The sequence below is a fragment of the Furipterus horrens genome, unplaced genomic scaffold (genome assembly GCF_987537825.1).
Source record: "Furipterus horrens unplaced genomic scaffold, mFurHor1.1.pri manual_scaffold_1, whole genome shotgun sequence".
Taxonomy (NCBI): Eukaryota; Metazoa; Chordata; class Mammalia; order Chiroptera; family Furipteridae; genus Furipterus; species Furipterus horrens.
The window spans coordinates 5,490,581-5,633,357 of record NW_028327171.1 but is presented as its reverse complement, the minus strand read 5'-3'; the positions used below and the strand labels follow the sequence as shown (position 1 = coordinate 5,633,357).

The following is a 142,777-nucleotide window of genomic DNA, read 5'->3' as shown; positions in this document are numbered from 1 at the left end:
ATATGTTCATCTGACACCAGAGGCCTGTTGATCTTAACTGTGTGTCTTCTTCTGTGACATTAATATTATATGTAGTGATCATTTCTCCCCTACATCCCCTTTGGGGGCAGCATTATGGACTTGGTTTCTGAGTACGTCCCCAGTGCAGTTGGTGAATGATGAGGAGAAGGGCCGGGAGCCCCTCAGGTGCCGTAAGCAACTTCTCATGGTTTGAGAACTTTCCTTTTTTGTTCCTGTCTCCTGATGTGCACACCTGAGCCTGCCAATGGGCGCCACGTTGGAGACACGTCCTGCTGTCGTCTCGAGGAGTGAAAGGAATGGCGGATGGGTTCCTGGTTTGGTCCATCCTACCAGGAATGTGAGGAAACCTGCTAAAACCAGCATCCCCATTAATGGAGGTTTGAGGAACTGTGCCATCGAAGTTATGCTGGGGTGACAAATGAACTCCAAATCCCAATGGCTTAACCAAACGGGGGTTGGTTTCCTGCACTGCCGCATAGCCGCTCAGGCTGACTGAAGCACCCCTGTCTTAGTGACTTGTTGTATCAACCCATGGCTTTTGGGGCCACCTCAGGAGGGAAAGAAGAGTGTGTAGAGATCCCCTGCTCTGTAGGACACCTGGGACCTCAGGGACATCTTTAACTTTTCTACAGGCCTGTCACATGGTTGCATATAATTGCAAGGGCTAGAAATCTTCCAGAGTGTCTAGGAGGTTACTAAGAAATTCATTAAGCTTAAAAACTTTTTTTCAAAGGTGGTAGAAACAGCCCTGACCAGGAGGCTCAGTTGGTCGGAGCATTGTCCCGTACACCAAAAGGTGGTAGGTAAGATCCCAGGTCAGGGCACACACGTAGGCAGCGGATTCAGTCCCTGGTCTGGGCATGTCAGGAGGCAGCCGATTGATGTCTCCCTCTCACGTTAGTGTTTCTCTCTCTGTCTCTTTCTCTCTCTTCCTTTCTCTCTAAAATCAATAACCCTATCCTCGGTGAGGGTTTTAAAGAAAGTAGTAGCAACAAACAAGCAGTTAAGAAGATTACTAAGAAACTCATTGAGCTTAAAATGCTTTTGAAATAACAAACAAATAAATAGATAAAAGGTTACTTAGAAATTCATTAAACATGCTAAGCATAATGAATTTCTCAGTAACTTCTTACAAGGAGCTTATTTCCTAAACAGACAAGCTCGCAGGCGAGAGACTGAAGGTGTAACTGTGACTCTCCCTGCGCTGAGACCGATGAAGGCCGGCCACCCACACTGCCACCCACACTGCTCTGCCTAGAGCGGCAGGTGAACGAAGTGCCCCTAACCGTGGGATTCTAACTGTGACCCCACCACACCTTTGCCTTCATGTGATGGCAATTAATTGTATTGAGCCAGGAAAGAGCCCTGGGCAGTTTTTTTTTTTTTTTTTTTTTCAATTCAGAGTTTTTAATTGGTTGGCCCCAATCCTGTAAGAGGGCTTCACTTCACCCTTGGGAACCAACCCCTCCATTCCTGTGACCTTCCCATCACACCGGAGGAGACGGGTCTTCTGAACCTTCTAAGGTTGCCTCTAACGCATTTTCTTGGGCTCTCTGAAATACATTTCTTTTTCAGTTTTTAAAATTAATTTTCTGAGCTCTTTCTATAGTTCCAAATGCTACTAATTCCGCACCAACCTCCTCTCCTTCCATCCATCGTGGCAAAAGCGTGCCTGCTTTCCATGGTGGGTTCCGGGTTTGAGCGAGGGGCTCCCCAGGGGGAACGCGCGTGGGCACCTGTGTCCGCCCCGACGCTGCGCTTTCTTTCTCTCTTCCTGGTCCAGTTCGTTTGTTTGTTGTTGTTTGACCGTATTTTCTTGAGGAAGAATTTCAAGCAGAGGAGACCGAGGATTCTCTTGCAAGAACGTTCCAGAGTTCATTTTCAGACATGCTCAGGTGGAACTGGGACGTCTCTGCTTGCAATTTTTTTTTTTTTTTTTTTTTTTAGTGTTTCCAAAATAAAGGACCCTTAATTCTTTGCTCTTGGGGACTTCCACAGTCAGGCGGTTCCTGTCTTCTCCACCGCACTAAAGACCGCCTAACCTGTCGTCAGCTCTCCTGTCCTTCGCACTTTCTGGTGACCACCAAGGATCCCCTTGCCTGGTATATTTTAAACATGCCATGGTGTTTCTCAAAGTAGTCAGAAATGGAGGAGGAGGGTCAGCTGCTCTGTGGCGTGAGGGCGGCCGAGGCCGAGGGACTTCAGGGCAGGGAGAGCATTAGCTCGGGGGCCACCTCTGTAGACCCGTCGTCTGCAAAGACCCGCAGAGCCTTGCACGTGAAGACCCTGACTGACGTCCCCGCGAGGAGATGTGGCATAACTCCTAGTCCGGTGGCCAACGCGTTGCCGCCACTCTGTGACACATTTGAATTTATTCTGTGTTTATAGAAATTCAAGCCAGAAAGACTCATAGTTCTGGCTGTTGATTAAAGCCATTTAAGTTAGATTTTTGACACTGTAATTAAATGTGAGCACATTCCATATTCCTTCCAGTGGAGAGGGCTCAGAGCTGGCAGGGTGTCGCTGTCTAGCTTGGGTTCAGTCCCCGGGATTCCAAAGAAAGCTTTGATTTGTAAATGGTTGGGTTGAACAGTGCCTTCCAAAATATATCTTTTAGAGGTATGAGCTAACAAAATAAATGAAAGAAAATTGGATTAATTTTAATAATTCTGCGGCTTTGATTCCAACTTCTTGAACACCTACAAAAACAAAGTGCCTCTTAAAAGCACAGCCTTGCCTTTGGACACTGGCTCTCTCTGGGTCTGTTTGTGAGTGGGACCAGCCAGACGTGTATTTTTAGATGGAAGGAGGCACCCAGAGGCGCGGGAAGGGAGCTGAGAAGCCCTTCCAGGGGACTGGTCAGAGATCACTGGGCTGCTGCTTGCAGCTTTCAGAGTGAATTCCTTTCAAATTATGTTTTTCGAAACCAGATCCAGGCCCTTTCTGTTATTGATTGTTTTCATATGAAATAACATCGAAACCCAGTAGCAAATCGGGCTAGCTGTGGATGAGTATTCCACACGGGTAGCTGGGATTTTAGGGAGAATCACAATAACGAATGGAGCGAGAATCAGACACAGAGCATTAACCAGGGCGGAGGCCGGAGAAGACAATTAAGAGAGGTCAGGGACGTCTTTGGTGCCACGCCGGTCCTGCCTCTTCCTTCCTGATCCTGGGTAAAGGACTTAGATAAGCCTATCTGAGCCTCAGTCTCTTTCTCTGGAAAATGGGCAGAATTGCATGCAGTTCTTAGGGCTGTGGAAAGGATGGGCTCAGATGATTCACGGACGTAATGCGTTTCCTGTTACTTGTGGCGTGTGATATATTAGCGGTGGATATCATGATTGTCATAACCAACACCGCTCTCTACGTGAAGTAGAAAAGAGAAGCTGTTGCCTTGGGAATTTTTTTTTTTTTCCTGTATATTTTTGGAGGAGACCTCAGGGACATTCTGTGGAATGTTTACTGCAGATACAGACTTGTCTTATAAGCTATAGCAACCGTAACGCTACTCTGAGTTCCGTGAAAAGGCTCTAATACTAATAATGGGCTAACAGTGGTCGCCCCTCTGCGGTAGATAATCAGCTATCTGAGAGCTCATTAAAAATGTTGACTGCTCAGGTCGGAGCTACTACAGACAGGATAATAAACACTAAGCCACGTTATTCTTAGAATGCCCTCTCTGCCACCCCTGACAGTTTATTAAGAACTGTAGGCCATATTTCAGGGAGGGGACCTGGAAGCATGTGGCCCAGTGGAATTTAGTGAAATGGTGTGAGTGGAAAACTGGTCTCACCCGGACACAAAGCCTCCTTTGATAAACCATGTGGCGGAGCCAGAGTCACTCCCACGTAAGAAATAACTACCGCAGCTCATATGGAACAACTCACTTCTTCCCCAAACATGTATGTTATGTCCAAGGAGAAAGAGTTTAATAGAGCTTATACTATTTTTTTGTTTGTTCTATTGCCATCCTAGCGTATCTAAACCAATTGTCAGAGCAAGATTGCTCAGATTTCTACTGAAAATTCACACAAGAATAACAGCTTTGTCTTTGGGGTTGGCTTGGAAAATAAACAAGAACTGGCTTATTCCTTTTGTCTAGTCTAAAATTGATTTATGAGACAGGACCTGTATTGAACTTTGATAAATACCTTGGAAATATTTGATCGAACTTTTCACATTGTAATATGAAGCTACATATAGATAATTGCTTGATTAAAATTAAATATTTTGACCTGCTGGATCTGCGCTATAAACTGATAATTAAAAATAGGTGGAGTGTTTTCACATGGCTAGTAGAGCTGTGGTGGCCAAATCAATTTTATAACTTTCAAATAGCTTTTATTGATTGTAACTTTACACAATCATTTGTCATATTGCAAATAAGGGAATACAGTTTAGGTATGGATTTTTAATTTATAATATCCTTTTCTTGCAATACCAATATAATCCATCATTTCAAATGTTAGTAAATCAAGATAGAACCTTTTATTAGTAAATTTATGGATACAATAAGAGAAAGGCAACCAAAAATGCATATTTTGTAAAGAACATTACTTCACAAGTAAATCTTACCTTACATTGGAAAGAAAGTAAACATCTTATTTTATATAGTTTAATTTATTGTATTTTGCCAACATTTACATATGAAACAGGTCATGCTTATATTATACTACTTCTTAAAAAGCAAACCTTTTTTTCCTCCCAGGTTATTCATCGAGAGGGAACCACATATTATGACAAATTATCACTGCTTCTCTAGGTTGAGATTTAAGCAATTCTGTAATAGAAAACTCTTTAATTTTTACCCGGTACTCTTAGTAGTTATTGTAACGTGAATTACAGCCCTGCGCACTGAGAACTTCGGCTGACGACAGGACTAATGGTCACGTTTACCCGCGGATCATCTGAATTTCTTTCACATCGTATTTTAAATATTCAAACCACAAACTGCAAATATGATGAAGAATTTTACACAAACGGGTGTCTGGATCTGCAGGGGTACCCCGGATTCTCTTCAGTGTGCATCTGTTCAAACAGACCATGATCCTCATGGCCAAGTGAAGTCTATGCACCTGAACTGGCAAGATTCTGACTCTCGTCTGCTCAGAAGAGTCTTACCACTGTTGTTTCTAAATTTTGACTGCGAATTCCTAAAACATTTCTTAAGTTGTTTACGATGTGTTTTAGTTTCCAAATTTCAAAACCTGAATTAGGGTTTCATGCCAACATACTTTGTAATCTTTATTTCTGTCCTTTTTCTCTCATTTTATTCATCACTCTGGGATGGACCATGTCGTATTGGCATGGGGGATAGCTTTCCCCATCATCTGATACTGTTCCCCATTTAAGCTGCATTGTCTGTTTTTGTAAGTTCCCTTTTTATGAGCTGCTTTTGTCCCAGGGTACCTTTGTTTTCCCCCTTTGGCGGCAGCATCACCATAGTGTTTCGGGACATGAAATACAGAGGTAGAAAGACTCGCTTCAGAGTCGGTAATTCCCATTCTTACCTCTCCGGTTATAACTGTCCCCTGACTGGTATCGCAACCTCCTGCGACTGTGGGCAAGTCACTTCCCTTCTCCGTGCTTCTGTCCTTCATCTCTAAAGTTTGGCAAATAATAAACATACCTCATAAGGAGCTGTGATGATTGGCCCAGGGCTTCACTCCATATGGAGTAGCTGCACTTCGAGGTGCTGAATGTTGCCTGAAAAAACAGGCAGGACTCATCTGGCCAGTCTCCCTCTAAGTTTGTGACCACAAGTCTCCAGTGGGCACTCAACGCTGTGTGGAAGACCTTCTGCACTACCCGAGTCAGGGGCTAGCTGTCTTTCTCTGCTCAGCTTCTGAGTGATGGGCAGTCTCAAGGCTCGGCTTTCATTACCTTTTCTCCGTTATCTGCACTCCCCCCTCCTCCCCAATACATGGCTTAAAATCCACACAATTTTCAGTAATTCTCAAGCTTACCTCCCTGCATATAACCATCTCTGAATTGATACCTTTAAGCACCTTCGATTGTTAAGTATAAATCCTGATCTATTCCCTCAAACCTGTATTCTCCAAGTCTCCCCCGTCTCTGTAAAGTAGAAACGCTCTCTTCCCAGTTGCTAAGGCCAGACAATAAAACCAAACAACAGCCAGAAACCACAAGCCACCTCTGGGTCTCTTTCCTTTCCTTTCCAGTGCGTCAGCCGGTCTCGTCATCTCTTCCTCTGGTAGCTCCTGGTCCATCATCCCTCACCTGGAGTGACGCAATAGCATCTTAGCTGGGTTCTCCCAGCTTCCCTCTGTGCCTGCTGACAAGCCTTTCCTTTATGCGGCAGCTGGAGAGTACTTAGAGCATGTCGGTCAGATCCTACAATCGTTATTTGAGCTCTAGCCCAGTGGCTTTCCCCCACGGGAGTAAGTCCAAACTCCTCACTACGATGGGGGCCTTGCCCATCTCGCAGACACCAGATGAAATTACACCGTCCTGGCATATGATGCTCCAGAATTCTGTCTCGTTTCTCTGCCGTGCCTGGCTTATGCCTGGCTCAGGAGTATTGAACAAGTTGGTTCCTCACCTGGAGGGCTGCTTCTCTGCATCTGTGAATGGATTCTATTTGTTGTGTAATGCCACCTGCTTGGTGAGGGCCACCTGTCACTGGGGGTCACTCCTTCCAGTTCCTGCACCCTCACCGAGGAGATGATCCTCATTGAGGAGTACTGAGGGCCACAATAAGTATTTGTGATGCTTCGTATTATTGCTCTCTACTTCCTCCCACCTGGAGAAAGTGGACTTGATACATTACATTACATGAGGCAAAATGATCCTTTTTGCACCGCTATATTTCCATCGGGTCGTGGATCTTATTGATTTATAAGGGTCCTTTACCTGTCCTGGATGTGAATAGTAGGTTAGGTGCGTTAAAAGTATCATCTTCCATTCCATGGCTTTTATTTTTATTCTCTTAATAGTGTCTTTGGATGAAAAGAAGTTTTTAAATTATTTCCTATGTTATAATGTGGTTCCGTTTATCAGGCTTTCTGTTGATAGTTAGTGTTCTGTGTCCCGTTCACAAACTCTTCATCCCAAAGTCATGAAGTTATTCTTCTGTATTGTGTTCCAGAAGCATTATCGTTTCGCCTCTCACTTTTGTATCTAGTCTCCTGGAACTGATTTTTGTGGCGGATTGAGTTTGTCGTCAGGTTCCTATTTTCCACGTGGATATCCCGTTTCCCCTGTACCGGTTTGCTAAGATTTCCCCTCTCTCTTCATCACTTTGTGTGCGACCTTGGCCAAGAATCCCATGGGCCCACATATGGGGGGGCTCTTTTCTTTTCCATTGCTTTGCTTGTGGACACACGCACAGATCCACTCTGACCTGCTCACGGGGCCTTTGTGACAGCGTTTGGCAGAGCGAGTTACTCTCCCTCACGCTTCTGTAATAGCGTCCAGATCTTATCGACTGCTGACCCTGTGCATTCTGTATGAGACTGAGAATTGATCTCCCATGTTGTACAGAAATCTTGTTGCAATTCTGATAGGATCGATTTGAAGAGACTCGACATCATTACATTATTCAGTCTTGCAGTTTGTGACTATGGTATAGGTATTCATTTATGTAGGCCTTCTTTCAATCATATTTTGTAACTTCCTGTGTAAAGGTCCTGCACATCTGGTATTATATTTATGCCCATATTTTAAGATATTTTTGAAGCTAACGAAAATAGTATCATTTTAAAATTTCATTTTCTTTTGATGCCAACATACAGAAATAAAATGGAATTTTCTGTATTGACCCACAGCTAGCAGACTTTTTCAATCCATTGATCTAATGATTCATTTATAAAGTTTCTTGGATTTTCTATCTTAAAAAAAAAAAAAAATCCCTACACCATCTGCTAATAAGGTTTTATGTATTTTTCCCCAAACCCTTGGCATTTCATTTCACTGTCTTGCCTTACGTACGGACGAGGACCTCCGGTACAATCTGTGACAGATGTGGGGATGGTGAGCCCCTTTGTCTTTTCTCCCAACTTGAAAGGGCTGGATGTTAGTGTTTCACCGTTAAGGTATGTGGTTGACTGCAGGGTTGGATGACATCGATCCAGTTCTCTTTTTATTTCTGATTTACTAAGAACTTTCATCATGAACTGTCATTGAATTTTATCAAATGCTTTTTCCTCATTTATGTGACATTATCATATGATTTTTTTTTACGAGGTAAATTTGATAATTTATATGGGTTGAAATAACTTAGCATTAGAATAAACCCAACTTGATGATGGTATATGTCAGTCTGTCTTTATATACGTTGGAGTTGGTTTTCCGGGACTTTGTTCAGGTTTCTTGCATCTGCATTTATGGGAGAGATCACCCTGTAATCTTCCTTTCTCCTCATAGACTAGCATCATTCTGATACCAAGCTTTCCGTTTTTCATATTAGCTGGAAAAATTGTGTAAAGCTGGCATAATTCTTCTTTAAATGTGTTAGAATTTGCTGATAAATCAATCTGGGCCTGGTTTTTTCCTTCTTCATTTTTCTGGAGTTTTCTTTTAAAAGGATTTAGATGATTTAATCAATGTCCTTAATAGTTATAGGTTATATTTAGAACAGAGATTGCTGATAAGGTATTAATCTGTGTTCCTAACGGGCATGAGTGAGTGCGCTCTTTCTTCCGCATTCTTGCCAAAGCTGCAGAAATTAAACTTTCGTTTTTGTTATGTGACGAGGGCCCAGGTATGGTGTTTCAGCCTCCTTTAATTTTCTTTAATGTTTTTCATATTATTGGGATCATTTATAAGTTGTGAAATCTTGTGACAGCCACTTGCTCTCATCCAGCTTCTTTTATTTATTTATTTTTATTGAGCTATAATTGACATATAACATTATTTTGGTTTTAGGCATACAACCTAATGATCTGACATATATCTATATTATGAAATGACCACCACAATAAATTTAGTTAAAAGGCCATCACCAGACATAGTCACCCATATTATTTCTTGCGATGAGAACTTTTACAATTTCCGCTCCTAGCAACTTTCAAATGCGCAGTACAGTACTGTTGACTGTAATCACCATGTTTGCCGTTAGATCCCGGACTGACTTATAACTGGAAGTGCGTACCCTTTGGTCACCGTTCACCCATTTCGTCCGCCAGTCTCCTCCTGCCTCCGTCAACCCCCAATCTGATCTCTGTATCTATGAGGTTTTTTTTTTTTTTTTTTTTTTTTTTTTTTTTTAATTCTCACTCAAGGGCATTTTTTCATTGCATTTTAGAGGGATGAAGGGAGAAAGAGAAACATCGATGTGAGAGAGAAGCATCAATTGTTTGCTTCCTGTACGCGCCCAGACCCGGGATCTTACCCGCTCGCACCTGGGGCCAAACCCGCCACCCAGGTACATGCCCTGTTGGGGGGTCAAACCCGCAGCCTTCTGGTTATAGGTCAACACTCCAGCCACCTGAGCCACACCGGCCAGGACTGTTTGTCTTAGGATTCCACACCGAAGTGAGATCATACAGTGTTCACCTTTCTCTGTCTGACTTATTTCACGAATGCCCTCTAGGTGCATCCATGCTGCCACAAATGGCAGAATTGCCTTCTCTTCCTGCCTAATGAATATTTCCGCTGTCCGTACATACCGCCCTTTGTCTGCTCATCTGTGGATGGGCACTTAGGCCGTTTCCATGTCTCGCTGTTGTGAAGAATGCTGCAGCCGACATGGGAGGGCAGATACCTTTTCACGATAGTCAGTTTGTTTCCTTGTAGCAAATACCCAGAAGTGGAATAGCCGATCATATGCTGGTGCTCTGTTTGGATTTTTGAGGAACCTCCATATTGTTTTCCATAGTGGCTACACTGATTTACATTCCCACCAGAATCCTCGCCAAATCCACATCCTTGCCAACACTTGTTATTTCTTTTTTTCTGAAAACAGCCATTATGACAGGTGTGAGTGATATCTCATTGTGGTTTTGATTTGCATTTCCTTGAGGATTAGTGACATTAAACACCTTTGCGTCCTGTTGGTTGGGAAGGCCAACGCGCACTCTCGTATGGGCACCAGAATTTTGTGTGTGTGTGTGTGATGTTTTCAGGTCCGCATGTCACACCCAGGAGTGCAGTCTCCAGCTGGCTGATGGTCTGTCGTTTACTCGCAGACTAAATTATACTGCGGAGCTGACCACACTGAATTGCTCTTTGCCGTGGTTCTCCACTGGGCTGACTTCACGTCCGCCCTCAGGAACAGTTTTGATTGTCATAACTGGGGGCGAGGGAGGTGCTCCTGGCATGTAGAAGCCAGGAATGCTAGCCAACAACCTGCAGGGCATGGAACAGACACCCCCCCCCCCCCCGCCGCCCCCCAACAAAGAATTCCTCAGCCTACCGTGTCCATAGTGCCGAGGCTGAGAAACCCTGCAGTTAATTCCAAATCACATCTCAGTGCCGTCAGGATCTGTTCTTTTCTAAGGACACCCCGTTGCTTGTGTTCAAAAATCCGATGTGTCTCATGGCTGGTGAAGAAGCATGTGCTACAGCTCACTTGGTTTGGCAGAATTACTTTCTCTTTCCTGGTCATACATGACATCATGGTGTGCTCCAAACCTTACCACACATGGCCTTACCGCGATGAGGTGTGGTGATGGGGCTCTTCCTGTCCTTCCTCCTCCCTGGGCATGTGCGTCAGTCTGGTCACGTGCAGCACCAGGACATCCCCCGGCATGACGGGATAGTGGCCATATTTACAAGTGCTAAGAACCAATCAATGTCTGGCCTGGCCTCTGAGGTCAGCCCACCTTGGCCTGCTTCAAAGTAGAAAACAATATTCAATGTCTGAAACAACTTTATATTTGATTTTCCGTTAAAATAGTTTCTCTCAGATCTAATACATAGACGTACTATTGATAGAATATTCAAATTTCGTGCAGAATGATGGATTTCTTTATTTGGGAGGCTATGAATCATTCCTGTATGTATTGATTTTTCTCCTTCACTTATATTCATTACTTTAAATTCAGGAAAATGAAAATTAAAATGGTTTCCATGTGAGGGAAATGTTTGGGGATGCTAGACCCTTCACCCTACACCTCTTGGTTTTCTTACATTTACAAGCATCTTGAGGCGAGGTAACAACAGGAATATCTAATTTCCGGTGTAATTGCACTCCTTCCAGGTCTTGCTTTGTTAAAGGCAGCGATCCCCTAAACTAAAACATGGATGACAGGCACACAGCGCAGTGAAGAAAGCTTTCGTTCCTGCGTCTTATCGCAGAAAATCTGTGTGTGTGCAGAGGGAAATGGATTTTAATGTGTTCTGTCAAGTCTCTTCTGCATTTGTAAGTGAGAAAAAAAATTAGATAGTTAAATGGTGGCAGTCCTGAGTTATTAGGACTGATCTGGATTAGCTGCAGCTTCCATGGGTCAGTCCGAGGTAGCCGCTGACACTTCACATCTGTTTCTGGTTTGCAGTCGCTAACAAAGAGGCGAAGGTATGTGTAGCCCCATTGTTAGCGGTCTCGCTGCTGCGTTAAAGACACAGGGCTCCCCGCTCCAAAGGTACTGAAATACTTTAAACTCCAATTTACAGATTAGGCAAAACCTGTTAAGTTCAAGGTCACTTAAGGCAGTTGGAAAATTTCTTTGTGAACTTCCCCGTTTTCTGGCTGTTAAAAGAAAATAATAAAATAAAAAAGAGCTCCCCGGTGCAAGAATTCCATAAAAACAGAGAGGGGCGCGTGAGACGCATTGATGGTTTCCATGCCCCATGAAAAGCCCCGAAGCAGCTTTAAGGAAAATGGAATTGAATACCGCACACCCCAGCCCGATCAGCGAGGAGAGCCGGGGGGCTTGGGCCCTCTGGGGTCAGAACAGCAATGCTGGTTCTGCAGGAATTCAACACGTGAATCACAGAGCGAGACACCTCACCTTCTTTCCAGAAGCCTCGCAGATGTTTGGGGAGAATTCCCCCTCGATGGCTATTCAGCACATGTTCTTGTCGGGGGAGGGGTGCACAGGACTGTGCTTGGAAACAGAGACCCACGGTGTGTCCCCGCGTCCACGGGACTGCCCTCGTCCAGTGGCTGGCCAGGCCCACCCCTGCAGCCTTCCAGATGGCTCTCATTCTCGTCGCAATTGACCGATGGAAGGCCCCAGCCCTCCCGGGCATCCTGGAACCCTTGGGGACCACTGCCGCCCTGGGGACGGAGCCCCCGATTTCTGGGAGCTAGTGTTTCAGGGAAAAGAATGATACCACTTTCTAAACACTGGAGCTTTCTTTTTAGTGACTGTGGCTACAGGAGCCTCTCGGTCAGCTTCACACCCACCACCCCCATTTCTGCGCGAGTCCCAGAGAGGGAGATTGAAGTTTTCCCCCGTCTCCTTGGGAAAGTAGTCCGGGGCTGCTGATGGGCAGAGGTGTTTCTAGTCATGGGCACGGGGCACCAGCAATATCAATGTGGAATGGGGGCTGCTGGCGTTGGGTGGGGGCTGAGGAGGAGAGTCAGAAGCAGGGGCACAGGAGGGGGTTGTTTCCCCTTGGACAGGGTCCGGTGACCCTGGAGCACATGTACATTTAATGAGCGGAGAGGGACGAGCGCTGGATGTCCATGACTTTTGCCCTTTCTCCTGAGTCAGAATGCTGTGGTGGTGTGGGCCTGTTTTTGTTCCTCCAGCCAGGGCGTGAGGTTCTTGTTTGTTTGGCCGAGGGCTGCTTCCTTCTTGCCTGTGTCTTTCATGTGTGGCACGGAGCCGTGCATGCGTTCGATGCCAGTAAAGCTCAGACGGGCGGACGGATCACACAGGGAGACTATTTTCTGCTGTAACCGTGTTGCAAAAATCTGCTTTGGCATCAAGAAACCTCTGATGGTGTTCCAATCACCTTTCGCTGCATAACACACCACTCCCGAACGTGGTGGCTGAAAATCACAAGGATGGCTTCTGTTTCCCCTTGTTCCTTGTGGTTCCGGGGTTGACCGGGCTGCTGCAGGCATTTTTCCTTCAGGGTCTCTCGGACCGTTGCCGTCAAGGGGCGGCTGGGGCTGGAGCCGCGGGGAAGGTTTCTGCCCTTCCAGCTCCGGCAGCGGGTGCTGGCTGTTGGCTGGGCACGTGCCTGGAATACCCGGGCCTCTGCCTGCGGCCTGGGCTTCCTTCCAGCATGGCAGGGTGGCGTGGAAGCGTGCTGTCTGCAAGGGCACCGGGGGGAAGCTGCGTCACCTTTGCCGGTAGCCTGGGAAGTCACAGAGCTGAACTTCTGCTGCAGTTGCAGGCCCATCCGGCTCGGAGGGGTGGGACCGTGGACCCCACCGCCATCTGTGGGACCGTGGACCCCGCCTCCCGATGGAAGCAGTGTCTTGCGGCACCTTGTCAGGAGGGAACGCGTGACGTGACGGGAAAGCTGTCTGGGCCACGCTGGCCACGCACTCATCACAGGCACCGCGGCAGGCGCCGAGCGATGCCGTGAAGCCGCCATCCTGATGGATTCGAACAAGTGCCTGTGAAAGCTACCCGCTTGCCGAAATGGTTTAGCTGGAAATCATTTTAGTCGATGTGCCTTTGGAACCTTGTACGGGCTAAGTGAGACGCAAGTGGGAGCTATTTTATTTTGAAATCCTGGGGAAGTAGCTACGAATGCATCGCAGTGCAGGCGAAGCCGAGGGCACAGACTCACGCGCGCCCTCCCTCCCCCCCCCCCCCCCCCCCGGTCGTTCATTCAGCTCCCTGCCCCCCCGCACGTCTGTGTCCTTCACCTGCTCACACGGGGGTCGGCTCTGCGTCCCCACCCTCCGTCGCCACTGCAGCCGGCCGGCCCCTGGGTGCTGGACGTGCTGAGCCCAGTTCTCCTGCCAACATCCTCGGTCGGGGGCGCCAGGTGGGACCCACGGCGCCTGGTCCCATCTGCTCTGCACCGTTTACCCGCGAAAGTGGCGCTTGTTTCCCGTGGGCCGTCGCAGACCAGCAGACGGAGCCGCGCCGTTTTAGGTGTCCTCCTGTCGGGCGCGCTGACCGTGAACCTCGGCCCCGCTGGCAGACCTGGAGGCAAACACCGCCTCACCGACCGCAAGGGCAGACAGACAGCTCTAGTCACCCACGGACCCCACTCTTCCTTGGTATATGAACCCGGGTGCGAGGGGCCGAAAGGAAACACTACAGATGCTTTTAAGTACAAGCGAGGCCACAAGGGGAAAAGTTGCAAAATCCGAATGACCTTTTTCTGTTTTGCAAACGTTTCCAAGGCACTGCATCTCGCTTGAAGTGTCGAAGTCAGGGGAACTGCAAAATTATTTCCAAGAAAGCCCTCCTATTTAGTCTTAAAGCTTATTTTATTTCCTATATATTTTTAAATGTTGTTTCCCCTTTTTATGAGTGATGCACTATAAACATATCCCCAAACACTAGACTTTTCCTTTAAAGAAAAAAGGCGCCGCAGAGGCGGGGCCACAGGCCTGTGTCGTGGGACCCACGGTCTCCCACAGGCTCAGTGGGGGAGAGATCCACTCGTGGCCTGAGGAGAGGTAACAGGGCTGGCGCTGAAACCCGCGTCGTCTGCAGAGAAAACAGACGCACCCAAAACGTCCTCGCCTATTGGACGGGACTTGTACTGGGGACGCATCGAACCACCTAGCGTTACTGTGAAGGAGAACTACCTGTCGGGTTTTGGGGTGATTCACAGTGGTGCAGAACAGGGTCAGACCTCACCCGGAACCAGGATGCCTGCCGTCTCGTGTGCAGACATGTTGGATTTATGGAGCCTCCTTCCTGAAACACGCGCATTCCCTGGTGTCCCATGGTGACGTACAGTTGGCATTTTTCAGAAACAACAGCTATGTTAAGAATGTTGAGCTTTCATTTTAATGGGTAAAAAAGGAGACAGGTTGGTAGAATAACGATAAAATCCCAGGAACGCAAAGTCTGGCACTGGACACACCAACTATCTCTCTTGGGGCCTTTTAGAGGGACGTTGAGCACCCTCTAGTGACAACAATTCACACAGTTCCGAGGGGGACGCCCGCCAGCTGACATCGGGTCTCTGGCCGGCAGACACACACACACAGCAGTTGTGCTTCCGTGGCTGAGAGGCGGCAGCTGCCTCCGGTTCATGAGGCAGGGGGATCTTTGTCGCAGTGAATAAAAGATGAAGTCGTTCCCGCTCGGCCCCTGGCCTCCCAAGGACAGTGCATTCAGAAGGAACACTTCCTCTCGTCCCTGAGGCCTGCAGGCTTCCCACAGTGGGTGCCGAGGTCTGGCTGGGATTAGACGAAAGCTGTGAATTAATCTCCACCAGAGTTTCAGTTCCATTTAGTACATTTATGGAACTAAACATGTTTTTGAAAGGGTGACCTGGAAGAGAACTGGTCAGTCTTGATTTGAAGTGCACTGCACCCCGCCCTCTCCCTGCCCCTCAAGAGGAGAAGATCTCAACATCAATTTGCAGAGGGAGAGGGTACAGAGGCCCAGTGTAGAGAGGGGACAGTGCAGAGAGAGGGGACAGTGCAGAGAGCGGGGACAGTGCAGAGAGGACAGTGCAGAGAGAGGGGACAGTCAGGGGACAGTGCAGAGAGAGGGGACAGTGCAGAGAGAGGGGACAGTGCAGAGAGAGGGGACAGTGCAGAGAGGGGACAGTGCAGAGAGAGGGGACAGTCAGAGAGGGGACAGTGCAGAGAGAGGGGTCAGTGCAGAGAGAGGGGACAGTCAGGGGACAGTGCAGAGAGAGGGGACAGTGCAGAGAGAGGGGACAGTCAGGGGACAGTGCAGAGAGAGGGGACAGTGCAGAGAGAGGGGCCAGTGCAGAGAGAGGGGACAGTGCAGAGAGGGGGGACAGTGCAGAGAGGGGACAGTGCAGAGAGAGGGGACAGTCAGGGGACAGTGCAGAGAGAGGGGACAGTGCAGAGAGGGGACAGTGCAGAGAGGGGACAGTGCACAGAGGGGACAATGCAGAGAGAGGGGTCAGTGCAGAGAGAGGGGACAGTGCAGAGAGAGGGGACAGTGCAGAGAGAGGGGACAATCAGGGCCTATTTCAGCAGCTCCCCAAGTGTGACAGTCTCCAGCACTGACCCCGTTAGTCTGCCAGTGCCTGGTGACACTCATGGAAATGGAAATGCACTTATGACACATATTTTGTTCCTGGTCCTCCCTTCTGATTTTATTTGTGATGTAAACAAGTCAGCAAATACATGAACAAATTTAGTTATGTAGAAGGAGAGGCCACATCCATCTCAGACTAAAAGCAGCCTTTATAAATCCAGGCTTCTCCGCAAATTTCTATCAACTGCTGACACTGTAGGACAATTTTATTGTCTTTCTTTAAGAAGTTGTATATATATTTTTAAAAACTTAATTTATAAAACATTTACCGATCAAGACAAATGCGGATATCCAATATCTTATAAATAAGATCAGTACACTTAAAAAAGAAAACATTAAAAGTCTGACTAGTGATCAAAATGTAAGTCCGTTTGAACAGCCTCAGATGACTTCTCAGGGTGGCAGGTACAATGGCTGAGAACAGAAACGAGATCACCACTCCAGGTCTGAGCAGGGGACAGAGGAGGACAGCCTCCAGGCAGGATGGCTCAAAGTGTGTGGCACGGGAGCCAGAGCAAGCCTTGCGGGGACCTACGCCAGTCTGGTGGCTGCGTCTGTGTGCCCAGTTATATGGAAGAAGCCCTGCACATGCATTTAATGGCTCCCATATTGTATGCGGTGGGCAAAACAGTCGCTCACATGGAAAAATAATACAATAATTAATAAATAACTCAAGAATAAGCTCTGTTTTGCCTACTCCTGACTGTAAATCTACTTCTGCCCACCTGGTATGTATACAGAAACATGATACTTGAGACATGAAATTTACAAGTTCCTTTAAACTAATTTATTGTGTCAGAATAATTACTCTGCTCTTAGGGTTTTCTTTTCTTTTTTTGTTTTAAGCCTGGAGTAACAAATTGACATATTTAGAATCCCTGATACTGGTTTTAATATGCTCGCATGTTTGCAGGCATATGGAATTGGGTAAGAGCGGAGCTGGCAAAATCTGAGAATAGGCGATGCTTGGGAAACTGTGTTCATTGAAATCATTGCTCCACGGGAGCCTCTGGAGCTGAACCGACGCGTGCTTCACAATTAAGGAAATTGCAGCTGGGTGTTGAGAAGTGGAGGATTTACTATGTGATAATTTCCTTGGTGTAGATGAGTTCAAATCAGCCAAGACGCTGAAGGATATTAACCACCTCGAGAAAGTGTTGAAACAATAGTTATTTAAATTGTAATTGGATTATTTCTTAATGTGGTGCTGGAGGATATATGCCACACATGCATGCACACGCACACACACTCACGCACACACATACACATGCGCACGCAAGGTCTTGCCCAATGGCGGGAAACTGTACGCTTGAAGTCTGCTTGGAACAGAGAAAGGTCTGTAACCGGCGTGAGACGGGGGACCCTTGGGGCTAGGAGTGCCTTATGCTGGCTGCGGGTGTCCTCAGGCAGATCCTCCCGGGACACGGATGGAGTTTTCCACTGTGGGGCAGGTCCAGGTGCTTGGTCCCTGTCTGCAGCCTCAGGCGTGCCCTTGGCGGAAATCCCCTCAGGCATCTCATGAATAATCGACACAACATACATTTTAAGATTCCTGTGTCATTTTCGGGGCCCTTCCGTCCTATTGTTTTGCCCTTAAAAAGTCCGGGTTTCATGGCTGTGCAGTTTTCTGTGTGTGGGATTTAAGTCGACTAACAGACTTCCTGAATGCTAAGACACCCAGTGGCTGAACCAGGCCTTGTCACCCAGGCTTCCTAGTGGCCGGCTAGAGTGCCTGGCATGGAAAAAGGCCCTTCATCACTACCAACTGGACGGGCTGGTGCTGGAGAGATGACCGCCACGGGACACATGTGTCTCCTGGGCTTCCTTATACAATGAATAGAAATGAGCTCCTCTGTTCTTGTGGGGGACTGCTGGAAAAGGGGTGTGCGTTTTGATGTGTACACGTGCTGAGGTGGAGAACAACAGGGATCGCGGGCTACATACGGTGCGGACATCTACAAAAAACGGGCTACTGCACGTTACTTACGTAACGTTTACATGAAGCTGTGGCGTATGCTGATTGTGAATGTTTGGAAAATATAGATGAACCAAAGGAGATGAGGTGGGGGGCAGAAAAGGTGCTTCCCCATCAGTAGTGTGGGGCATGGCCTACAACATTTCTTTCTTTAAAGTTATTTTTAACATGGGGGTCTGTGATATAATTCTCCCTTATAACCCGGTGTTTCACGTGCTAGGCTCCGTACGGTTACAGCTTTCCATGTCATCTGAGTATTCACCTCCTACCTCATTTTGCTGCGATGCTGTCGAGGACGAGGGAAGTTCATTGTATGGATGTGCAAGGCGGGTACCGGTCAGTCGCCCGTGGATCTTCCGTTGTGTCCCCAGGAAGGTGATGGCCCCTCATGTCTTGGCTGTGCACACACGTCATTCCTAGAACTCTGTCGCCCTTGCCTGCTGTCCTCATCTCTTGGCCTTCCGCCGCAGAGCCTGCGTGGAGAAGGTAGAGAGAGAGCCAGGGTGCAAATGTGTTGAGTCGTCAGAAAGGGGGAAGGCTCGGTCTGGGGACACATCAGGGACGGAGCTCCTCTTATAGTGACCGTAAATGTGTGGTCTCTTTTACATGGTTTCCTTCTTTTTATTTGGAGCAAGACACGGACAGGCTTACGGAGGGCTTTGGTCATGGCAATGGGTCCATGATGGGTAAGTACCAAGGGGAAATGTGCGATTTCTTCACGCCAGAGCTGGGAGGGCTGCCCTGCCCAGTGTGATGTTTGCGGTGTCCCAAGGAGGATGGGCGAGGACCCCGTCCTGACAGGTTACTCACGGCAGGATGCACCAGGATGCCTGGTGGCCTGAAGGGCAGCCTCCAAGGACGGGAGGTTGAGTTGGAGGGGAAGCCTGGTCCTTTTGCTGCCAGGGAGCTGCCACCGAGGCCATTTGATAGCAGGGCCCGGGGTGGGGGTGAGGGGAGGGTGACCGGTGTCTGTCTCTCCAGGTGGTTTTCTCCTAGAATAATGCGCACTGCTCTGTTTGAATTAATAGATAGCCCATCTATCAAAGCCAGTGAAGTTTTGTTTGTTTGTTTGTTTGTTTTTTCAGAACTTTGCATTCAAGGTTCGGAGAACCCTAGGCTTGGGTTCCCTTAGGCCATTCTAGGCCCCAGGGATTGTTTTCTTTGAAGCTGATAACATCAGTTCAGTCCAACATTGTGTCATTAGAAATGAAGGAGATTTGTTTGTTTGTTTGTTTGTTTTATTGAATCACTTTTTAAACTTATGTAATTTTTAAAATCAGACATAATGAAACTTATGCATAGGCTCTTCAGGAAATAGATCAAATAGCAGCATCTGGTTTTATATTTTTTCTTTATTCTTATTAAAGGATAAAATACATATGTGGATGCATATATTCATGCGTTTTACATAAAGAAGAGAGAGAAAAAGCAGAGCAAGTGATGTAAATTACCAACAGTTGCCGTAACTAGGTGAAGGATATTCATTCTTTGTAGGATCCTGTCACTCTTCTGTGAATTTGAAATTATGTCTAAATAGAGTGAAATGGCGGGGTTCCGGACTTGAATTGGGCAAGAGCGAGGTGTTAAGGGCAGACCCTCCACGAGGAATGAGTTCTTCAAGGAACCCTGATGCCTGCGGCAGCGGCAGGGACACCGGCTCGGAGCCGGGCAGTGACAGGACCTCGCGGGACTGTGGTCTCTGGCAGCTTGGTTCTTCGTACCAGGGGTCCCCAGGGGTCATCCCATTTAAGGGCGGCTGCTTTTAGGGGAGATGCCTGATAGCGCCCAGCTTATTCAGGTGCCACAGGGGCCGTTGTAAATCGGTGCTTCTTAGGAGAGCAAAAAGCAAGGACTCCCGGCGGAGCTGGCACATTTTTCTCGGCCGTCCTGAATCCCCGTGGAAGCTGCCCAGATAAAACAACTCAGTACTTTGAAATTCTAGGGCAAACAAAATTTGAATCCGCCCGCCGCCATATCGTTCATTGTTTGGGGATGAAAAGAGCGGAAATCAACGTCCCTCCAAACTGTGGGTGCTGAGTTGTCAGGTTCTGATTTTTTGCACAGGAGGAGATTTCTTTTATTTTCTCCTTATTTATTTTTTTGCTTGGCGTCTTTCGGTCTCCCAGTCTGTCTTTCTCTTCTTCCTTCCTTCTCCTCTCTCTCTTTCTTCCTCGCCCTCCCTCCTCATCTTTCCCCTCCTCCCCTCCTCCTTCTGTCTGTAACTCAAGTGGGTAAGTCATGGGACAATAAAAGATGCACAGACTTGGGCCACCTCATGGCACTGTGACACAGGCGGCCTGAAATCTGCGTGAGGTCAGCGATGCAGGCCTGCGGTTCTGAGACCCGGAGCGGCCCGATGACTCAGGACTCGGTGCATTGTGTCCTGCGGGTCCCCTGTGGAGACCACACCTCTTTTCTGGTCCAACTTTCATGTAGCTGGATTCAAAGCAAAGTGTTGTTTCTTCCAGAGAACAAGTAATTTCCTGAAAATGAGTAATTAAAGGCCTGAAGTCCTCCAAGGAATGTTCAGGCCTGTGAGCTGTACTTCCTTCGGGTGAAAAACAGACATGCGGCCGTGAACAGAGTTGGATTCCAGACCTTGGTTAGGCCTTCTTTCCGTGGTGTGTCCGTGTGCCCCAGCGTCCTGTCGGGTCTGCTGCCTGACGCTTGTCACAGGGGGACCCGCTCGCTGACACTTTTAAAGCATTTGTGGCAATTTTAGTTATTCGTATTCTAAATAAGTATTTGAGAACAAGGAGTTGACAGGCTTATTCTCGATTTTTCTTCCTTTAATTCTCGAGACTCTGTGTTTGAAACGGGCTTATTGTGGAGCAAATAAAAAATGACGTGTTTGGAAGGAAAAGAAAATGAAACCCTTCTGGGACACCCCCTGGAGATGTTGAATAAGGGACGGTTGTTCAAAACCAGCAAGCCGATGGCTGTCATTCAGCGTCGTCATGAAATAAGTTGTCCCTGCGAAGTCTCCTTTCAGGGGACAGGAGCAGAGAGTGGGCCCCGGCCCCACGACCGGGGCTGCCGAGGGTCTGGTGGGGGTGGGGGGCTGGGCAGGGCGCCCTCGGGGGTGCCTGGCCCTGAGGTGCAGGCAGCCGTGTGAGGCCACCGGAGCCCCGCCACATCTGCATCCTGCCTCTGCGTGGCGTGTCCCATGCACGCCGGGTCACACCTGCTCTGGCAGTCCTAGTGGCAGGCAATGCATGGCTTTTTTTTTTTTTTTTCAATTAAAAAAAAAAAAATCTCCTGGCTGCATATCATCAAGAAAAACAACATTGTTTTCAGGGTCTCTTATCTCTCCACTCCCAAATATCCTGTTTCTTCGGGCTGGGCAGCCAGGACCAATAGAAGCCTCTTCCTGCCATTGGCTGACTTCATTTCCCAGACTTAGCACGATCTCATCCGCTCTAAACAACCTCATCGAAACTGCTTTCTGGTCCGAGAGAAGCAATAATCATTATTAACATTTATTAGCGATCAATAAACGTGATTGCATCATGGCCAGCACTATTAAGGTAAGGAGAGGGCTCCTTTTCGCTCTACAAAGTCCTGCGCTTGCTACTCCTTTCTTGGGTTTCCTTTATCAAGGCAGATAAGTTGGGGTTGGGCAACTCCCCCACCGCCACAATAGAGGACAACAAGATTTCCTCTGCGCTGCCTAGTAAATTTCCTTTTTCCTACTCCAACCATCCGCAAGGCTTAAAAACTTCAAACTCAGAAAAAAATTGGGGTTTCTAAATTCACTGGTGAGGGCCATGGATGGCTTTTGCGAAGGCTTTTTGGAGCACGTCAGAATTTTCATTTTCTTGAACGATCCCTGATGGTCTGGATGTGTATCTGCCGGGCGGCAGTGCCCTTGGAGAGGCTGGAGGGCAGGGTCGAAGACAAGGATGGGCTTGTAATTGTCGCTCTCTTGGATGCTCTGGAATGACCCTGAGCATCAGGGATGCCCGCCAGTCCCCCGTGGAAGTGAAGAGGTACCTGGTCATGGCACGGGCCAACGTTGACTTGATTTTTTGGATCCTTCGTGCTGAGAACGGAGCGTTCTCGTAACTCAAATGGTGGTAAATCGGTTCGCTCGGTTATGTGTTTGTCTTTAATAAAATGCCTACTTTTCTGTGTGCTGTGAGTAAACGTCCTTCTCAGGTGTTGGGGATGTGGGTGCTGGAGTGGAATGGCCTTCTCCATTCTCTGTGCTCGGGGGCGTGAGATTTGATGTGCTTTTCTTGCAACTCTGTCTCGCGTGTTGCATGTAGAGATTAACGTGGATGTAAATCTGTAAAGGTGGAAACCTAAATGTGGCCTCATTCCTGGAAGTGAAACCGATGTAATTGTTTGTGTGCGCCAGCGGCGTGGAGTCTGTGAAGTGCTCTGGTCTGTTCAAGTATTTTCAAGGCCACCGTGCCTTGGTGACATTTGTAGAATGGGAAAAGTCAGCAGCAAATACTGAAAGAGGGACAAAGATAGTCTTAGTAGCTGCATGCCTTTTGTCTGGCAGTGGAGAGAGGAGAAGCATTGGGTGGTGTTTTCATCCGCGGTTTTAGTTAATTGGAAATCTCAGGAAAAATGAAAGTTTGCCCAGAATTGGGCCCAAGGCATTTTCAAATATCCTTCTTGGTTTGGTCTTTTTGTTAACCTGAAATGTTTGTATTAGAGGATTTGATTAACACCCTCTGTATAAACTGTGTTTCAGAAGCCCCATTCAAGTTTTCTTTCTTTTTTTTTTTTCAAGGAATGTTTTCGTTTTCAAGGTCATGTACCAAAGACTTTCACCTTATAGAGATTTTTTTCCTGCTTTGGCTTCAAGGGTTGGAGTCAGCTGAAATGTCAACTCTCATAGAAAGGAATTGGGGGTTTGATGTGCTCCATTCTAGCTATCTGAGCAGAAACTGTTTGATTTTATAACCCAGAATGCTACCCTTTTTATTTTTATTTTCACCCTTAATGAAGTCCGTATTTCATAGCATTTCAATCAGATAGTCTTTGTAAATCTTGAATAGCTTGAGTACAGTCTTATGTGTGTTTCCAAAAAAGCAGGACGTTAAAGGGCATGAAACTAACATGCCATCCTTCAGACCGTGGGGTATGTTTTGCAGAACATACAAGTTTTACATTTCTGGAGGTCCGAAGATATTCTTTCTTGACGCCTGAACGTTTTGTGACTTTCAGCATAACTTCTGGGAAATCATTTCCATTCGTCTAGGACACTTGCTCCCTTTCTCATTTTATTACCCTGCGTTATCTGTACATTGTCTGTATCTCAAGTGAACTTTTAAAATGATGTCCAGTGCGTTCTGTTGAGTCCTCTGTTACAACAAAATAGCCCCTCTTTATAGGTGACTTCCTTTAAGACCTGTTTCTGTTAGCCTTCCTGGGTAAAATCAGGAGAAGATTTTATGGACTTGTTTATAGAAACAGCTGTCGCTACAGTTTTAATTATGTGAGTGCAAAGCTCAAATTAGCACAGGGACAGCTAAGGCTGTTGCTTGGAATTAGGAAACAGTCTTTCCTACAGGCAATTTCCAGTCCCAAACACACTCTGTTTTGTTCTTTCAGTAAATAAACCAATTTGTCGATTAAGTATCCGCTGCACTGAATTGTTAGCTTGGTATTCTACCACTGAGTGGGGATTTTTTGCATTAAGGTAAGACCCTCTGAGGAACTAGGAAAAGCTAAATGTTTTTATCCTGTTTTTTTTTTTTTTTTTTTTTTTTTGATTCTCACCATTGTTTTCCCTTGGTAGTTTGGAATTGAGAATCAAACAAGTTACCATTGGAAGGAGGAAAGGAATTTCAGGAGTTTACGAGAGTGGGCCCATTTATCTGAGAGCCGCAGGGTCTGAAGATCAGATTACAAGTTTTAATAAAACACATTAAGCATTGAGGGTGAGGTCCCCGTGTGGAAGTCACAGATCGATTTTGGTTCTGTGCCAAGAGACAACACTGAGGGGTGCTTAACACCATCCCCCGCTTCCCCAGAAAACAGCACCCTGTTTTCCTATAGACTCCAGTTAGCCTGGAACTTGATGGTGCTTCTGTAAGAATTTTTAATCCAAGCTCCCACGGTTCCCCATGATCCTTTTGTTAGGAAAGTCTAAGGAAGCCTACCATTCCAGCTCAGAATAACGCTTTTAAATGCCAAACGCTGACAACGCATTGCAATACTTAGACTGACAAGAGAAGCTAATCCTAGTTCTTTGGGTGGTCCAGGGACCGCCCTGGGGAACAGCAGCCCAGGATTCTAGAGTTTAATGGTCTTGAGTCTTTCAAAAAAATAGGGATGTGGGCTTTTTCCTTTATCCCCGAGGTCTGATGTTGAAGGAGATGGGAGGGCGAGCCAAGTCCACAGCCTTGTAGACCCTACAGGATATGGAAAGTTACTAACAAGGCTCCCGGAGGAAGCAGCTGTGGCTGTTTCAAGTAGTTGTTTAAACAAGTTACTTTCTTTGATTTAACAGAGAGGTTGGAGGGTTTGATGGTAATTGACACATGAAGTGTGCGTTTAAAAACATATAGGTCGTTTTACATATTTCATGCCTTGCGTCCAGCAAACACTCCCTGGCCTTTTGCTATTATGCATGAACACAGAAACTTATTAAAACACTTAAGGGTATATGAAGAAAATTCATCTCATTGGGTTTTGATGGACACGGTGATGACTTTCATCAACACATCCATCGGTTTACGTGGCATAAGAATCGTTTCATCCCTTGTTACTCGGGGGCGGGGCTGGGGGCTCCGGGACAATGGAAGGGATGTAACATGTAAAATGCTGCTCTTCCCGTCCGCAAATATCATCTCCCCCGGTCTTCTGTCCTTGCCTAAAAGTGGAGTTTCGGGCCATTATTTGAAAACGGCTTGCCGCTTGCACTCCTGGGCGCCTCTGGGGCGCAGTTCGGCTTCTGCAGAAGCAGCACACCCCTTTGGAGCTCTCCGAGCCCGTGTGCATGGCTTTGGGGCCCCCAGCTCAGTGACCTCGGTGAGCAGCACTGGGGACCGCTGAATATGTAGGTGTTCTTTCCCATCACACACACGTACGTAGGCCTGCCATGCTTTCGGAGAATGTTCCGAAAGTCTGAAACTTCTCTTAATTATATATATTTTTACAGTGATTATTTCTTTTTTGTTGTTGTTGTTGTTTGTTTATTTGCAAAACAGGCCTTTATTTAAAAAACCCCACAAACACCTTCATGCATACATCTCTTGAAAAAGCACACACAGAAATAAAATAAGGGCAAGGACCGTTCCTGATGCCTTGAGGAAGACATTGCTTCTGGGCTCAGAATAAGCTTCCCTGGGTGGGGCAGGCCCACAGCAGAAAGCTCCCCCGTGGCCCTCCGGGAACTTGGCAGATGTGTAGATTGGACTGCGGACGCCCAGGAGACACGCAGCCCTGGCGCCGTGGGAAAGCTGGGATTAGAGAGATTCTCTGAGCTGGAAGATCTCAGGGGAAGGGTGACCGTGGCGGTCTCCGGGCCCTTCCATTGCTGATGGCACCCTCTGCTGGGCAGGATCTTTAGTTCTCTAGAGTTAGGGTACACCTCAGATGCTGCAGGGGACCCATCCCCTCCTCTTGTTTGACAGGATGGAGGACCGCTGTTCTCTGCCCCAGGATTTCTTACCTTATGTGGTCACAGACACACTTACATGTGACTTCATACAACTCACCTGACCCCGGGCAAGGGACCTAACCCGTCTGACCTCAGTCTCCTCACCTGTAAAGTGGGATTATAATGGCTATCCTGTCTTGTGTTGGTGAAGGCTGGGAGAGCCTCCCGTAGGTGCTCAGTAACTAGAAGCTGCCATCAGAAACTGTACTGTCCCCTGGCCCGACTCTGAATTCTCTCTGTTTCCTATTACCCGGCTTTCGCTGTGAAGTCCAGAGCCACACAGATATTGTTCTAACGCTTCTGAAGAGGCAGAATAACAAAGAGGGTCACTTGTCCATGTCATGACCATGGACTGCCACACCCGGGCAGGCCCACTGGGCCCGGGAGGCTGCAGCCAGGGGAGGTCCAGAGGGGGAGCCTGTGGTGACCTTGAAGAAGGGTGTCAGAAGCCAGGTGCCTACACATGGCAGGCGGTGGACTCTATGCTGTGATAGGGCAGGGGCCTGAGAGCCTCTGGCTTGTGATTGGGCCTGGAATACCTCCATTCTTCTATTGTATATTCTCATTAATTTTGAAAAATGCATTTTGTTGTTTTATACAAATTATACTAATAAAACATTCTCATTGTAGAGAGAAAATGAAAAAACAAAAACAAAAACAAATTACAAAGTCAATACAAATTGCTCCTAATCCCAACCAGCCAGAGAAAATTACTAACGTTTGGTGGGTCTCCCTACTGTATATTTCTGTCTGTCTTTCTATCTACCTGACTGTCTTGCTTTTCTCCATTAACATTGTTTTACAAACATTTCCACATGTCACTCAAAGTATTTGAGGAGCAGAATTTTTATGCTTAATTATTATTCCATCTAAAATAATATTATATGAGCCAAGTGTCGCTGGTTCGATTCCCAGTCATGGCGCATGACTAGGGTTGCACGTCAGGTCCCCAGTAGGGGGTGCATGAGAGGCAACCACACAGTGATGTTTCTCTCCCTCTCTTTCTCCTTTCCTCTCTCTCTAAAGAAAAGAAAATAAAATAAATAAAAATAAAATAATATTATAAGTTATATAACCAAATCCTATTGTAGGACATAATATTGCTTCCGGTTTTTCATTAAAAAAATATTTTACCTATTTTTTAGAGAAGGGGAAGGGAGGCAGAAAGAGAGGGAGAGAAACGTTGATGTCTGAGAGAAACACCAATTGGTTGCCTCTCACATGCACTCTGACTGGGGACCAAACCCACAACCCAGGCATGTCCCTTGACTGGGAATCGAACCTGCGGCCTTCTGCTCTGCAGCACGACGCCCATCCCACAGAGCCACACCAGTCAGGACACCTTCAGTTCTTCATTAACATCATTGCAATACACCCTCTGTCTAATTTTTTTAAGTTCACTTTATTAGTACTGATGCTTAGGAAAGGACTTATTGGACCAAAGGGTGTGTGTGTGTGTGTGTGTGTGTGTGTGTGTGTGTGTGTATATATATATATATTTTAAGTCTGTGCCAAATTTAAATATTTGCTTTCTCAAAGGGTTGAACCATACCAGTTCCCACTTCTTTTATCCATAGGTGAGGCTGGTTTCCTAACAGCTCTGAATATTGTAATCTCTGACGTTTTGCCATTCTGACAGGCGAAAACGGAACCTCATTTTTATTTGTATTTCCTTGATTATAGTCTTTCAGTACATTTTTTGTCTGTGAACCTAGTTCAGCTAGTGGACACTCTGACCTCTGGATCTTTTTCTTATTCAGACTTTCATTCCTGCGCTGATCGAACTTACTTGCCACATAGTTCCCCTATTGAATTGGCCGAGGCTCGATTTGTAATGTTTCAGATCATTCCTCATCCTGCCCGCTTCCTGGCACTCTGTCTTCTTTCTTGTTAGCACGTTCTCCTGGCTTTGCTTGTGTTGGTGAGCACTTTATAAAAACTTTGTTTACCTGCATAAGCCATGGGACCTGTTTTTAGTGGTAGTCCATCTCTTTTGGGTCCTCAGCAGTTGAAAAAATAATTTTAATTAAGAGCTTTTGAAGCTCTAAAGAGAAAAGTGAAGATACTCTCCCAAAGACCGAACCGTCTTCTGAAGTTCTAAAACACAGAGCAATATAATTATGATTATAGATTTTAAATAGAAGTCGTATTTCTTTAGAGATCATCCTCCCAGTTAGGTAAAAATGGATTAAATAGAATTATGTTGATGTTTCAAAGAGCACAGAAAAACGTTTTTAAAAGGCAGCAGCTGTTGCATCTTGAATTCATCATCCCAGTTAGCATCACCCTCAGAACTGCTGGTTACCTGTCACGCTCTGCTGGGCGCCCACCTCATCTCGTGGGACACTCACACACCCTGGGTGCTGCTGCTGTTTGTGCCAATAAAGACAGAGATCAAAGAGGCTGAGGATGCTGCTCAGTCACACAGATCCCTTTGTTTCCCCTCCATTTATCATCACCTGATCTTTTTTCCTGCTCTTTGCCCTCATGCCAAATACCGAATTATTGTGCAGAAAAACATGATGTATTCAGTGATAGAGTGATACATTTACTTGAATAATGAGAATTATGATAACTGGCTTGTTTATGCTACGGCTCTTGTGTGAAAAACCCCACAGGCAATGATTATTATACTCTAGGTGGCTAATCAAGAAAAAGTACAAAAGGGGTGAAAGTGGAAGGTGACTGTAACAGTGTCGACAATAAAATATAAATAAAGAAAAGAATGGAGACACAGTTAGAAAGAAAAAGAAAGAAGAAGTGCCAGAAAATTCAAGAGCGCGAGCTCTAGCACCAGATGCTCCATTTGCCTGGTGACCAGAATTCTTTCCATATTTGGCATTTTCCAAGAGGCAGTGGTTCTGGATTCCAGATCAGCTGCTGATTGAAGTTTCCTCATTCCAAGTAGCCGCTTCCTTGCGTTCCGTCTTGGCATCAAATGTGAAAATACAGTTCAGAGTTTTCCATCGGGTCTTACCAAGCCTTTCAGGGGTGTTCGTGGGATTTAGTCTGGGGAGAATGGTGATCTGCAGTTGGGCACAGATAAGTGCTGAGACATTTAGGGGGGGAAAAAAAAGGAAGGCCAAGGCCAAGGAAAATCATTTATTTTTAAAGCCACTTCATAGTCTAATCATAACATCAACCCCAGGGCTGCTACTTAAAAGGTGTTTGTTCAGGGCGACGCATGTCAAATTCTGCAAAATATAATAAAGAACATGTAGGACGTATGCAAAGGACCTGTGCTCCTGAATTGAACAAGTCACCTGTTACTCGTTCTACCTCGATGATTTAACATCTCCCCCCTCCCACTCCCATTCACACCCCCCCCCCCCAAGCCGTGAATTCAAATCATCAGCCAATAGCGAGTTTATCACCCCATGCCCTTGGGGTCCCATTGGGTCCTACTGAGTTTTTTTATTTTATTTTAAGTTAACTGTATGCATGTGATGCTCACCTTTGAGGAAGAGGAAACTGTTGAAACCACACTGCAGAATTTGTCAACACAATTAGTTTGTGTCTCAATTTGAGGTAGATTTCCCAAGATGTTGCTCCAAGTTAAAAAAAAAAATCTATGTGGTTTTATATTGCGAAGTCCTCTTTGGATCTGTGTGTTACCTGACAGGCCAAGAGCATCAGAAACGTGAAGGTTAGAGCAGGCGCAGCCGGATTTGTCTCAGGCCCAGGGAGGCACTGGGTGCTCTTATTTCTTCACGGCATCCTTAAAATAGCCTCTGTGGGGAAGGGCTTGGTCTTATCTCGCCCCTCAAGGAAAGGGAGGTGCGGGTGCAGAGGCCGGTGGAGGAACTAGCTCCAAGCCGGGAGCCGAGCTGGGGAAGTCTCCCGTCCTGGCCACAGTTCCTCCTGGGGGTGGGGGGGGGGTCAGTGTCCTCATGACATTTCCCCGTTGACAAGTCCCTCGGCTCACAGCATCTGGGTCTTTCCATCTGTCACAACAGTTTCTGCTGTTCCGTAGGGTGAAGGTTGAGATTAACCGGGTTGGTGCCCGTGGGAAGTCCTGAATCCCTGTTAGCCGATGCGATGATTCATCCAAGTCAAGTACGTGTTCTTTCTAGGACTAAAACCAGGAAATCCATAAACGCCTTGATTTTCTTTCTTTCCGTTTCTACAACAAGTTGTGGATTGAATTTTTTTTTTTTTTCAGGTAGCCAGTTTTCCACTAACCCTGTTCTTTTCCCTTCAGTACAAAATAAAAATTCTTACAGAACAGCGCGTGCTCATTTTTCAGAGCGCTTCATCTGCATTGAAAATGACTTAAAACAGTGCTAGGAAGCACTTGCTGCCGAGCTCCCTTGGGGAGCCCCACTTCAGGTCGTTGTCACCCTCTGCTTCTCTCTGTACTTCCCTCCCACGCCTCCTGCCTCCTATTTGTCCTGCTTTGCAACAGCTCCCAAGCCAACAGGAGATTTTTATAACGTCAAGGCCCGTGATAATGATGAGGAGGGCCTTCTCAGGTCCCTCCTGGACCCGCTTTTGTGCTGCCTCTCACAGATACTGGGTCACACTTCTCTTGCCCCAGGAAACCCGAGACAGTGAGGTGGCAAGCCTTTAATGCGGACCAAAGAAATACAGGGGCTGACCAGGAGGCTCTGCCTGTGTGAGGTCAAAATCACCAACAGCAGCAGCTCCCCCTCCGGTTTGTGTTCTCTCTCTCTGCTTCCTTTTGCATGAAGTCTTAGAATTAGAAGCATATTTCCGTTCACGTGTAAAAGAAGAATATTGTCCAAGCTCAACTGAAAGGGATGTTGCGAACTCTCTGACTTCTGAACTATCCATCCCACCAGGGTGAGTTAACACGGATCGTCTCATTGACTTTATCGATTAAGCCAAAGACTGGCAACTCTGTGAAGCCTGTAATAAGCGCAAAAGAGGAATACCATTTGCTTTGCTAGAGTAGACATCGCAGTGAAGAAAACCGCCCTTGGTTTCTGGGGCACGTGACAGGGCACCTTCTGTCCTGCCCCGAAAGCTGACGGCCGTGACTCGCCCTACTGGAAGCACAATCAGATTGCAAACGGCTGTGATAAGAAGCTGGTTATGAAGTAAGGGCACGTGTATTTTTTTTTTTAAGCCTTGTTCTTTGGAGATGGAAAACATCTTTTTTTAGATCACATGTTTACTGCTTTGGTAAACAGTGAAATGCTGCTGTAGCAATTACCTTGAGGATAAAGGGTCTGTAGACAGATACTTCCTGCGTTCACTTCCTACACAGATAGCCAGCCCAACCAGAGACGGGGGGATGCGGGAAGGGCCCCCCGATGGAAACTTCCTCTGTGAGAGCAGGCTTGGTTCCTCATTAACTCGGCTCCGGGGGCAATAGCCTGTCGCTAGAGATGTTCAGGCAGAGTTCTCTGTCTTGAAGGAGGCAGAAATATTAGGTTTCTGATGAGTGCAGCTAGACTACATGTACGTGTTGAGTAAGACAGGGGTCCACAGTCACCTCGGTGTCCTTTTTATCCCAGAGGATGATACATGAGCCTGCTTTTGTATTTGTTGGGAAATATGCCCCTTTGAGATGCAATTGAAGGTGGTTTTTTTTTTCTTTTTTTTTCATGTTTATTTAGTGTAACAGTCATTTTAGATTTTGTTCTCTTTAGTCAAACAGAGCTCACCAGATCTGGGTCCAGAAATCTCAGTGCACAGATTGTCCTCTGTGCTGATTTTACACTAGCTGTTAAATCCCACTGAATGCATTGTTTAGGTCCTTTGAACCAAAGCAAATAAAACCACAACACCCAAACACCGAACAATAGGGAATCATCAATTATCCGTCCACAGGATATGTCCTTACTGACTGGCCCCTTTGTAGGGGGAAAAAAATACATCAGGTCAACAAACAGCAACACCGAACAATAAACTAAATAAAATAAATAGCACCTGAAAGCCACACAGCGGGGCCCCATTGGCAAGATGCCGAAGAGTGCTGTTTGCCTGCTCTAAGCAAGGAAGCCTGGGGCTCCACCCCATCGCCCGAGGGTCCCTGAAATAATCAGAAAGCTGAGCAGCCCTGGATTGTTGGCTCCCGTCTGGGTACAGCACCTCCTCTGATGATGAGAAAGCTCCCGTGGGCGTTGCGTTGCCATGAACAGAAGGACTGCTCCGTGGAAAATTCCTCGCTTGGCACGTAGTCCCCAGGTGTTGATGACTGACCTGTGGGGGGGGGGGGGCACAGAGAGACTGTACTTGACCCTGAGAAGCTGCCAGATGTGGTTAGGAAGGTGCTAGTTCATGAATATATGTACCCCAACGATTTTATCTACACGCTCAATGTGCGTGTTTTGGTTGAATTGACCCGAAGTTACCCAAGGAGGTACCTCCTTTGGGGGACTCCTTGACATACCTTTGCTCACTGTAAAATCTCAGGGTCCTCCTGCCTGAGTGAAGACGCCTGCCTTCCTCTGCACGTGTGCCCCCTGTACCTCTGCGGTGCGGCTTCCTTGGCTTCCAGTGAAGCCCGGAGCCTCCCAGCGCGCGTCCGGGGGCTGCCTCCCTCCTGCTCCTGCGCAGCATGGCTGCTGAGCTGCTGGAATCGCAGTCGGGTCGTGGGATTCAGGACCGTCCAGCGGAGACTCACCGCGTTGGTATCACCCCTGAACATCACCACCGTCCACCTGAGCATTGAGGTTATTTGGTTCGTTTTGTTTTCTGGAGCCTGAAGTGAACGCAGGTCTGACACAGCCACTGAATCACATATTGTTCAAACAGCAGCAACAATCAAACTCTGTTCTTTTCCCTCATTTCAAAAATAGTTTTTGTAGGAGGTTAGAAATAAAAGTTTAGTAATGGGAATTAAAATAAGCGATATTACACCATCAAGAGTCTTTTAAGACTTCATTCCTTTGGATGGGGTGGGGGGATGGCTTTTCCTCCCCATGCTCACAGACATATTCTTTGAAATGAATAAGAGATGAGAAATTAAACTCAGTTTTGTTAGTCCTTTTCTCTTTCCTTTCTTCTCACTTCCTTTCTTCTAGGATAGTGAAGAAAAGAGACGTAAGGGCTGCGTTTGAGATGATCTCCTTTAGCCACCAAGGCCCCATATCTCTTCCTAAGGACCTAGGTTCTTATTGTGGAGCAGAACCGGACCACCTGGGAACAGGTCTGTGACCCATTGCCCGGACAAATGGCCTTCCCTCTTCTGGGACTCAGTTTCCTCATCTGTAGAGTAGATTCCATAATGATAATAACACTGCTTGCAGGGGGTGACACACGGATAAAGCAGCGTAATACGCGTGTGCACTTGGAGCAGCAGTGGGCCTTAGCGCGCAGAAGGTGTCCACTGTTACGGCTCTTCTCCGGCGACCACTCCTGGTCTCATCCCTGTTATTTGCTTTGCTCTTCTATCTTATTTGCTTTTTCGGAAGTAACCCATTTGTGACTGTGTTTGTTTCCAACGTTTGCCTTTTGAAAAGTCTCCTCCGATACGCTTTGGGTATTTACAGCTTCTTCTAGAGAGGTGAAAGCACTTCCCTGTACATTGTTTGTCTCGATCTCGTGTTATTCCTTTGAGGACGGTAGAGAAAAACAGTAGAGTCGCCATCGGGAGTCCGTTTACTGGTTCAAGGAGCATGTCAACCAGACTTCCCTCTGCTGAACTCAGCTGCAATTTCAGGAGCTCGAGAAGCTAAGAGTTTTGAGGCTCCAGTGAGAAACCAGGACAGAGGACTGTGAGGTGTGCATTATGTCTGCCCCAGTGTTCTCCCGGTCCCGTGCAGGGGAGCAGCATCTTCTGTAGAGACCGAGAGCAGGCAGGCACCGATGGCCACATCGCCAGTGCCCGTACGTCCTTAAGAATGCGTGGAGCCTTACAGGAGCCCCGAAACACTGGGCGTTAAGGTTCCCTGCTCTGGGCCTTAAAGTACACGCTGCTCTATCTTTTGTCCTATGCCTGGTAAGAAGGTCTGTTCGATACCCGTTCTATAAGTGAATGACTATCTGCCCGGATGATAAATGTATGAGTGAGTGCATTAATTAGTGAGGGGACCCCTGATAACCCGTCCTAGAGAATTCATTCATTTAGTCCAGTGAGCAATTCCCGACTTCTTACACACGAAGCCTTTTGTCAGTGGCCCCGAGAAGTTGAGAGAGAAGCTGGGCTTCTTGACCGGAAGAGAAGGCATTCCTGTGTCTCGGGGCAAATGTGTGGCGTGCTCCTGCGGGCCCATTCAGATGCCTAATGCGAGACGTATGTGCGTGTGTGACATAAAGAGCCTGCCTGTGTCTGGGAAGGAGTGGGGGACTGGATTTCGAACATTCGCGAGCGCGGGACTGGTGAGGGTGTGTTGTCTCCGCGGGGCCCTGGCCGACAGGCTCTCCACCTGCCCCCCGAGAGCAGGATGCGGTTCTCGGAGCCCGCCTGTTGCGACCCGACAGCTGTCTGGACAAGGCAAACCACCAAGCAGGCTCTGTGCCCATCCTGCGTGGCAACACCTCGCCGTGTTTCTACCCAGGGTCTGCAGGGGGGCAGCTGAGTGTTCCACCGTTCTAAACCCCGTACGTAATGAGAAGTTGTGTCTAATGGACTCTCATGGGCACTGAGTGTTTTTCTTCTTTTGTGACTGTGGTCACCCCTGTGAAATTTCAGTGAAGCGGGAGTTCACCTCCTCAGCGCGTCTGCTAGCATCCGCCATGGTCCACACGCAGGGTTTCCAGGTCACGGGGGAACCCGGCAGCTCCCAATGACATCTGCAGTAGATGCAATGTGCTAGACCGTTTTCATAAACAGCTAAGTTCTCCGTATTTAATTGCAGTGTAATCTGCTTTATGAGAATGATGAACTTTAATCGCTGTTAACAGTCCATTTGGCTAAACCAGATAAAATGGAATTCTCTCCTGAAACTTTTAAGTTTAGCAAACATATTATTTAATTCAATGAGCCTTACTGGTCAAAGTATTATATATATAAGTCAAAGAAAATGTGATCTTTCATAAAACCTCTTGGTGAGTTTTTTTTTTAATTGTTTTTCTATTACAGTTGTCCGATCCCCGCCCCACCCCCATTGCTCTCCCCCGTCCTACCCACCTCCCCCCTCTCCCACAGTCAATCCCACCCTGTTATCCATGCCCCTGGGTCCTTTATACTAGTTCCTCAAATAGACCCCTCCCCTTCTTTTCCCCCTTTTCCTCTCCCCCCACCCCTCTGGTTGCTGTCAGTCTGTTTCTTATTTCCACGCCTCTGGTTCTGTTTTGCTCCTTTGTATCTTCTGTTCGTTAGGTTTCTATATCAGGTGAAATCATAAGGTATTTGTATTTTCACCGCCTGGCTTATCTCCATGTTGTCGCAAAAGGCGGGAGTTCCTCCTTTGTTTCTGCTGCATAGTACTCCATTGTGCAGATGGACCACCGTTTTTTAATCCACTAATGTACTGATGGGCACTTAGGCTGTTTCCAGCACTTGGCTATTGAATTTCAGAGTCCGCCTCACGGCTGTTTTCTCCAGTGCCCAGCACCGTACTTCGGCTATAAAGTGCTCCTCCATAAATATTTGCTGAATGAAGGAACACAAGAGTGAGTGACCAAATGTGTAGTGAAGTCTTTCGCTGAGTGAAGCATGTCTTAGGCAGGATATAGGATTAAAAGAAGTCTGACTCGGTCCCTCTTCAAGCAAAACTATCGTCTAGCTGGTGAGGAGAAAAAGAAAAGGAAGCAGCTGTTATTTGGGAATCAGAAAGTTGTCAGCAAGCCGTTTGGTTATCGAGGATTACAGTATTTCTCAGCCCAGTTATACTTTGGATCACTACGTTTTTTAATTGTTTTTAGGACAAAGAAAAGAAACGAAGAGAACTGGGGTTTTGTTGGGGCGTATACACGAAGCAATCTAAATTTGACTAATTTGCCCACCAGTGTTGATTGAGAAAAACATATGAAAGAAAGTCTATGTTTATTTTAATTTTTAAAAACATCTCACGTCATTTTCAAAGAAAGCTTTGAGAGATGTACGGTTACTTGTCAAACCAGGTCCCCATGTGACTTTGGTGCAAATGGGAACAGGACACTTTCCCCGCAGTGACACACCAGCCGTAGGTCCCTAAGCAGAGAAGGCGGAGCCTGGTCAGACAGAGGCGTTCCCGTGAAACGGTTTCACTAAACTAGCGCTAGTCTGAAAAATTAAAGCTATCTGGATGCTGTGACCAGGAAGTTACCTAATTCTTGGCATAGTCTGGGGCCCTTTAGAAAGCTGTACTAACACTATCAATCAAATAGTGGGCTGTAGAATGCCCTAGCACGGCAAGAGTTTTGTTAAAACACTCCATCCACAGGAGTGTATTTGTTTCCTAGGGCCGCTGTAATAAACGGCCACAGCCGGGTGGCTTCCAACGGCAGAATTGTATTCTCTTGTGGTTTCAGACGCCAGCAGTCCAAATCAGGGTGCCAGAAGGCTGGTACCTTCTGGAGCTTGAGGGGCACTGGCCCAGGCTGTCGCCCAGCTTTTGGCGGCTCCCGCAACCCCTGGGCCCCTTGGAGGGTAGATGCGCGGCTCCAATCCGCCTTCACGTCACTGCCTTCTCTGAGTCTTCATCTGTCTTTTGGGGTCTCTCATGAGGATACTAGGATACTCTGGTTGAATTTAGGGACCACCCTACTCTAGTATGATCTCATCTCAGTCCTTATCTTGATTACCTCATCGGAGACCTTATCTTCAAATAAGGTCACGTTCTGAGGTTCCAGGTTGACGTGGTGGAGGGGACACTGTTTAGCCCACTGCAGGTGGGCTTCAGGGGTGGCAGCCCCTCTCCCGGACGGTGCTTTCCTGTTAGAAAAGCAGACCCCCCACTCCCTGACCATGCCTGACACCTGAAGTGCAGACACTGGGATTCTTCCGCTCTACTCCTGTGTCCGTCACGCACGTGTAGCTGCCACCATTTGGGAATGGTGCGTTTCACTGGAAAAAACACACAACTGCACAGCATGAACTGTCAGCCATGTCATCGTTGCGTCCAGGACGGTGATCAAAATAAAAATCACGGTCAGACAGCGCGTTTACTCTGCCAGAGTTTCAGTTTCACAAGACACCGAGCTGAACGCTGCGGTTTCCCTTATCTCCTCGTTTCACTCGGTCACAGTGAAGACGCGCAGCAGGGGCGGCCCACAGCCGCTCAGCGGGTCCCAGGCAGCCGGTCGTGCCCACGCGCCCTGCCTGGCTCATGCTAACGCGTCAGTGCGCTGTTTACATCTTATAAAAATGACTCGTGTGTCTTTCTCCACTAAAATCTTCAAGGTGAACACATGCTTCTAAGACTGAACTTGAAAAATGGAGTCATGTACCGTGTTCCTGCCCGGGCGCTGTGATTTCATTTTTGTCTCCTGTCTCTTGATAGCTGCTGAAGTCAGGGTCACAGGGGACTTGAGCATGCACGTCCCCCCCCGACATTCTGGGGCGAGGCATTGTGACATGCACCCGAATGCGGTGACGGCTCTGAACGTTTCCCCTGGGAAAGAAATGCCCGTCTAAATGGAAGAGCCAGGTCAGGGGCTCTGGCCGCGGTGTTAGCGTGAGCCCTTGTCTGCTCCGAGAACACCTGACGGTCCCTCGGGGACACAGGTTGGCCAGCTCAGATGCCTATAGAGTATCCCTCGCTCATCTCAGGTGAAGGCACCAGGAAGCTCCCAGTGGGACTGGGACGGCTGGGCCGTGGAATCCTCAGCTGGCATGTCACTTGGCTGCCAGCACGGAGATGTGCAAACCCTGTGATGCCGGGGTTGGTCCCACTTGCTCTCTTTTACTGCTCTTGTTCTGACGGGTGGGGACTCACGGACCCCCTAATGGCAGGAAGAGGAGCCGTGAGGCATGCCAAGGCTTACCAAGACCCCACGGCCAGACTTCTTGTCCTAGTTGTAGGATAACCTATCTTGTCGCTCCAGTGCTGTTATTAGAGGCCCGTCTGGAGGCAAGCGTGAGGGAAATGGATGGACCCATGGAAACTTAGCCTTTTGTGTGCCAACACCCCCGAAGTGTTTCCCACTGGGGAAAGAAATGGGGCTCCAAGGAGGCAGAAGTTCTCATGTTCGGGTGGACTGTTTTGAGAGCTGTCTTTGGCCATCATGAAGAGTGGCTTTAAACCTTGGGAGAGAGGAATTTGTTGAGAATATGCCAGATGAATGTTTTCATTTTTTCCTTTTACCATTTTGTTGTTTTCTAAAGCCTGGGTGTAGTCCTGCTACAGACAGGCTGGTCGCACAGAGCGTCCGCCCCTCATGTCACTTTGCATCTGTCTCTAAACATTCCTGTGGTTTCCACGTTCTGTGTGGTTTGTCCCTGCCTCTGAGGCCCAAAGTGCAGGCCAGGGGCTCAGGATAAAAAATGCCCAAGCCAGCTGCTGCCCAAGGGGTAAGTGAAATGACCTCATCAGAGATTTCTCTCCAGTGCTGGAAAAGCTATTGTTAACCGCGGGGTTCCTAGGAGACTCCCCAGCCGCCCCGCAGTTCCCATGGGCCAGCTCGTTCAGCTCCTTGGGTGCGGCACACGCAGATAAGGTGAGATCACAGGTTTGCGCCCCGTGAAAGCGAGTAACTTCTTAGAGATGGAAAAAAAAAAAACCTTCCTTCTGCAACCACAAGCCACGTAACTCCTACAAATGCCCGCTGGGCTCGGAAGAGGAACGGAGTCAGGCGCGAAGCCGGCTCAATGCAAATATTCCTGCTGTTGGGCCGAAAGAAAAGGAAAAACACCTCCAGTGTGTCCCCATCAGCCGACACGGGTTCCCACCTGAAACCAACTCTGTGCAACACGCCCGAAGCGAGTGATTTTATTTCAGGACACTGAGCCATTTCTTCATGCAAATCACCCCGCTTGTCAGATGGGGCCCCAGCTCCCGGTCCCACCGCCACGGCCACCCCCACCCCCGGGCCGTGCCATCTCCACACATCTGCAGGGAGGGGCCGTTGACGCGGAATTCAAATCTGGTTGTTTAGTCTGCAGGGAGTGGGGTAGGATTCTGTCTCTTTAATGTTTATAACGGTTGGACAGAGCTTGTCGGGTGAAGGTTAATTGCTCTCCAGTTTAAGCAGTTGTGCACCCAGATGGGTTATCAGGGCTGAACACTCGTTACAAGATTAATCTCATTTCCGACAAGACTTCCCTTTCCTTCAACTGATTTTCGCCCAGCTCTTGGAGCTGTCAGCGGCCGTTACAAGGAGGGTGGATCACTCTGGGATGTGAATGCTGGGGTGCAGCGGAACAATGCCGAGCCGTGTCCTATCTCAGGGAACATCTTCAGGAGAGCACAGCTCAGGGGGGTCGCCAAGCTGGGGCTCATGACCAGCGGGGACCCCTGGGCCCGCACTCTTGCTCTGTGCGGGACTTGTTCCCCCAGAATGACACACGGGCCCGTGCTCGCTTCTGAAGATTTCAAAACAACTGTGCCCTGGTCAGCTCTTCCCTCCCGAGGCCCCCACCTCCGCCGTGAGGAGCTCTAGGCAGGGGCCACACTGAACTCTGAGGCAGGAAGCATCTCCCCCGAGAACGCTCCATTGAATTCCTGTCCACGTCTCAGGCCTCTGCTCCGTGTCGGATTTCTGGGAAACCATCACCACGTATCTGCCTGAGAACAGGGGGCACAGTTTTCCTTCTTTGAAAACTGGTTGCTTCCTTTCTTCGGTTTGTCTCAAGAATTCTATGATCAGAGCCAAGGAGCTTTTTATCCCTTTGGGGTTTGGCAAGCGTGAATCAACCCATTTATTTTTTTTTTTTCACTTACAACCTCTTGGGCACCCACGATGGCCCGTGGGCATGGGGCTCAGAGGGCAGTTTCAATTCTGTGGGGATGGGGAGGGCGTGACAAACAGGACACAGTGGAGCCGTGACAGTAGACTACGGCAGGAGGTGGGGGGGCAGCAAGCATGACAGCGTGGTGGCAGGGAGCAGGGGCCCAGTGTAGACCGGGTGATCACAGAAGGAGACCCCTGAGGAAGTGTGAGAACAAGGCTTGGCTATCCCGGGGGGGGGTTTGAGAATAGCGGCTGTACCCAGGCAGCAGCGGGAAGGGAGGAGTGCTGTGTCCAGGTGGTCGGCCCCACGGCCCCTTGGGGCCAGAGTTCTCGGAGGAAGCCATGAGAAACACAGTCCTACTCTTAACAGAGGGGTCTGTCTGCTTCTGTTACAGACAGGGGCGGGCTTGTACCAGGTGTGAATAGACTGGAAAATAACCTGGCCATGGGGTGTCAGTGAAATCAGGTGCCCTCTTCCAGAGCCCAGAGTTAAAGACATGGAGGAAAACTTAAATGGTTTCGGTTACCCTCCCTGCTCCTTTCCTCCCGCCTCCTTCTGTTTCCTCCGTTCGTGGGCTAGGCTGAGTTTTCAGTATCCTCTCGTGCCTCTGCGTCACAGTGCCGTGTGCTCCTTTCGGTCCTAGGCCGTTTGGAGAAGCGTGTTCCGTGGAATTAGGCCTCGGGGTTAGGATTCTGGCCCTTCCCAGCGCGGTGCTGTAGGCGGCTTACTGCCTTCTGAGCCTCAGTTCCCACATCTTTACGACGGGCCTCGTGGTGGCTCTGACTTCAAATGGCTGGGTGTGTGAATTCACACAGGCAGTCAGCACAGAGCCTGGCCCCAGTGTGACTGCGTCATTAATCACGTTGCGACCATGTCATGAAGGTTAGCTGTTCTTGTCCCAAAGGTCCTACAGCGGCCATGTTTCCCTTACTTCTAGCCATTAGTTTCCCTAAGAAAAGGAAGGATAAATTATCATTGAGCCCAGAGACCTTTTGGTTGGTTAGACACTTAGCACAATGTTCTCTCAAAAACAGAGAAAAGAAGATGGAGCTAAGTCTGTTGTTCTGCCCTGTTTCTGTATCCTTGAGACCAGGGGTGAGTAGCCACCTCCCTCCTGCCAGGCAGGGCTCTCCGTGGCTTCATAGGACCAAGTGCTTCATCTGGCCCGCCAGCCATCACGTGGCTTTAACGAGATTCTTAAACTCAGAGGGGCATCGTTCTTGGGGCGAAAAGCTGAGGAAGGGAAGAGAGACAGGATGGAGGGGGTCGCTGGGGCAGGGTCTCTTCTGGGCCTCTGATGGCCTGTGACCCTGAGGGCAGGGGATAAGCACCCCCTTGGGGTCCCATCAGGGCTCCACTGCCTGAGGTCACCCGAGCTGAAGAAGATGCTCGGCCACCATGCAGACTCTGCCTCATCTCGAAACACCTGTAGAGGTTGTACCGGGTGGGAGCTCATGTGCACCTGCTTTCTCATCTCTTGGCGTTCCTCTTGAGAAATTCGCCACCCACTTCCCCTGTCCCAGAGGTCTTCTCAGGAATGCACAGCAGGACAGCAGGACATGAGGGGCAGGGTCGGGTGTGTGTGTGTGTGTGCGTGAGAGAAGTGACAGGAAATTCTCAGGCATGACCTTTTTCGTCAGTGGGTCCCAGGACCAAGGATGGGCCTGACCTCTTACAGTTACTCCGGGGATGACTCAGTGCCAAGAACTGCTCCTCCCAATGCCGCTACTGCCTGCGGCGAGGAAACACTCCTTCAAAGATGGATCACCTCCCGAGGGAGTGGGCACTTGACCATTCTTCGTTACCTCATGCCATCTGAGGGGAAAAAAATCTTTAGCTTATTTTTCCAACTTACTTCCTCTTCTGATGTTTTATAGATACATGTTTATTATTTATTATAGTTATTTACGTATTTACCATATGTTCTTGTATAGTATTTATTATACATAAAATATTAAAAAATATATATTTATATCCTTTGAGTTCCAAACTCACCCATTCTTCATAGGTAGAACTTAAGTGAACTTTAAGATAGTATCTGTACCGTACATTTAAATGAACTTCATTTGACAAAATAACAGGATCACCAGACTGTCTTCCTCCCTGCCCCTCATCTCAGCTATTTTTCCTTGGCCACAAAGTGAAGGGTAGTTCCTTCTAGGCATGGGTAAATGCTTCTTGGTTTTTCACACTCCCAGAGTTGAGTCCATTTCCCATACGTTGAGAGATAAGATTAAGTTTGAATCATTACTATTTCATCACTTTCTGGTAGTTAAAGTGATTGCCTTATTTAAAACATTCTTCAAAAAGAGAGAAAGAGAAGGAGAGAGAGGGGACAGTTTCATAGCTGGAATTAAATCTAGGATCATGCGACTATTTAAAAAATGGGCTCAGTGTCCCACAGAAAAGCAAAAAGCTGAGCAAGATAGAGGAAGGCGTTTAGAGGCTAATTATTTCATTGGACCCCCTGCCCAGACAGTGTGTGTGTGACGTCAAGAGGGGGCTGAAATGATTGGAAATCTAATTCAGGAAATGGCTCGCCAGGGCTCGTCAGTACAGGGTGTACTTGGCTATGCCTCCGATTTATGAAATGAGTCATAAATTTACATTTCAGAGGTAATTAGCACCTCCTTCATGCACCCTGAGCAGCTGGGGGTGCACACCAAGGAAAAAACACAGCTTCCTGGAGGTGTCAGACCTCAGGTTCAGAGCCCCACCAGAGTGGCTGCAGTTAAAGCCCCAGGGTCAAGACCTCGGTCCTTCCCACCAATAGGGTCAAGACCCGCCCTGTCCTCCCCTGCCCACCCCCCGCCTTCTGGCTGAGAAAGAAAGATGCATTCTTCTGGCCAGCCACATGCTCCTGGAATCTGGGGCTTGGGGCTGTGGACCCCACAGGGCCCAGCCAGCTCTCCCTCTTGGTTCTCAGGCATGTCAACCTCCTCCCAGTGGCCCACCCCCACGTTTGGTGCCATCGTTCCAGACCACAAACCTGGCCGTGCCACTCACCTGCAGAAAACCCTTTGCCAGCTCCCTCTCCCAGGGAACAGGGCACACCGCTCAGTGCAGCGGGGAGGTCCGTTGAGTCTCAGACCACAGATGCCCTGCATCCTGCCACCTGCAGCCCTGGGGCCACCGTTAGGGTCCCCCAACATGGTGGGGACTTTGGGGCCCTGTTTTGGATGCTGGCAAAGCCCTTCTCATCCTCCAAGGCCCAGCCCCAATGTCCCTTCTCCGCGAGGCTGCTTGCTTCATACACGGAACTCCCCCCTAGGCTGTGCCTGGGGAAAGGGCTCCCTGACAAAGGATGGTTTTAGTGCCATGGTTACGGAAGGATGGGTGCTCTGCGGTGTGGGTTCTAGTTCTGGCTGCTCTAGTCCTCAGCTGAGGGAAAGCAGTTCTCAGCTTTGTGTTAGGAGGCTTTGCAGCAGAAGACGGAGAGCACTTTCCATGTTGCTGGCCTGGGTCCTTGCGAATGGCGCCATGACTGGGTGGCACTGGGCTCTGTCCAGCCATTTTTATGAGCAGAGGCACAGGGGGGCTACTGCTGTTCAATGGGGATCCATTCTGAGGGCTCAGAACCCCTCATTTTCAGGACGTCTGCCCTGCTAGCGCTTTCTGCACTCATGTGGTGTCGTGAACCTGCTGCCTCTCATTCTGTGCAGAATAGGCACAGCAGACAGTGCGTGGGATCGGCCATGTTTGCAGGAAGTGGAGTCCCCAGGGGGAAGAAGGGGCAGTGCAGGGGTCACCAAGCCCACCCAGAAATGGCCCACAATTCCCCAGTTATTTCTCCTGTATTTAAACAACATTTGTTTGAAATGATTTTCAATCTACGGGAGCGTCGTCAAGGTAGCACCGCAAGCTCTCTGTCCCCTGCGCCTCGCTCCTCCTTGTGTTACCATCTTCCGTAACCGGTACAGTGATCAAAACAAGAGCTTAACGTTGGTCCAGTTATCATTGCCCGGGAGTCAGGCACCCCGGCTCCCAGGCCAAAGCCGGCCGCTGCCTGTTTTTGTGTGTCAAGTTCTGTTGGAACACAGCCGCCCCTATTCATGTCCATGTCGTCTTCACTTCGAAGCCACAATGACAGGTTATGTCACTTCAAAGGAGACCCCGTGGCTTACAAAGCCAGAAATTTTACTATTAAATATTGGCTCTCGATAGAAAAAAAAATCTCCACCTTCGCCTTTTCAGGAAACTACACGCTTTATTCAAGTTCACCCCATTTTCCATCGATGACCTTTTTCTGGTCCAGGATACCGCCTTGCGTGAGTCTCCTCCACCTGTGACAGTTCCGTGCTCCTTCCTTGTCTTTCAGGACCATGACATCTTTGAAGAGAGGGTATCTGGTGGGATGCCCCTCATTTGGGTGTTGTCCCGTCTAAGCAGAGGTCCCTTTGAAGAGAGTACCCCCGGGCATGATGTGTCCATCAGTCTGTTTGCTTGCTGGTGGTGTTGACCTGGATGGCTTGGTTAAGGGGGTGTCTGCCCGTTTTCTCCGCCCCAAAGCGACCGCCTTTCCCTTTCTATACCTGGTGCCTTAGAAGCAGCCCCCACTCTAGGGGAGGGGCACTGAACACCGTCTACTGGAGGGACAGTTATCTCAGATTTTGTGGACATGTGTTAACATTGCAGCAGCAATCGATCAATATTTTAAGGGCGGTACTTTGAGGGTGTTCAGATATCCCGTTTCTCCTTAAAGTGTCACCCACGGATTAAGCATCCTGCTGACAGCAGTCAGAACCCTGGAGTTCTGGTGGCGATTTTCATATATGAGCCTCATTCTGTCTGTGTTTATTATGTGGTTATTATTTTCTGTAAAGAAGAGCCCCCCCCCCCCATTTATTGATTTAATTCCATCATTTATCTGTATCAGCATGGCATTTGGATGTTTCTCTTCTTCTTCAGGATATAATCTGATACTCTCGTTATTTACTTTGTCACTCCCCTTGTCCCGTTTTGGCCATGGGGAGCTCCCTCTCTTCCAGGTTGGTTCCCGTGTGCTTCTGACGCGTCTCTCTGCCTCTGTTTCTCTTTTGAGCACTTCTTCCATTTCCTCTTGAGGCACACGTTGGCAGCCCGTTCCGTGTTCTGAAAACGTGCTCCCCTTCAGAATCCCAGCTCAGAAGGAAGCAGGCAGGTCTTCGGGTCACTGGGAGCCCCGCCCTGCTGCCGCCTGCCTCACGCAGGGTCAGTGGGGCGGGGTGGGGGTCGGGGGCAGCTGCGGTGGGCTCCCGGAGCCAGGTGGAAGGGGGGCGATGGGGCTGCAGAACTCCTTTTCTTTAGACCCTGGGGGTGCTCCTCGAAATGAAGCACAGCGAACGGAACACGGGGCGGACAGACTCCGACCCTGCCGGCATTTCCCTCTCCCGAGGCAGCGGTTCAGGGCCTTTCTCATCTCGTGGCCCGTAAATTAATCCCTAAACTGTGGCAGCACACCAAAAACACATTTTTTGCCGATTTGACAAAAAACAAAAAGGCATGATTTTGATTCGTTCACACCGGATGGCTATTGTGTAGTCTGTTGTCATTTTGACAATCCAAGGGAGCAGAGGTCAGTGCCCCTGGCCACACAGTCAGGTACTCCATGTCTTAAAAATTCTTGTGCTACACCAGTTGAAAAAAAATCACTGTTCTAAGGTCACAAAAAAGAGAAATTACTTAGTAGCTGTGACTTCTTTCTTCCCCCCTAATGCTGCGATTTCCGAATGCTTTTTTCAAAATGTTTGTTTTCTTTCCTTTCCCTCCTGACTCTCAGAGCTTAGTCTCCTGCATGGCAGGACGCAGGCTGTCCGAGGAGCCCTGCGTGGTCCGCTTAGATCAGGGCGGGGGACAGGGGGTTGGGGGGACAGACGTGGCACTTTCTGAAGGAGGCTCGCCGCCCACACCGCTCATGTGGCCTGTGTCCGTGGGAGTCAGAGCATGAGAACTTACAAAAAGCAGACTCACAAGCAAACACAACTTACGTCTGTATCTATAAACCGGGGGTCGTAAAATTTATCCTATGTCTATATGGAGTGGTTGGAAGGATCCCATGAGATAATGGCGAAAGGTATTTATTAAACTGTAAAACACTCAGCGTATAATCCAGTAAATGACTTGGCATAATTTATGGCCGATCTAACACCCATTTCTCAAAGCTCTAGGGCATACGGGATGAGCACTTTAGGTAGCACGTGATAGGGCATCATTTCATTCACGCTTCATTCTACCAATGATACCTTCCCTAGCACGTGCGAGGGGTTGTTCAGGTCCTGGGGAAACAGCCCCTGCCTGCTTGGGTTTTTTATTCTCGTCTGTCTGGGGCTTCAGGTAATAACCAAATAAACAGGTACGCACACACGTCACCCATGCATGCTGTCACTAACATGCATGTACATTTATGAGCCTAGACTACGAGCTAGAGAAGGTCAAGGTGACTCCGTGCCGTTGGCAGTCAGCTGACATCGTTGCCGGGTTTGCCTGTACCCCAGGTAGTCCCTGCCACACAGCCCTGGTTTATATATATATTCATTGTAGCTTCTATATTCATCATCGTGGATGCCAGCGGGTGATCCATAAACATTAGATATTTAAACAAAAATGTTAAGTTGTATGAAGACTAAATTTAGATTATGGAGTTCAGTGTTGAGAGTGGGTAAATGGTCCCATTGCTTGATTTAAATATGAAAATAAGAAAAGACAAGGAAAGCTCTAAGGAAATGAGTACATCTTGGTTCTCAACAGGATGCAAATGCCTCTTGCCTCCCACGCAGAGGGGTGTTTGGGAATGTGTGGGTGTTTTTCCGTCGTCAGGATCAGGGAGGGAGCGCTCTGGCCACTAGTGGGCACAGCCAAGGATACTTTCAAATGGTGGTCTAGTTCCACACAATTAAAGGAGATGATCCGCCCAAAATTCCAACAGTGCCTCCTGACATACCTACAGAGGGATGTCAAGTTGCTAGAACAGTTAGAGACCAGAGTCTCGTTCTTTCTGGATGTACCCAACTATGTTAAACATTTATGTTTTATCCCATCTCTGTGTGTCCAGGTAAATCTGTTACACATTGATAGCAAGTATCAAACCTAATTAAAGATCCTAATCAGATGATAAAATTGCTCAATGATCCAACTATAATTAACTTTCTAAAATTAAAAAAAAAATTAGTTCAGCATCATTGTTTCATTTTGTTTAATTTCCCTCTTTCCTGCACTTGAACCTTAAGATTAAAAGTCTGAGAATTCATTGGCCAAAAAAAAGTGAACAGCATTCAAAACCTCATTTAATTGGTTAATAATGAAACGCAATTCTAATCGCACTTGGAGATATTCGTACTCGATAAACATGCTGTGAACACGAGGGATTAGGTGAGGAAGACGAACAACTTTCAGATTTTTCACCATTGAGAAGTACCTCGGCCTGGCGGGCTCATGACTGGTGACTTAATCCTCCCTCTAACACCAGCGCCATCCTGCCTTCCCTGTTGGCCTCTCTTTCTTTTTATGAAAATGTTTTAAATTTAATTTTAATTTTTTTAATTTAATTTCTAAAACTTTATATTTTTTTAAAAAATTATTTTTTAATCACAGCTGACCTACAGCATTGTATTAGTTTCAGGCGTACAACAGTGATTGGACATTTATGTCACTTATGAAGTGATCTCCCTGGGAATGCTAGGACCCACCTGACATCACACGTGGTTGTTACAATATTATTGACAGTATTTCCTGTGCTGTACTGTACGTCTCTGTGACTGTTCAGTAACTGCCAATCGGTGCTTCCCAGTCCCTTCTGCCTTTGCACCCACTCCCCGGACCCCCTTTCCCTCTGACAGCCGTCAGTCTGTTCTCTGTATTCTCAGTCTGTTTCTGTTTCTTTTGTTCATTCATTTCGTCTCGTAGATCCCGCATCTAGGTGAAATAGTGTGTGTCTTTCTCTGGCCTTTCTTGTTAGAACTTGCTGTGGACTCAAAAAGCACATGACTTGAAACTTGCACTCTTTCTGTATGGTGATTTTAATAGACTCTTAGAAAAAGAAGTAAATAGACCATAATGCTGCTGAAGATGATGGTACTTTTAGTTTTCCTCCTTACATTCTGAAAGCTGGGCAGTTTCCATTTGGTTCCCGCCTAGAGTTTTGCTTACGAAGCAGTCTGACAAATGGAATTACGACGTGGAAACAGGGAAGAGAAGAGACCCCCACTACCCAGTGAGGGTGGGCTCCCTGTCCCTGCAGCCACCCCCCCCCCCTGCTTCCCAGTGCGTACGTGTCCCTTATGCATTTGGTAAGGTAAATGGAACTAGGACAGGAAAAGAAGCCCACCTAATTCTTACAGGTCAGTGACTTTTTTGTTATTTATTATTTCCATTATGTGGATGGAAATGATTTTGAAAGAACAGTTCTACAACTTTGGTCGATCAGACAAACTACAAGCCGGGATGTAGACTCCTTGGTGGTCCTTTCTCTCTACCAGTTTTTTGTTCCACTCACCTGTATATGTGCGCTCACCTTCAGAACCTCTTAAGTGAACTGAATAACACAGCAGGAACGGCGATAATGACGGAGCACATATAGAGAGTACGTCTTATGTGCCAGACCTTGTATTGTGTGGAATAGGTCAGAGCAGGTAAGACAGATGTGCAGTGATTATCCCATTTCACAGGTGAGCACACACAGCTGCAGAGAAGCGAAGTCACCGAGTAGGGCTGCGTGTGTCCTCTGATCGTGCGGTCAGCCCTGGAGACACAGGAAGGAATCCACACACCCCTGCCCCTTTGGGAGCACACAGGGCAATGGTCGCAGACAGACAAATAAACCACGAGGGCTCAGTGACGCTTACACAAGTTATAAATATCTGCATGCAATGCAAATGGTTAAAAAAGCCCAATTACTGGGGAAACCGTTGTAACGAAATGACAAGTGTTAATACCCGTGATATATAAAGGTTATATTGGATCCAAATGAGATTGTGAAGTATATGGGAAGGACTGTGAGAGGTTATAATTCCTACTCCAACATCACATCATAAGAAGACACTAAGCCTGTTCTCTTACTTCCATACCAAGTATTAGCAAGACTTGCTTACAAGCTGCCTGGTTTTTAAAGTAATTAATTAATTAATTTTTAAAAGTATATTTTATTGATTATGTTGTTACAATAGTCCCAATTTCTTTTCCCTTAGCTCCCCTCTTCCCAGTACTCCGCTTCCCTCCAGCATATCCATGGGTTGTGCATATAAGTTCTTTGGTTTCACCCTTTCCTGTATTATTCTTAACGTCCCCCTGTCTATTTTGTACCAACCAATTATGCTTCTTAATCCCTGCACCATTTCCCCATTTCTCCCCCTTCCCCTCCCAGCTGATAACCCTGCAAATGATCCCCACACCTATGATTCTGTTCCTGTTCTGGTTGTTTGCTTGGTTTGTTTTTGTGTTTACTTTTTAGATTCAGTTGTTGATAGGTGTGAGTTTGTTGTCATTTTAATGTTCATAGTGTTGATCTTTTTCTTAAATAAGTCCCTTTAACATTTCATATAATAATAACTTGGTGATGATGAACTTCTTTAGCTTTGCCTTGTCTGGGAAGCACTTTATCTGCCCTTCCATTCTAAATGATAGCTTTGCTGGATAGAGTAGTCTTGGTTGTAGGGCCTTGATTTTCATCACATTGAATACTTCTTGCCAGTCCCTTCTTGCCTGCGAAGTTTCTTTTGAGAAATCAGCTGACAGTCTTATAGGCATCTCTTTGTCAGTAATTCTTTATTTTCTCTTTCTACTTTTAAGATTCTCTCTTTATCTTTAACCTTTGGCATTTTAATTATGATGTGTCTTGATGTGATCTTCTTTGGGTCTCTCTTGTTTGGGATTCTCTGTGCTTCCTGGACCTGTATGTCTATTTCCTTCACCAAATTTGGGAAGTTTTCCTTCATTATTTTCTCACATAAGCTTTCAATTTCTTGCTCTTCTTCTCCTTCTGGCACCCCTATGATTTGGATGTAGGCAAGTTTAAAGTTGTCCCAGAGGTTCCTAAGCCTCTCCTCGTGTTTTTCAATACTTGTTTCCTCCTCCTGTACTGGTTGACTGCTTATTTCTTCCCTATATTCCAAATCATTGATTTGAACCCAGTTTCCTTCTCTTAGCCATTGGTTTTGTGTGGATTTTCCTTCATTTGATTTAGCATAGCCTTCGCTTCTTCCCTTATGCATCTGCCATACTGAGGCATATCTGTCAAGCCTGTGAGCATCTTTATCACCATGTTTGGAACTGTGCATCTGTTTGGTTGGCTCTCTCCTCATCTGTTAGGTTGGCTATCTCCTCGTCACTTAGTTTTCCCACTGGAACCTTGATCCGTTCCCCCTTTTGGGCCATACTTCTCTGTCTCCTTATCTTGACAGGCTCCTGTGTTTGTTTGCTTCTGTGTCTTAGGTAGAGCTGTCACTCCTGTTACATTGTAAGGGGTGGAGCCTTAGGTATTTGTCAGTACAGAGTGACCCGTTTCCCCACGTTGTGGCGCTGTATGTAGGGGAGGGGTCTGAGAGGGAACAATGCTGCCTGCTCAGCACTCACCCCTTTTCTAGGCATTTCTCCCACTTCTGTATGGGGCTGGCACCCCTCTAGCTGTTGCCCTGGCCGTCGTTCCCAGAGTGGGTGAATCTGTGGATGTTCTAAGACCATGAGGACCCTTTAAACAAGCGGACTCTGCTGAGAGACTGGCAGTTTCTCCCTCCGCCCCAACCCCTACTGGTCTGCACACTCAGAAGCAATGAGGCTTGATTTTCCCTGGCACTGGAACCTTGAGCTTCGAGGTCTGGTCTGGTGCTGAGAGCGTTCCCCAGGTGTCCCTCTCAACTTTTTTAAATGTTTGATTGCGCTTTCTGCCGGCCTGCCGCTGCCGCCACTGCTGCCACCACCACACCGCATCCTCTCCGCCCCTCCTGCTTGTCTGGATGAGTATTTCTTCTTTATATCTTTGTTTGTTGGACTTCATGCAGCTTAGTTTTCTGGAACTTCTGGTTGTCTCTAGTTTTGAGGTAGTTGTGTTCCTTCTTAGTTGTGGAGGGATACATAGCATGTCTGTCTAGGCTTCCATCTTGGCAGGAAGTCTGAACACGAAGTGCTTTTTTAAAGTGAAATGGTGAAGGTTCTTGACTTAGTGAAGAAAGAGGAAAATCATATTGTGAGTTTGCTAATATCTACAGGAAGAACAAATCTTCTGTCTATGACATTGTGAAGACGGAAAAAGAAATCCGTGTTGGTTTTGCTGTTGCACCTCAAATGAGAAGTTCTGTTTTTCAACTCATCAGTTTATTTGCAAATAAAAATGGAAAATTATTTTGTCATAAAATGTGAATATTACAAATTAATTTTGCCTACAGAAAATGTTTTGTAATATTACCTAAAAGAAAAGAAAGAGAATAGCCCAAAGCAATAAATAAAATGATCCCAGGGAAAAACATAATGCAGCTAATTATATCCATAGGTCCTCATTCATTTTTCTAAGAAAGCAGGACCTTCTGAAGCATTGGCATCCAGCTGCTGTAGATGATGCTTATGAGCATTTGGGGCTGAATTTCTATGAAACTCCCATCCAGAGAGATGAGGATTCTTAAGATTATGGCATACAAGCCCTGGCTGGTGCGGCTCAATGGATTGAGCACCAGCCTGCGAACCAAAGTGTCACTGGTTCGATTCCCACTCGGCACATGCCTGGATTGCAGGCCAGGTCCTCAGTTGGGGGTGTGTGAGAGGCAACCACACATTGATGTTTCTCTCTCTCTCTTTCTCTCTCTCTCTTCCACTCTCTCTAAAAATAAAATTTTAAAAAAGGAATGAAATATTAAAAGAATAAAAAGAAGATTATGGCATACAAATGGCAGGTGACTAAGAACCCTGGGTCTTATAAGAGGTGTTTAAATTGTACTGCAGTGTGCAGTGCAGAGTAATGAGTCAATAAATGTTTGACACATGAATTAATGAGTTGGGACTCATAGCTGTTGTATTAAAAACAAGAACATCTGGAATCTGAAGAAGAGACTGAACTTCAGCCCAAGTCGTCTGGATTCTCTGACCAAAACCGGTTTTCTTAGAAATATGGCTACACGGGACACTTGATTACGTGACCCTCAAGGGCGTCTTCAGTGCCATCCAGGGGCCTCAGGCTGGTTGAGGGTGTGGAAGCTGGTCTTCCCGTCTCATCTTCACGGTGAGTGCACGCTGGGGTTGATGGTAACCTGAAGACCCTCCAAGTCTCCCTTTGGGTAGCAGTTGCCAAAGGGGGATTTTCGAGTGTTCCATTCTTGCCTCTGCCGTCACATGTGTTTAAGCATCATTGACTGTGCCCACCGGGACCGTCAGACCCTCCAAATCATTCCATGATTCTCATCAAGGGAAAGACTATTTAGGAACTGAGGCCAGTGCTTTGGGCATTTTGAAAAATCTTTGCTTCTCTCAAGTTTAATTTGTGCCTTTAGGATACAACTGAGTTCACAATATTCAGTCCCTGCTAACCCCAAACCCCCATCCCGTCCCCATGGGCATTCTTCCCATTGCACAGTTTCAGGCCAGCGGGAGAGAAGAAGAAGGCAGGCAGGCTTGCCAGCTAAGTGGGGAGATAAGCTCTGCTGATTGATGGCTGGCCGGTCACAGGACGAGGAAGGTGCCGATCGCCATTACCACACACCTGGTTTCCCTGGCTCCCCACCAGGAACCTTTCCCCTGAAGGGCTATTGAGTCACCTGTGCACTCAGAGAGTTTCCCCTTCCCTCCTTTTCTGTCCCAGCTCTGGGTCGTTGGTTGATGGCCCGTGAAATGTTTTAAGAAGGCAGGAAGCTCTAAGGAGAAAGACAAAGGCTAGAGTAACTCTGGGAGTGGGAAACAGGCCGTGCACAGAGTCCCTGTACACGGGTGACATACTTGTACACACACTGTATATGTGCTTGTACGTTTTATTGATTAGGTCGATATCCACGTCAAATGCCAGAAAAGTAGACTTCGTTTTTTTGATAGGTGGACTTTACTTAGAATTAACCAATTGATTGTGTGACTTGACTATGTATTGTTTTTATGCTGCTTGGGCCCTACCTGAGGAGAGCACTTTCACAATTACAGGACCATCTCTGCGTGTCTGTTGAGGCTACGTCTTAGTTTCCTGTTTCAGATCCTGACACATGTCCTCCTGACCTGTCTCTCTCCTTCCCCTCCCACCCCACAGACGCACCTGCCCCGTAGCACCTAACTTGTTTGGATGATGCATTTTATTGGCTCTTTGAAAATGTGTGTTTCTGATTTCACACTTTGGTGTCTGACCGCGTTTTGGGAACTGTGTAGCGCTCAGAAGATGCAGGGCCAGGCAGGAGGAGAGGGATTTGCCTGGGGCAACAGCGCACACTTCGGAGCTGGCGTGTTTGCTGGGAAGCACTTGCCGCACTAGAATGTGACACTGATGTGCCTCTCGCTTTTGGTCCCTGTGGTGTGAGGTTTCTGTTTTCATTGGTGGCTGTTTCTCTGAACTCCAAGGTGGGACGTCATCCAGGTAAAGAAGAAGCCCCATAACTCAGCGACCTGACTCCCAAGATTGGATCCGGAGTCTCAGCTGCACATCCAGGTGTTTCTTTCTTGAACTAGTCGAATAGGAGGGTCTTCCAGCATTGTCATGCAGGCCATTGCCAAGTGCACCTGCCTCTTCTGGTCGATTGGAAGCTATCTTCATTGTTCAGGTCCCAAACAAGTCACCACAAGAGTAGATAACAAAATCACAAACTCAAGATCCCTCTTTGTAGGACCCGAGTGTCTCCAGGGGCCAGAACACATTGGGAAGTTGGATTTTATTTGGGGTCAGAAGGGTGGCGTGGTGGAATTACATTCCTGTAGAAGAGCCCTGCTTTTTGGTTTACACATGACCTCACACGACCTCATAGTTTGTTGTAATTTGTCCCACTCTGGAAGACACCATAGTCTCAACCCCATGGCATCAATTATCTGTGAAGTTGGTTAATACACATCATGGCCCGGGTTGATAAGACTTGGTTCTCCATAGACGCTGCAGCTGTTTGGGTTGTTGACGCTATTTTATCAGTCGGACTCGACCGTCCATAGACAGAATTTCTCAAATTTGACTTCCTGCAAATTGCTGACTTTTATGTTTGCTTCCAAAATACAGCCCCTCCCATTGGCCAGTAGGTCTTCCAGGAGGAGTGTGAGCCCCTGAGAGACCACCGTAGGTACACAGTGTGGGAAGTGAAACCACTCCTGCTCACGTAACACAAACGAATCCATTTTTAAGTTAATCTATATCATATTCAGGTGTGCGCCTTAGCTAACTAGGAACGATATGATCCGAAACCAGATGGGACCCTACCATCCTGGTGGGAAGGGTGAGCCAGTGGAGACCAGGAAGGAGGAGGAACAGAAAGACAGAAACGACAAGACCACATTTTGTGCTGCACGAAAGGCAAACCCTGGCGAGGTCCCAGAAACCAGGCCCAGGTGAGGCGCCCAGTCTGAGCGTCCCCAGCTGGCCCGCCGCTATCCTGGGCCTTCCACCTCTCACCGAGGACGGCCCTCCTCTGAGGCTTTTCCTCTCAGGTTTGCCATCTGAAAGTGCTCATCCCCATGTTGACTTGCCCAGTTGGTTTTGCTCTTGCTCCTCAAGGCCAATGTACACCGAGGTCTTCCTCCCTCCCTCCCTTCCTCTCCTGTCTAAGCAGCTGACAAACTTAGCACCACAACACGCACCTACGTGCTAGGAGTTCACGCAGCAAACACTCACCGTGCATGCGCCGTGGGTAGTAGCTTCTCCAGGCGTCGGCAAAGCCTCACTGAGCTAACTCTCCCCGCCCTTGCGGAGCCTGCACCCCCGTCCTGACGCATCTCCTTTACTCCCGGTGTCTTTTGTTCCCCTATTGAAATAATGGCAGCCTGTCTAGGATAACAGACCCTGAGAACAATCTAGCATGACAGCCCCACCTCCAGTGCCCACCGTCGCTGCTTTGCACAGGGCAAGCGCCCGACCACTTGCTTTTTGAATCAAATGCCTTTGAGACTTGTCTTAAAATGATGCCCCTTCGTGCAATCCCTAGCGAGGATAAAAATGGGGAGGCTCTTCCAAGTGCAGGTCTAAGAGGCAAGTTTTAAAATTAAAACAACCTGGTCCTTAAAAAAATAAATAAAAAAGAGCGGTCCCCGCCATTCATTGGAGAGTGCCACCTGCCGAGGCGGAGATGCAGCGAACGCGCCAAGGCGGGCGCGCCGGGAGCCGGGCAGGGAGTCTCCGCCTTGGCTCTCCAGCTCGGCCCCAGGGCCGGTTTCCCACGCTGGGCAGCAGGTGGGCTGTCCGCAGCCTCCCCTCCTTCTCCGCTGGTCTGGGGTCCCTCACAGACCCCCTCCTGTGTTGCTGTAGACACGGCCCGTGCTTTCAGGAAGGCTCCGCTGGAAGCAGAGGCTTGGGGGTCGTGTGTAGCAAAGTGGGGGTGGGCAGGCTGCTTCTCGGGAAGATTTGGGCCAGTGTTGCAGTCTGGGGGCCGGCCCTCAGCAGCTGGCATGTAGAAAAATTCCTGTCCCCCTGATCCTTGGTCGTTTATGCAAGCTCCGAAGGTAACACATCCCTAAGTGGTGTCTTGGGAGAGCCGAGATTGGCCTTTTTATTTTATTTTTTTAGATGAGAACTCTGAGCTGTCGACTTAAGGGGCTGACCAGCGAGCTTCCTTTTTTTGTGACGCTTAGCTACTAAAAATATGTTCTTTATGAAACCTCTTATCACCATAAGGCTGCCGGTGACATCAGAGAAGACAGGCCGCCTTAGCCACCTCATCACGGCAGTGGTCCTTGAACTCTTGGTCTCAGGACCCTTTACACCCTGAGAAATTAGTGAGGGTGCTAAGGAGCCTTTGCTTAGATGGAGCCTATCAATTGCTATTCACTGAATTAGAAATAAAAACTGAGATGTTATGGAAACATTTATGAATTCATTTAAAGCATAAGCATAACAAACCGATTATGGGTCCGTTTAAATAACACATGTTATGAAAAATGACTATGTTTTCCAAAAAGAAAGTGGGCAGAGTCCCAGTCTTTCACACTTCTGCTAATCTGGCTCGGCAGGACCCAGCCGGATCCGCAGACCATTGTCGGGTGGGCCCTCAGGTGTCACGTGGCCTCTGGGAAACGTCACTGCACACCTGAGAGAGGATGTGAGTGGAAAAGGCAGATACGAGGGCGGCGAGTAGCAGATCCCCCGGAAGGGCTGTGTGAGCCCTGGGGGTTCCCGGAACACACGTGGAGCACTGCTGACCTATAGTGGGTGCTTGGGCTGGTGGCCGGCACTGTGCTGGGCACTGGGGGCCGGCAGTGAACCCCAGGGACGTGTCCTCAGCCCCCCTGGAGCTTACAGACCGTGGCGGGTTGAAAGGTGCCTTCCCCCCACATGCTCACGTTGGAGTCCTAGCCCCCAAACCTCAGGAGGGGACCTTGGGAGATCGGGTTTTTACAGAAGTAGGTGAGATGAGGTCATTAGGACGGACCCTGGATCCAACGATACATAAAAGGGAAAAGAGGACCCAGACGCCCACGGAGGGAGATGGTGTGAAGACAGTGGGGAGACAGCCGCCTGCACCTGGGGACAGCGGCTGGAGCCCGGCCTCCCTCACAGCCCGCGAAGGGGCCAGCCCTGCCCACACCGTGACCTTGGACCTCCGGCCCCCAGGGCTGTGAGACAGCACCGCCCCGTGGGTCGGGTGCCCCGTCCGTGGTGCTTTGCTTTGCTTCGAAGCCCTGGGAGACAGACGAGTGCACAGACCACGGACTGGCAGTTGAAACTGGATTCAAAGCCACTATGAGGCCTGTGTTCGTGACCTGAGGAAAATCCAGTAGAAAAGGGGAGCTGCCCTTTCTTAACGGGGAGGCCTATTCTACCAGGCAGGGCCCTGAGAATCGGGGTTCTCCATCGGCACGCAGAGCGGTAAAGAGTTCTTCTCAACAAACACCGGCTCGTAGGAATAGAGACCAAACAGAGGGGTGCTGGGGGGATGGGGTGGGGGACAGGTGAAAAGTGCAGGGGAGCAGAGTGCGTAACACGTAGTGAGAGCTTTGCATGGTGCCAGACGGGTGCCAGGCTGTGGGGCGGTCACGTCCTCGGGTGTCTCGGTATCCCGTCCCTGCACGTACTGTGTGCCCGCTGTGCTCCCACTGGAAACAAAGCCAGCGCCTCCTTCCGGAAGCACAGTTATCATTTCGTTTAAGGAGGAAATGGCTGGTTGCTGGCCTCACAGCTCAGGCCGTGAGTCTGCAACCCCATGCGGAGGGCAGAAAGAAAGAGATGCCCGCGGCTGCCCTGCGTCCCCAGGCTGCTTACATCAGGCAGGCCTCACGTCCGCAGTGACTTGAGGGCAGGGGGACCCTCGGTGCTGTGGCTCCTCTGGAGGTCAGCGTCCCTGAGGCCGCCCGCCCTGCGTGCTGGGGGAAGCCTCCATGAGGTGTTTCCTCTCTGTTCCAAACCTTTCAAGGTCACGGCCGTTCACAGCCTCTTTGAATGCAAAGCCCACATTCCTGCAGTGTCTGTGCATGATGAATGGCTGGAAGTTTCCATTGCACGGGGCCTGGGGGGGCGGGTGACGGTGCTGACCTGCCGGTGGGTGTGGCTCTTGGGGTGGGCCTGGCACGTGGCATATGCGCATTCTGATCCCTTTGAGTTTCGTAGGCAATGTAGTCTAAGTGGATTCTCCTTTGCAGATCCCTTACGAGGTGGAGAATATTAATACGTTTCAGGGAAGACGGCAATTCCTGGGCTTTTCGCCACAATACCTAGCAAGGTTCCCATTTCACTCCCAGGACGACCCCGGCCCTGCCAGTGGCGGCCCAGCTCTGCCCACCGCTGCCCACCCCAGGCTTACCTGGACGCCCTCCTCGTCCTCACCACGCACGTGCTCTCCCTCCTTTCCAGTGGCCACACTTCCTCCCCGGCGGTCCCTGAAGCCAGGGTCCCACGCTCAGACCCGTGTCCACTTCCGGCCTTGTTCGGGCTGCTGCTGTTCCCAGAGGGCTCACGCCCCAGGAACCCACTGGGCCCCTTCCCTTCAAGCCTGTCCGGGCCTTGCCATCACCGGGAGGCCTCCCTGACCACTCCGCAGTGGGAGCATCCTTGTGCCCCTCTCCTCCCGCCCCTCCTCATTCAGCCCGGCCCTCTTTCTTGTCAGCGCTCGCCACCTTCTGACCCGCTCCTCAGACCTTGTTACCTGTGACTCCTGGATTCTGACTTGGGTGGGTTCTGGGATTCTGCACATCCGACAAAGGCCCCGTTGCTGCCCGTGATGCAGGCCCAAGCGTTAGACTTTGAGAAGCAAAGTTCTAATTCACTCTAGAAATTATGTATTTATTTTGGATTTTAAAACTCCCCCGTTGCCTGCACCGGAGCGGATAACGAAGGGGAAAGCTGGGAGTGTAGGCCTGATGGTGTTACAAAGAGCTCCCTGCTCATCTTGGCAGGGCCGCGTCGGACCACACGGCAAGCCAGGCTTGGGGCGTGGACCTCTCTAGTCCCGTTTCCCACCAGCGGCCACCCCCACCGGCCAGCAGCGAGGCAAACCCACACACACTTTTGCTTGAAAGCCAAGTACAGAGGTTAGACGCCGAGCGAAAATAAAACGATCGTTAGCGATGCATGTGGGTGGGAACGTGTGGGTCAGTGCCTTGGGACTATAGGAAGGCTGCACTAGCATTCAGTGCACTAAGAAAAGCCCACCCTCCACTGTCGGGGCCCCCGGGAACCTGCCTGACCCCCCCCTGGCCAGGACGTCACGGGAGCTCCCGCCTGTTTGTTTTTAGATGAGGAGGAGCTTCCAGCCGAAGAATGGATGGGGGCAGCTGTGGCTTCCTGACCTCCAGGTGCACAGCGCTCTACACCTGTGGTAATGGCTGAGTTCATGTGAAGTGTACCTGTGCTTCCTGTAGCGGTCAGTGCCAGCCCCCTAGGCCGGACGGCGGGGAAGACCAGTCATCTTCTGTTCTAAATGAGCTGCCCTTTGAAGTAGACATAGCCTCATGGGACACCCTTGTAAAGGCTATTATTTAAATTAGATGCGGGGGTGACTCAGAAAGCCCCGCCCCTCTGAAAGGACGTAGCTCTGCACAGGCCACAAGGCCTGCTGGGCAGGCGTCCACCCCTTCCCTCCCCAGTGAGTGTCTTTGTGCGGCACGGGGCTGGTCAGTGGTGCACACAGCCTGTAGCCCTGGAAACTGCCCTTTTCTCACGACAAAGATGGGTAGACGTAGGTGCCCCTGGCCCTGCTTCCTCCGTGGGATTCGGCATAACAAATACAGAGGTCCCGAATAAGTGGGCAACCCAAAACTCCAGGGGCAGACCCCTGTGGAGGCATCGTGAGCACCCTCAGGCCACTGATCTACATGCTGGGTTGGTTGTGGTGTGAAGGGACCTACAGATGCTCAGGGGGACGTGCCGCTGGGTGGCTTCTACGTACGTGTTGTCTGAAATGGCTGGACACATTCACAATGAATAATTCAAGTCAGCGCTCCCTCCGTCATAGAAACAGCCTCGGCTGGTCAGCACCCAGCTCATTGCTGCAGGAGGGTGTTCTTTTGAGGGGGGGGGTTCCCGGAGCCCCGCGCTCCATCATAGGAGAGGAGTGAGCTCAGCGCAGAGCACGAACAGAGGGGCTGCTACCCCGGCTCCTCGGGCCCCTTCCTGCGCTGCAACCGGGGCGGATTTATGTGCCAGCAAGTCTGCAGCACACAGACATCATCACTCACAGAGCTGAGGCCAGAGCTTGGCAGGAACACGACCCTCACAGTGGGCGAGCGCTTGGCTCCTTCCACGGTGGGAGTTGGTGTCCAAGAAAAAGAAAGTGTCCATGTTCCTGTCTGCTTTATACAGGGTGTGGCCTGTGCCAACAAATATTTGGGGACGGCAGGGATGGAAAGGACAAGAAGGGGTCCCTGGAGCACCTTGAGAACAGTAGGAGTTCCAGACTGGGCTCCTGGCCTGGCCTGAGACCCCAGTTTCTGTAAGACCTTCGGTTGCTCAGGACACTGTTTTATTATGACTCCAGGATTCATGTGCAGAACAGCCCCAGGATTCCTGCGCAGATGAGTCCCAACCACACTTGAAGACATGGAATGGGCTCTCGGGGACCTGACTGCCTTCTCATCACTAGCAGGGAAGAAGATACCCAGAAGACAATGGGAAGTTAACCTTTCTGGCCACTCCACAGGTGATAGCTCTCCCCCTTAGCCACACACCTGCTCCAAGACAGAGGAGGTTGAGTTGGCAGGGTGGCCATGGCAGGAAGGGATTGTCACTAGCTAAGTAAATTATATTTCATTTTGGTGCAAGAACTGACCTTAGGAAGTGCCTGCCGGTACACCAGACCCTCACTTCATAAGTGGGAGGTCAAGGCCTCAGCGCATGCGTGGCACTGAGTGCTGAGCTCAGCGAACAGTTGGATCTGGAACCAGCTGTGTTCCGGCAGCTCCTTCGACGGTCCCATGTGCCCATCCTGACGCTTGCATATCAAACCAGGTGTGACACGCCTGTTTGGTTTGGTGGGAATTGCATCCGATTTTTTTTTTTTTTAATGAGGGCTATGATAATGCTCCCCTCTTACGGGAAATTCTGGATTGAAAGTGGAAGGCGTGACATGCACACCTGAGGAAACCGAGTGGAACCGGCCGCCGGGTGTGGGTGAGGCCAGAACATCTGCCCCTGCTCCCCAGGGGTCTCCACGGGGCCAGAATTGCCTCATGAATAAAATTCTTGGAATTTTATTGCGAACAATGGACCCATGTGTCAGAGATTCACAGAGGAGACACTTTCCAGATGTGCAGCGCCCTGTGTTGTCAGCAGATGGACGTGTGATTTGCCAAGGCCACGCAGAGAGCTGCCTGTTTTCCACGGAGCTCCTTCTGAAGATGAGAGGGATAATACGCCACCCCCTTCCCTGGTCTTCACAGAGGGCTGTTTCGTGAAAGAGAGAATGCCAATGGCTTTGTCTTCAGGGGATCCTCTGTGCCCCTTAAAACCAAAGTCACCTGTACCCCAACCTGGGCAAGTAAGCTTCAAAAATCAGGAAGGTAGAGCGGTCCCCTGGGCTTCTTAGCAAGGCTGCCATAGAAAGCCTTACCTGTGCAAGTTTATTAAAATGCCCCTTAGGTTTTAGGGGAGATTTAAAATAAAAAGCATCATGGATCCCACATCCTGGACAAGACCTTTGGGGGGCAGTTTGAGGAGCAGCAGTTGTGTGCCCTGCGCTATGCTAGGGATAGAAATGGGGGCTATAGTATAAGAACTTCTTCCTTCCTCCCTCCCTTCCCTCCTTCCCTCCCCCCTTCTCATCCCACTCATTCACTCGTTAGGAGAACCAGGGAAAGCAGCAGCCGGCGAGGCTACTTTTTTGAGCTGGCGACCCAGATTGCTTCCCCTAGAAATCTCGTATGTAATTGTCCTCAAACAAACGCATACAGAATGACAACCAAAATCCCCTGATAGAACTGGACCAGGGGCCGGAAAGGCTGTATCCCTTGAGGCCAGAGTGTCACATGTGCTCGTAACAGCGAAGGATGCCAGCTCACCCTTCTCTCCGTGTCGGATAAAGGCGTGTGGTTTTTAAATTGAGTGCTTACAAAGAGTAATTGACTCATTGCACATGAGAGACTATGTACTTTTTCCTGGCACCTGGCTTGTTAGAATAATAGGACTTGAAGTGGAGGGTGCAAGCCACCGCCTGGAACCCCGTGGAGAATTGGGGGCGGCCACATCAGCTTTCTACTGTGTGACCCTAATTAAAACACGAGCGTAGGGTTCATGAAAGCCTTTCGCATACACTGGCTCACGTGGTCCATTTAACAACCCTGACTGGGGTCCTCTGGGCAGCTGTAATCAGCACCACCTTTATCATTGAAGAAATGGAGACTCAGATGAGAACAAGGCAGCACTACTTACCTGTCCGTCCCCTTCTCCCAGGGATGTCGTTCTAAGGTAGGCCTGGAGGTGACAGAAGGTCCCCAGGGGATCCAAAGAGCAAGGGCAGAATCGAGCTTCACACTCAGGTTTTCTGGTGCCAAATCCAGGGCCACCGTGTTCAACCAGGTTGTCACCTGCATTTGGGTGCATCTCTACATTTGTCCTAAATGTGGTTATAAAAAGGGAAATGGAAATAGTCTTTGCATAGAAATGACTTACAGTCATACCTCAGTAGCCTTTGGCTTCAGAACTCATCAGACCCTGTACTCGTCACATTTTGATGAGGAAACAATGTTTCAGCCCTCGCTGCCCTTGCTAGAACTTGTGTGGGTCACAGCACCGCCCTGCAGGAGAACATGCTTCGTTATCCAGGACTCGTCGGTTTTGGTGCTTGTCACAAGTTCTGGAGCGAATTAACAATAGCACCGAGGCACCGCTGTGTTTAAAACTAGATATAAATAAGAGGAAGGCTTTTGACGAATCGCCTCTGAGTGTTATGCGGTGACTGTGATAAGAAAAGCAAGAGTAAGAGTTGACTGTCAGCCCCACATCAGCCCAGGAGGGCCGGGGGCACCTAAAGGCGCAGCGGCTGCCCCCGTGGCCCTCACTCAGCTTCAGACGTACAGACGGCGTTTCTGCACGTGTTTACGTGTTTGCTGTTCATCACTAAAGAGGGAAAGAAGTCCGTGGGCAAGAAGAAAGTGTGTTCCTTTGCAGGAGAACAGGGAAGCTCTTTACATCATGCACACAATGTTCCTTGTGCTGTTTTTAAACCCCTGATATAGTTAATGCACACAACTTGAGGACTTGGGAGATAAGTCCTCACCCATGAAACCGTCACCACAATCAGTGCCACAAACACGTCCTCTTATTAAAGTTTCGCTTCCTCTCTCTTTATTTACTCTGATTTTGTGATAAGAGCACTTAGCATACGATCGCACCTCCGAGTGAACTTGTGGGTGCACAATACGGTGTTGTCCACTGTAGCACTGTGTCGAGCTGTTGGTCGCAGGACAGTGTCCTCTTCTGTGTCTGAAACCCCGGACCCGCGAATGCCAGACTCAGGAGTCCCCTCTCATTCTCCTTTCAATTATTCCAAAGAGCATCTTTCACAGTACGGAGAAAGTAAACGAGGGTCGTTTGAACGTCAGGTTTGCTGGCCTTCTGATTCCTAACGGCTCACTTAAGCCTCGTTTGCGTTGGGTGGGACAGAAGCCTTTTTTGTTGTTGTTCCTGTATGTTCCCCTAGCTGCGTAGAGTCCCGAGTTCCAGCCTCCGTAGATCTCAGGTACAGCCGGCGGGCAGGCGCTCCGTGATACTGTGACCGCGGCCATGTTGCCCACGGCAGGGAGCTTCTGATCCCGGTCGCTGGCTGCATCTCACGAGTGTGTAGTCCCCTTGCCTTAGTTCATGGTTAATGTGGGTATCGACGCCCATGCCATGGTAATAATATAGCTGGGTGCTAGAAACACATGCGCAAAGGATCCTGCCCTGAAAAGGTTTCTGTTTGAATAAAGGCAGGAGTAGGAGAAATCTGTGAGAAAGAGGATGCGGGGTGGGGGGTGGGGGGTGTCCATGCCTGCCCAGAGCCAAGGAGAGAGCCAGGGCATCCAGGGCAGGGAAACTGTGCTCAGGCCACCAGGGGACTCGTCTCCTCCTCATCCTCTTCTGCAGGGACGTGCCGAGGGGAAGGAATGCACCTTCCAGGACAAGTAAGCGCAAAAAGGGAAGAATTCAGGCTCTCTCTATCATTTATGGGCAACATCTGCCCTGGGGGCCGTGCTAAAAGGCAAGACTATGGGAAAGTCCTCTAAGGTGCTGGATTAATAAAGATAATAAGGATGCATAGACAGATAGGTATGTATGTGTATATGTATATGCGTGTATATCTGGGGGGACATGTATGTGTATGTGCATGCACGCGCGTGTTTGCACATGCATGCGTGTACATGTATGTGCGTGTGCCTGCACATATCTTCGCCCCAGTCCTGGGTCTGATTCTCCCAGCGCCGAGCTGCTATTGGCGAGCTGTAAACTCGTTTGATGCTGAAGTGATTCCACATTGGAGAAATACGCACTTTAGACAGACTTCATTTGCCTATGTACATTTTTCCTTTGAGGCTAATCCAAGATTTTTTATATTTTTGAAGGACTAAAATAGCAGCGTGTGAAATGAGAAAAACGTGAGCACAAAGCTAAATGCTGCATTTAATATACGGTTTTCATGTCTCCTCCACCGAAGAAAAGAAAATAACGTCAATAAGGGGGGAAATGATTCACATCCCGCTCGACAAGGCGGCTGTAATGTATAGGGTTTGGCTTTCGGTGTCATCACCAAAAGGCACCCTGGTCAGATCAAGTTTCTCATCACGCGCGATGCTGGCTGTACCCGAATATTTAGAATCAAAACTCCCAAGGGACTGATTGGCGTGTGGGTGTTGGGTGAACGGTGATGGAGGGGAGGGCTTCCCTAGGTGTGTTGCCTGTTGGGTTTGCGTTGTCTCTTTCTGCTTCAACCGTGATGAGGAGTAGACCTTCTAGAAGCATTTCCTGCATGCGCTCTGTCCTGAGGAGGAGCTGTAAACACTCCACGGGCTTGAGACAGCCTCGTAAATAGCCTTCCAGTGTCACTCGGCCTGCAGACGTCCATGTCAGGCCTCCCAGTGGCAGTGGCTGTAGCCTGTTTATAAATGGTGACCCTATCCTCACTGTTTTTCCTGTGTGTTATTTGCTGAGGGAGGTCAGGCACCCACCCACAATGAACGCACCCCAATAGGTGGCTGTCGGTTTGGGTCTGAATAACGTGATTCACCAAAGAAAGAACAGGTTTGTTGGTGTCAGCCATTAAGTGAGAAATGATGAGCTACACCTGAGACCCACGGCCGTAGTGCGGCTGGGCTCCTAGGAGAGCAGGTCCTACTTAGAAGGCCACTGGCTGGTTTCCAAAGGACTTTCCACTCGCTCTCCTGCTCCTCCAGCGTATTTATCCCCTTACCGTCTTCCACCTCTTCCTACTATACCAGCCTTTCTACCTTTCTAGGCGGTTCCGTTTCTTATCTGTGATAACAGCTCTGCTCTTTCTACAGCCATGGCAAGACGGGGCGGAGACTCACTCCATCCGTGACCTCCATTAGCCCAGCCTCTTCTGTCTTCTTGTCACACCCAGTCCCTGTGGGGGCAGCGTCCCCCAGGGGGTGGTCTGCTCAGAGCCCCAGGCCCTGCTTCGGCTGCCTCCTCGCTGCCGATTCAGCTCCCAGTCCTGCCCTCTCATCCCGGGGTAGGAGTGACAACCGACCTCCTAGGACTGTTGTCAGGACTGAACGACCGTAGCCCCCAGAATGTGAGACGCCGTTGGTTAGGAAAGGAGCCATCCCTTTATCGGCCACGAAGGAGGACGAAAAGCTGCCCCTAAACGGAGACGCGCCGCTGACGGTTAGATGCACGCAGGTCTCAGAGCCGGCAGCACGTGGGAAACGGGGTTAGCCTGCAGTCCGTGAGGGAGACGTTAAAAGGGCCTTGCGTGCCAAGTCCTGGTTTATTACGTGATGGAGCAACTGTTTACGAGTCGAGAGAAAGTGGCCAAGAGATCTCCCGTGTGCGGCGCGAGGAGCTGTGTGGCGTTCCAAGTTCTTCTCGGTTACGTGCGAGGGGACCTCCAGGAGGAGTTTTGCGTGGGGTTGTAACGAGGTGAGAACTCGGGGAGGGGGGTGCGCTGCTGGTTTAAGATGACACTGCCGTCCAGGGGAGGACACAGTGCCGTGGCAGCAGGGGACTCTGATTGGAATCTCTTTCTGAGGCGTGACCGTAAACCTAGCGTGCTCGTCACCCTTGGTTTTCCCGTTTGCTCGTCGCCGTCGGAGGCCCGTGAGCTGGAGGAAACCGGAGAGCGATTTGGAAACCCAGCACCCTCCGCGCAGCTGGGTCTGGCCGTCTTCTGGGTGTGTGAACACCGCTTAGGGGTTTCTTCCCTCTGGGGGCTTCGCACACTCCCGCTGTGGAAGGGGGGCTCATCCTTCTTTCGGTGTTCTCGCTTTCAACACGTGACCGCACCCGGCTCGTCACGAAAATTTGAGCATGCTGGCTTCTCTGGATTAACATCATGGCGTTTTTATGAGCCATCAGGTGCATGTTAGAGCAAATCTGAGCCCAGACCTTTATTTTCCAGTTCTTTTACTTGAAATAAAGGAGCCTCTCAGAATATCCATCTGTTCTGAAAAGGCATCAGGACCTTTGGCTGGAAATGGTAGTTTGCGTACAAAGTGCGTTCGACTTTCTACCTTTGTTTTTGTTTTGTTTTTAATCTTAATTTAAGCATTTTGGGTCCTTTGTTGTACCCGAATCTAGTGACTTAAAAACAGAAGCGCATTTTAGTCCTACAGTATTAAATGCAACCTAGTTGAGTCCTCTGCACTTTCTGCTACTACCGTTATCCCGTGACGGAGATCTAGAGGAATAGTTTTCACGTGTTCTTGGTGTATTCAGTATTCAAATGGAATTGTAAACACTGTGTGCTAACACAGCGGGCCCTTTTGTTTGGGGCAATTTGCTTAGAATTTATGCATTTCTCCTAAGGTCATAAAAACTGTCATTGGTCGTCTGCCACTTGCCACACCAGAATATCCCAACTTTCCTGGAGCGGCAGAAGAAACACCCCCCCCCCCCACACACACACACACACACTCGCACACACCAATCTAAAGTTCAGGTCTTTTTATAGTAACACAGAGGCAGGCATAGTAAGTTATTATGCCACGTTTCTGCCAGGTTTTGACTTTCCTGAATCCTCTGTTATAAAGCAGCCAGAACAGCCCCCACGTCCTGTGGCCGGCCGAACGTCCCGGGAGGCTGTCCTATTCATGTTAAGTCTGGCGGGTAGACAGGCAGGTCGGTGAGGTGGTGCTGGAGAGGCGGGAGGCCAGGCGGCAGGTAGGGAGACAGGGATGGCATGGCCACCGAGGCCTGGAAAAGTCCCTCCTAGCACTGGAGTCGAGGGCCTCATGTGTTCCTGGTTAGGAGCCTGTGTTCAGAGCTCTCTTCATTCTGGTTTTAATCCCACTGGGCTAGAGCCTCTCCCAGCTTTGAAGTCCTGGGGCTCCTGGGTGGGGCCGGAGCTTTTGTCATTCAGACCCCCCCCCCCAAAGGGATAGCGAAGCCTGTGTGTGACAGGGCGATGCCCGAGTGGGTGAACAAAGAGATGCTCTTGGCCCCTACAAGTCATCCTTGTTGGAGTCGGTCTCTGAGAAGCCCCCTGCAGCTTCTGCTGCTGCCCGCTGTCCAGACGTGCCACACTGGCATGTGCACATGCGCACGCGTGCATGACTGTGTGTGTGTGTGTGTGTCATTTTGTGTATTTGTTTGTTTCCTTTCCTGACCTGTACTTAAATCCAAAGGTCTGGCAGTCTTGGTTTAGTTAGAATCACTTTGGGGCAGCTCTTTGATTGCTCCGTCTGTCTTTCCAGGGTGTAGACTGGGATTCACTCTTTTTGGAATGTTTATCCTGAAGCTTCATTTTTTTAAGGCTCTTTTTCCTCCAGCAAACAAAAGCAACTTTTGATATTCTGAATTATATCGCCGTTCGCATTTTTATGCAACATTGACTTTGAGGAGAACTTTAAGAGACAAAGAAAAAGATCTGTGTCTCCCTTATCTCTAGCTTTCATAAGTATTTTTTTCTGAATCGATCTCAATGAACTTTGATTCCTCTCTTTCGAAAACCATGTGCTGAAATAATGCTTTGCCAGATGTGGGAGTAGACTCCTCCCCCTCCGAGCACACGCCGTAGCCTTGTCTTAGTTCTGAGAGTTCGGTCATTTTCAAAATCTCACGCCACGTTTATGTAGTCATTAGATGTGTTTTCAAGAACATCCTAATTTCTCTCGGGGACACACTCATATTGTAACATGGTTACTCTTTTGGTGGTGAAAGCCACTTTTTTGTTTGTAATTTTCAAGTGAACCTGTTTCTTATCCAGCCAATTTCTGATATAAATCACACCTGTCCGTGTTCCCCTTCGCCAGCGAGCCTACGCCAACCTTACCCAGTGTGTGGCTCTGCTCCGAGCCCTGGTGGGGTCCGCAGGGCTGGACCGGAGAAGGGTCAGCCCCGCCACTGTTCCTGTTCTGAGTGTGTAAAACCATTCTCTCAGTGCTGCCCGTGGGAAGGGAGTCTGTTTTGCCAAGGTTATTTAAGAAGCTATCTCTGTTGTCCTGATTACTTAGCACACGCACCCAAGCCCACAGTGCCAATGTGACTTTGAAACCCGCCCCTGTGAGTGTAGATTCCTTAAGGTCAGTTGCCCCATTTGTGACCAGAAGAGAGAGCTCTGCCGTCCGGGTGCCCCGACATCACCCTGCCCGTTTCTGCACCCCGAGCCGGGCCGCTGCCTCACACGGTCCCCCTGTCTCTGTCAGTGTCTTAGATGCTGCTGTGTGCCTGACACACCTTTCTTCTTTTCCTTTCTCGTGCCTGATTCTGGCGCTCTGCCTGGCCCAGCCTATTTGTACGTTTTGTGTTATTGTTTCAACCCTTTGCTTCCTCTTTCTCAAGATATCACAGCTGTGATTCCAGGGGTTTTAGGGGGTCAGAGGTGGTGGGTGGTATCCGTGCACGGGCACCTGGCTGTGAGTCTGAGAGCCAGTGCATTAAGCTGTTGCTGCTGCTTCTTCTTCTTCTGTTTTTTTTTTTTTTTTTTTTGTCATCTTCCCTACTCACTGATCCCCAGCATGAAGTCCAAGTATGGGGGAAGCTGTGAAAGAGGCTGGTCCCTGGGTAGGTCGGGGAGAGAGGGGAAGAGCACACGCTGGGTTGGCTTTGTGAAAGTGCAGATGTTCTGTAAAGATTCCAGTATTTCTGGGTAGAGAGGGAGGCCTCTGTCTTAGAAAGCCTGTGTAGTGAGGCTCTGTTACTAACAGAGCGCCGTTCTTTATTTAAATCCCGACTCAAAGAGCAAGAAAGGAGTGCGGTGTAAACACACATCCCAAACCGGGACACGTGAGAAGGGCGTCATGGGATGTGGGGCGGGAGACGCAGGTGATGGACCACAGGTCAGCTCCACCACCAGTGCCCTGTTGCCGTGGGCAGCTCATGTCAAGGTCTGGATCTTTCCAGATCTCAGATTTCCTCCTGTGGGGATGAGAAGTTCGGACGAGGCAGTCTCCACGGTCTCCCCTGGCTCCAAAGTTTCCAGTCATAGAAAATGTGGGACCCAGCTAGCATGTGCATCTCACTGGCTGAGAGCAATCCTGAGTTTTCCAATGGACTGAACTGAAAATGAGCTGCCACCTGGGTTTTTGTGTGTGTGTGTGTGATAGAAAGGGATATCAGCTTGTCTCCCGGTTACTCGGTGCAGTGGCTGAGCGGTGTATCATCAACGTAGTTGGACTTCCCAGGTCAGATGGGTCTCTGCTGAACTGGTGGTAGACTGCCAGCTCAGCCATAGGTTAGCCACTTGCTTGACTTCACACCGTGAGAGAATGATCCGCCACCCACAAATTCCTATTTCTTCTGACCAAATCATGCAAAAACGCAAAGATGTCAATAGGAAGGAAGGAAATTAAAAAATGGGTTAGTCAGTGATCCAGATATTTTAAACATCCTGGTATTTGAAGGCATCTGGATAATTCACAGCTTTATTTTTTATTTTTTTTTTTCGGTTCATTTATCATCCAGATGTTCGCCATCATGAAAGCACCACTTGCAAGCCTATTGCAGCTAATAACTACGAAGTGGAAAAATCCGTGTCTTTGTGTGCTTGTCCTTTGGTGCTCCGTTTCCCGCTTGCTCTCCTTCGAAGTGCCTCTTCCTTAAAGTCTCCTGGGAATGTGGCAGTTGCGCCAGATGCTTAGGTGTGAGCCGTCACTTTTCTTTTTTTAATCTTCACGGCCATCCTGTACCCTGTCTGCTTGAGTTATAGACTGCATTTGTCAAATAATGACACATGCAATTCGATGTCTTCTAAGATCTTTGGAAGTCAACTTCCTTGAGTTGAGATTAAAGTGGGTATTCTCTGCGCTGCTGCATTCAACCCCGGGCTGTTTGGAGACCCGCACACAAGCGTTCCCAGGCCGGACAGTTCCAGCTCCCGGGGTCTGGCAGGAAGAAAACCAGGCTACCTTTTTCTTCTGAAAGGTAGCCATACAGCCAGGTCCGATGTGGTCCCAGTTAGAAATGACTCGGAAGTCAGCAGCGTTTTGAGCCTCTGCAGCCTGCAGCGTGTCCTGACTGTGTGTTTCTTTGGGCATCTAGGAGGCATTATCAGTTGTGAGCGAGGACCAGTCGTTGTTTGAGTGTGCCTACGGGACGCCACACCTGGCAAAGACGGACATGACCGCGTCCTCCTCCAGTGACTATGGACAGACATCCAAGATGAGCCCACGCGTCCCCCAGCAGGACTGGCTGTCTCAACCCCCAGCCAGGGTCACCATCAAGATGGAATGTAACCCTAACCAGGTGAACGGCTCAAGGTAAGGAGACTGCTGACTTTTGTTCTCCTGGTTTCCCTGTTCCTTGTCAAGGCCAAGTGGAAATCAGTCATGCTTCTCCAAACCGTCTTTCAGGGAGGAAGGCAGCTGAGCAATAACATTGGCCGATGTTGAGAAAATGTGTTCTCCCATGGTTTTGCGCTGAGGAGAGAGGTTGTAAAACTGGTAGTGTATGCACCAAGAACTCTCTTTGAAGATGGGGCGCTCAATTCAATTTTCCAGGCATGAGGGCTCGGTGTGGGGTGGGGGCGGGGGCATGAATGCATATGGCGGAATTCATCTCCGAGGTTTTTATTGTCTGGAAAATAATGCTGTGATATGTTTTTATGGAGGGAGAGTGTCAGCTAGTGGCCAGGCAGCATCGCATCTGTCCACACCGTGGGCTGCAGCTCACGGAGCTTCTCCGTCATGTGCCCTTTACCCCCACCACCCACCCCTCTGCCCTCCTTGGTCCCCTTCTCTTAACGCTCGCTGCCTCTGCTCCTCTTCACTTGCACTTACAGCCGAGCTCTCATAGCGCCCGTGACCCTGAGCTTCTCAGGGCTGTCGGATACAAGGCATTATCAAACGCAGAATGATCCTCGACTCTCTAAAGCGTTTCATCGGATGTAGTGTCAAGAAGAGAAGTTGGTTTCAATTATGGAATCAGACCCCATATATATTCAGGAAGAAGACTATAAAACCTCAGGACAAAGAAAGGATGATTTTTTTAAAAATGTTTCATGATCCGACACCAAGCCGTAAGAACAGCCCGCACTTCCTAGCGCTCCCTGTGTACAAAGCTCTTTCACACCCAATGCCCTGCATGTCCTCCAAGCAGCCCGGTGAGGGGCGCTTGTCCCCATCCGATGGATGAAGAAACTGAGGCTCAGGCTTTTCCTGGCTGATTCAAGATCGGCACTTAAAGGGACTCAGAACTTGGATTCAAACCCAGGGCCTTTCCCCCTCTGTTACAACTGCATTAGGCCCTTTTTGGCATGTATCTTAGTGCTAAATACACTTTTGTAAGTGGTGGAAACCATTGTGTGAACTCGTAATGCGTTGGTCAATGAGGGTGCCAAGTCACAGTAGTTTAGAGGGAATGTACTCAGTGATGCCGGACGTGCCAAAGAGGGAGCCAGGAGATGCCATGACTCCCCGGGCCTCTGAGAAGTTAGCTTATTCTGTGTGTCTAGTTTCTTCGTGAAACTGGGATGTCACTCTGGTGTTAAACATGCCCACAGCATGGGAACTGCTGTGGAACTCAAGCCACGCCAGGTCCGTGTTGGACCCTATCAAGAGATTAATTCCCAGACTTCTGAAAGGTCCCAGGGTCCCAGAGTCCTAGGTAATTATTTGTTACGTGTGAGTATCTTACAGGACCGTCCTGTCCATCGATAGTGTATTTCTGCCAGCGATGAACTAGATGTACATACAGTGTGGGTGAAAGGAGCTTTACAGTTGGGAGTACGGGAAACAGAGTTTATTAGTTATCGTGTTATTTTTCCATGAACAACTGCAAACCTGCTTGTGCCCCACGCTGTGTTTATGAGACTTAGGAGGACGGAGTGTAACCATGTTGTAAAGAATGTCACTGAGAGCATGGCGAAGAGACGCGGTGGAGATCCTCCTGCGATCGTGGATGGGATCGGGTTTTGATGGCGCCACTGGTCCCATGCACGCCGGGAGAGTCATGGCGGGGACACGAGGGCAGGACGCATTTCCAAAGCTTTCCTCTTCGAACGCTAGTTTCTACCTGCAGAAAATAAGCCAGTATGCGGTGCGCGTGTATGGGCGGGGGGCGGGGGGCACGCTGCGGGCCGAGGGCACTGCAGGGCTTTCTGCCGGCTAGCAGAGCGAGCGGGCCCGGCCTCCTTTCCAGAGTCTGGCCTAAGCCAGCCTCAGCGAGGAGACTCGGCGGGGACGGTGCTGCAGGAACAACTTGCTCTCGTCCTCACCGCACTGTTCTCGAGTTAAAAGGAGGAGGAGGCGGGGTAGGAGCCCGCCGTCTGGCAGGCCAAGTGCAGCCACCATTGCCTTTGATGTGGGCCTGTGCCCGCCTTCCGTAGCTCATGCCTGCTGCCTGCCTGCCCCGTGGGACCACCCTCCCTGCCCGAGGGGTCACCATAGGGAGCAGGACAGGGGTTTGGGGCAGTCCTGTGCCAAACCGAGGAGCTTTGGTCCTCAGGAAGGGCACAGACCCCCAGGCAGCTTCCTCTGTGTCCCCGAGTCCAGACCCGGAGGGGTCTTTGGTGGCCCTCTCTCAGGCTGGTGCAAGACGGGAGCTCAGCAAAAGGTCTCGTTCCTGGGAAATGAAATTGTTTTTGGAGCAGCTGGACAGCATCCTTGCAAGGAAACCGTGGACACTTTCCTCTCCCAGGCCCTCACAGGGTTCTGGGATTTCCCAGGATGCCCCCATCACGGGATGCTTTAAAGCACGTCCGGCTTGTGCAGCAAACCGTGGTGTGTCTCGGTGGTGGATCCCAAGGGACGGCAATCACTTCGTCCTCCTCGTCCGGCTGCCGGGCTGGCAGGGCCTGTCTGTGGAGAAGACTCAGTTGACTCTGCCTGCCTTTGATCAGGGTCTGTCCAAGTGCCCCCCTAACAGAACACAACAGGCCCGCTGTGACGTCGCGAGGGAGCGACCATGCCCGCGTCAGGAGCCTCCCACGCTCTGTGGAATTGAGCTGTGACACAGAAGGCAGCTGGTCACCAAGGGCCAGCCTCTCCTTCCCCCGACAGCATTCTGGGGAGACAGGAGCAGGACACGCGGAGAGAAGTCCCACTGTCTGGCCTGCCCTTCCCAGGGCTTAGTGTGTGTGGGCCTGAGCCCTGGGCCTGGCCGGGTCTGTCCATCGAGGTTCTCCAGAGAAACATCGCTGATGGCGATCATTACGAAAAGGTTTATTTTAAGGCGTCAGCTCACACAGTGGTGGGAGGTTGTGAAGTCTGAGGTCTGCAGGGCATGCCAGCGGGCTGGAGACCCCAGCAGGAGGACGTGCCGCAGTCTCGGGGCGGAACTCCTTCCTCAGGGAAGTCTCAGATGGGCTCCTTAGACCTTCCGCTGCGCAGACCAGGCTCACCCACGTTGAGGCCCATCTCCTGTACTGAGCATTTGTGGATCATGGGTGCGGTCCACAGCAACACCTCGATTAGCATCAGATTAAGTCTCTGGGAGCGATGGCATAGCCAAGTGGACACGGGAAAGTGACTGTGCCCGGCGCTCTTGGCCTCTGCTGGTCAGCAGTGGGTGGGGCCCTTCCTTCAGACCTCAGAGCAGCGTCCCCTGGGGTGGCCAGGTTCCGGTAATAGAAGGGGCTCAGCCTGGTGGGATGGGAATAGAAGAGGAGGGTCATACATCAGATCAGAGGCTCAGTGGGCCCGTTCAGGCGGTGGCCTTGTACAGTATTGAAAGCTGGGTCCTGAGGCCATGTCTGCTCTTCGAACCCCAACAGCTGCCAGGAGGTGTAAGGAGGCAGGGAGCACTGAAAATTCATCAGTGGGGACAGCGTGGGGCCGCCAAGGGGGTGTGCCCTTCAGTCTGAGTGAGCTAGGAGAACATTGAGGGAGCGTGACGTTACTCAGACTTAGCAGGGTCTCCCTGGCTCCTGCACCGAAGTCGAGTCTGCTACAGGCCCCAGTGATGGAGTGGTGGGGAGAGGTGACCTCATTCTGGGTATCAAAACATTTTTTAAATTTATTGGTGAGAGAGACAGAGACAGAGAGAAATAGCCATTGATTTGTTATTCCACTTATTGATGCACTCATTGCTGATTCTTTATGTGCCCTGACTGGGGCTTGAACCTGCAGACTTGGTGTATTGGGACGACGCTCTAACCCACTGAGCTACCCAGCCAGAGCCATTGTGGGCGTATTTTAAAGGTAGGACCCTGTGGCTTGCTGATGGGTTGGACCTCTGGAATGACGAAGAGGGGAGCCAGGATGAGACCCAGGTTTGGGGGCTACGCTGCAAATGAGGTGCGGACAGACCACCACTGGGCACCCCTCTGAGGCGGGCGCCCAGGTCCCCCCTCTGAGCATGGGTCGGACCCTGGGGGCATGTACTTAGCTCTAATAAACATGAAAAAAAAGTGTGTGCTTGCCTGAGGTCACGAATTCATTAAACCCGTGGTTCTCTGTTCTGGGATTGTGCCTCCAGGGGACATTTGGCATGTCTGCAGACATTTTTATTGTCTCAACTGGGGAAGGGGGAGGTTCGTGGCATCTAGTGGGTGGAAACCAGGGACAGTGCTCAACATCTTAGACACAGGACAGTGTCTCCCCTCGGAAGAAATGGTCTGGCTTCAAATGTCAGTAACGTCCAAGTCCAAGTTGAGAAACCCTGTGCCAAATGGGCATGTGTTCGGTGTCTCCTCTGCATCACATACTGGGTTAGTGGCTGGGTTAAGAGAAGCTCATGGCCCAGCAAAGGTGAAAACAGTTATGTGAGATCCCACGACAAGTTCAAGGACAGAGGGCCCTGCCATAGCTGGGGGGAAGGTTCACCTCCCAGCACCTGGGCAGAAAAGGAAGAATCTGTGAGGGGTAATCTTACACATTATTTCTGCAACACATCGTGATTTATTATATACCATGTAGCATCCTATTTCCTCATAAATCGACCTGATGGCCATTTTACAGATGAAGACCATTGAGTTTTCAAAAGTTTTGGTGCCTTGATCAAGTCCACCTGTTGTAGGACATTTGACCGCAGGCCTCTGCTCCTCCTCGCTCCCTTGGGGCTCCCCCTAAAGCTGGACATCTTCTCCGTGTTGTCGGGGACAGCAGCAGTTTGCTGCAGGTGACGGACGAGCGCTACCTTCTACGACTTATCTTCTGAGAGGCATTAAATCCAAACACCAGATTCCTCGTGTATATTACACACGTAAAGATTTAGTTCTGAAGTCCTGGCAGGTGTGGCTCAGTGGACTGAGTGGCGGCCTGCGAGCCGAGTGTCGCTGGTTCGATTCCCAGTCAGGGCACATGACTAGGTTGCACGTCATGTCCCCAGTTGGGGGCGTGAGTGAGAGACAACCACACAGTGATGTTTCTCTCCCCCTCTTTCTCTTTTCCTCTCTCTCTAAAAATAAAGAAATAAACAAATAAAATTTTTTTTAAAAATTGAAGAAAAGATTTAGTTCTGAAAGCACATGTCGTTCTGTTACAGTACGTTGATGTATCTGCTCTCCCCTTGCGTTATCTCCATGAAGTATCTCCAAACAAAACCACCTCCTGAAAACAGTTAAGTGTGAAGAAGAAACCTGCGGTCTGAGCACACCAGTGTCTCATCAAATACTTGTTGGGCTGAAATTTTTTAAAAAATCCTCCACTTTAGGATGACAGCTGTTCAGTTACCCTCTGTCGCTGTGTTGGAAGAGGGGCTTCGCCCACTACCACATGCAGGACGGGATCTTGGCTGAAGGTCTTCTAGCAGAGTCCCTCGTTTTATGTGTGACTCCGGGACCGGTCTCCCTCCATGCCTTTCTGCTTTGACTCACTGAGATTGGACTTCACGTGTATGTTTCCTACATTTTCTATAAGACTCTGGGTATTACTCTGGGACAGGGAAATGCACAACCCTGGTCGTATTGGCTCCTTTCCGCCTTGGGGTTCTGAATCGGATTGGCATGAACAGCTTCCTAGTGAAGCTCAGCCACCGTCCAAGCTGTGGGTGGTGGTGCTGGCAGCGTGCAGATGAGTGGTTTTTCCAAACTGTGCTGGTGAGGCCAGGGAGCTAGCGTGTCCGCTGTGTAAGGGGCCTTGTGTCTGTCGAGATCTCAGCCCGCTGGGCTGCAGAGCTGAGACGTGGGTGGGGAGAGCCTCACTCAGGGAGCAGTGAGGAAGGGAGGCAGAGGCTCCCCGTCCGTCTGTCTTGGCTGTCTCTCTGGACGTGAAATGGCAGGCGTCGTTTTGTAGGAGAAGAGAGCCCAGGGGCTGCTGCTTCCTTGGGATGCCCGCAAATCCCATAAGGTCACACTGTGGGCACTGAGGGCGGGCAGTGGGGGGCTGCTTTGGCTTTTTTTTTGTCTCAAAAGGGAAATTATTTGGTTAACCAGAAGTTACATAGCCTGTTATCAAAATAAAAACCTGAAGCACCTTCATGTCTTTTCTCCCTGATAAATGAAAGTATTTTGACCAAAAACAAAGAACACAAAACCTCACAAAGCCAAAAAGATGTCATGTCACTATTTGTAGAGACTTTATTCTGCAGGACATTTTATTTCCAAATGATGAAGCCCAAAAGGATGCATTCAAGGTCTACATGTCAGATGGTCTTGCTAATATCCATTTTCAGCTGTGAAATTTATAAATATATACTTAAATAGCGAGACTCTCCCAGGGAAACGTTCAGTCCCTCTTAGGGACAAAGAACTCACTGTCGGTGCGTTGGTGGTGACTTCTTAATTAATTTAGTCTTCAGCTGCTTTGGAGAAGCGGGGAGGGAGCAGGGCTGGTGGGAAGAGACCGAAACCCCAGGTGTAAGGGAGAATATTTAGTAAAGGCAAAAGTAACACTCAGCTGTGAACACAGACGGCTACAGTTTCGGTTTCAGCCCGAGCCTCGAGTTCCACATGAATCACTGCCGAGCTCCACCCACGGCTTGGGCCATGGAGCCTGAAGCAGCTTTTCCATCACCTCTGATTCAGAAATAAAACAGACCCACCAATTACCCCAGAGCTCTGCAGACAATCCCCTCCTTGTCTCGGGCCCTAAAAATACCTTTTGTGGTGACTTACCTCCATCCACGCCATAAAACTTGATTAGGAGTGTGTTCAGCTGATTAGAGCCAAGCGCGGGCTTTCAGGGTTCTCAGGAAGAAAACCACGTGCGAAGGGGATGCTGTGTGTTGAGGTCTCAGATGGGCCTGGAGGGCTTGCTGGCCTGCCTCCCGGGGGGCCCCGCTTGTGGAACTGACCCCCCCGGGGCCTGTTGAGTAGAGGTGCCAAAGAAAACCTTTGTATTCTCCCCCCCCCCACCCCCGTAGCTTCATCCCATGAAATCACCTAATAAACTAATGAATATTTGCGAAGACAGTGACATTCTAATAAACAGTGAGGAGCTGGAGGCTGCATGGGAGTCAGCAGGAGCTCGCCTGCCTATGAGTCCGGGTAGTGGCAGGGGGTGATGTGGATTGGGGCGTTTGGGGGGCAGAGTATGGGGAGTCAGGGAGAGGGGCTTTAGCTACGCAACCATGCGCCCGACGACAATAGGGACCCTCATGTATCCCCAACCCCTGGGACAGTGCCTGGCACAGAGACTGTCTCTGTAAATATTTGTTAAAATGAGAAATGAATTGAGAAGGGCCAGCGCCGGATGGCGGAGGAGCATCCTTGGGAAGGAGGATTTATCCAGAGGTGCCGCAGGTCCAGGAAGGGCCAGGCTGCACACGGACAGCAGAGGTATGTGTTTGGGAAAGATCGCTGTCGAAGTAAAGCTCGGGAATCCCCCCCTCCCCCCCGCCCCCCGAGTGTGTGATGGGAACCAAGGCGTGGAGTGGAAGGCTGTCTCCAAGTGCAAGAGGCCTTCAGAAACAGGAAGGAGGATGGGTCTTGAAGGATGGGTAGATTTTCTAGAGGATTTGCAGGTGTGCCTCTACCCACTAGAAGGAGTTATATCGATTTCCTAAATTCGATATTGACTCCCCTTGGACTTTCTGGAAGGCCGGAGCGCGTGTGCTAGCTGTTCTCAGCGGAGGGTGTATCACAGGCTTACTGTGGCTAGTGAGCTCATGGCTGTTGCTGGGGGCTGCCTTCTGTGACGTTCTTGGATAAATGAGGTCCATTCACACTCGGCACAGACGACAGTGCAGGGCCAAGGCTCCATCCCTGTCAAGCCGACGGCCACGTCTGTGTCATGTCCCCGTGGGCGCGTTCCGTGGCGGAATATGCCCTTCTCTAAGCAGACTCTGATGTGAGAAAAACCAATGTTAGAGGCCAAGTTTATTTTGCTTTTCAAAAATCAAAGCCGTAATTTTAGTTTCTCGGTACATTTTTACAGGCACATTACTCCTTTTCAAAAAAAGAAAAAGAAAGGCATTATGTATGGAAACAACTAAAGGGAGCTTTTGTCTTGGGCTGTGGTCCACTCAATCTTAAAGCATTAGGCTGACTACTTCCCAAAGGGTCCAGCTTCTGTCCTGGTCTGTCTATCCAAATAAACGTGGCGTCTCCCGGAAGGCTCTGCCTTTGTCTGCAGGCGGTGGCCCTGTTGAGTCACTTCTGCACCTTCTCCAAGACTGTCTTCAGGGCCCGCCCAGGCCATTCATTGAAAATACCCCATCAGGAAGGCTGCACCCAGTTGATGAGGGTCAGTTTCATATCTGTGAAAGAGACGACTCACACGGAATTACCAGGTGGGGTCCTCGCAGGGGGTGGTCAAGGATTTGGACTCAGGACCCCAGTGACCTGGGGACTGTCCTGTGTCCCTGCTACAGGTGTTGATGTTGATGAAAAGAGTAATAGTAGCTAACCCATAGCATTCATCGTGGGCGAGGCAGCATTTTAAATGCTTCACCACACATTTATTACAACATCGATCATGACAAAAGAGTTTGGAGCCATCCCTAGCATGAGTCCAATCCCGGATAGAAGACCAGCCAAATAAGATCTGTGAATATGTGTTTTCCCCCAGGACGTCAGGTGCTCTCAGAGGCAAATTTGACTTTAAAACCTAGAAATCAGAGGATTATATAGGACACTGGACTATATAGCCTGCCACCTCTCAAGATCTTTTCATGTTTTAGATCATTCATTTATTTTATTTTATTTTCTGTTTCTGCACTCACCTCCCTGGTTGGCCAGCTCTTTTCAGAAGCAAGAAACAGCACGTACGGAGAGCTGGATGAGGACTAACTGTCCCCCGAGGTCCGTAGCTGGCGCAGCTGAGCACTGCGTGCTGGGAGCACCTTGCTTTGTCCCCAACCTCCCCGATTTGTCTCTCCCCGCCATGCCCCCCAACCACCATTTCACAGTTCGATCCTCTGAATTTGGCTATTTTAGGTAGCTCCTGTAAGTGGGCTCCCATAGCATGCGTCTTTCTGTGACTGGCTCATTTCACTTGGCACCGTGCTCAGGGTTCACCCGTGTCGTCATGTGTTGTAGAATTTCCTTCTTTCGAGGTAGGATAATATTCCCACTTTCCTGATCCATTCACCCATCAACGGACCTGTGGGCTGTGTCCACATCATGACTCCTGCGAACAGTACTGTAATGAACAAAGAGCTCTCCTAGAGATCCCGACTTCAGTCCTTTTGGATAAACATGCGTAAGTGGGACTGCTGGGTCATGTGATGACCCGTTTTTTACAGCTTATTATGGGCTGTTTTCATTGCGCTGGACTGTTCCCCATCCCCGCCAACAGTGCCGCAGGGACTCCAGTGTCTCTGCCTCCTTGCCATCGCTTGCTGTCATTTGTTCCGTTATGATAGCTGTCCTGACAGGTGTGAGGTGATAGCTCGTGGCAGCTTTGATTTGTATAGAATAGCTTTCGTATGCTCTTAAAAGAGTCTGAGAGAAATATCAGGAATGATGCTTATTGGCAATAAAGAAAGTTATGCCCCAAACCGTAAGACAGAGACATTTCATATTTGCCAAACGATTATCCTTTTAGCAAGCATCTGACGAATGGCTTTAGGGTTTTCACAGACACTGCAGAGAACACCTGTAGGAATGCTAAGAACCCAGTACTTAAAGGGATGCTCTGGTCTGCCTGTGTGCATTTCAAAAGCCACGCATTGACCGTCCAAATCCTTATGGTGTTAGGGTACGGAACCACGATCCTGCCTGCTCGGCAGGGCTCCGCGCAGGTGGGACCCCACGCTGTCTGTGGGAAGTTCCCCGATGACTTGTACACCTCAGGGTGCACCGTGACAGTGCAGCCCAGTGCCCGTGGCAAGGAGGCAGCTTCCACAGCTCTGCATCTCTTCTGACCACTCCTGGGCAAAGGGCCGAGAGTGTATTTACGGTGAGACTTTAAAATACATACTTGCTGTTCTCTGAATCCTGTTAAGGTTTCATTTTCTTACAGCAGGTACCTAATAGATGTTCCTGAGGAAAAAAAAAATGTCTTCTCCAGGAACTGCCTCTGGTTCTTAGTCTTTTTTAAACACATTCTGGTTGTGTCTTCCACCTGTCGCACTGGGTTCTCGTGGGAACTGGTCACCGATAAGCTCCCAGAACAGGGCCTGCACAGAGATGCCACTCTGTTGCTGTTGAGATTTCCAAGAGTAAAAACAAGGGGAGATGACCGAGAAGTGGGAATAGAACCCTTCTGGCCCCCGTAACAGATGTTTGTTGACCGACTACCTACTTGGAACCCAGCACGCAGACCAAAGGGTGACCCTCTCCCCCGCTCCAGGGTTGGTGTTCCCTTAGATTTATTACAAAAACTATTTGAAATGATCAAAAACCATAGTCCCATTCTGTCTTCCTCAGAAGCTACAACAAAATGCGGTGGGAAAAAGGTGATGTTTTTCATCGTCCTGAAGGTGTGACTTTTGACATTCGGGTCTGATTTTATAATGAAAGCTGGGAGGGGGATGCTTCATGAGATGTATTAGGACTTGTGGTTATAACATGAAAACAAGGGGGCTTCACTAAAATTGCTCCAACTCTAAACACTTACTTAGACACAGTTTTGGAAAGCTCTTGGCAATGCACTGGAACGGCTCCTCCTATCTCTGAATTTGATGGGGGTTCTGTTTTCATACCACAGGAAAACTGTTGTGATCCACGCTTAAAGCACTGGTCCCCAGGAATGGAAATTAAGCTGTTAAAAATTAAGAAAATGAGAGAACTGGTCCGAAGGGTCCACAGTTCCCAAATCCCCCTATTTCTATAATTATCTTCACCTCTTTGACCTTTAGCTTTTGCGATAGTTACTGTCTTGCTGGAGAAGAAAGGACGTCGAGGGCCCGTTATACATCAGGCACTTAATAAAAGTAGTCCAAACGGATGAGCCAGTGAGCAAATCTGAGCAGTGCTCACCCTGCGGGACCTTGAGAGCTCTTACCTGAGCTACGCTCGTCATGAATCACACCTCGTCTGTTTCCTGAAGACCCAAATCCCCTTAACTCTCTGCCCTGGTAACTTCTCTCCTGGAGGCAAATAGACCCAAACATACACTCCACTCAACGGACGGAATTTTCCGAAGGGCTAGGAAACGAAGGCTCAAGTGAAGACACTCCGTGTTTTGATACCAGGATGGGTCTTTTAGAGATAAATGTTGGGAGCCAGGAAAAATCGCATCAAGAGGAAATACTGCCTGTGTAGGCAGCGTTGGAAAGGTGGAGGATCGGCACCATGGGAACGCAGATGGTTATTATTTTTAAATTTCCTTCATGTTGGTACAGCTGTGAGGATGCCCTGGAGCAGGGTGGTGTGTTTCCAGGCCGGCCGTCCAGCTCCTGGGCGGCCCCGGCTGTAACCTCCATCCGCAGACGTTAACTGCTCCTCCCCCACGGTCAGCACCGGACAGACGGACGCGTGATGCGCAGAGCAAACCTGTGTTTTTAAAGTTCCAGCTGCTGCGTGAATCCCCTCCAGAGCTGTGCAGGCCCAGGCCGCGCTTCCTGCCCACACCCCGCTGTGGCCTTCCGGTCTGGAATGGCCTTCCTTGTGCCTCAGCCCTGGGCCACCTACAGTGTCCTCCCGCCTTGGACGGCCGTGACCTTCTCAGACTTGAAGGTCAGGTGATGCCAGGGCTCTCGTTCCGTGCTTCCGCAAGGGGGCTGCGGAGCTCCCACAAAGTGGGGAGGAAGTCCACTACCCCCAGGCCTTTACATTTGGATGGAAATCTAAAATCCCACGCATGAGTCATGATTCCCAAGAAAATGAAAAATCACATGTAGGTGGAGCATGAGAGACAATATCTAGAAATCCACCTCAGAAGACATAACCCTAATCAAGGCTCCGCTGCCCCGGTCACCCTGGGTTCGCCGTCTGAGGTTTTCATGTATTTTTCTGTTTCTTGGTTAAGCTGGGTTTTCTGTTGGGAGTTTCCTTATTAGATAGGATTTTACCGCGTCCTATAACGTCCCTATCTCAAAAAAACTTTTCCAAAAAAAGAAAAAATTCCCTTTTTTCTTTTTCCAGAAAGGCAGGCTTGTCTTTCTCCTAATGGCTGTGACGGGCGTATTAACAGCAGGCCTGTTAACCGTTCCCCAGGGGCCCAGCGGCTCAGTCCTTCCTGCACCCGCACGGTGCTCTGCACACCCCAGCCCAGGGCGCCGGAGGACTGCTGGGGTGCTCCCTTGGCTGCCTCCCAGGGCACCAGACTCCCCCCGCCCCCCCGACCCCTGCCTGCCTGCTGGCACCCGAGCTTGGGACCTCGTGAGTCTCCAAGTCCCCTAACGAAAGACTGCCTCGAGATTAGAATTTGGAATTCCACCCAAGGCCTTTGCTCTGAGGTTCTGAAAAAGAGGACTGTCACTGCAGGACACGCCTTGTTGAGCACACCGGGGGCCACCTCCCAGCATCTGTGTGCGTGTCCTGTTGACTGTCACGCCGTGGGGACAAACGGCAGTTCCCTGTTTTCTGCACGTGTTTCCAGTCGGTTGTCACAGATGGAGTTTTGGTAGGACAGTTTCGGGAGGAGCCAGGTGGCAGCTTTGCTCCCCGCGTGCCTGCTCTGTGCTGGGACCGAGCCTGGCCCCTCTCAGAGTCAGCTCAGGCGGCCAGTGACAAAACACCATAGACCGAGGGGCTCAGCCCGCAGGCGTCTGTTTCTCACAGCTCTGGAGGCTGGGTCCAAGTTCAAGGTGCTGGTTGGGGTGCTGTCTGGCCAGAGCCCTCTCCTCGGGGAGCAGGGGCCATGTGTCCTCACGTGGTGGCTGGAGAGAGCTCTCTCGTCTCCTGCTCATCTGGTAAAGTCACAGGAATCCGGCATGTTGACCTCACCCTCACAACTTCATCTAAGCTGATCTCCAAAGAGCCCCATCTCCAGATGCCACCCCGTTGGGGGCGAGGACGTCCACCTGTGGACTTCCCTTCCCGTCCCTCACAGGCCCCGCACACGCCTCCTCCTGCCCCCCTCTCCTCCTCCCTCCACCCCCTCCTCCTCACCTCCCTTCCACCTCCCTTGCTTCTCTCCGAGTCACAACAAGACCAGGGAGGCATGTTTCCCAGTGGCCACAGTAATGGGAATTTCTGTTTCTCTCCACCAGAAACTCCCCCGATGAGTGCAGCGTGGCCAAAGGCGGGAAGATGGTGGGCAGCCCGGACACGGTCGGGATGAGCTACGGCAGCTACATGGAGGAGAAGCACATGCCGCCCCCGAACATGACCACGAACGAGCGCAGAGTCATCGTCCCCGCAGGTCAGATGCCGGCCTGAGGTGTCGCAGAATGGTCTCTTCCTGCCTGTGGCTTCCGTCACCCTCCGTGGTCTCGGGCAGTGATTGCACATGGAAGCCAGCGGGAGTGGGTCCACACGTGGTGAGATGTGCACACGTGTGCACGCGTGTGTACATGTCTGCAAGTGTGCACACGAGAGAGAGAGAGAATGTCCGTGAAAAGTGACCTAGAGGCAGGAATTACCCTTTCTCTGAGAATATTTGGTGTTAAATAGCTTTTCATTTATGAAATGCTACTCAGAATAGATGATAGCCTTGTTGGTTTTTTCTAAAAAATTTTTCTTATCTGGGAAAATAACAAGTTGGGGACAGTCCACTGCTTGTTCCTAGAATCTGAAATTTCAGCCGTCACTGGCCTCTAACGCAGATTCCGAGAACGAGAGCCGTTGTTCACCTCAGAATTAATTCTACACCCAGCCCAGAGCAGTGACTCTGAGTTTGAGGAAAATAGCAGGCACACATTTATTTAGCAGAACTCAAGGTAATAAGAAGAAGGACTTAAAGCCCCTGGAAGGAAACGTATAGGGTAAAACTAAACATGCCGTGACGCCGGCCTCAATAGTCACTACTCGCCGAGCCTGGTTCTGTATTGGGTGTTTCAGTAAGTGATTTGGAGACATCGTCTTACGGGGTCCTGGGATGTAGGTGTTCTCATCGCGGTGCTCCCAGGAGGGAAAGGGAGCTCCGAGGGGTCCACTACCTTTTCCAGGGGCAAACAGCTAATGAGAGGCCAAGTCAGAATTTGAACAGACATGTCAGAGTCCTTCGTTCTGTCTCTTTAGATAGATTAAGTGAATTAAATCGCAGCTTCTGAGAGTAGCCTCTGTGGGCCCTTCCCGTTACTCATTCCAGCCATCTGGTCACCCTGCCCTTCTGCCTCTCAGGGCTTGACCTTGCTGTGAGCTCAGCCTGAAAGGCTTGATTCCAGATAGTCCCATCCTTCACCGGGCCCCGTGCAAACACCTCTTGAGGGAGGTCCTTCCTGACCATCCCCCTATTTTTTTTTTTATTGCATTCATTCCCACCTGTCAATATAGTGTACATTCATGTGAACATTTGCTTATTATCTTCCTACCTCCATAGAGTGTGAGCCCCAGAATGGCCCTACCTACGCGGTTAAGTGTAGTGCCTAGCAGGTAGGAGGTGCTCAGTGAGTGTTATCTAAGGGAGGAATGAGGGAATGAAGCCTCACCGCTGGGCTGCATGCACAGGTCATTCCTCGTGGCCGTGGTCATAAAAGGTATGCATGGGTGAAGTGTGTGTGACCCGGACCGTCCTTTCACCCAGGGGACTAGATGGCAAGCAGGTTCAAATCCTCTCCATGGTATGACTCCTATCCCTTATTCTGCATAAGCTCACGTCCAGTGGGATTCTGTCACCTTCCAAACAGGAGAGCTGGGAGGGCAAAGTCCTTGGCAAAGCACCTGACTCGGATTCTTAGGCTGGGTTTCTCTGCAGGTTTGGGACGGTGTGGCTTCCAGAAAACCATGTGAAGCTGATTTGGTACAGTTGGGTATGAAAAAGATTAGCCTTTGCAGCCAACCCTGACCTTGACGCACTTTGTAATGCTTCTGTAGGATACCGCGGAGGTAACGTCTCATGTGTGCCTTATGAGAGGGACAAAACTGGCTTTGATGTTCATGGAAACAGTTGACATTTATACAGAAGCTATGTATTTGGTTTGATCATGGCAACTGAGATACATACCCAAGATGTGTCACTTGTCATTGTGCTTAGAACAGGAGGCATTTCCTTTTGAACGGGGGAAACATAGAAATGAAATGCCCATCCTGGACGGGTGCCATCTCAAAAAGGCTTGAGATCAGGGATGTGCTTGGGGACACATGGGAGGGACACTGGCTGGATATAAACAGGATGAGGTAGAAACCCAAAAATCTCCCACCCAAGGCCGTCTTAACCTTTGCCATCCCCTATGGCGGAGGTGCCTCCCACACCCTCGGCTTGGGTGGAAGTCGCTCTGTCCAGCAGACCACGGCAGAACAAACTTTTACCCAGGACGCTTTGTTATGCCTGGGGGAAGTAAGGAGACTGCTCTCTTTAATGGAGAACAGCGATTAGACCTTCTTCCCTCGTGCCTTTTATTGAGAAAGCTACACATGAGAGATACAAGGTCAAGATTCATGAATCATCAATAGCTTGGAGGTGTTAGGATTACAGTTGACAGTAACAGATTACATGTATGAATACAGGGGCACAGCGACCAGTCTGTGTCAGGGTCTATTAAACATCTTGACGCCACACTGGCATTAGGTGCAAGGTTTCATACATTCCTATCTAGACATTGCTTATGTTATATTAAAAGATAAGCAGAGCAAGTTCTAAAGCATAATAAGCATTCTTTGAATCCAGTTCCCATGGGGACCCTCTGAGTGGCTTTTGGTTATGTCTCCCGCGCAGCCTATGTTGAGACTTAAAGACAAGCACAGCCAGAATGCCGGCGGCAGTCATGCTCAGGCCGGGGCTACAATTCCCTAAACCACAAGGAGCGGTTCCCTACAATCCCCCTTAAGAGTTATGTAATTTCTTCAATTTAGACAAAGCAAAGACTTTAGTTTTCCAAGATGAGGGAATATCAGTCTGCCAAAAGGCCTGCATTGAAAATTCTTGTCTTGGTTCCTCACGGAATCACAGACCCACAGGCAGTGCCTGCTGTCACTGACATCCTTTGACCGATGAAGTCATAATCCGGTCACACCATCAGTATGCATTGATGTCATCAATATCCTTTCCAATAGGGCCAGGCTTGAGGCTTTCTATGTGAAGTAAAATGTTTAGAAAACAGGAGAGAGATTCACATGGGAAGTGGCAAAGAGCCAGTTCAGCCAAGTCAGAGCCTCCACCAGTTTTGATCCGTGGTAGATGTTCATTCGGTGCCTGTTGCGTGGATGGAGGGCTGGGCGCACGGATTGGCTCATAGTCAGTGTTTGTGTAAAGGCTGGTTTCAGCTCCTGAAGAAAGCCCTCTTTCAGCTGCTCCTGCTTTGGGATTGCTTCACACAAATGCAGGCAGTTATTCAGTTACTGGTGTTTGTAAGAGTTAATTGTGGCTGGTTTTGCAAGGTGTGTCTTTCAGTTATTGGTCAAGCTTCATGTATGTGTGCTCGTTCACAGGCACACAGATGAACATGTGTGCACCCACAATCCGGATCATTCCCCAGCATGTCCACGAGGCTGCAGGACCTGGGGCAGCTCTGTCAGCTGCTGCACCTGCACCGGCGCCCTCACCCCAGGACCCAGGCCTCCCTCGGGCACAGTTGGGGCACAGAGTGCTCTGTATACAGAGATTGAATTCTCCAGACCTGGTTCCGAATGGGGCATATAGTTCCTACTAGTTCGATGCCTTAACACTCAGGAGTGCCCATCAGAAAGATAGTTGGACAAGTTATTATTTCTAAGTATGTGTATCATCACTCAACTACCTATGGACCTAAAAATGGTTCTGATACACACTGGCCAGAGAATCGGTGGTTAGAGTGAGAGGCAAGAAGGCAGGACCCGGGGTATTGTCTGTGTTCAGGTGGGGCTCTTGAACTTGGACTCCTCACATTTCAAAGCCCCTCGTGTTGATCCTATCTTTAGCTCAAGAACCATAAAGAAACTCAAAATATCCTTCATGAATAAATACATGTTCCTTCATTTAATATATGTACTCTGCCTCCTTATTGCAGAATGGATTTAAGAAAGTTCACACAAATACAAAAGAGCAAGGCAGAGTCCATTGAAGATGTACATGAATAGGGGATCATGGGCTGAAGAACAGAAGCATTGAAACCAGGAGTGAGGTTTTTATTCGTGTATAAATGCAAACTTTTAAGTCTTGCACATTTGCAAAAAGTGGGTGTTATTTGGCTCCAAGGTATCAGCAAAGAGGACTCATCATGACTTAGTGTCCCATTGGATAAAATAAAAGCAATGTGGGGAAGATAGCCCAGCTATTAATTCTGAGTCTGGAGAAAAATGTGTTCCTTGATTTGTTATACTAAGATTACAAGGAACTCATGAGAAAAGCACTTATTGGCAGGGGCACCAGGCATTCTGGGAAGCCCTGGCTTATGCGTATTCTCTTGGCAAATTTTTCGGATGTGCCTATGCCTCTCAAAGCGTACTAGTTGGGCAACAAATCATGTCTGTACTTTTCATCTGTCTATCTATTTGTCTACCTAGCTATACTATCTATGTCTCTATCGATACCATATACCTGTCATCTATCATCTGTTCCGTCTTTACCATCTGTCTGTCGTCTCTCTGGTGTGCATATCTGTATGTCTAGGTCTGCATCTCATAGGGTTGGCTCTTTCTTATGCAGTTGTACCTCAGTGCCACTCAGTGACATCAGCCTTCATCAGAGGGACCCGAGACATGTGACCTAGTTAAGTGGCTCTTTGTTGGCTCTGCTTAATGTGGAGCCTGACTAGGAAATGTTTCTCCAGTACGATCAGAACTGTTGCCACCAGGAATACCTGGGAGACTTAGGATTTACACATGCACATCCCCAGATTGTCTGCACCCAGGTGTGAGTGGGAGGATTCTACACTGTTGACACACTCTTTGGTGGTTTCCACGTGTAGTAAGGTGTGAGAAGCTCTAATCTAGAAAGAAGACACTAAATAAATTCTACTTAATATATATTAATTATTCTTAATAAGGGTATGATATGGCACCATTCACATTCCAAAACAAAGAAACATACAAACAAAGAAGGAGAGTCGGCCATTTGGTAGGAGGGAACTTTGTTTTCCTAAAGCTTCTCCCTTAAGATGTGTTTTGGGGGCTTGTCATTGGTTGGCGCACTCTATTTGGTGAAGGCCATGTGTCAGGGCGCTCACAGGAACACCCGGGACCGGTGAAGTCACTAAACGCAGCGTGAGAGCTGAGGAAGCACCTCTACGGTGTTGGCGCTGAGCTCCATTTGGACAGATTGGTTGAAGCACACCCTCCCAGGCCCGAAGGCATTGTGCTGTGCTCTTAGCAACAGCCAGGACGACTGGGTACGAGGCTGGCATCTGACCTCCAGGTGTTTCCGATTCTGCCTCGCCCACGGCTGGGAGCATAGATCAGTGTTTAGAAACAGCGGGTCCTCATCTTACATCACAGAACCCGTATGTTCTAAGGAACGTAAGTTTCCTGCCTCACGAAGCACCTGCCAGCAGGGATGCCACCCTCCACGTGCCAGGTGTGTCTCTGGCGGTCATTGGTACTTTGTAGGTATTGACGGTGCCCTCAGAGAGATGCCAGCCAAGAGAGAGAGCAAAGAGGAAGGCACAGTCCTCTCTTCTCAGAAGTTGCAAAATGCTGACCAAAATGCAATCGGGCCTCTGCTTTTAGCAGCTGACATTGTTTTGAAAGGTTTTTCTTTTTCTCTGTTAAAGCTTTGGGTTTTTCAAAGATTCTACTTTTATTTTCTGAACATCCACCTCGAGCACAAGCACCCGTGGCGGTTGGAAATCCTGGAGATAGAGTTGCCGCATTCAGCTCCTTACTGGTTTCCTTCCTTCCTTCCTTCCTTCCTTCCTTCATTCATTCATTCATTCACTGAGCACGTGCTGTGTCCCAGTCACCATGAATAAAAGCTTTTATGCAACTTAAAGCCCCTTCTTTTTGGTCCCCAAACACACATGGCTGAAACTACTCATACTTTGTCTTCCTCAGACCCTCCACGCTGGGGAACGGCCACTCAATCATGTAATGTTCCCTGAGTACTTGTCATTCATGCTCGTAACAGAGGAAATGACCCAAAGCTGTCAGAAGGAGATAAGACCCGTCAACACAAAGCAGCTCATGACAGGGGAGTGTGTGATGAAGAGTTCCAATGAGTGATTCAGACCAGTGACTCAAGGCATCTGGGGAACGAGATGAAAAGAACCATGACTCGTCCAGAAAAGCTTCCTTTGTGCCCTTCATGATCTGGTTCCCTCTGCGGCCTCGCCACTTTCCTGTGCCACACCCTGCCCTCCAGTCACATTGCTCTGTCCCCATGCGGCTGCATTGTCTGTCACAGCCCAGTGGGTTCTGCCCCACTGTTCCTGCTGATTAAACGCCCCTGCTCCTTTCTGTGCCCACAAATCCTTCTCATCCGTCCAGGCCTCTCTGAAGTGCACCCCGTCTAGGAAGCCACCCTTGATCTCCTGACCACTTCATCGCTTCTCTTACATCTTACCAGTTCTTTTATTAAGACTCTTGATTCTGTGTCCAGTTATATTCTCTGATGCATCGGTTTCTTCCCTTAAACACGGGTATCCTACCTAATGCCGTGAGGGCGTTGAGATGCCTTGTGAACTAGACTGCCGGTAAGCACATGAACCAGGCTCCTGTTCCAGCAGAAAGCAGGGATCAGCACTCAGGCAATTAAAGATTAGTGGGAAGCCAAGATCACATGAAGGGGGAACGCAGCCGCCCTGACCACAGCTTGGCCACGATGCGCTAGCCAAGCTTCCAGTGTGGTTTTCAGTTTCCTGGCAATCACAATAGAGAGAGTCATTGGGGGAAATAATTGCTGTTTTCAAGTAGAAGTGTCACAGGAAAGGCCATGGTTTTCTCAGAGGAGAATCCCTGGACTTGAGACCCAGAGCCCATCGAGGCTGGGGATGTGACTGTCTTCCTGCCACAGTTGAGACACCACATTTCACCAGCCTGCTGCTTGTGACATCCTCCATGGCCAGAGTGGGTTACACTAGTGAACAGCTCAGTGCAGACAGGCAGCTGGCGCCCAGGGCAAGTCTTTGCTCTCTGGGGACCGTACAGTCAGGATCTTGAGTTCTCTCACTGACTCAGGGCCTACATCACTTTCTCGGGGTGCTTCCTGAATACGGCATCCCCAGGCCGGGCTTTGAAGGCAGATGACTGACTAGCAATAGAAGAATATCCTCTCTGACCATACCCAGACGGCCAGAGCATCATGTTTTAATCTTATTAGAGGCAGTTATTTACAAGCCTGTCTGTTCTCTTAGATCATTACAAGCTTCGTGGGTCAGTGATTGTGTGCTTTGCATTCTTAGTTACCAAAGTAGCAAGCAGAGGTCAGTAAATGGGCACTTATTGAGCTAATGGTAATCCAGATTTAGTTAGTAGGAATCCCAGAATCCCAAGAGTTGGAGTTGCAAGATTCTTGATGATCTCTGCTCAGCTTTGTGTATTAGTCAGGGGTCTTCACAGAAACAGAGCGAATCTCTCTCTCTCTCTCTCTCTCTCTCTCTCAATACATATATATATATATAATGTATGATACCTATCGTCCCTGGCTGGTTTGGCTCAGTGGATTGAGCGTCGGCCTGCGAGCTAAGTGTCGCTGGTTCGATCTTCCAGTCAGGGCACATCAGAGAAGGAAAACTCTGACTCCAAAAAACCTCCGCTGCCTTGCGGCATACCTCTTCAGGGGAAAGGCTAAGGGAGTAAACCCCGACAGAAAATCCGGAGCCGGAGTCCCTAAGGCAGTTTGACGTTGTAGTCAACACCAGCAACTCCTGCGGCGCACCTGAAGCCAAGCTGTATTGACTCCGTCTTTCCCTTGGACCCTTCAGCTGCGAAGAGAGGGGGGGGTCTGCTGCATGGGCAACAGCAGACCCTCCATATCACCCCGCCCAGGCTCTGTAGCTTCAGCTTCACTGGAGAGGACACTCCAGCATCATCGCAAGATGTCGATTCAACACGGGAGGAGACAGATACCATGTCACTCCCGAGTAGGACTGCACAGCCATTCTCGGCGGTGCAGATAGACTCTTAAGAAGCTACACCATCGTCTCTCGAGATGGACGGCTGCCGACGACGATGATACCTATCTCTCTCTCTCTATATATATATATGTGTGTGTGTGTGTGTGTGTGTGTGTTTGTGTGTGTGTGTATAATGTATGATACCTACCTATTATCTATCTATCTATATCTACCTATCTGTCTGGCTATTACAGGGAACTGGCTCATGTGATTATGGAGGTGGAGAAGTCTGGAAGCCCACAATCTGCCATCTGCAAACTGGAGAGTCAGGAGAGCTGATAGTCCAGCCCTCAGTCCCAGCCTTAAAGCATGGAAGCCAGAGACCTGAAGGCAGACAAGGGATCTCAGCTCCAGTCAGGCCAAGAGCGCCAGCCAGCCCTCTCTTCCTACACTTCTGTGTTCTGTTCAGGTCCCCAGGGAATCCTAGGATGCCCACCCTCCGAGGGAAGGGCCCTCCGCTTTCTCCAGCTACCAATGTAAATGCTAATCTCTTCTAGAAATACCCTCATAGAAATACCCAGAAATAATGTTTAGCTAAGTATCTGACTTCCTGACCCAGTCAAGTTCACAGATACTCCCAAGCCTCTTCCTTTAAACTTGAGAAAATCGAGCCCTCAAGAGGGGACACTAGTTTCCCAGGGACACACGCACAGGTGGGTGAGAGCAGAACTGCTTCCCAGCCTTCCTTGCATTTTTATACTTGAAGAATCTGATGGTCAAGCCAGACATTCCTTTATTTTCCTTTGTCATGCCGCTGAGCGCTCCCAAGGATCCCACTATATAGTAAGTGTTTCTAAAAGCTTCCGCTTCGGTGCCTTCTGCCGTAACGTCAGTAACTAAACAAGCAAATCAGCAAAAACGTAAACCCTAACATCAATGTTAATTACGATACATCCCTGAACTAGGAGCTGAATAGTGATTGAGGAAACTGTCGTCGGGTGATATGTTTGACCAAAATCGTGCAAACTGACATGGTGGCAGTACCCGTCTATTGCGTGTGCACTATTGTCAGACACCTGGCTACATGCAATTGTAAAAAAGGTGTTTCCTCCTTTAAACCCCACCACCACCGAACCTTTTAGGTAGTACTTACTTTACGGACAGGGAAACTGAAACTAGGGATGCGAAGCCCAAGATGCCCCAGACAATCATGTGGCAGGCCCCGGTTCTAACCCAGTTCTGCCTGACCCCACAGTCTGAGTTCTTCCTCCTGTTCTACACTGTCAGGAGTACCGAGGGAAGAACCCAGGACTACGGAGTGATGGCGTAAGATAGGGACGTTGTCGCAGGGATGCTGAAGTGGCCTTCTCCAAGGAGATTGGAGTGTAGAAGGAAGGGGTCGATGAGCTGTTCAGAGAAGCCTCCTGTGTTGCTCTGCTCTTAACCTTTACGTCTCTGTGATGGTAATGGTTTATCTGTTTTGCTTAAGAACCAACGAGAAGAATGGAATTGAAAACAGCTTAGATTGAGCATGACTGGCCGGGGGGGGTGTTGATGAATCTAGAAAAAACACATTTTTAAGAAAGATGAATTTGGTTTGGTTCATTCTGTGTTTAAGATACCCGTGGCCCAGCGAGCCAACCTAGAGCGTAGGGTTAGAGGATTTCATCAGGAATCACACACGTGAGCTCTCAGCTCTGCCGTTCTCTAGCTCGGGGACCTGGGGAGTCACTTAATCTCACTGTTTCTTTATTTTCTTGCCACCAAAATAATGATGGCAGTGATGCCTACTGTATAGACAATACATGGGAGGTCATCAGTGGTGCCTGGGATCTGAGAACACCTCAGGCAGCGACTGCTCTCCTGCCTCTTTGCTCAGGCGTCTGGGAGACAGCCCCGGACTCCAGAGCTGGACTGGCAGGCGTAAGCATGTGTCACGAGTTGACTTGTGCCCCCCACAAAAATATATGTGAAGCGCTAACCCCTGGTGCCTCAGAACATGACCTTATTTGGAAATATAGTGTATAAAGTCAGTAGATTTTAAAGTGATGAAATTCACACAACCAGGAACAACAACAAAAAAAAAAAAATGGAGAGAAACAAGACAATATGGAAACGAACAAGTAATTTTGAAGAAGAAATAGGACTCCTAGGAACACAAGAGTCACAAATTACCAGAAACTCAGTAGATGAGTTAAACAGTTGATTGGAAGAGGCTGGAGAGTGAATTAATACTGTTCTCAGAGGGCAGCACCGTGACAAAGGGGATGGAAAACACGAGAGAAGGTCAGAAGCGGGAAGGGCTTGCGATCATGTCCCACGCAGATCTCCTAGAAGTCCCGGAAAGGAGGAAATAGGGAATGACAGAGGTTAAATATTCGAAGAGAGAAAAGCTGACTTTTCCAGAGTTGCTGAACGAGACCATTTTCCAAATAGGGGAAGCACCGGTCAGGGAAGGAAAAATAAGAATAAGAATAAACCTATGGCTACAGCCGTCACATTCTGATAAAACCACGGAAGAGCCAAGACCATGTACATGAACGCCAACTATCTGAAAATGACGACAGTTCTCCAGGCAGCAAACTTCTCAACAGCAAAACAGAACAGGGCAGTGGAAGATAACCCCTAGTGACCGGGGAGAAGCTGATTCCTGGGCTCTTCACCTTTCTGTGGCCTGCCACGGACCCACTGAGTATGGAGGTGAAGCCAGCGGGTTCTTTAGAATAATGCCTGTAGATGAATAAAGCGAACTTCAGAAGAATACAAAGGAAGCACGTTTACTAAGAGTGCAGTCTGACCTACTGTGTACATTGGGGGTGAAATAAAGATTCTTTCAAAGAGCGAGAGTTCACGGCTCACTTGCTTCCAGTTCAGGAAATCACAAAAGATTTAAAAAACAAGGGAAGAACATGGATCCTGGAGGAAAAGGGTGAGAGAGAGGAAGGAAACGAGGGCAGTGAAATTGGTGAATGTAAGGGCAGATTGAAGAGAAATGGCTATAAAATGTCCACCGTGGCTTCCTCACTGGGGAGTACGGTAACGAGGCTGCATAAAAACCCTGGACCCCAGTATCCTGTACGATTAGGGATGGACAACAGGAGTCCAAGATTTCTACGTTCCTTGCATTTTGGTGGGGGGGATACATTTGATGAATAACTTTATTGTATTTAAAGATTAACTATTAAAGAAACAGAGCTAGAATGTCAAACAGCCAAGCCAGTAGAGAAAGGAAAAAAAAAAAAAAATGGAATGAAGAAACGTAGATCGGTCTAATTAGACACTTGGAAAGAGAGATGATGAACAGACAAAACAAGGTAAATAGAAAGCACAAAATAAAGTAGAGAGCAGATAAATCAGTAACAATAAATGTAAGTCAGCCAGACGTGCTCTTATTAAACAGAGAGAGTAAAAGATCCCAAAGTCTGTTGCTATGTACTGTGTACAAAAACACATAACACAAAGAGAGACTAACAGCAAACAGATGGAATGAGACATACGAGTCAAATTCTAATCAAAATCAAGCTGACAGAGGTGGAACTAGAAAGCAGAAAGCAGTCCTGGAGATAACTGAGGATTATTACATAACGTTCATGAAAATATATAACAATGACAAACTTGGATGTGCCTAACCGCATAGCCTCAAAATACCTAAAGAACAGGAAGGAGAAATGGACAGATCCACTCTAGTGAGCAATTTTAATTTGCCTTTCTCAGTAATTGATAAATCAGTGACATAAAAATTATATATTCATTACTGATTTTGATTCAGTGATTATTAATAGAAACCTGCCCCCAACAGAGAGTTTGCAATTTTTTAAAACACTCAAGGTGCATTGGCAGAAATTGACCATGCACTAGATACCGAAAGAGAAACAACCCGTATAAAAGATAACGAGCGTCATGAGCCCTCATGCACCCACCAAAGTGCAATAAAATTAGAAATTAATAATGATCAGAATAACACTCCCACCCTTAAGTGTAGAAATCAAGACTTTCAGAAACAACCTTTAGGTAGCGGCTGTAGTAAAGAGATCAGATCTCACATTCAAGCCTGTTCTCTCTGCTGGGCCTGCCTTATAAATGTACAGTCTGTCCCCAGGCGGAGGCAAAATGCTGAATTTTTGCAAACTTCCGAGTGTCTTGGACAGCAGATTGACAGACGTGTCTAATGCCCGCTTTTATAAACAAAGACCGCAGAGCGTTGTGCTGTGTCTTACAGGTATATTTTATTTGATGGTATTTTATTTTTTTCGTTATCAAGAGTGATTTTTCTGCCTGGAAGCCAATATGCATTGATACTGTTCAAGAAAAATGACGCTCCGGGCTTGTGTGACCACCGATCTGGCTGGGGTTTTAAGTTTTATTGTCTGTTCCCTTAGAGCAGCGGTTCTCCAACTGTGGGCCGCGACCCCTTTGGGGGTCGAACGGCCCTTTCACAGGGGTCGCCTAAGACCATCGGAAAACACATATATAATTACATATTGTTTTTGTGATTAATCACTCTGCTTTAATTATGTTCAATTTGTAACAATGAAAATACATCGTGCATATCAGATATTTACATGACGATTCATAACAGTAGCAAAATTACAGTTAGGAAGTAGCAACGAAAATAATTTTATGGTTGGGGGTCACCACAGCAGGAGGAACTGTATGAAAGGGTCGCGGCATTAGGAAGGTTGAGAACCACTGCCCTAGAGGGTCTCAGAAACCGGATGTTTGCCTGCACGAGGACCTTTGTTCCGTGAAGGTACCCAGTGTAGCTTCGGCAATGCAGTATCCTCCGGATAATTTAAATATCTACTTAATATTTTCCTGGCAACGGCAGAACGCTCCTAGGCCAGAATCCAGTTGCAGAGAGAATCCTTCCCCCCGATCCCCTGCAGCTCTTGAAACTCTGTGCTTTGCTTTGGTTTGTTTTTTAAATTCCCATGTACCGAAATGGCATTCGTAAAGCTCTGGGCTGCTAGCCCTGTCCTCTGAGGTACAAATAAGAGGCTTCAGAGACAGCTGGCTTCCTCTCCCATGCCCTGCACTTGGGGGCTTCCCAGGCGGGTGCCCACGAGGCAGGGAATGATGATGCAGAGGTTTTCAAAACAATTGGACTGCAGGGCTGAAAACAGAGCGACTTATCTTCAGGGGCCCGTGCTTCATCTGACAGAAGCACCTCCAACAGCGCCTTAAAATAAAGTGATAAATCAGACTTGTGTGTTTAAAGGAAGAGGCTGCCCTGTGATAATAGATTGTTTGCTCCGTTTTAGCTGAGTGTGCGTGGCAGAGCGTGGCGTGTGGACGTGCTGTTTCTCTGCAATACGCTCTGTTGGCAAAGAGCTTTCCCAGACTGGATCTCAGTTACATTTCTGTTTCCCTAACAGTTCAGCTGCTTAATTAGCCACTGACGAAAACGAGGTCCAGAGAGGTTAACCTTGGTATCTAATAAATGGTTCATTCAGACCCAAATATGGGCATTCTGGCTCCCAGTAAAACCTGTTTTTTTTATCACAAGTGCTTGATGTAATTTAAAACATCTTTTGATTCCTCAGATGTTTTCAGTGACTCTGAAGTTCCTAGACCATAAAGTCCAGCCTTCTTAGCAATATACTCAAGGCTCCCCTGGATCTGACCCCCACTTCTCTCTCCATCCCAGTACATCTGTGATGGATCCCTGGCAAACCCTCTGCCTGAGCCATGCCCACTTTCTCACGCTCCTTCGCTCGGGGCCCCAGGAATTCCATGCCTCCGTGGGTATGAAGCTGGGCTCAGGCTTTTCCCCTGAACTGAAGGGCTTCTCTCCTGCTTCTGCCAACAGTCCTTCCCGTTCATACAGCCACACACCCCCGCCGAGGCCGTCTGCTGTTCTCCTGGCTGGGATCAGTGCCTCCCTCCCTGCCCTTCCATACCCTGCCTGGGCAACACAGGTTTAATTCTGCGTTGCAGGTGGAGCTCACGGTGTCCCCTCGGCAGGTTCCCAGCCCCTCCTTTCCTCGGCTGCCTCTGAGGCCCCATCCCGCTTGTGCGCCCAGGAAACGCTCCATAATTCCTACCCGAGTTAAAGGCATCTCAGGTCTTCTCCTGTCGGAGTCATTCCTCAGGTCCTTGTGTTCTCCACGTGGAGGGAAACCAGGTCCAACCGCGAGTCCTGAGGTTAGGTGACACGTTCCGGGTCGCGCCACTACCTGGAGGCAGACGGTGTGGTTGCGGCGTCCGAGCCTGGGCAGGGGCGAAGCTTTGCTGGGGCTCCTTCTGTTGCGCCTCCCTTTCTCCCTCGCTGGCAGAGTGTGGGTCAGGAAAGGAGGTGAGGCCTGTGGGATCTTGGGGGACCTTGGGACCTGCCCTCTGGGAGGGCAGGGGGCAGAAGCAGGCTTTGCTAATGTTCCATGGATCTTGGAGGAGACCTGGAGACTCTGCCGGGCTCTCCACGAAGCTGAAGGCTGAATTGGGTCCCAGCACAGTGACCGAGCGCCACAACCGTCTGTCCTCAGCCGCAGCAGCCAGGCCTGGCTCAGGGCGCTGGGCTGTCACGGGCACGGCCTGGGCCTCCGCCCAGACCCAGTGACCCATCGTCAGCACTTACAGCTCGTGAACAAAGGCGGACAGACGGCCAGAGGAGGGGCTGAGTCGGGGTGAAGGCAGAAGAAGGTATAAGCAGGGGCGCTGGTTCAGGAAGTGGCGGCTGACGGTGTGTGGCCGTTGGACGGAGGGGTCGGGGCGCGACTGGGGAGACAGCAGGACAAGGGACTGAGGGCCCCGGGCTCCGTGCTGAGGCGCTGGGGCCTGTCCCTTGCAAAGCGTCCTCTGTGACGGCACCTGGAGGGCCGCTCTGGGACAAGGGGGCCCGCGGACCGGTCGGAAAGGAGCGTCCTCGTTCACTGTGTCAAGTGGCCATATTTCCTTCTTAATATTTATCGCTTATGAGCGTACAGGGCAGAGGTGTGGAGACCGTCTCCCAACAGGACGCAGGAATAGCCCGGCTGTGTATGATTTTATTCTTTTCAAATGAAACAGTTCCCATTAACAAACTGTCTAAGAAAGTGAGATAGACGTTCTAGAAAACACTGTAACAAATAAGTATACATATCAGTGTATAGTTAATCCTTCGTAAGGCCTGGTTTTGATTTAAAAACATAGAGAAGAATACATTTTTTTACAAGTAAATTTTAACCTATGTAGTATCTGCTTTTTTTTTTTTTTTTTTTTTTTTTTGAAAAAACGAAACAAAAACAGAGAAGATACAGTTTTGTGAAAAAGGACACTGTCCTCAAAGTCGCCATCCCCTTTCCCCCAGAAACAAGTCGCCATTTTGCCACATTTCCCTCCAAAAGCCTTTCCGTGCTTGTATTTATACTTCCTTGCAAACTATAATGATGCTGCCATAGCGTTTCCAGACTTTTAAAATTTAATCTCCTTTGAGCATTTTTTTTCATATCGATAAAAATATTCAGTAGCATAAGTTTTAGTTCCTAAATGCACCACAACTTAACCAGCTCTTTTTTTGTTGGGCTTTTAGGGTGTTTCCAAAACACCCTAAGGATGTTCACAAATAGATCGTTTTCCACATCCTTTATTGTTTCCTTAGGACGGATTTCTAGAAGTGGGGATTTTAGGTCAGAGGCTCTGCGCCTGTTTGTTTAAGAAGACCTCTGTGACGTGCGTGTGCTGCCAGCCAGTACGCAGCGCGGGCGAGGAGGAGCCGTTCCGGAGGTCCCAAGTGACAGCGTCAGAGATCAGAACAAAACTGATCGAGGAATGGTCTCCGGGGTCCTGCACGTGGTTTCTTAAAGGAAAATTGAGTGAGCCGTGACAACCTGGCTTGGGAGGGGAACCAATGAACAGGCACATGGAGGGACGATAGAGGGACCGGACTTCTTGCTGGCTGTCTTCCTAAGGTGTCCCTTCGCCACTTTCCCACGAACCCAGCGACCCTCAGGCAGATGTTTATGTATCATTCATAGAATATCTGGTTCTGCCATTAGGAGAAGAAAATGTATTTCCAGGATGACCTGATTTCCAGGCCGCAGTTACACCAAAACATAGCCTTCCTGTGCTGTTCACGGCAAAACGAGGCCGAGCGAAAGCAGCGAGGTTGGGCTGGTGTCCCACGCTGGAGTTCAGGGGAGATGCCTTGGGCAGGGGGGAAGGAGGGCTGCGGATGGGGCGACCTGCAGGAGGGCGTCCGAGGCCACAGTGCAGTGTGTCACATGTGTCATGAGAAAAAAGTAGAAAAGACCCGTGAAAAGGGTCTGCGGTGTTGTGCATGCTACCCCTGAAAGCGGAACCCTGACCCAGTGACCGAGCGCCCTCTGAACTCCGCGGAGCTGGAGAAGGTACACCCCCTCCCTCGTCCCCCACCCCCACATTCCGTCCGCACGGGCTGACAAAGTGCTTCCATGTGCTGGACTTGCAGCGGGGTAAGCACACCTTCCTGTCAGCGCTGCTCTGGAGTTTCTGTAGATGTTCGTGTCTTTGCAGGAGAGCCAGGCTCCTCGTTAGCATGCGGGCTCCGTGCGCTGATGGCCGGTCGGAACGTGAGTGTTGGCATATTGGTTGAAGTCCAATATCACTGGCCAAGCTGACGGAGCGCGTGCCCTGGGACCCAGCCATTGCACATCTAGGCGCACTCCCTGGGCCAGAACCTTCCCGAGCTTGGTGTGCACATGGGCCGTCTGAGGAACGTGTGGAAACACGGGCCCTGACTCAGCGGACCCGGGGTGGCGCCTGAGACTCTGCCCTTCCATGAGTTCCAGGTCCTGGTGAGGCCCTGGGGTGGGGGGCTCCAAACCTGGGCTGTGCATTAGATTTACTGGGGAGCATTTCTGAGCCTTTGTGTCTGGACTGCCCTCCGACGGTGACATCAGCACCTCCACGGGGGAGACCAGGCAGCAGCGGGTCTTCCGTCTCCCTGTGACGCCAGGGTGCACCCTCGGAGCTTCCTTCACATGTGCACAGCGAGGTAGACACAGGGACCTTCGCTGATCAGTAAATCGGACGTATGCCTATGGGGCGGGACTGTACCTACATGCATTAACCTGGACACATGTTGAAAATCCAGTGCTGAGTGCTGAAGCATATCAGACACCTTTGGTGAGCAGTTTAAGAACACACAGCCGTATACACAGCTGGGGTGTGATAGAAACGTGGTACCTGGACAGGCGTGACACCAGCCTTGGCCACAGTGGTTGCTCTGCCGTGTGCAGGGGGCGTGGTGAGGGCAGACTGCTGCATTTGACATGATTTCTTTCTATTAAAAAAGATACGAAGCAAGAACCGCATGATTCTGCTCAAGGGGGGTAAAAAAACAGAAAGCAACAAACAAAACAAGCAAAGAGACTCATAGACACCGACAGTAGGATGATGGTTACCAGAGGGGATGGAGGGAGGGGGAGGGGGAGGATGAGGCGGGTCAAGGGGGTCAAATACGTGGGGGCGGAAGGAGACCAGACTTGGGGTGGTGAGCACACAGTGGAATATGCAGCTGATGTGTCATACAATTGTACACCTGAACCTGAATGTTATTAACCGGTGCCATCCTGTACATTTTAATTTTATAAAAAGATATGGAAGAGAAGGGAAAGGATGAAAGGGGGGGGGGGGAGAAGAGAACCCTGGCGCTCTGACTGGTGCTTTCTCGCCACGACTGCTGCTCGCGCCTGTAAACTTAAAACCTGTTTCAGCAGCACGTGGCATGTCCCGCCTGTGGGCAGCCTGCAACATTAGTGACACTGAGCAGGTTCTCAAGCAATGAGCCAAACAGGGATTCCGAAGGACGATGGGTTCCCACGCCGGGATTTTTCACTCCCGGTGATTGGAACACCCTGGCTCCCCGGCCTCCATGGGCCTGTCCGGAGACCGAGGTCCGGCTCTCGTCTTACACGTGAAACAGAAAAGAGGAGCGGCCCCCAGAGGCCGCAGCAAATGGGGAGATGCTCCGGCGCCCTGCCCAGGTGTCTGAACCCAGGGCCCTGAGGGAGGAGTCCATCTGCCACTGAGCACCCCGGGGACCCAGCCCCCAGGCCGTTGGCGCCTCTTTGGGGGATCACCTGCTCCTTCTCCCCAGGGCCCTGCCCTCCCGGTCCTCCCAGGGTCCCCTCCGTCCCAGGGCAGTGGAGCATGATGACATCGCCCACATCCTGTGGGCGTCTGGGCGCCGCAGCTGTGGAATGGGAGCCCCCCAGCCAGCCCCATCCCTGCAGGTGGGAGAGATTGCAAAACCTGGTTCTCTGCAGGAAGAGCGTGTAACCGACGGCTCTGCCCTAGACACGCTAGCTCACCGCCGGCGCTGGGCTTTGGTTTACCTACACTTCCCAGTTCTGTGGTCAGTAGCTCTCAGTATCTTGTATGAATACTGTTTGGGATTCTTTGCCATCTGTAATGTGCGTCGTCCTCATATGTGTTGCTAACTCACCGTTCCATATGAAGATGCCGTCGTTTCCTAAGGAAATAAGTGAATAAATTAAAATGAAAATAAATGGGAAGGAAAGAATACCCTGCCCCCGTCTCTACAGGAAATTTGAGAGCATTTGAGCAACAGAGGGGCAGGTGGGGTGAGGAAGCCTGGACCGTTCATTCCGAGGACAGATGTGGTCCTTGACCCTGCCCGGAGCCTGGCTCAGGGACAAGCTTCTGGAGCAGCAGGAGGGGCGGTGGCTGGTGGGGACACCCACCTGAGACCCGACCTCGCCCTGGGAACGGGTCTTAAGGAGCTGACCTAGTATGTCCCCGTCCCTTTTCAGATCCCACGCTGTGGAGCACGGACCACGTGCGGCAGTGGCTGGAGTGGGCGGTGAAAGAATACGGCCTCCCAGACGTTGACGTCCTGCTCTTCCAGAACATCGACGGCAAGGAGCTGTGCAAGATGACCAAAGACGACTTCCAGAGGCTCACCCCCAGCTACAATGCTGACATCCTTCTCTCCCACCTCCACTACCTCAGAGAGAGTAAGGAGGTCCCCACGCAGGACAGAGGTCCCTGCCGCCAGGGCTCTCCTTCGCCCGAGCGGCAGAGGGTTCCATCTGCCCGCAGCTTTCCGCCCTAACCCAACCCCCGCTTAGGGGCTGAGAGAGCTGGTCGTCTAGGAGGTGATGAGTTAGGCTTAGCCAGCTGTCCCAGGAAGCCAGGAAGTCACCTTAGCATTCAGCGGCCTCCTCCGTGGTCCCCGCGACCGAGCAGATCCGAGGGAAAGGAAGCGTTACCTGGTCACACGTTAGTTTGTCTCCACGGTGCCCCAGAGGAACCAGAGACGTATGGAAGGGCTCCCACGGGGTGGGGAGCAGGGCTTCATCTCCCCTCAAGCTAAGCCAAGGCCCCATGTGAACACATAACGAAGGGGCGTCTTCACCGGGTCTCACGAGGTGTGGCTGAGCCTTATGGAACGGAAACGGCGCGGTGGCAGTTAGAGGCATGAACCCCCAAGTCTGCTGCATGCTCGGGTCCAAGGGAGGGGGTGCTGAGCGTCCCCACCGCCCCCTCCCTCAGTCCCACGTGGCCCCCCTCTAGGTTTTAACACGCTAACAAGTAGCAGGACCATGGAAAGACTTCCAAGCAGCCCGTGATATTAGGGGGAGCTGGAGGGGGGCGGTGTTCTTCTTTCTTCTTTCTTTCTTTCTCTTTTTTTTTTTTTTATTAAGGAAGGTAATTCTCTCTCTCTTTTTTTTTTTTTTCATTTCGATGTCGCTGTTTTGTTTTGTAGCTCCTCTTCCACATTTGACTTCAGATGATGTTGATAAAGCCCTCCAAAACTCTCCGCGGTTAATGCATGCTAGAAACACAGGTAATGCTGGCCCTGCCCCTCCCCAGGACGAGCGTAGGGCCCGGCCCGCAGGTTGCATGCTGTCAAGGTGGAGCGTGGGACAGTCGGTCAGTGCACCGGGAAGGCGGAAGGCTCAGGTGGACGCTTGAGGGGGTCTCACAGGTAGGAGGCTCCGTGCTGGAGGTACCGCAGCCTCGGCGAAGGGGGCGCCCTTTGGCTTCTGCGCGCTCCCCGCTTTCCTGACGGTCGGGAACTTCTTTGACCCAGGAGTCTCGGCTCACCTTGCAGGATCCAACCTGCGGCTCTCAGTCCCCAAACACTCCCTGTGCCGGCTAGAGGCTAAAAGCATGTTCGATAGGCGAGGGGCCCTTAGGATGACTCTGATTCTCCTCCTTCTCCTCCTCCTCCTCCTCCTTCTTTTTTATTCTTCACGGAGTGTTGACGAGGACAAGCAGCAGTTTTATTTTTCCCTCTTGGGTCAGGTTTTAGGCCATGTGTCTTGACTTTAATCTTCTGGCCCAGACTTCCCACATTTGCGAAAGGGCATGCGGAGGGAATGTGGGTACTTTCTGCGCGCGTTTGTGGAAAGGGAAATGGCGTTATCATTTTGGAGGATGGGAAATGCGTTACTAACCGGATACCTGCTCTTCTCTCTCTAACCACAGATTCTACGTTTTATTTGCTTATTTATTTCTGCCTGAGCCTAGTAGAGTGTAACATAGTGCTTCGTCCAGGCTAACCTCTTCCCTCCCTCCTAGCAGAGGCTCAGAGTAGAGGCGGGGCTTCCACAGCTGCAGAAGCGTGGCCACAGGCTACGCCCCCACTTCTCAGCCCGCGGGGACCCTCTGCCCTCACCCAGGCTAGGGATACAGCCATCAAGGGCCGGCAAGGCTTAGATGACCCACTGTGAGCACGCAAGCCAAGTCATGGTCAGCCCTCAAGGAGAAACACAGCCATATTCCAAATAGTTGCCATGTTATTTTAAAATGTGTCATCTGAGCCCAGGTTTGAGTATTACAATGAAATTGATCCTTGATCTCGGCACTCAGTATTCAGAACATTATGCTTTTAATCTAAAGTAAAAAAAAAAAAAAAAAAAAAATAGTGCTTTGAGTGGGTAGGATACTTTTTCAATATAGATTATACTCATTAGCCTAGTAATGACCTTGTGGCCAGAAATAACAAATAACTAGACAAAGTAATTTCCCCCTCTTAGGGAAACACCTTTGAGCTACACACATTTTCTGATAATTTCATGGTCATTTAAAAAGAAAATTTGAACAGTGAGTGAGTTTCACGGAAGCCCTGAAATCATTATTTTTGTTATTATTAAACATAGAAGCTATCAGAGACCAGGAAAACAACCTGCAAAGGGACTGAGCTTAGAAAAGGGAAGATTATCTGCTAACACATGAGTCTTGATTGAGAGGCAGAAAGGGAAAACATTCATTTAAAGGGAGATTCGGATTAATTATAATAAGATGCATATACTCTTTGGCAGAATACCTATAATTCTTTGTTACTACTTTCCAAAAAGTCTGTGGAATGTTTTACGGGGTTTTTTATTTTGAGGGGGGGGGGAGTGGACAAATTCAAAATTAAAACACATACCATAGAACTTTTTTAATAAACCAAGATTGCTGGGCATGTAGCGGGGACACCCAGACGGGCTTCAGCACGGAGTTGTAAAATTCAAACCCAGGACGCCTGCTAAGCAGTGGGGCTCAGCAGAGGTTCGCGTCCGCTTCCATCTTCAGAATCTCCTTCTGACTCCGCAATGTCCTCTCCTCCCGGAACCTGGCCGGCGGGTCCCAGCAGGTCCCTCCTTTCTTGTCACGGGGCAGAGTAGGCGGAGCACTTGCTGAGACGGACCGACGACCGCAGCCGAAGACCTTCACTTGTTCTGTCTTTCCTTTTGTCTGCAGGGGGTGCAGCTTTTATTTTCCCCAATACTTCAGTATATCCTGAAGCTACGCAAAGAATTACAACTAGGCCAGGTACGAAAACCCCCCTGTGCGCTCTGTTTTTCGAGAGACATCCCAGGATGGCCCATGAGGGCGGTGGCCTAAGTCGCGTGATACTGAGAGAGGCAGTCCTGGGCCGGGAGCGAGTCCTACACGGTCTTACGCTGCCTCCGTGGTTCGGAGCCCAGTCGGTGCCACCGTTCCACTCAAAGATTGTGCTCACGGTCGCTTTTAATCCCCGTGGAGTTAAAAGCAGATCAGCTCTGTAACGAGCTGCAGGGAAGTCAGCTGGTATTGCTCCTCAGGCCCAGCGCAGAGCAAGAGGAGTTCCCATAAAACCAGCGACATTTAAGCAATAGTGCCAACCACAGAGTGGTCAGAGCGGGAGGGGAAGGAGCTCACCCCTCCATGCAAGGAAGAGGGGGGCTCTCCAGATGCTGGACAGCATCTGTCCCCTCACCGGGCTGACAGCAGCCCCGTAAACTCGTTGTTGCTGTGCCAGCCTCACCGCCAAGCAGATCGTGACGATTCGGGATGGTGCAGTGGTTTCTCCACGCTCACACACGGGGCTAGAACTTGTGTCTTCTCAGACCCAGGGGGTTGCCCTTTGACCTCAGTCTCATGTCTGGCTGCCCAAGTCTCGGCTCGAGCTGGTGGAAGGCACTCAGTTTGGAGTTTTCCTTCCAGTGGGAAAGACCGGGGGCCAGTGAGCTAAGGAGCACGAGTGAAGTCTCTCGGTGTAGTTCTCGCCCGGCAGCGGCCAGGGACGGCCCCGGTGAGCTCAGATCCGGCCGTTCTCTCCTTGCCGTCAGAGAAGACGTCGGCTCCTCTGTTCCCAAGAAGGCTCGGCCGACGCGCTCCATTAGCTCCCGCATGCGTGGGATTGCGCAGGCCGCTTAATCTTGGCTGAGACCCAGGGTCCAGAGGGAAGCAGACTGGGCCTCCGGACACCACCACGTGCACTGAGAATGGAAAATACAGGGAGTTCTGGGTTTACCATGGGTTGCTGCGTCCTTGGGAAAACGTAGGGAGAATAGGAAAATCACAGTGATTTTGTGAGCATGTTAAAAACATCTCCATCCTTCCTTTGAAAATCAATCAATAAATAACTGCTCTCTGTAAAACATTCGGCCAGGGGTCAGTTTGTCTGTTTGAAGCTGTCCCATGGAGGCCGCTGACAGGGTGACAAAAGCCAGGGATTCTGAGCTGGTGTTACGTTGTATCAAAACAGCGCTGGCCCGGGGAGTTGGTGCCATGCGTGGGCAACGCGTGGCCAGAGGAGCCAGGGGGCTGCCTGTTGCTACGCATAGAACAGTGGGCCCTGGATCTACTCTTTTTGGTATTAAAGGAACTGGTGCGTTTGGAAGGTACAGCCCATCCAGGTCTAAGGAGCTGCTAGAAAGGTGACAGCTGGGCCACCGTCTCTGTGCTTCAGCCGAGGGAAGGACAAGGGCAGGAAATTCAAATGCCCCTCCCGTGGCTCTGGTGACGCTGTTCCTTGCGTCCATGATGGGGGTGTGGCCTGGATGAGATCACACTTCCTTACTCCCGTGGCCGGGGAAGCCTGTTGCTGGGACTCTGAGTCTGTGTCCAAAACACCTGTTGCGATGACAGCCGCTGAGATTATGAAAGGAGGAGCGCATCATGGTACCGAGGCAGAAAGAATGGCAGCCAGGCTGAACAGGCAGAGAGGTCTTTGCTGTAGACCAGTCAGGGGTCTGACCTTGGAGGAGAGAATTATGTGTGGGCCTCGGGTTGGTGAAAGGGCAGCCTGTAGTGGTGTCATCGGAGAAGCCCGTGACGGCCCAGCTGATTCCCCAGGCTGCACGGATCACTGGGGGCGGGGGAGTCAGTGGGGGTCTGACTGCGCCCCTGTGGTCAGTGGGCATGTTTCTCCTTTCAGAAGAGGCGACTGTTGGCTCTTTGGGAGAGGCCCTTGGACCCATGGGGACAGAGACCCAAGCTGCTGTCCCCCTGCACTCCCTACTCTCACCTCCATGCACACAGAGCACTCCTTCCACCCACCTGTGTCCTCCTCCCAAGTCCTGCTCCCCAGCCCCCCTCACCCCTCCTCTCCTTCCCGCCCTGAGCCACCCACCCCTGGCCCCCATCCGCCTGGTTGTGGCTGGACTTCCCAAACGAACCCCTTGCTCTAGGGTCCCCTTACTGCTTACCCTGTCAGGTCACTGTGTCCTTTCAGTTCCCCTCTGTACTTGGCCAAGACTGCGTTAGAGACCCTGTAGGAGACTGCACGGGGACAGCTTACCCCTTTGCGCCCCCTCATCCTTTCTCGTCCCGCGCTTGTGCTGTGAGCTTCTCCCAAATGTTCCTGATTCAGAGCGCACCCTGATCCTGCGTTACAGATCAGCATTCAGGGCCACCCCTCCTCTGCTCTCACAGAGGGTTAGCGCACAGGCATATCACTTTACACTCTGTTTTTGTGATCGTTATTTTGCATTGTTTCCTGTGTTTCTCTCGTCAGTTATTGTCAGAAACCTTTTCCCCATCTCCCTCCTGAGCCCCCTCCTCCTTTGCTGAACACATGCCTTTGAAGTCATGGCCCCTTGAAGGTCTTAAGTGGCATAAGTAGAAACACTTCGGATTTGTAGAAACCTGGAAGCTGGTTTCTGACCTCAGGAGGGGCCACTCTGCCTGGCACCTTAGGAGCAGTTGATGTGACAGCTGTGTGTGTGCCTAGGAGGATGTTCTGTACCTGCATCCTCCCCTCAGCCATCACCATGGCAACCCATGCGTCGCGATACCCATCTGCAGTGTTATCAGAAGAGAATGGAGAGTTGAGCCTGCAAGGGCAGCCTTGACTTCCACTTTTCAGCTGCTGCTCTTCAAGGGCTTCTGGGAATTCTGAATTATCCCTCCATTGCAGTCCCAGCCACAGCCAGAGAGTGCGGTAACATGCGTTCTTTGCTTTTCTGTAGCTTTAACGTAGCCAGAGATCTGCAAACCTAGACAAGAAGAGACTGTGACGTGCTCATGGATCTCCCTGTCTTTGATGGAGGGTTTTAGAGACTGTAAGGAGGGTAAGGAGGAAACCGAGAGAACGATGTACTCATCTTAGGGTTGACGCTCAGTCTTCCTCCCATTAAGCTGGTGTTGACAGCTTGGTGCTGGGCGACAACACTTGGTCCCCCTGTCATTGCCATCGGCATCTAAGCTCATCAAGAGCCAGCCGGTCTCATCCTTCCCCGTCCGGCCCAGCGCGGGACTTCCGGAGGAGCTTTGCTAGTGTGAGACATGGTCCTGAGGATGAGCATGACTCTCCCATGAGCCAGCTTCCGGCCCCTTGAGAAGAAAGTGGGCAGGTGGACATCAAGAGGGCTAGAGGGCTATTCTTCAGTAAGCTGGAGAGAGGAGAATATGAAACGTGGTGAGATCGACTCTGCAGGAAGCGGGGGGGGATGCTGTCTTGGTTCGTTGATGTCTAGGGAGACGTAGGTGTGGGGAGGAGACCCCTTCAGCATCAGGAACTGGTCCGGCTCCCAGTGAGTCAACAGAGGTGCAGACGTGGAGGGACCGGCACCAGTCAAAGCCCCTCTTTGTAGCTTCATGTGTTTTGGTCTGGATCACGGCGTGTGCTTATTTCCATGGAACCCCAAGCCACCTACGAAATGGCTGTTGTAAAGTTCAGCTCTTACACACAGTCTTTAACAGGAAAAAAAAAAAAAAAAAAAATATAACAGCTGGGTCCATGCCAGAAACGCACCTTCCCCAACACAGGACCTTCTGCCAAGTATTTGAATTATATACATTGAGGATCAAGGTTCGAGAGAAATGGAAAGTGTATTGAAGTGGCCACTAGGAATTAAATGTAAAATATATTCGGATTAGAAGACCTCTGATCTGCTCTCAGTGAGGGGCAAATAGCAGATGTACCTGGAGTAGTCCTGTTCCAAGCAGAGCCCTGCCGTCTCTGCTCTGAGTGGGGGAGGAGCTGCTGACGAGGCCACCGCTGGCCTCGTCCCCTCTCCGCAATGACATGCACTTGGCATGTCACATCCCACAGGAGGGGGCTCGGTGCCTGCAGCATGTGATCGGCAGCTGATAAGGAAGCGGCGGACCAGACGTTCATGAAGGAAAACAAAAACCCCCTTATCTCCCATGGCAGTCTGTTTATGAACATGTTAGTCATCGTTCATATAAACATCTCCAATTCTTGGCTAAAAGTCAGACTTGGTGTTGTTTAGGTCCTGACTTATTTTCAAGGGAGGACGGGCATGCTTGCATACCCTACGGAGGACTTTATGAAAAAAAAAAGTTACAGAATGTTTTTTCATTAGTAGTTTGGATTAAATTTTCTCCACATTTCATGAGCAATACTTTAAAAAAAAAATCTTATAGTGGCAAACTAACCTGCTGACACTTGCTATTAATTCCATTAAATGTGTTCCTATAGTTCAGGTAACACCATTCAATCTAGAACCCTTGCCCCGCATTTATTTATTGGTATTGCCACACTCAGGTAGTATTTCTGAAACCATGATCTGTAGGAACGCAGTGTTCTAAGAAAGAGCCACGGAAATTCTAGCACAGGCTTTCCCGAATGTCTGTGCATGCAAGTCACGTGGCTCTTGGTAAAATGCGGCACTCTGCGTCTCTGACAGGCTCCCAGATGTGGCCGCTATTGCCGGTCTGCGGGCCACCCTTTGAGAAATATGAGGGGCTACATCGTTTCTCTACGTTACCTTGCTTTCTCCTTGGTAAACAGGAGCCCCAGGTTGATGTGTGTGTCTGCTCCAGGGCTGGGCTAGTGGCTGTGGTGATTGCCTTGCTGGTAGATTTGCTCGTTCTGAGGCAGTTACCAGACTGAAGCTCAGGCTGACCGTTCTTTAGACAAAAGGCCCCTGGGTAGGAATCTGTACGCCAAGTGCTCCCGGAGCCGCAAGTCGAAGTCGCATTGTAAATCGATAGTGGTTGCTGATTTAATCCCCATGTGCAACCCCAACACCAAAAAGTGGGACCTTGGGGAGGTGGGTGGGAATGGCTGGCAGTTCAAAAATGCCAAAATGCCAGCCGGCTGGGAGTGGTTAGCAATAGCAGAGTTGAAAATGAAAAATCATCTAGCTCAACCACAGCTCTGGAGGGGTAGGATTTCACCAGCCGCACACGCCAGGGGAGATGCTTATAGCCAAGCAGACCCAGTAAATGACAGCGATTCTGTGTTGAATTTCACGTCGCGTCTCACTGCTCTTCTCCTCTGGATGTGAGAATAGGAAGAGACACATCTTCTGCAGCCGAGTCCAGCTTTTTGAAGATCGACCCACCAGATTTCCAGTTTTAAATAAGGCTTTTAAAGGATCTGTTTAAAGACAGGCTCGAAACAAATCACATTGAGCTGCCCTCCAAGTGAGATCTTGTGGCCGTCTGCAGGTGCCTGGCAGCAGAATACCTGCTCAAGTATCTGGCTGTGGCTCTGCTCTGTCGGTCGGTCCAGAATGACCCATGGCACTGAACTGAGACCCATCAATCCAAGAAGACATAGTTTTGAAATGGCTTGGCAGGTAGAAATAGCTTTATGTATGCACGGCTGGAGCATGCATAATAATCTTCCTGGAATATATTATTTTCTTGAAAGAAACCTAAAACGACCTAGAGTCTTCATAACCGTTGACAGAACTTGTACTGAGGATGCGGAGTAGTTATTAAATCTGCATATGCACAGTGCGCAAAGGGTTACGGGACACACGGTAACACATGATAAATACAAAGAAACGGTGGCCTCTAGTTAAGCTCACACGCTTATTGCTAACATGTGGGCGTGCTCCTCTTTCAGCCTTGCAATTTATTTCATGCAATGTATTTTAGAGAAATTCTAAATTCATTTGGAGAAGAAGAAAGAGTAGACATTTGCATAGAAAAATAAGAAGACAGTTAAGATGGATTTAACATAAATGGAGGGGATTATAAAAGGGAAGTGAGGGGTGGCCAAGAGAGGCAACTGGAAAATACGGATAAGAAGGCAGTGCTTGTTTGCAAGGAAGACAGAGGAACACAAACATCATTTGGTGGGTTGAGGTGCTGCCCTCAAGCAAGAATTGGCTGACTTATCAGAGGGGCGGGCTCTGCTTTGGGTGGATCATGAAGATCAAAAAGGGGTGGAGAGAGGTCAGTCCCATTGGAGGCAGGACAGATTCGATTGGGATAAACGTTCAGTATGGCCATGCCCTGCGGTTGCTGGAGTTACCTTAGAAGAGTCAGCAAGCTCTGGGAGAATCTGTCAGTGGGAGTTTTCAGATTAACGGGTGAAAATGTTAGATCGATAAAAGACACAAAATTACAATTTGTAAACTAAACCCAACTCTAGTGGAATCCAGGTTGAAAATTTCTTTGGGTTACTGTATTTTCTTGGCATGATATTTATTCAAATAGCTTCAAAATAAAAAATATTATACAGTTACACTATTGATCCTTTAGTCAATTTATTTGTCTTTACAGATTTACCTTATGAACCACCCAGGAGGTCAGCTTGGACGGGTCATGGCCACCCCACCCCCCAGTCAAAAGGTACAGCGTTGGCTCCTATGGCCTTGAATCTGCCTGTCACAAGAGAGTGGGTAGCTCTCGATAGAGAAACAATAATTTCTGTAGTGAATCTATGCTCTTTCAGCATGGCGAGTGATTGTCCCATTGGCAGCAAAACCACAAGTAGTCTTTAAATGCAACAATTCTTTCTCTGTTGGGGATATACCTACTTCCTATAAAAACAAATGACTAATGTCATATATATTGGGTTGGCCAAAAAGTCCGTTCAATCTTTTTCTGTAAAACAAAAGACATAGTTTTTGTTTTCACCAATAACTTTATTGATTTGGATATTTTGAGTATGCCGGCTGTCTCCCACATGGCATAACGTTGATGGTTCTCAATTAATGTCTCGATTTGATTGCTATCAACTTCAGCTGGCCTGTCAGACCACAGAGCGTCATCCAGCGAGAGATCTCTAGCACAAAATTTCGCAAGCCATCTTTGCCATGTTTGATCAGTCACGGCACCTTCTCCCTACACTGAGCAAATCTTTCTTTTGTGTTTCAGTTACATTTTTACCTTTCTTGAAATAAAGCATAATATGCTGAAAATGTTGCGTATTTTCTTCCATCTTCAATATTAAAATGGCTGCACAAAAACTCACCAATTTTGATGTTTTTCTTAAATGCACGCTGATATGACAGCTGTCAAAATACATTCTAATGAAATTGTTTTGAATGAAGTTAAGGACAACTAAGTGCTACTAGAACCATCGTATGGAAAAATACCAAACAAACTTCTTGGCCAACCCAGTATTCTAACACACACACACACACACACACACACACACACACAAATACGCGCGCGCGTGTCATGAGACGTTTGAGCACACATTCAATGTTGAGTGGTTTCCTAACCTTGGCCACATTTTAAGATCTTTTGCTTTATTTCATTTTCCTGGTCGTTCCCCTTTTATTTGTTTTAGACTGTGATCCATTTTAACGTGTTTTGTAAGCCATCTCAAATTCTATATTTTAAAATTATTGTAAACGTTTAAAAATAATCTGAAAGTACTCCTTTTTGGCTACCCAGTTTACCTCCGGTTTCATGGGAAAGGGAACTTTTTCCTTGCCGTAAGATGCTTCTTATTATAAAAGTGAGGCCATGTCACGTTACTAAGAGTCGCTGGGATGATGGTACGACGGCCAGGTCGAACGCAGAGCTCACTGTCCCTGTATCTGTGCATTTTCAGCTGCTCAGCTGTCTCCTTCCACTGTGCCCAAGACTGAAGACCAGCGGCCTCAGTTGGGTATGTTTCGGGGAACATCTCAGGGGCCTTTAGAGAGGAAACAGGTTTCCTAGCATATTTCTAGAATGTATCATTTTCTGAACGGAACTCATGTTACTTTGTCTTCTTTACAACTACTTCCCATATAAGACGGGCGGGCGGGGCCCAAATTGTCAGTCTGCTCAGTTAGGATGACTAGAGACTTTGTTACACCACCTCCCAAACCTGTCCAGTGAATGTGAAGGGAGCACCTGCTTGCCTGTGACCCACAGATCCTTTAAATTTCACCTCGCAGGCCAGGTGCAGCAGCACCAACGCTGGCCGATGCTGTCAGTGACGCCATCAGCCCACCCACGGGTGCCAGGCCGACTGGGGACTTACCACACGTCTGCCCTGTTTGTGTCCTGGGATGGAGAGAGCATGGGGCTGGGTGAGGGGGGTTCCTGGCCAAATCTGGGCTCAGCCAGACTACCAGGCCCTTGGCGAGAAGCTTCTCTCAGATCCCATGGGACAACTTACCTGATAAGGAAGGGAAGCCAGGTGATATTGTCATCTGGGGGACATGTTCAGCTCCGAAATCTGGAAACCCAAGAGGATTGCCACTCTGCCTGCAGTTACATCTTACCAAGCCACAACTATGTCTTTGGGATTTGACGTCTTCTCTTTTTGCTGTAGATCCTTATCAGATTCTGGGACCAACGAGTAGCCGCCTTGCAAATCCAGGTGAGGTGCTGCTGATGATTCTGCTCTTGCAGGGCCACCTTTGTGGCAGTGGGAACCGAACAGATTTTAGGGTCTGGTCTCAGTGGATTATTTGCCCACATGGGAAACAAAATGGGTCAGGTTATAAATTGAGACTTTAGCTTCTGCACAGAGCACCCTTACCTAATCCAAGTGGCACGGGTTTCCTGGGATTGCTAGCACACAGCACCGCAGGTGGGGAGGGAGGCTTGGGCAGCAGACATTTCTCGTCTCCCAGTTCTGGAGGGAGAATTCCAAAATCAAGGTGGCAGCCGTGGGCCGTGAAGGAAAGATCTGTTCCATCCTCTCTCCTTGGCTTATACACGGCCACCTTCTGCCCTTCTGCTATGTCTCTTTCCTTGTCTCCCCTCTCCGTGTGTCTGTATCTGAAATCACCTTTTCCTAACGACACCAGTCATATTGGATTAGGGTCACCCTGATGACCTTGCTTCAACTTGTTACCTCTGTCAAGACCTGGTATCCAAATAAGGCCACATTCTGAGGCTCTTGGTGGTGGTGGGGGAGGGGGAGGGGGGGATTGAGGACGTCAGCGTATGAAGTTAGGGAAGAGCACAATTCAGCCTATTACACAAGCAGTTAAATTATATTTTAAAAATGAAAGTGCTAATTACAACCATACATTTTCCAGTTTAGGATTATCTTCCGTGAATGGTCTGTTTGTCAGCTTAGATGCTAGAGGAAAGTACAGATTCATAACTGGCCCGTCTGTAACCTGTACCTTGCCAAGGATTGTCACCTGTCATCACGTTTTAGTGCCAACCACATTGTTTTCGTTTGTTTACACTCAGACCAGAGCCAGCTGTGCTGCAGAAATTCACAGCACAGGCTGCATATCCTCAACAGCAAGTTCAGGTGCCAAGATGTCACAGGCATCTTGCAAGTGAAGCTGGAATGTATATTTCCTAAACAAGGAGGCCAGAAGGGGGCTGGAAATGGAGAGATTCAGATGGAATCAGCATACACCCCCTCAGGGGAATGTATACTTCAGAACATGAAATATTATTACGGAGAGTCTGCCATCTTGGACATGATGTTTTAGTTCATGTTAACTTATTCAGCAAAGATTCCTCAAGCATCTGACCAGTTAGAATGGACAGTTTTCTACTCACCCCGACCCAGGGCTTGGACCAGGTGCTCAATAATTACTTGTTGAATAAATAAATGCAGGGACAATAAGGTATGATCCTGACTCTTAAGGAGCGTACATTCTAGTGGAGAAGTGGACCTGGGTCATGACGACACTGTCTGTCCAAGGCAGAGAGCCCACGGGCTCTTGCCTCTCGGGGGAACATCCTGGGTCTCCGGTCCCTCCTCATTCCTGTGGTCTGCTTCCCATTTGCCATGGCTTCCACAGCCATCCGGGTAAAAATTGTTGCTGTGTTTTGAGATGATTATGATCAGTCATGCTTCGGGAAGAGCGATCTGGCAGCAGTGTCCAGGGGAGATTAGGAGGAGGCACAGACGGCAGCCGAAGCCCTCTGAGGACGTGCATGCAATGATGTGAGATAACATTCTAACAGCTCCACCCCCTGTAAGGCCCAGGCCAGCGATTGTGTGTGTGCGCCCAGCTCCTAGCAGCCAGGGGAGGTCACTATCTGACCCTACAGAAGAGGATTCGGAGGTCCAGAGAATTTAGGTAACCTTTCCTGGGTCACACAGCCAGCAAGAAGGGAGGCCGGAATTGAACCCGGACTCGGTCTGCAAAGGCCGCTTTCCTGTTCTTCCCCTAAACTGACCTACGGGAGGAGAGAGGAATTGGAGAATGGGGAGCAGGAGAGGACAAAAGAAAGGTCACCACACAATATGGCAATGGGCGAGGACACAGGCTGGGTCCGAGGTCAGGGATGAGGGGGAGGAGAGCGTCACGCTGGCCTTCCCACTCACACAAGCTGGCTAAATGAAATTGATGTCCACGGCCCAGGGCAGCGCTAGGAGGAGACCAGACCATCGCAGGCCTGGGGACCTGATAGGTCAGTGACCTCTCGTGTCCTGAGCAAGGGGCCGCCCTTCCACCCCTGAGACCTTTCTCAGCGGGCCCGGGGGAGGTGGCAGCGTACAACTTGTGATCTCAATGTAAAGACTCATTTTACTTAGTTTGTAATGAGTCCACCCTGCTCCCCGTCCGTCCGTGCGCCATCAGGGGTGTGCGTGGGGCCTGTCCCCTGATACTGCCGTGCTTTTATCTTTCTAGTACTGCTTCCTCCTGTCTGAGTCTGTTACTCCGTTCTCTGCAGCTCCCTCCTCACCTCTGCGGCTGCCTTGGCTCTTGCCCCGGTGCACAGTCTTTCTTCCTTTCCAGTGGGAAGAATGCACAGGTGATACTGGCATCTCAGCATCTCCTTCCCAGATACTCACTTGGTGTGCACTCTGGTCGCGTCTCTCCTGCTGAGAGCACCGTGGCGGCCCTGTGTTACTGTGTCATGGGCCAGACGGCTCCTTGATGTCCCTTCAGGTGGCTCCTTGAATGAACTGAAACCGCTTTTCCCCACAAGACAGCTTTGTCATTTTGTGCTCGGTGGCCTTCGCGGCCACTGGGTCGTTTTTCATGGTGGGTGGGAAACTGCATCCTGCTCTGTGCAGAGCCAGAGACCCGACCCACTTCAGGGGTGCTTTGCTATCTGTCAGGAAGTAGGAGTGTCCGGTCTTCCACTGGGAACTCGCCAAGCTCCAGGCCCAGGGAGGGAACAGCCCGGGGGGCACTCGCAGGGACTGTGGAGCTGTGGGCAGAAACCAGGCCTGAGAGCACGTTCGTGCTGTGATTCAGGGCCCCAGCGCTTGCTGACCTGAGGCAGCATTAGCGCCCCGACCTCTCTGGGCTCTGATTTCCTCCTCCTCCTCTGCCCTGGGCGCTCACACGATTCTTGGGGGGACTGTTACATAAACGCCCGTAGCGTGTTCGGAACAGTGCCTGGCACGTGGCTGTGTCTCCAGGCTGTAGGCAGAGGCGCGCCTTTCTTTAAACTGGGGTTTGCAGCCCAAAGCACTCACAAGAGCATTTGCCTACTGAGGTCACCCGCACAGGGACCCTGGAAGACAGGGCTGTCACCATCACCCCATTGTGCAGATGACGACACCAAGGCACAGAGAGCTGGGTGAGCTGCCCAAGGTCCCCGAGTGGCAGAGCCAGGAGTCATCCAGGCAGTGCTGACACCAGAGTGGCCCGTCCAACTAGTCCTTTCTGGGCCATACGGAGCCCGGGCCAAGGCTTCCCTGGGACGAACCTGCTGCCTTGATTTTCACGGGGTTCTTCTGCGGCGCCCCAGCTACGGTAGAAAGTGGCCCCCAACGATGGCCTCCCTAGCACCTGCTGGCCCCTCCGTCCGCTGTCCTCACAGTGTCCTGCTCAGGGGCGGTCCTGCTGCTTGCCCCACACTTGCTGGCTCCCTCCCTGCGCTGCCCTTCTCTGTGGCTCCCAGCTGCTCAGAGGTCCCGCCCTTCTGTGCTCTGTCTGGACCGCTTTGCTACCACGTTGCCCTCATTTGCATCGCGCCAGCCGACTGCTTTCCTCTGAAAAACGCAACGGCCGCCTTTCGTCCCCTTCTCAGCCTGGTGCCATTCCTCCTGGCGGGCTGTCCTGTGGGCGGGCCGCCCGTGCTGTTGTGCCCCCACGGCTCCGTCCCGCCCCAGACAAAACGAGGACACAGTACCTACTCCTCACAAGTGTTAAGGATGTTAATCAAGAGAGAGGGAGAAAACAGGTGAGGCAGGTGTTTGATTCGTGAGGTGCCCGTGGGGGGCTGGTCAGGGCGGAGGGTTGTGTTTTACAAGAGCTTCTCCTTTCACTGCTGGGTTTGGCCAGTGAGACCCAAGTCACTCTTCAGCTTCCAGAACCCTCGGTGCTCTTGTCCCGGAACCCCTGTCCCGCATTCTAACATGCACCTTGATGATGCGGTAAATGTTGCTGCCTTGACAGTGAGGGACTAGAAGAGATTGCTTTTGAAATTGTGGCCATGGGTAATTCCTTTCTTTCACCATTAACCGGGACTTCTTGGCCACCATGGGCATCCTTGAGAATTCTTGGTTAGGGACAACATCCGCTGTATCCTTCGAATGCAGTGGGTCTTGTGATGGCTGTTAGATGTAACGATGAATGAACTGGCCATAACGTTCCATTTTAGAAACATTCGCTGACTTGGCGTTCACCGCTGTGTTCTCGGGTTTGGGAGCTGGTGACCTCTGTTTACAGATCTCTTGTTCCCACAGACCCCAGAAAGGCTCAGAGGCCTGTGCCCTGTGTCTTAAAGGCTCATTGAGGGTCAAAGAGTGAGAAATGCTCCTCTGTCCCTTGAGCTGTGAGTTTCCAGCCTGGGATTTAGGTCCCTGACTTCCAGACGCTTCAGCAGCAGGAGCAGTGGGAGGTCACTTTTTTCCTACTGGTTCTCTGTTACTCAACGCTTATAAAGGGTGTGGACGGGGGCAGATTCCTAAGAGGCAATGCCAAGGCTTGAATAGATACCAAGCATGGTGTGGGGTGCTCAGAAAGGTCTGTGTGTTTATACAAAACCTATGGAATTGCTCTCTCCCTGGGAGGAGGCTGACAGTGAATATTTATTTTCAGACAATTCTCTGTTTATATGGAAGCATGTGTTAGACCCATAAATCAAAAGTCCATGTTTTCCCCTATTCTCAGGTCATCTATGGAATGTTCTTTAAGTATTAATCCTTTGGTTACAATATCTATACTGAAACCATATGGTTTTCTCATACCATTCTTTGTATTTTTTTTTTCATGCATATTAATGAAACGTTGGGGGCAAGAACACTTGATTGAGAACAGTTTGAACACGTTGTCCCGAGAAAGCAAAGGCTCCCATTGTGATGAACTACAAGCTGCTAATACCTTTCAAATGTGTTGCTAGACTGAAACTGATAACCTTCCAGAACGCAGTCAGAAGAGGCTGACCTCTCTCACGAAGCGGTCGCATGGATGGGCTCACCGCCGCATCCGTTTCCACGTTGGCTGCGTGGAAATGCGGGTGTACGGGGTGGGCAGTTGATACAGGGAGCTAGTGAGACAGGCCGAGCAAAAAGTAAATTCATCATCAATTTTTACGTTACCTCAATTCCTGGACTGGTGGCCCGTTAAAGTGACTCCTCACTTGATCACATCTGTTGATCCTTACTGATAGTACAACAAAAGGTCATCTTTTCGGTCCTAAGCCCGAGGCAGTGCTGTGGCTGGAGTTTAGGAGGAAGGAACTGCTTCTTGTCCATTTTCAAAGCATCTTTGCTGCTTCTGGGATTCCGTGTCACTGTTGATATTAATGTGCTTCTCTCCTTCAGGGAGCCATCCGTCCTCATGAAGTCATTGTAACATAGGGACTGGGATGATGGGTCCTGATCCGTCTCTGAATTTAACATAACAGAAAAGCCACATCTGTACCCCTCCGGGGGATCCAGGGATGTTCTGAGGGTGCACACGCAGTCAGACGAGGTCCCCTGGACTTGCAGTCACTCATGGGGGCACGTTTTCTTTTGGAAACCCTTCTGAACCCAGTTGACATTGCAGCGTGGGGGCCAACCAAGCACATGGATTTCCGTTAGAGCGCGTTCGCCTAAATACTGGAAATGGGCGATCTGGTTTGACAAAGAGCCAACTTTTTTCTGCACTTCCTCATTTTGAGTGGGTTAATTCGGTTCTAGGAAAAGTTTTGACAGAATGGCTTTCTGAGTGCCAGCAAAATGTTATGTTAGAAATAACGGTGTTTACTTCCAGTCTCTCTCTTTTTCCATAAACTTTTTAGAAGTTCATTTCCTAAACCTGACTTCTATTATTTCACTTGACCTAGCCAATATAAATGGTGGTGTCATCATTGCCATCGACATAATGGCACGTTCCGCCTCACAAAAGGGGAAAAATAAGCCCTCCCAGCTCCCAAAAACACATTGGCTGGGCCGTCCTGAGGTGGTCAGAAATGGATGGAACCCACCTGGCGGGGCCCCGTAGGAAGTCTCTGCTTGTGATAAAGGACTGATGGTCACCAAGGATCATTGTCCTAAGTCAGGTCCCCTAGACACAGAGTTTGGGGTAAGGATACTTGGGCGTATGATTAATGAAGGGGGTGTTCTCAGCGGAGGGGAGTGAGGAAGCAGGACAGGGCAGGGAAGAGCCTTAGCTGGACCACTGCTTCAGTCTGATCTCAGGGGCCCTCAGGAGCATGAACACCATCACAGACTTGGCCCCTCCTTTGGGCAAGGGGGCCTCTCCCGGGTACCCTCTGTGTCTCCCTCTGGCCACTGGCTGCTGGGGTCGGGGAGGCAGACCCCGTTCAGCCACGTGCAGTTACCTGGAGAACAGAGGAGGCCCCTGCATCTGGGGGGGAGGTGCACAGGTCTGGTAAAGGGGCCTGGGTGCACCAGCAGCACCCACTTCTGTGACTGAAGAAAGAGCACCTTTCTGCGGAACCTGTCCTCACTGGTCTTGTGTTTCCTATACCCCCCGCCCCCCCTTTAGGGAGCGGACAGATCCAGCTCTGGCAGTTTCTCCTGGAGCTCCTGTCCGACAGCTCGAACTCCAACTGCATCACTTGGGAGGGCACCAATGGGGAGTTCAAGATGACAGACCCCGACGAGGTGGCCCGGCGCTGGGGCGAGCGGAAAAGCAAACCCAACATGAACTACGATAAACTCAGCCGCGCCCTCCGCTACTACTACGACAAAAACATCATGACCAAAGTCCACGGGAAGCGCTACGCCTACAAGTTCGACTTCCACGGGATTGCGCAGGCCCTCCAGCCCCACCCTCCCGAGTCCTCTCTCTACAAGTACCCCTCGGACCTCCCGTACGTGGGCTCCTACCACGCCCACCCCCAGAAGATGAACTTCGTGGCGCCCCACCCCCCGGCCCTCCCTGTAACGTCGTCCAGTTTCTTCGCTGCTCCAAACCCCTACTGGAATTCACCCACCGGTGGTCTGTACCCCAACACTAGGCTCCCTGCCGGCCACATGCCTTCTCATCTGGGCACTTACTACTAAAGGCCCGAGGGAGGCCCTTCCCAGCACCATGCAGCCGCCTGCCAATTGCCGCAAACTCTCTTGGAGGAGAGGAACCCAAAAGTGCCTCAAGAGGAAGAAGAGAGCTTGGCGGGGGGCGGGGGAAGGAAGCCGGCAACCAGATCCAAAGACTCGTAGCGGGAGGGAGTTACCAAAGTATGACTGCAGGAGGAAAGCAGATGCTAAAAACGTAACGTCTGTGGACATGTAATCTGTGGACCAACCTTGTAAGAGACATTGTAAGTAGCAGCATGACGTCCGAGGACAAAGTGCCAAAGAAAGTGCTCTTAGGAAGCGTATTCACTTTAGAGTAGCGTTTGGGATCCTGCTAATCATGCCAACTGGGATTGAACTAAAGCAATACAGATAACACAGTCTTGTCCTAACATACCGTTCATCACGTCATTTTTAAGGAGAACTACCTGTATTTAAAAAATAGAAACATATCAAAAGAAAAAGAAAAAATAAATAAAAAAAGAGAGACCGTGCAACAGACATTGATACGGAACTCATCGGCGTTTGCCGTGTCCGGTGACATCAGATTCAGTCCCTTGGACGGAGGGCTGCGGGCCCTCTCAAACTGTGAAGACGACCCAGAGTTTCCAAGTCCTTTCCAGTATTCCGGGAACAGGGAGCCTAGCGGTGGACTGAGCACGTGTGTGGACGGAACGTGGCTGTAGACGGAGGGCTGGAGGACGTGCGCGGGGCGGCGGCAGGGCAGGACGCAGCTGAGCAGGAGGTGGCGGTGGCGGAGCCGGGGCCGGGGCCCGAGCCGCTGCGGCGGCCAAGGCCGGACTTAGGGCAGTGCTGAGACTGTGCAGAAGGTCATCGCGGAGACTGGAGGTTGAATGCAGTCGGGGTGACACCCAACCGAGTGTGAGAGGAACGGAGGAAGGGGAAGTGGCAGAGTTCAGACCCCAAAACATACATCTCTTTTTTTGTTTGTTTGTTTGTTTGTCAAAAGAAAATTGTAACTGGAATTGACTGGTATTTAAAACGATCCTTCAGGACGGCATGGTTTTGTGGGGGCTCGGTTCTCCACGGGGTTCAGGCGAGGGGCATCGTCCCGGTGGCTGTGCGCCGGCACCCCCGGGCACCCGGGCCAGGCGGGCTCCAGTGTTCCTTTCGAGTCGCGAACGCTGTGCGTTTGTCAGAATGAAGTATACAAGTCAATGTGTTCTTTTTTCCCCTTTTTATATAATAATTATATAACTTATGCATTTATACACTACGAGTTGATCTCGGCCAGCCAAAGATACCATGACAAAAGAGACAATCGATGATATAATGTGGCCTTGAAATTTAACTCTGTATGCTTAATGTTTACAATACGAAGTTATTAGTTCTTAGAATGCAGAATGTATGTAATAAAGTAAGCTTGGCCTAGCATGGCAATTCGGATTTACACGGGAGTCTGCATTTGCACCTTTTTTTTTTTTTTTTTAGCGACTCAAGTTGCCTGAGAGAAACCTGTGTTCAATGTTGTGGGTTTTGTGTTATAATTTTATTACATCCAGGAGCTTGTGGAAATGAGAGGCAAGCAAACGGGATGCTTGGCACCCAGGCCGCGCAGTTGGCCCCTCCAGGTCCTTCTTGCCCACTCTCTTTTGTTCCTAGTCCCTTCAGGAGCAGAAGGACCACAGATTTCCCCCTGGGGCCTCCTTTTTCATGCCCAGAAGGGAAAAAGGCCCCTAATGCTGAGGCTGTCCTTGAGACATTCCAGATTAGCATCAGGACACAGAGCACCCTTAACTTCATTCTTGGATCACAAAACATTTGTTGAATGAACAACCTATTGTTCTTTAATGCAAACTGTGTTATTGTGGATAAATAAAGTGTCATGGATAGCTGTGATTGCTCCCTTTAAAGAAACCAGGGGCAGCTTCTAAATTTTCCACTTGCCTTCTGTCTCCAAGAATCTCGCCAGGTAGCCTACGGCCTTGACCTTCCCACCCCAGGATCATCTGGGTGCCATGGTGTGGGATTCACCAGCCCCTGGGCCTGACATGGGACCAGACACACTGTTTCTCTGGTCTCAGGTCAGTTTCTCTTGACATCTGTTCTCCTGTGCAGGGTGACGGCCATTTGAGAGGTGGGACACGGAGCGTCGTGAGGGGGAGCAAACCAGACCCGCCTGAGGCAGGCTCCGAGTGGGCCCATTTCATAGCAGGCGTGGGGCTTGCTTAGAACTTGGTCAGCCTCTTGCTGTGATTCAGTGAGGTTGCCACGCCTTGGCACCGTGGCTGTTTTGGCAGTGGGCTTTCAGGTCGCTGGGTTCCAGCTCCCAAAGCTTCAGACATTGCATTACTTGGGTGAAAAGGGGTCTTCCCTTCAGTCTAATTTCCCAGCAGTTGGGGAAAGGCCCCCAAAGTGCTTCTATCTTTTAGGGGAAATAAATAAATAAACAAAAGCATCAAAGCTGGCAGCCGGGGTGACCCAAGCTGCTCTAATGGAAAAGATCAGTCATTTTTATTTGCGGATGCAAAGTCAAGGCACGCCCCCACGCTGCCCAGAAATACAAATGTACTCGGATCATCACTCAGTTCCACTCTTTCAAGGCTGTATCATGAGCGAAATAATAGAAACAAGACTTGGCAAGCCTATTCGACTGCACCAGATGTTTTCAGTTAGTTTCCCCAGCTGCCCCCACCCCATCCAGATGATTAGCAGGCTTTATGACACATGGTAATTCTGGAGAAGATGATAATGCCGAGTCCTCCCAAATAAATCATTCTTAAATTACGTCGTTAAAGAACGTTGGCCCTTGCTCCTGCCATAATAATTTCAAAGCATTCTCCAGCTCATACTCCTCATTCCATGAAGGACCCTTTTCTCTCTCTGCTCCTTCTGCACCTCCGCTCGCCCCATGTGTGCTCACGACCCCCACACAGTTCGAGCGGCAGGACATGTGTCCCCTCTTCTCGTCTCAGCCTTCGGGGTACTGGGTGGAACACTGCATATTCCCAAGGCTCAGCCCAAAGTTCATTCTGGCTTCCAGCCTGAGGCGGTGGCCGTGTCTCCATGGGGTTCAAGGTGAGGTCGCAGGTGGGACCGATGATGCAGTTAGAGAACTCACTGCTTCCCCGAAGCACCTCTTCTCACTGCCACCGGGAACGAGGGCCTGGTGGGGTGCACTTCAGGGGACAGGTGCTCTGCAGCTGGGAAGGTCACGGCAAAGGGGGAAAACACAGGTGCCCCGTGGCCCCCCCAAATGGACCTTTAATGAAGGACACAACATAGTTGTTTAAAAAACCTGGCTTAGTCTCCTCACTTCATCCAAATAGATGTTCTCAGATGACTAATCAGACTCTTCAGAGTCCTGTCAGGTTCTGTCCCTTCACTTTATCTTGTTTTAAAACATCTTTCAAATGTTTTCATGTCCAATGAGGGAAAGGTTGGATACAGAAATCAAATGTTAAGAGGAAACTAGGACCTCTTTATCACAGGGCAGTGGTTCTCCAAGTGTGCTCCCTGGGCCAGGAGCATCAGCCTCACCGGGGGCTTGTTAGACCTGCGCGTTCTGAGACCTGCCCCGGGCCTGGGGCAGGCACGCAGCCTTCAGTTCTAACCCAGCTGTCGGTCCCAGCAGCCCTTGGGTGGTTCTGATGCCTGGGGAAGGCTGACGACCTCTGCAGTGGACGGAAAGCCGATCTGTATCCAGGTGCAGAATGGCCAACATGAAATCTCAGTCCCGTTAAGTTTTTTCCGGTGGCCACATGGAAACTACCCGTGTGTTTAAGCCGGTTTACTCGGGAAGTGTCGTCCTGGGTTGCGCTTCCTCTGGCTACTCCCCTCCCGACTGTTAACTGGTCCCCATGTGAATGAGTCATCTACTGCTCAGTAACAAAGGACCATGAAGAACACACACCTGCTGCCTCCTAGTGGCCCTGGGTCAGGACTCAGAGCTCTGCCTTGCAGGGTCCTCTGCGCAGGGTCTCACCAGGCTGAAATCCAGGGAGCAGCCAGGACTGTGGTCTCATCTGAAGCTGGGATCCTGTTCTCAGCTCACTGGTTGTTGGCAAAAGTCTGCTCCCTGCGGTTGTAGGACTAAGGTTCCATTTCCTTCCTGGATGTCAGTCAGGGCCATTCCCAACTCACAGAGGCCACCTGGGGTCCTTGCCACATGGCCTCTCTGCAGCAAGGCAGTTGCTCCAAAGCTAGGAGGAGACTCACTTTGAACTTCTCTGACTTCTTGTAAGGGTTCTCCTGATTAAACCAGGCCCTTCCAGGGTAATTTCTTTTTTTAATTAACTCAAAGTCAATTTACTAGGGCCTTAATTACATCTGAAAAATTACTTTTACTGTAGACAATAACCTAATCACGGGAGTCAGGATCCCTCATGTTCACAGGTTCTGCTCAGTGCGGTGAAGAAGATTATGTAGGGCATGTCCACCAGGAAGTAGAAATCTTGGGGCCATATTAGAATTCTGCTCACACACCATGGATAAGTGTATCTTCTAGCATATACCTGAAGCCCCGTGCTCCATGGCTCCCTCTCTCAGTAGCAGGGTGGACTTCTTTGAACAAGCCTGATGGTCTTTCTCTGACCAATTTGCAAAGCTTTACATTGAAAATGTAAAGCAAATGCCAGCTTTTCAGTAGTATTTAATTTTTTATTTTATGTAAAAGCCAGCCCAAGTTAGTTCTCTATAGAAAGAAATATGCAGACTTTCTAAGTTATAGTTTTTATTTTAAACTTAATTTTATAAAGCTTCATTTTCTCATAAACATTTTTTACAGAATATTTTGTTGAGGCAAGATATAATATTACTTGGTTATGATTTGTTCCAAAACAAGTTGAATTACAGACTTAGGCAGGACGCAAGTTAAATGTAAGAACTTATGAAAAAGAAAGTTAGTTTTTCATGTTTCATGTTCCCTAAAGAAAATAATACAAAATTGTAGTCAGAATTTCATTCTGAGCGGACTTCATAAAAAAGTTTTGAGACTTTACAAGGTCATGATTGGTTGAATGGACATGGCCAAGAGTATGAGTTAAAGATCCACACCCACCTGGAAGGAAGGTCCTGCGGACAGATTCCAGGTTGCTGCCCTTGACCTTACTTATTCATACTTCGCTGGGGTGAGCGCGCAGATGGTATACTGAAGACAACTCCAGATGCTGTGAGCAGAGAGGACAATAGCTTACAGGACAAGTTCAGGATCCCAAAGACCAGGAGAAGGGATGGGCCAGGTTTAACAAACTTACTGGAGCTTAATGATGTTAGGATCGGCATAATGTTCAAAACAGCTGGGAGTTGGGCTGAGCAGAAGCACCTGTGGAAAGCAGGTCAGGGGTGGGACATGCGTGGTATGTGGCATTAGTGAGTGACGGGGACAACACTGTTGAACACTTCAAATGCATTGTCTCGTTGCTCTTTACAATCATCCTCATGATACAAATTATAAATTAAAGATGAAAACACTTGCTTAGCTCACCCGAACTATAAGAGGATGAACAGTGCTTGTGCCAGTACTGACTCTCAAATTTCTATTCTTAAAGCTCTTCCGCCTCATACTGACAGGGCATGGGACCACGCAAACTTAGGCTGCGTTTTGTAAAACAGATCGTGAAGGAGGACTCATTGATTGTTTTGAGCTGCTTCCAACATCAATTCTGCACAGTCACGTGCAGACAGATACAGGCCAGCTAGAGATGAGGGCAGTGAGGGAACCGAAGACTAGGCCCATGGAGGAACAGCTGAAGGGCTGTTTGGTGTCCCCACTGGAAGCAAGGTTGCAGTTATGGTCCATCAGTCCAGGACCCAGCCTGGTACATGACAATAGTAAGCTGTCAGTCCGTGTCTTCACCGCTGTGGGCGAATGAACACCCGGAAAGTAACTGTCCAGACTCAGCAGGGATGCCCTGGGGCAAACTCGAGAAAGACCTTCAAATCAGAGAGGCCCAGATGGAACGGCCGGCCTTCGCCCAGGAGGTCCTGCGTGTGCGCGTGCTCATATGGACCTTGTGGCCATTCACCGGGTATTTAGCAGCACTTGGTAGGTGGGCTGCTTGGCTATTTAGGTCATTTTGAGTTCTGTGCATTTGGGTTCTGCAAAATGCTGAAATGTCATATACACATGCATGGAAGGTCAGGGAAAAGGGCCCGAAATGACGAGGGCCTGGAAGCCCCCTCCCGATCCGTTATCACGTAGTCCTCAGGGCAGGGGCACGTTTGGGAGTCAAACATTCTACAGGCATTGGAATCCCCCCAAACTCACTTGTCCGGTGACGTCAGCCTACTCTGCCGGGAGGTTACAACACACCGTGGCTGCCCGACCCCGCAGGGCCCAGGTGACGGGGGAGAGGCACCGGCTGAGGCGGGCGCCGAACCTCAGCCCCACGTTTTCTCACTTCGGAGGCAGCACGCGTCCCTAAAAGCACGCGTCTTGGGCCTGTTGGTCACAGCCTGCTTAGCATTAGACATGGCTCAGCTGGAAGGGCGTCAGGCAGCCCCGGGGAGCCTGGATCCAGCTCTAGACGAACTACTCCCGCCCCCCGGCAGGCATCGGAGGCGTGAGCCAAGGCTGACTTTCCACTTAAGAAGCTAAGGCGGGCCTGGGGGTGGAGGCTAAGTATGTAAGAAAGAATTTGGGCCACATGGGAGAAAGCCATTCGGTAAAAGTCTCGATTAGAAGGCCAGGATATTCCAAGACCCCGGCAGCAGGAGCGCAAGGCGCGGCCAGCTTTCTTCAGACACGTGGTTTCTGCCAGGGTAAGCCCCGCCTCTTCCTGTGGGGAAGGACGGAAGGGGCGGGGAGAGCGAGAGTCGCTGCCGAAAGGCCCTCCCCACGGAAACATGGCGGGGTGGGGAGAAGTCGTTCCGGCCTCGCCGTGGGACCTGTGGCAGCTCGGCCCGTCCGACAGTCCTCCTGTGAAGAAGTCGCTGCTCTCGTCGTGTTTGCTCGACCTGAGACCCCGCGGCTCTCTGCGTCTCCCCGCGTTCGCCCTCGCGTGGCACCGAGCTTTTCAAAGCGGCATTGGGCCGTGGTCCCGGGACTTTAAACCCACACTGTCTGGTGCGTGCGCACAGCAAAGCTGCCTCCGTGCACCGAAGAAGAAAACGTGAACAGAGGTTCTGCACCCTTCACGTAAAAAAGTGGGAGCGCTGGTGAACATCGCTGTACCCGAGGTCGCATGGCTGTCAAGCGGCAGAGACAGGATCTGAGCAAGAGTCTGCCTCCAGAGCCGCTGCGCTGTTCCGGCTCGGAGGGGAAGCTGCATCGGGGGGTGGCCGTCCCGGGAGGGGTAACCGCGCCATTATCCCCGTGATGGCAGGAAGCGGGCGAGGCACCTTCTCCTTGGGGATGAGGAAGGTGGGGCGCAGAGAGGTCACGCGGCCTGCCCGAGGTCACACAGCTCGGAGGAGATCCACACCCTGGTCTGGAAGCTGAGGTTTCCCGCCGGGGGGGCGCGCCTGGCCTTCCCCACAACTGGGGGGGCGGGGCGGTGGGGGGGGGGAGTCGTCCTACCCGGGACCGTCCGCCGTCGCCCTGATGGAGGCAGAGAATGTGAGTCTAAACCGCCAGCCCCGCTGCCGCCTCCCGAAGGTCCCGGCCTGTCCCCCACGGCTCCCTCTCCTGGGACGGCGCAGACCCGCGTCCTTGTCTGAGGCTGCAGAGAAGGGGAGGTGTTGTTTCCTTTTCTTTTCCTTTCTTTTTTAAACCAGAGGCGGGACCTTGATGAGGCAGCTTCAGACATCAGGAATCATCATTTTAAATGCTTCTGGAAGGTGGCGGGATGCAGAGAAACCCGCGTGCCCCGGGCAGGCTGCCCTCACGACCCGGCGGGGCTGGAGAGAGAGCTGGGGACGGGCCCTGGGCACTCGCTGGTCTTATTGAATGCCCTGGGGGGTGTGGGTCCCTGTACACGTGTGTCAGGGTTTCTGTGTGTGTGTGGTCGCTGTACGTGTGTATGCGTGTGTGTCATGTGACTGTTGTCTGTGTGTATCTGTGTGGCTGTTGTCTGTATCTGTGTGTGTGTCCCTGTATACGTGTGTCTAGGTTTCTGTGTGTGGTCGCTGCACGTGTGTGTCTATGCGTTTGTGTCATGTGACTGTTGTCTGTATCTGTGTGTGTGTCCCTGTACACGTGTGTCAGGGTTTCTGTGTGTGTGTGATCGCTGCACGTGTGTGTCTATGCGTTTGTGTCATGTGACTGTTGTCTGTGTGTATCTGTGTGTGTGTCCCTGTACACGTGTGTCAGGGTTTCTGTGTGTGTGTGTGATCGCTGTACGTGTGTGTCTATGCGTGTCATGTGACTGTTGTCTGTGTGTATCTGTGTGTGTGTCCCTGTATACATGTGTCTGGGTTTCTGTGTGTGTGCCTGTGTGTGATCGCTGCACGTGTGTCATCATGTCACTGTTGTCTGTGTGTATCTGTGTGTGTGTGTCCCTGTATACGTGTGTCTGGGTTTCTGTGTGTGTGGTCGCTGCACGTGTGTATGCGTGTGTGTCACGTGACTGTTGTCCGTGTGTATCTATGTGTGTGTCCCTGTACACGTGTTTCTGGGTTTCTGCGTGTGTGTGCCTGTGTGTGTGATCGCTGCACGTGTGTGTCTATGCGTGTCATGTGACTGTTGTCTGTGTGTATCTGTGTGTGTGTGTGTCCCTGTATACGTGTGTCTGGGTTTCTGTGTGTGTGGTCGCTGCACGTGTGTGTCTATGCGTGTCATGTGACTTTTGTCTGTGTGTATCTGTGTGTGTGTGTGTCCCTGTATACGTGTGTCTGGGTTTCTCTGTGTGTGTGGTCGCTGCACGTGTGTCTATGCGTGTGTGTCATGTGACTGTTGTCTGTGTGTATGTGTGTGTGTGCTGTGGCCCGCAGTCTCAGAGCTCTGATTCCTTTGAAACCTATTTTCAATTCATTTCGACGTAGTTGCTCCCCGACCTTCCTGGAGAAGCGCCTCCCCCACCCCCAAGAAGGCGCGATGTCAGAAGTATTTCTAGAACACAACCTGTGATCACCGAGCCTTAAGAAGGGCTGCCTGGTCGGGGAAGAAGGCGGGGCGCGCAGGAGGTGGGGGGGGGGGGCGACTGCCAAGCGCTGGGAACAGCCCCCCTCTTCCCACCAGGTGGCGCCAGCGTCGCGCGCACCGACCCAGCTTGCGCAGGGGACCCAGACCCAGGTCCTACATCATCCCTCGCCTTCTCAACGTGAAGGCATCACTCAGCTCTCTAGAACGAGGTAGAGGCCCGTTGTTCGGTCGTCTCCCGTGTGCAGTGAGCCTGGGATTGAACCTGTGGGCACATGCTTTTTGAGTGTGTGTGTGTGTGTGTGTGTGTGTGTGTGTGTGTAGGTAGGTAGGTCTTGTGAGCTTCCCTCTTGGAGCGCTAATGTCCTTGAAAGGTCCCTTTAGTTCACACTGATGGAGATAAGTGTGGAAGCAGTCCCCCAGGGAAGAGCCAGCGCTGGGAGCTTTGGGTCGGCAGACCGACGGGTGGCCCTGGCCGGCTGGGAGGAGGGACGTCGGGGACATCGCAGTCCATGAAACCTTAGCCCCCTGCAGATTCTGCCCTGGCTGTGACTTCCAGGGCCCAGCCCATCCCTCTTGAGTGTCTTGGAATCTCTTCATGCACCTGCGCTGTGCGTTCTACTGTGTCACGGGATAGAGGAGCCGCATGCCACGGGAAGAGCCAGTCGGCCAGGGTTATTCACCGAGGGCAGTGGTCACCTGTCCAAATAAAAACAGAGAAGTGTCTTCCCTTGCGGACCCTTGGAAAGAGCTCACAGACGTGCCCCCGTTGTATCTGCCCTTCACAAAGGATGAAGCGTTTATGACTCAACAGTATCACCCACTGTGAAGGGCTGTTTCACTCTCCCTTCTCTCAGTCGGGTGCCTGCCTCTAAGCCTAAAGAGCAAGTTTCCATGCTTCATAGTTGATGCTACAAGGAGAATCATTCCTTTGTAATAGAACATCATCAAACCCAGAGCCAGAATCCCTATTGCTCTCACCTGTAACCTGTTTTCATATACCAAGGTGAAACCCTCCCCCCCACCATGGAACAGAATTATCTTCCGGAGGGAGGCCCCTTGCAGTACAGGCTTCCCCTGCTAGGTGCGGGTCCTAAGGACTTATCTGGATCAGTGGACGAGCTGGCGGTGTTGTGAGAGGCTGCATTCAGCCTCAGGGAATTTTTTTGAAGACTCTTTCAACGTGTTTGCCCATTTCATGATGGGTGATTTAGGAGCGCACCTGTCCACACTTCACTGAGTGTTCAGAAGTTTTTGACTGAAAAACAGCATCACCCCCATTCCCCACCCTCCCTGTTCACTGATCTCACCCTGAGTGACTTTTTTTGTTTCTCCAGATGAAAAAACTCTTCAAAGGGAAACATTTTGCTTGTGTAGAAGAGGTGAAAGGAAAAAAATGACAGAAGCACTAAAAGGCATCAAAATTGATGCATTCAAAAACTGTCTTGAGCAGTGGAAAAAATATCTTGATAGGTGTATTGCATCAAATGGAGAGTACTTTGAAGGTGGCTGAAGTTTAAACATGTAAGAATAAATATGCAATTTTTAATAAATACACTCCATTTTTTTTTGCCATCCTCCTGTATTTGTGTTGGGAGACACACATGTTTAATTTTATTTCCTTTTCAGATCAAGTTCATAAAAACAGGGGAAATGCACACACTTATATTCTTAAAGAGGAAGAGAGACGCCTCAGATGGTCAGTTGCCTTGACATTGTCCCGAGACTTTAACAATATCCAGTCAGCCTGTCATTTGTTCATTCAAAAACCATGTCGTTAAAGAGACAGAGAAGAAAACTGTGAGCTGAGCACTTTCGAAGGGCCAGATGCTCACTCTACAGAGGTGAGGTCATGGGTATCCACCGCCCCTGCAGGTTCACAGTCGAGTCAGTGGATCTAAAAACGGGGCCCATGGAGCACCTGCATCCCAATCGCCATGTTTGCGTGTTGACGGTGTGCATTTCCCTGTGTGGCCCAGACCTCGCCTGCTTCCACTGCTGCAGAGATGCTGACCTGGAGGGGGACCTGTCAAGTCAGATGCAGCCACACGCCACTGTGGTAAGTGCTGTGAGAGAGGACAGCCACCGAAAACCAACAGTGGCAAACACGTGCCTCTGAATACACCACGGACCTGTTCTCAGTGTTTAAGTATTCACCCATTTAACAGGACAACATCCCTTCTAGGTGGTTTCTGCAATCAGCCTTGTTTTATGTCGAAAAAACCGAGGCACAGAGAGTAAATGACTTACAGTCACACACCTGGAGGGCCGAGTAGAGGTGGGACCCTGCCACAAGCTGTCCAACAGCAGAGTCCCAGATCTTGAGGGCTGTACTCCCTGCCCCCGCTTACAGGGCAGAAGGAAGGCGCTTGTGATAAATGATCATCCCACTCCTCTTAGAGAACTAGTTCTTTGAAAGTTTTGACCAAGTTATATTTTTAGAAACTTGGAGACAGTGGTCACAGACCCAGTGAACCTAGAGGTAAAAAACGGTTTGGATAGAAGAGGAGGGAAATATATATACATTCAAAAACTTTATAAAGAAATACAGTAATTGAGTGCTTTTCTGGGGAGAAGCCTGGGCTTCTAACGTGAAAGGCTCGCAGAGAGAGGGAAGGCGAGGACCAGCCAAACCTACCGGGGACCTGAGTCAATACCACTCTCGTCCAGCAGATGGGGCCGGCGTTCCCTAAACGAACCGGCCAGCGGGGCTGCTCTCACGCCAAGGCCCCCCTCCATCCAGCCTTGAGGCTCCTGTTTTGTTTGTATCGTTGCTTCAAAACACGGAAGAGCTTTCCCGGGACCCCCCATGGCGGGGAAAACAGCCCACTCTGCAGGTGCCAGTTACCCTGGTCGCTGGCCAGAAGCAGAGCCTTGTTCGCCCCAGGTCCCCTTTTGCCGGGACAAGCGCGGTCCTTGCTGTGGGTAGCTCCCCGGGGAGCACTCCCAGGACCTCCTAACCCCCTCCCCCGCTGAGCAGACACGCTGATTCTCAATCCCCAGCGCGCAGGCCGGGAAAGCAAGGCTGCCGGCCGCAGAGCAAGCAGCCTGCCTGCGCGCGGGGCGCCTGGGGATGCCACCCGCGCTGCGCCCACGCGTCCCGCCGCGCGCGCGCGCTGTCTGAGCCCCCAGCGTGCCAACATTACAGCAGGACAAGAGGATAAAGCCCAGGTGCCCGTTTGTTTTCTCAGTGTTTGCTCTGCTCTTCCAGGTGGAAGCCAAGCCGATTAGCAGAGGGTTGCAGGGAGTTGCGTGCAGGCCGGCGCCGGGGTTCAGTGCGCTTCCTGCCCCGTGTGGCTGGGGGACAGGTCACCGTAATCCGCGCAGCGTAACCTCGCTTACAGGAACAGGGGATAAGCCTCCCCTCTCAGGAAGGGGAAGGCAAACAGAAGACGGTGTTCATTTCAAGGTTCTCAGATTCCCCACCCTCTGGTCCTACTTGACATCATCAAAGCTTTCATGTCAAAACAGGAAAACAAGAAGAAAAGGCGTGTCCTGTGGCCGGACTGAAGTTAGAAGGCCAGGTCTAGTGCTTCTTCCTGTCTCCCTCCCTTCGGTTTTTTTTTTTTCTCTTTCTCTTTTCTTTTCCTTTCTTTCTTCCTTTCTTTCTTCCTTCCTTCCTTTCTTTCTTTCTTTTTTTTAAATCCTCACCTAAGGATATGATCACTGATTTAAGAGAGAGGAAGGGAGGGAGAGCGAAACATCCATACGAGAGAAATGTTGATCAGCTGCCTCCTGTATGCGCCCCTACTGGGGATCGAACCTGCAACCTTTGAGGCACGAAGCAACACTCTAACCAACTTAGCCAAGCTGCCAGGGCTCCCTTCTTTCTTGCCCTGGGTGTGAGGACTGTGTATAGGTGGCTGAAGAGGGAGGGGCCAGAGCACCCCTAATTTTAATGTGCACGCAAATAAAGCCCTTTGGGACCTCGTTACTGTACAGAGTCTCAGTCATGGGTCTGGGGTAAGCCCGAGACTCTACCCGTCCAACAAGCTCCCAGATACCAATGGTGGCTGATGCTTTGGACAACGAGGCGTGAGTGGGTGTCAAAGGACAAAGGGATGTGAGCTGGCTGAGTGCACCTTCCTCTCCGGAGAACCCAACAGGGGCTGCTGCCGGTGGTGAGTCCGGGCCAGCACAGCCGCTGCTGCAACTGGGGCAGCCGGCCCCTGCGCCACATCAGACCAGCTTCTCTCAATTCTGCAGCTTCACACCTTGGCTCTCAAGGATCCTTTGACCTCATCAGGTTCTCATCGGGTCCTGGAGCTAGACCAAGGCATGTGGGAAGGAGAGACCTGAAGGTGGTGGCCACCTTGCTGCGAGTTGCCATACTAGATGGCGGGGAGGCTGGGCTTCCGATCCCTCCCATCGGAGAGGGTCAGATAACACTCCAGATGTGTGGTTGGGGTTTCCCAAAGTCTGCCGCACCAAAGGCAGACCCGGACGGCATCTGAATTTCTGGGGGTGGGCCCTGGGCTCTTGTCTTGCCTCTTGACAAACTGCCCAGGTGATTCTGTGATACACTAACATTTGAGAACCACCACCCCCGAGGTCATCTCCGGCCCTAAGTTTCTCTTCTCCAAACTAGCCCAGCGGTCTTCCCTGTGATGTCGCTGTAGGATGGCAGGAGGTTCTGCTTTCCAGGATGTTTGATTTCCCAGCCTCTTCCCCTCACTCTTGAGGAACTGGAGACCAGTGAGATCAAATCCCGGTCTCCCAGCTGCTCAGCGTAGGACCAGGGCTAAGTCCAGATGCTTGGGTTCCAAGTCTAACACACCTTCCTCAGAGCCCCCTCCTCCTTCCTTCCCCTGACGACCCCCCACTCTAGCACCCCCTACTCTTCCCTGGACTTCTGCACTGGTCTGCTTTTCCTGTCTCTTCCCCCTGCCTCTCCAGTCCATCTCCTTAATCCAGTCTCCATGCCAACACCAGCCTCAGCTCTCTCCCAGACTTTTCTGCCCCAATCACATATTTTCTATTCCCAGCTGCCACATATATATAAATATTCCAAACTCCTGTCTTCTGAGGAGCCTCAATGTTCTGCCATTTGACACTAATCACCCAGCACTCCATTCTGCACCTTCCGGACAACTGCTGTTTTCGCCACTTGGTTTTCCTGATCTCTGGAGTCCTCAGTTTGCTCACACCGTGATGGCCATCTACCTAAGCTCCTTAGCCCTTTATTTCTTCCTGCCAAAGTCTTCCGCCTCCTTCCAGGCCCAACATCAGCCCTCTCTGTCTCTGGGGGTGTTTGTTCGGGAGAAGCACCCGCCCTCTCTTCTGGCCTCCCAAGGTGGTATAGATGTTGCTGCTAGCCAGAGCCCTTTGTGTTTAGGGCTGGGGGCTGGCTCATCCCACCGGCACCAGGCACCCTGCAGCGACAGAGTAACTGCTGATGCGCTGAGGGAATGCCTGCATTTTGGAGGAATGGCTCCGTATAGATGGCCCGTTCTCACCACTTGAGCCTCATAATCTCCTCTGTCATCAGGGACGGTAATCAGGCAGACTTTCTGAGTCCCTAACTCAAAATATAAAAGCAAATGTAACATGATCTCGGCTTATCCTTCCCCCAAGAGATAGAGCATGACAGACACATGATACCACAGAGGATTCGTGTGACAATACATCAGAGAGAAAAAACTAATGCTGATGGCCACACAGCTCTGGGTATCTGCATTCTAGAATCATTACTACTATTTATTTGGTTGATTCAGAGTTATGGAAACCATTTATGTTTTTATACCATGGACTTCAGCTGCCTTAAACCACCTTCAAGGTCAAGTTGAACAGTTTAGAGTTTGGTTGACATGACCTTAAAAAAGGTCATGAAAATAAGCCCTTTGAGGTTTGCTCTGGGTAGACGTCAGAGATGTGAAAGACGTTCTCCTCTGGGGAGTGCGGGTGACAAGTCAGATAAAGTAGGTTCTCCTATTTCATTTCGAAGTCCAGCCAGGCTCCAGAAATCAGAACCTTTCCACCTTCCACTTAAGTACCTAAATGCACGCTCCAGCTATGGAATTACCCCGATAGCTGACGCGGAGCGACGTTTTCTTGGCTCCAGCCCCCGCGGCCGGTTGTCCACCCTGCCCGCGGTCCCCAGGTAATTTGCAAACACCGCTCCACAATGCTGCCTGTAACTACAGCCAGAGACATGTGGGACAGCGAAGAGAGTCATTATTTCCATAACTGTCCACGAGCAATTTTCTTCCCTAAACCACATCTCGCTGACCCTCCTCTCAGAAAACAACCCAAACTGAGACTATGTTTTCTTAACAAACCTCAGTCAAATATCTTGGCTGGTTTGCCATTTTCTTTTAGCAGATTCCAGGAAACGGGGGCGTAGGGGATGCCTGATGAAGCCCCAGCTTGGGAGGTTCCAGACATGTGAGATTCCTCCCATCGGAAAAAGGGTAGCGAGGGGTCAGGTGCATGTTATTTTTCCTTTCCGCTTTCTCCCAGTACACAAAACGTGTAAGCTTCATATTTTTTTTTCTTTTCTTTTTAAAATACTATTGTTTTTTTTAAAAAAAGAAGCTGTGCTCATGACTTTTTTTCTCCCACCTAGGTTTAGATAGTGACCATCCTGGGAAACTTAGCTACTTGCTTCTTTTTTCTTTTCTTCTTTCTTTCTTTATAAGAACCCCATGTTTGTTTATGTTTTCTTTTGTTTTTTAGAGAATTAATACTCAACATTAAAGTACCTTTCACCAGAATTTTTATCCCAAGGCAGTGTATATAAGAGATAAGAAGGACTTGTACTTCTGTGTCACAGTGACGACTGCAGACGGGGAGGAAGAGGTTTGACGAAGCCCTGGGTGTTTGCTGAATGTCCTCCACACACTGCTCCTTCGTCAGTTGGAGGCTCCTGTAAAGGGAGATGAGTTCAAGGTCGGGGTAGCATGCTGCTGCTAGAATTGCTTGGTCGTTCCCCGGGCAATCCCCAGCAGCACTGCGAGGCTTGGAACAGATGAACATGCAAAGTACCCCATGCTTCCCGCGTGCGTCCTACACGCACACGCACACAGCTGTACGTCCTTGTTGCAAGTGCAAATAGGGATAGAATCTGGTGGCATCTCAGCAAAGACACAGTGCTCCTCCTTGACGGTTGCTGGTGCCTGGGACTGCAGGGCAGGGGAGATCTGTCTGCAGGGGTCTTCCTCCCACACAAAATCCTGCCCCCCGAATCAGGGTCTGCGGTTTCTAGGAATCCTTCTTTCCTATAAAATCAGGGCCTCAGCTGCCCCATTTCCTGCCCTACTCAAGTCTTCAGCATTCTGGGCAGCAATAACATGTGTGACTCAGCCACCTGTCTCATCACCTCGTGAAGGGCCAGCGTACATGGGACCCACCACCTCTGCGACTGGAGGCAAAACCCCATGGTGGTCCTTCTCCAGGAACATGCAGGAGTCACAGATGGGAACCAGCGGTGAGGAAGGAGTGGGCCTCACTGCCGAGGGAATCACTTCATCCTTTAGCCCCATGAAAAATGACCTTCCAGTGTCTGAGGCTCTCTTCAAATAACCGCCTGCTCTCACTAAGCAAATTCCATAGGTGGGGCTTCCTTGAAAGGAAGCAAATCACAAACATTGTTGTGGCGGAACAGGGACAAAACATCTGTGGGACACTGAGTATCCCTCTCTGGAACGGTATCTCAGGATGCATGGCCACTATTCCTGCAAGAGAGGCCACAGGATGTAGAGAGTAAGGCTAGGAGGTAATGGGGTCCGATGGCCCCACGGACCTGAGTGTCAGGAGAGATTATGGACTCTGATGGCTACTAGACATGGTCATTGCTGCCATCACCAGGCTACTGCCTCCCCGGCTCTTGGCTTGTCTGCATCTCTTGTGTATGATCTCAGTAACCGTATTTTACAGAGAAACGCTGACTGAGCAAGATTGATGAACTCTGCAACGATATAATCTCACAACTCATAAAAGATAGGGCTTGGAATCTGCTATGCCCTGAAATGTGTCGCCCCTCCCAAATTCTTGTGCTGAAGTCCTGAGAAGAGCCCACAAGGGGAGACAGGGAGAAGACAGCCGTCACAAGCCAGAAAGAGGGTCCTTACCAGAAACCAACCACAAGGCATCTTGATTGGAACCTCCAGCCTCCATAACTGTGCAAAAATAAAGTTCTGTTGTTTAAGCCACCTGATCATTACTCTATTGTTACAGCAGCCTGAGGAAACTAATGTGGACCCTGCCTCAAAATCTATGCTCTTAAGCCTCCACCATACGCTGCTGTCCTCTCCCTGCACAGGAGACATTTTCCTGCTCGATGGGCAATTATGTTAAATAAGGGAATAAGGCAGATGGGTCAGAACCAAGCAGTGAGCGCTGCTTTGTTGTGGGAGGTGAGAACCACGACATAAGACCTCAGTCCTACCGAATATGTATTATGGCTTCCCCTGCGTATTCACTAAGGCACCCCAGAACTCTACAGGCCTGAATGGACTCATGCTGCCCCTTGCCTCCCGTCTCAGCCCCACGATACTGCAGCCCCGGCTCTCCTCGAGTGCCCTACATCTCAGTGAGTGGCACCCCTGACTTCCACCCAGCACTGTCCCTGAGACCGTCTCCCCGACATCCCTACAACCAACCTATAACTGAATTCTGTCTTATCTTTTGACCTCTTCTATATCATCAGGATACATCCACTCCTTAGCTCCACTGCTAACACCCAACGACATTGACCGAAATCGCCATCCATCTGGTCTACCCATTGTCTAGTTTTGTGTAGTTCAATGTGGAGATTTACAGCCAGATAGCCTGGTTGGAATCTTAGTTATCTGTTCTCTCTGTGTTTTAATTTCTTCATGGTTAAAACGAGGGGCCTAATGGTGCCTGCTTCATTTAACTACAGATTAAGTGTGTCCAGCACATAGTAAATCAATTAACGCTAGCTGTGATTAATATGAGCCACTCTGTCCTCCCTCCCACCTGTCCTTTCCTGTGCAGCCAGGATAATCACCTGAATTCTCTACATAAAGCCAGTCTGTGGCTTCCCATCGCACTTAGCGTAAAGATAACAGTCTTTAACGCACCTTCCGGGAATTGCCCCATTTGGTCCTCACATGCTTCTGCAGTCCCCAGTCCCACAGCCCACTCCTAGCTTCTCTGGCTCCCTCTTCCAGGCCCTGTGCTCACTGCTTCCCTGCACACAGGAAGGGGAGATCCCTTCTTCACTTGCATTTTCTCACCTTTAGGGATCACCTTCTCTCCCTCCTTTGTGGACATAACTCCTACCCATCATTTATCTCTCAGTTCAAGAGGCACTTCCTCAAGGATGCCTTCTGTGACCTCTCTCACATGGCTCATTTCCCTGTGGGAAGTTTTTATCTCTTTGTGGGTTTCTGTACTTCGTGTCCATGACCCCCACACGAGCACCACGAGGGATCGGCATGGTCCCTGGCCTACAGCAGATACTTGATATGACCTATTGCACGAGAGTTTAATGAGACTGTATGGTCCCCTCCCCTGTCCATCTTAGCTCCTAATGTTCCCTGCTATTACCCTACCGTCCTGGGGATGGAAGGATGGGGCAAAAACTCCTCCTTTCAGGTTATGGTTTTCAAGCTGTTACTGGCTTTCCAAGCTCTTGTTGGAGTAGAGAGAAATGGTCACTAGCAGCTGGAGTTTTATGGGTTCCCCTGCATATTCAAGTTCATTGTCTTAATAGATCGTCACAATGACTCAACTCCCAGATAAGATCATTGATCACCCCATTTGCTACTGGGTAACCAGAGGCTCCAAGAGGTCAGTCAGTCCAAGTTCACACTGCAGTGAGTGACAGAGAGGACAGAAACCAGGCCGTTGGAACCCAACTACTGTGTCCTTTCCTCTGTGCTCCAGGGTCTGGCCACAGCAGAAACCAATCAAGGAACAGTGATGGCGGTTCACAAGAAGCCAGAGCTGTCCCTTGTCCTTCTCTCTTTGCCTTGGAGAATTCCACCGGTTCTATTTCCTCACTGTCGCAGGTTCAGAGCAGACTTGGAGGTGGCGTTCAGAGTAAGGGATGTGTCTTAAGAGACTGGAACCAGTGGAAGGAGGAGAAGGAGAGCGTGAGTGGCAAGAGGGAGAAGTTCAGTGGGAAGCAGGCATGACAGCCTCAGCCAACACTCTGTGGAGCTTGGGAGCAAAAAATGGCCAAATCTGGGGCTTTTGTACTCTTTTCTGATCTGTCGTTGCTTGTGGGTCACCTGGTCAAGCACCTTCTGCAAAAGGGGCCACCAGAGAAGGGGCCGATTGCTCTGCCTGCAGCCGGGGCTGTGTGTCCTTGATGGAGCGGGGTCTTGGCTGGGCTTCATTGTGTCTACGACGCAAGTTCCGACTTCCTGTCCTGCTGCCTGACTGATGGCTCCACCCCATTCTCCTGCTGCCTCCCTGTTGAGTCAGTCACTGGTCAGCCTGGAAAGAATTTTTCTGAATGAATCTCTAGTGATTGTGGGATTGTGGGATTATGGGGCCTCAATAACGAAAAACACAGAATAAAAGGAAAAGCAATTTTCCTGTCTTTTTCTACTTGAGTTTTTGCTTCCAAAGCCCCAGTCCCTATTCCTCTAAGGATCATGTCTACAGCACTACATGACAACATAATGCATTTTCTTGCAAAAGACACAGCAGCGGCCTCCCACACAGCTTGCTTCGGGGGGGCACTTTGCCCTTCTCAGAGGGTGTGAGTGTAGGCCTGCTGTTTCCTGACAAGGTGGGCACAGAAGAGAGCAGCCCCTTCCTGGATCCGAGAGGACACACGCGTGTCAGTACCATGCTCCAGGCCACAGTGCCATCTCACCGCATAGCCAGGAGGAAAACGTCGGTTTCTCAACACTCAGAGCTTCTCATTCCTCTAGGTTCCACGGAGAAGGTCTTTCAAGAAAGAGTATCCTTTTGTGTGATGGTTTAACTTTTGTGCCAATACCAATATTCCTATTATTATCCTAGTGGCCTATTCAGGCTGTATAACCTTAGATAATTGGCTTTCTTTTTGGGGTCTGAGGGGCATGAATCAGGATTTGCCACATGGTTCTGGCAAACTCCAAGGGAGCCAGAAAGGGCTGATACCTGATGAAGTGAGCAAACAGCTTAGCAGAGGTTTATGTAATGCACTATCATTATAATAACAATAATTGTAATAGTAGTTACTATTATTACTCTTATTCTGGCTCTCTGGAAAGATGGGCTCTGGTCTCAATAGAGTGAAGCCCTCATTTGGCTCTTGTTTTACCCCTTCCCTGTCTGCTCTCCTGCACCCACAATCTGAAAATATTGTCTGTTCACTCATGCTACAGCCCGTGGCTTTCAGACAGTCTGAAGATTATTTTGACTGGACTAGAGACTGATTTTAATTTTCTACAGGTATACACAAGCTCCTATCAGCTCCCCAACCTCGCAACGTTAGTGACTTGAGGCTGCTCTTGTTAAATTATTTCCTCCTTTTGTTCCTTCCTTTTCTTCCCAGTCAGTGGCTCCTAATCTGTCTTGGCATCAGGACTCTTGCAGTGGGACCTGCACCTATTGGATGTCACTCAGCCCAAGTGACCCTGAGCCGAGCGCGGCATAAACACAGGCCATGAGAGCCAGGTTGCTGGGGTCAATGAGCAAACACCAGGCAGAGAACCCGGAACCAGGTATTGTTTAAGGTCTGTCACCTGCTCCTCGCTTCTTGCTGTCACTGGGCCCAGAAGCTCAGGACCGCACCAAGGCCAACATTTTATCAACACTCAGCTGCCAAGTAAACACTCAATGCACTGACTTTTCTCCTGGCTTTGCTCTATTTGATAACAGAGGAAGTGTTCTGGGCAGAGAGGGTGCAGGCAGTGTCAGCTAAAACAAAGGTCTGGCCTCTGTTGTGGCAGATCTCCTGCTCACTGAAGTTGACGCTCCCTGCTGGGCCATTGTCATGAAGGGAACAGGTCAGTTCTCACCCAAGTCCGTGGTGGCCTTTTTCGCTGTGTGAGGCCGTTGCATTTGATTTCATTGACTTCGAGGATGGGATTGTTGATTGATAGCAGTGGGAGAGACTGATTGGGCATGAGTCAGATGAAAGGGGCTGATTCTTGAAGATTCACACAATCCCTGCCTCCCTGGAAGACGTGACTCTAGTCTGTAAGGTCGTGGGGGTGTTTATGAAGTCAGCATCTCTCAAGGGAAATCGAGGCCAAAAAGCTGCAGTACACAGCCTGGGCGCTTCACAGAGACATCCGAATCCTAAACTGTGCTGCTATTTGATGATCACTTTGGGAAAGTGAGGATTTCGAGGTGGGGAAATGAAAAGGCATTTGAGAAGGAGGCTGAGGAGGGGCTGTTGACTCCCTGCCAGCTCATATTTTCCTGATCAGACTTGGAGATCCACCAGAGATGGAAGATGATAGAAGAGATCCAACCCCTGCCACAGAAGCGGGGAAGACGGAGGTGATCGATAACTGCCATCGTTGTCGTAAGGAGCTAAAGGTTTCTCCAGGGCACCAAAGCCTGACAACACCTGCTCTTGGAGGTCTTCTGAGGCTGACCTATCAAAAGGTGAGGATTGAGTCAGGGAGGGAAACTGAAGATGAATATGACTTTATCCTTCCCTGACCCTTGTGGACACGGGTTCCCGAGCAGAGGTGGAACTTTTCCAGGGCTCTGGTCAACCTGACTATGCCTAGAAGAGTGTCCTCTGTTAGACACCTTGCAGAACCTGAGTGCATGAGGTCAAAGGTAGTCCAGGTGAGTTTACGAGGGTGATCTTCATATCTTGTTGGGGCAGTGGTGAAGCCCTGCGAAGAAATCTTTGCAAATCTGAGAAGTGAGGGCAAAAGGGGTGATAATCCATAGTTTCCTGTGTTGGCTGGAGGAAAGAGCTCTAGAAACGTCCTTTCAAATCAGACTGATTATTCATTCTATCAACATTCATTTGGTACTTTTTAGGGGCCAGATCTAGGCATTACAGATAGAACGATGAGTCCAGGAGGAATGTCCCTGCCCTCACAGAGCTGAAGTGTTGTTCTATGACCAGCTCATTAAAGACACGGCTGCCACAGACAATAGCATGCATTTTCCTGGAACCCCACCGGGCCTCAAACCTCATGGTGGAAAACGTAGGAGATCTGAGCGTGAGACTCTGTGAGCTCAATTGCCTGTATAACCTCAAGGGCCAAGATACCAGGGTGAAGACTCAACTCTGGAAGTGTCCAGTCAAGCCTCCTGAAGTCTCCAAGGCTGAGACTCCTGACTTCGTTATAATAAGGGAATGGGAACCTCGGACTCTGCAGGGGCACCTCTGGCTCTCCCAGGGGTGTGTTTGGGGCAGCAGTGGCTGTCAATGACTTCATGTCCCTCTGCCTTTGGCCCTAGGAGGCTCTGCCCACACGTGTCCTCTGGCTGAAGTTCTGACGACCACGTGAGGCCCTTTTCCTCAGAGCACAAACAAGGCTGTTAGGTGAGCTCGCAGAGCGGGCTGCTGGCCCATGGCGAGGATGTGGGCTGTGACTCAGAGCCGCCAGGAGTGGGCAGAGGAAACCATCCTGTAGGATAACAGATAAGGCTCCTGGAGGAGAAGGAACGGGGATTCTTGGTGGGGAATCTGCAACTCTGGGCAAAAATAGACCTGGAAGGAAAGCAAATGCAGAACTACCAGGAACCAGAACGGCTGGGAACTGCTGGGGGGAGGGCCAGCGAGGGGCCCCTGCTCGGGAAGCCGGGACCCTGCAGCCTCTGTGCTTCAAGGAGCTGGCAAGAAGGTGTGTGCGAAG

The 142,777-nt window shown here is 49.8% G+C and overlaps 1 protein-coding gene across 3 annotated transcripts; it reads left to right on the top strand.

Annotated features, from left to right (window-relative positions):
• Nucleotides 1-21,464: 21,464 nt before the first annotated feature.
• On the top strand, nt 21,465-120,816 carry ERG (ETS transcription factor ERG). 3 transcript variants are annotated; one of them, XM_090271753.1, is made up of 10 exons: nt 21,465-21,593; nt 69,604-69,821; nt 82,981-83,132; nt 101,568-101,771; nt 102,524-102,604; nt 104,509-104,580; nt 110,998-111,066; nt 112,280-112,336; nt 112,991-113,038; nt 119,532-120,816. In XM_090271753.1, exons 1-10 carry the CDS (start codon nt 21,576-21,578, stop codon nt 120,050-120,052), a joined length of 1,440 nt encoding a protein of 479 aa, XP_090127879.1. In that variant the 5' UTR covers nt 21,465-21,575; the 3' UTR covers nt 120,053-120,816. The 3 variants fall into 3 exon arrangements, with proteins under 3 accessions (XP_090127879.1, XP_090127877.1, XP_090127883.1); XM_090271751.1 differs by lacking the exon at nt 21,465-21,593 and adding an exon at nt 21,701-22,055; XM_090271757.1 differs by lacking the exons at nt 21,465-21,593; nt 104,509-104,580 and adding an exon at nt 21,701-22,055.
• The last annotated feature ends 21,961 nt before the right edge of the window (nt 120,817-142,777 follow it).

Excerpts from the sequence above, each read along its gene's own strand:
- ERG (XM_090271751.1), top strand. The coding sequence starts at position 21,996 with ATGCTCTGGAATGACCCTGAGCATCAGGGATGCCCGCCAGTCCCCCGT. Across the intron at positions 102,605-104,508 it reads AATGCATGCTAGAAACACAG|GGGGTGCAGCTTTTATTTTC; the intron begins GTAATGCTGGCC and ends TTTTGTCTGCAG. Across the intron at positions 112,337-112,990 it reads AGACCAGCGGCCTCAGTTGG|ATCCTTATCAGATTCTGGGA; the intron begins GTATGTTTCGGG and ends TTTTTGCTGTAG.